The following is a 144,179-nucleotide window of genomic DNA, read 5'->3' on the forward strand; positions in this document are numbered from 1 at the left end:
TATCTCTCTGTCCACCTGGCTGTCTATGCATCTATCTATTTGTCTGTGCATCTGTCTATGCTTCCGGTCTGTCAATATTTCTATTTATCTCCTCTCTATCTATCTTTCTTCCCTCTTGCCTATTCCATCTCTTTCTTTTTATCTGTCTGTCTATCCATCCATCTACTATCTTTCTATTTATCTGTATATCTATCGTTCTGTCTACCATCTATCTTTCTATTTATCTTGATCTGTCTGTCTGAATATCCATTTAAATATGTTTTTATTTATCTGTCTTTCTATTTGACTGTCTATGTCTATGCACCTATGAATCTATGTTTCTATTTATCTGTCTATCTGTTTGTATTTGTCTATCTATCTATCTACCTATATTTCTATTTATCCACCTATTACCTATTTGTCTATCTGTCTATGCATTTATCTATCTGAGTTTCTATTTCTCTGTCTAACTATCTGGCTGTCTACCCATCTATGTACTTATCTTGCTGTTTATCTGTCTATCTAATTGTGGTCTGTCTGTCTATCCATCTATCTGTATTTTTCTATTTATCTATATGTCTGGCTGGCTGGTTGACTTATTGGCTGGCTGTCGATCCATCTGTCTATCTATCTTTCTATTTATCTGTCTGTCTGTGTATCTATCCATCTCTTGCTCTCCTTTTATTTTTCTGGCTATCTCTCTATCCATGTTTTACATTTATCTATTTGGCTGTCTGTCAATCCATCCATCTATCCATTTTTCTATTATCTATCAATCTTTCTATTTATCTGTTTATCTTTCTATCTATCTATATTTCTACTTAACTCTCTCTCATTCTGTCTGTCTGTATAGCTGCCTATCTCTATTTATCTGTCTATCAGTCTGTCTAATTGACTGGTTCACTTGCTATCTATCCATCTATCTATATATTGTTCTACTTATCTGTCTGTCTATATAGTCTGTCTATCTATATATCTGGCTATCAATTTATCTGTCTGTCTATCTACATATCTGTCCATTTCTCTGGCTATACGTCTATCTATCTATCCATCCACCCATCCATCTATATATTCATCTATCTATCTATCATCTATGTGGCTGTTTATTTGGTTGTCTATCCATCTATATTTCTATTTATCTGCTTTCTATCTATGTATCTGTTTATCTATTCTTCTGTCTCTCTGTTTTGCTGTGTATTCATCTATCTTTCAAAGTAGCTGTCCATCTGTCTATCTCTATCGCTCTATCCATCTATTTATCTTTCTGGCTGGTTGGCTGTCCATCTATGTATCTTTCTTTCTATTTATCTATCATCTATCTATCTATCTGGCTGTCTATCAATCTATCTATGTATTTGTTTATCTACATATTTGTCTGTCTCTCTGGCTATGCATCTATCTGTGTGTCTGTTTATTTGGTTGTCTATCCATTTATCTATATTTCTATTTATCTGCTTTCTATCTATCTGTCTATTTGGCTGTGTATTCATCTATCTATCTTTCAAAGTAGCTATCCATCTCTCTCTCTCTCTCTCTCTCTCTCTCTCTCTCTCTGTCTCTCTCTCTTTTCTCTCTCTCTATATCTATTTATTTTTCTATTTATCTTTCTGGCTGTTTGTCTGTCTGTATATCCATCTATGTATCTTTCTTTCTATTTATCTTTCTATCTATCTATCTATCTGGGTGTCTATAAATCTATCTATCTGTTTATCTTTCTACTTATCTGTTGAACTTTATATTTATCTATGTACATATCTGTCTGTCTCTCTGTCCATCCATGTATCAATCTTTCTACTTTTCTATCTTTCTGTCTATCCATCTATCTATCTTTCTACTAATTTGTCTGTCTATCCACCTATCCAACTATCTTTTTATTTGTCTGTCTATCCATCTATCTTTCTATCTATCTCTCTATTTTTCTGTCTATCCACCTATATATCTATTTATCTTTTTATTTATCTGTCTGTCTGACAGACCAGCTGACTGTCTATACATTTATCTATATGTCTATCCATGTATCTTTTTATTTTTCTATCTATCCATCTCTCTCTATCTGTCTGTCTCTCTGACTGCCTATCTGGCTATATATCCATCTATCAGTCTATCTTTTTATTTATCTGTGTATGTCTATTCATCTATCTGTCTATCATTCTATATCTCTGTATATCTATCTATCAGGCTCTCTATCATCTATCTACTATCTTTCCATTTATCTCTGCGTTTGTGTATCTGTCTATCCACTTAGATAGACAGACAGACAGGTAAATAGAAAGACAGCTATCTGGCTGTCAATCATGTATCTTTCTATTTATCTCTCTGTCTGGATGGATACACCTTTCTATCTATCTATCTTTCATATATCTATCTTCTGTCTGGTTGTATATTCATCTATCAATCTATCTATCTTTCTATTTATCTGTCTGTTCATCTAACTATTAGCTTTCTATTTATCTATCTATTTCTATTTATCTATCTGCCTTTCTCTGTCTATCCCTCTATCTTTCTACTTATCTATCTCTCCATCTATCTTTCTATTTATCTAATTGTCTATGTGTCTGTCCACCTATATTTCTCTATATCTGTTGTCTCTCTAAACTTCAATGTTTCTGTCTGTGTGTCTATCCATCCATCTAGCTAGCTATCTTTCTAATTATCTGCCTGTCTTGTCTAGCTTGCCTGCTGACTGACTGGCTGGATGTTTATCCATATTTCTATTTATCTGTCTGTCTATCCATCTATCTATATTTGTATTTATCTATCTGAATGTCTTTCTGTTTGTTTACCTATTTATCTACCTATCTATCCACCTATCTGCCTACTTTTCCATTTATCTGTGTCTTTCTATCCATCTATCTTTCTTTCTAGACATCTCTCTATCTAATTGCCTATTTTCTGTCTACCTTTCTATCTCTCTATATTTCTAATTATTTCTGTGTGTGTGTCTGTTTGCTTGCCTGGCTGGGTGACTGTCTGCTTGTGTGTCTCTCCATTTATCTATCTACCTATCTATCTGTCTATCTTTCTGCTTGTTTGTCTGTTTATCCATCTTCCTTCCTTCCTTCCTTCCTTCTTTCCTTTCTATCTGCCTGTCTATCCATTTTTCTGTCCGTCTATCCATCTCTCTACCTATCTTTCTATTTATCTCTCTCTGTGTATCCATCTTTCTATTTATCTGTCTATCTACCTATGTATCTATCTCTGTCTATTTGACTATCCATCTATCTTCTTATCTGTCTGTCTTTCCGTCTATCCATCTAACTATCTTTCTATTTATCTGTATGTCTCTATCTGGCTCTCTACCCATATGTCTGTCTATCTATCTATCTCTATTTATCTGTCGATCTATTTGTATGTCTGTCTATCTGCCTGTTTATGCTTCTGTCTATCTATATTTGTATTTATATGCCTGTCTATTCAACTATATCTTTCTGTTTATCATTCTATCTTTCTATTTATCTGTTCATCTGTCTATCCTTATATATTTCTACTTATCTATCATTCTATCTTTCTATTTATCTGCCTAATTATCTATTTGTCTATCTATACATCTATATTTATATATATATGTTGCCTATATATCTTTCTGTATTTCTGTCTGTCTGTCTATCCATCTATTTATCCATATTTCTATTTATCTTTCTATCTATCCATCTATCTTTTTATTTATCTGAATGTCTTTCTCTCTAGCCATCTCTCTTTCTATTTATGTATGTATGTATGTATCTTTCTTTTTTTCTGTCTGTCTGTCTGTCTATTCACCTATCTACCTACCTTCCCATTTATCTGTCTATTTATCATCTCTCTGTCTATTTGTTTTTCTGGCTTTCTATTACTCCATCTCTCTATCTTTCTACTATCTATCTCTTTGTCTGGTTGGCTGCCTGGCTGGTTGACTGACTGACTGGCTGTGTGTCTGTCCATTTATCTATCTTTCTGCCTGCTTACCTGTCTGTATATCCAGTTCTCTATCTTTCTATTTATCTGTCTATATATCTGTCTGTCTATACACCTATCTACCAATCTATCCATTTATCGATCTGTTTGTCTATCCATCTATGTTTCTATTTATCTGTCTATCTATCCATCTATCTATATTTCTATTTATCTTTCTAATCATCTGTCTGTCTGTCTTGTTGGTTGCCTAGCTGGCTAAGTGACTGGCTGTGTGTCCATCTATCTATTTATCTTTGTATCTTTCTGCCTCTTTGTCTGTCTATCCATCTTTCTCTCTATTTATCTGTCTATACATCTATCTTTCACTTTATCTATCTGCCTGTCTATCCATCTGTTTCTATTTATCTTTTGATATATATGACCATCTATCTTTCTATTTATCTGTACGTCTATCCATCTCTCTAGCAACCTTTCTATTCATCTGTCTATCTGTCTGTCTCTCTATGTATCCATCCACTGGTCTATCTATCTGTCCATTTATCTCTCTACTTTTCTATTTGACTGTCTATCTGTCTATCCTTCTATCTATATAACATTCTATTTATCTTTCTATGTATGTCTTTCTATCTGGCTGTCTATCCACCTATCTATCTATCTATTTATCTGTTGATCTATCTCTATGTCTATCTGTCTGTCTATGCTTCTATCTATATTTCTATTTATCTGTTTTATCTGTCTGTTCAACTATCTGTTTATCTATCATTCTATTGATCTTTCTATTTATGTCTATTTTTCTTTCTACTTATCTATCTTTGTATATCTAACTCTCCATCTATCTATCTTTCTACTAATCTAATTATCTATCTGTCTGGCTATCTATCTATACATCTGTATTTCTACATCTGTGCTATCTATCTAACTTTCTGTATGTATGTCTGACTCTCTGTCTGTCTATCCATCTATCTATCTTTCTTTCTAATTATCTTCCTGTCTGTCTAGCTGGCTGGCAGACTGACTGGCTGGGTGTCTATCCATCTATCTATCCATATTTCTATTTATCTGTCTATATATCTATCTGTCTAAACACCTATCTATCCATTTATCTATCTATCTTTCTGTCTGTATATCCATCTATCTGTGTACCAATCTATGTATGTTTCAATTTATCTGTCTATCCATCTATCTATCTATGTGTCTATCTAGCCATCTTTCTGTTTATCTGTCTTTCTTTTTCTCCCTGTCTATCCATTTATCTTTCTATTTATCTATCTATTCATCTATCATTCTATTTATCTGCTGTCTATCTTTCTAATCATCTGTCTGTCTGTCTGTCTTTCTGGCTCATCGGCTGCCTGATTGACCAGCTGTGTGTCTACTTTTCTATTTATCTATGTACGTTTCTGCCTGTTTGTCTGATTATCTGTCTATCCATCTTTTTGTCTTTCTATATCTGTCTATATACCTAGCTACCTCTCTTTCCATTTATCTCTATATCTTCCTGTCTGTCCATCTGCCTAAGTTTCTATTTATCTTTTGATCTATATTTATATCCATTTACCTATCTTTCTATTTCTCTTTCCATCTGTCTATCCATCTCTCTAGACATCTTTCCATGTATCTGTCTCTCTGTGTATCCATCTGTCTTTCTATTTATCTAGCTATTCATCTATCTTTCTATGTATCTGTCTATTTGACTGTCTATTTGTCTATCCATCTATCTATCTTTCTATCTGTATGTCTCTATCTGGCTGTCTATACATCTGTCTATCTGTATATTTGTCTATCTATCCATATATCTCTCTATTTATCTCTCTGTCTTTCTATTTGTCTTACTTATCTATTTTCCTATTTATCTATCTGTCTGTATGTCTGTCTATCCATCTATCTATCCATCTGTCAGTCTACCTATCCATCTATCTATCTTTCTATTTATCTCCTCTCTATCTATCTACTTATCTATCTGTCAGCATCCCTGTCTATCTGTCTGCCTGTCTGCCTATATATCTATCTGGCTAATTATCCATCTATCTATTTATATTTCTATTTACTGTCTATCTGCTTAACCATCTATCTGTCAGTCTATCCATCTATCTGTCTTTCTATTTATCTCCTGTCTGTCTATCTGCCTGATTGTCTGTCTGCTTGCCTATCTATCTTTCTATTTATCTGTCTATTTGTCTGGCTGGATACATCCAACTACTATCTATTTATCTATGTTCCTATTTATCTGTCTATCTTTCTATTTGTCTGTCTGAATATCCATCTATGTATTTCTTTACTGATCGATTTGTCTTTCTGTCTGTCTATGCAGAATTGTCTATGTCTATCTATGTTTGTTTATCTATCATCTATCTATCTGTCTGCATGCTGTCTATCCATCTATCTGTCTATATATCCATCTATCTAACTTTCTATTTATCTCCTGTCTGTCTATCATCTATCTTCCTATTTATCTGTATGTTTTTTTCTTTTTGCCTACCTGCCTGTCTGTGTATCCATTCATCTATCTTTCTTTATATCTGTCTGTCTATCCATCCATGAACTATCTTTCTATTTATCTATGTCTGTTTTTTCTATTTATCTGTTTGAATATCCATTTAAATATTTTTCTATTTATCTGTCTATGTATCTGTCTGTCAATCAATCTATCTTTGCACCTATCTACCTATCTAGATCTTTCTATTTCTCTGTCTATCTATCTATCTCACTATCTATCTATCTATGTGTCTGTCTACCTGCCTATCTGTAACTGGCTGTATATCCATCTATCTCCCTATATTTCTATGTATCTGCCTATCTATTTGTCTATCTGCCTATACATTAATCAATCTGATTTTCTGTTTGTCTACTGTCTGACTATCTGGCTGGCTGTCTATCAGGCTTTCTAGCCATCTATGTACTTAATCTTTCTATTTATCTATCTGTCTGGTTGACTGACTCTGGCTTGCTTTCTATCCATTCATCCATCTATCTATCTATCTATCTGTCTGTCTGTCTATCCATTCATCTATCTTTCTTTTTATCTGTCTCTCTGTCTATCCATCTATTTATTTATCTTTCTTTGTTTTTGTTTGTTTGTTTGTTTCTACATATCTGACTGTCTATCTTTGTCTATCTGCTATCTATATTTGTATTTATCTGTCTACCTGTCTTCTGTGTGTGTGTGTGTGTGTGTATGTGTTTGTCTAACTGGTTCGCTGGCTATCTCTCCATCTCTCCTGTCTGTCTGTCTATCTTTGTGTATTTCTTTACTTATCTATTTGTCTCTCTGTCTATGAACCTATCTATCTTTCTATTTATCTGTTTGACTATTTATCTATCTGTCTCACTGTCTGTATCTCTGTCTGTCTTCTTGCCTGTCTCATTGTCTGTCTCTCTCTACCCATACATCTACTCTTTATAGTTATCTGTCTATATTGCTATTTGTCTGTGTATCTGTGACTCTCCATCTGTCTGTATCTTGCTGTCTATCCACCTATCTACCTTTCTATCTATCTGTCTATTTTTGCCTTTCTTTCTTTCTTTCTTTCTTTCTTTTCTTTCTTTCTTTCTTTCTTTCTTTCTTTCTTTCTTTCTTTTTCTTCTTTCTTTCTTTCTATTTATCTGTCTATCTGGCTCTTCATTCCATCTATTTGTCTATCCATCTGTCAGTCCATCTATACATCTATCAATCTTTCCATTTATCTCCGGTCAGTCTGTTTGTCTGCCTGTCTATCTGTCTGTTTATCCATTCATCCATTTATCTTTCCCTTTATGTGCCTATCTGTCTGTTGGTCTACCTATCATCTACCTTCCTATTTATCTGTTTGTTTTTCTGTCTTTCTGCCTGCCTGTCTGTGTATCCATTTATCTATCTTTTTATCTGTTTGTCTACCTAGCTCTCTATCCATCCATCTACTACCTTTATATTTATCTTTCTATGTGTCTTTCTGTCTACCATCTATCTTTCTATTTATTTGTCGATCTGTCTGTCGGAATATCCATTTAAATATTTTTTCAACTTATCTGTCTGTCTATCTGTCTATGCACCTATCAATCTACCTTTCTATTTATCTGGTTAGCTATCTGTCTGTCTATCTATCTATCCATCTGGCTATCCATCTATCTTTCTATTGATCTCTCTGTCTGTCTCTCCCTCCCTCCCTCCTTCTATTTATCTGGCTATCCATCTGTCTGTCTCTGCTTCAATTTATCTATTTGGCTGACTGACATACTATCTATCTATCTTCTATCTGTCTATCTATCTTTCTATTTATGTATCTGTCTGCCTATCTGGCTGTCTATCCATCTATCTATGTATCTTTCAATTTATCTGTATATGTATCTATGTATCTGTATATGTCTATCTATATCTTTCGAACTATCTCTCACTCTCTATGTGTATCTATCTGTCCATCTGGTTGCTACTTAGCTACCTTTCTATTATATGTCTGTTTATCTACATATCTATCTATGCATGTATCTATCTCTCTGTTAGTCTGTCTATCCAGTCATCTATCTGTCTTTCCTCTGCTTCCATCCATCTATTGTCATATCCATCTATCTCCCTTTCTACTTTCAGTCTATTTGTCTCTGTCTGTATCTGTTTTTATCTGTCTATCTTTCTGTTTATCTGTTGAACTATGTTTCTATTTATCTGCCTGTCTAAGTATCTGTCTATCCACCTATTTATATTTGCATTTATCTATCTATCCGTCTGTCTGTCTCACTGACCTCACTGGCATTCTATCCATCTATCTATGTATCATTCTATTTATCTGTCTTTCTATCTACCTATATCCATCTATCTACATATCTTTCAAAGTATCTGTCCATCTGTCTCTCTGTCTATCCATCCATTTATCTTTCTGACTCTCTGACTGGCAGTTTGGCCATATATCCATCCTGTATCTTTCTTTCTATTTATCTATCTATCTGTCTGTCTATATATCTATCTATTTATATTTCTATTTACCGTCTATCTGTCTATCCATCTGTATCAGTCTATCCATCTATCTATCTTTCTCTTTATCTCCTCTCTGTAGGTCTATCTGTCTATCTCTCTATCTGATTGTCTGCTTGCCTTTCTGTCTATCCATTCATCTGTCTATTTATCTGTCTATTTAGCTGGCTGTCTATCCATCCACCTACTATTTATTTATCTATCAGTCTATCTATCTTTCTATGTATCTGTCTGAATATCCATCTATGTATTTCTCTGCTTGTCTGTCTGTCTATGCACCTATCTATCTTTCTATTTATTTGTTTATATATCTGTCTTTATATATCTGTGTTTTGTCTTTCTATTTCTGAGTCTCTGTCTGTCTGTATCTGACTGTCTATCCATCTATCTACGTATCTTTATCTATCTATCCATTTTTCTATTTGAGTTTCTATTTATCTACCTCTGTCCATCTGGCTGTCTATCCATCTATGTGCTTATTTTTCTATTTATCTGTTTATCCATTTGTCTGTCTATCTATACATCTATCAATCTTTCTATTTATCTCTGGTGTGTCTGTCATCTATCTATCTATCCATCAATCTGTGCATTTGAATATCCATCTATCCATCTGTCAATATATCAATCTAACATTATATTTGTCTCCTATCTGTCTGTCTGTCTGCATATCCACTCATCTAGATATCTTCCTCTTTATCAGTCTTTATCTGTCTACTTAGCTATTTATCCATCCATCTACTATCTTTCTATTTATCAGTCCATGTATCTATTTATCTATCATATATCTTTCTATTTATCTATCTGTCTGTATTTCTATTTCTCTATCTTTCTATGTATCCACCCATCCATCCAACCATGCATCTATGCATGCATCCATCCATCCATCTCTCTCTCTATCTATCCTTCTATTTATCTGGCTATCTATCTCTCTATATTTTAACTTATCTATTTGTCTGTCTGTCTATCCATCCATCAATCTTTCTATTTTCTTTCTTTCCTTCTGCACATCTGGCTGCCTATCTGGCTATCTATGTATCTTTTGCTTTATTTGTGTATCTTTCATTTTATCTGCACATCTATCTGTACATCTGTCTGTCTATCCATCTATATCTTTTGACCTCTTCTCTCTCTGAGTGTGTGTGTTTGTGAGTGTATCTGTCTATACATGTACCTAGCTATCTTGCTATTTATCTGTCTGTTTATCTATGTATCTATCTCTGCATTTATCTGTCAGTCTGTCTATCCATTCATCTATCTTTCTATTTATCTATCTGTCTGTCTGGCTAGCTGGCTATCTATCCACCCATCTACTATCTGTCCATTTATCTGTCTATCCATCTGTCTGAATATCCACATATCTCCCTTTCTACTTTCAGTCTATCTATTTGTGTCTCTGTATCTGGATGTCTATCCATCTCTCTATCTTTCTATTTCTCTGTCATTTTTATCTTTCTGTCTGTCTGTCTTTTTACTTCTCTTTCTATTTTTCTACTTATCTGTCTGTCTGACTTTGTATCTATTCTTCTGTCTCTTTCTCTTTATCTCTCTGTCTGGTCTGTCTGTCTACCTAGGTGTCTATCATCTACCTTTCTATTTATCTGTCTCTATGTCTGTCTGTTTTTCTGACTTTCTCCCTGTCTGCCTGTCTTTCTGTATATCCATTCATCTATCTGTCTTTCTTTTTATCTGTCTGTCTATCCATCCATCTACTATCTTTCTATTTATCTGTCCATCTCTCTGTCTACCTTCTATATTTCTATTTATCTATCTTTCTATTTATTTGTCAATTTTATGTCTGAATATCCATTTAAATATTTTTCTACTTATCTATTTGTCTATCTTTCTGTCTATGCACCTAGCATATTTCTCTTTATATTTGTGTGTTTATCTAACTTTCTATTTATCTATCTATCTATGTACTTATTTTTCTATTTAATTCTCTATCCATGTGTCTCTCTGTCTATCTATCCATCTATCAATATTTGTATCTGTCTGTCTATCTATCTATCTGTCTGTCTGCCTGTCTCTGTCTGTCTGCTTGTTTGCCTGTGTATCCATTCATCTATCTATCTTTCTCTTTATCTGTCTGTCTCTCTGCCTACCTAGCAGTCTGTCTATCATCTACCTTTCTATTTGTCTGTCTGTTTTTCTGTCTTTCTGCCTGTATTCCTGCCTGCTTGTCTGTCTCTGTATCCATTTACTTTCTTTTTATCTGTATGTGTGTCTATCCACCTAGCTGTCCATCCATCTACTATCTCTTTATCTTTCTTTCTACCATCTATTTTTCGATACTACTTTCTTTCTATTTATCTGTTGATCTGTCTGTCTGAATATCCATTTAAATATTTATTTTACTTATCTATGTATTCATCTGTCTATGCACCTATCAATCTATCTTTTTATTTATCTATTTATCTGTCTCTCGGTCTGGCTGCCTGTGTATTTATTCATCTATCTATCTTTCTTTTGATCTCTCTGTCTGTCTGTCTACCTAGCTGTCTATCCATCCATCTACTATCTTTCTATTTATCTGTCTCTCTATCTCTCTGTCTACAATCTATCTTTCCATTTCTCTATCTTTCCATTTATTTGTTGATTTGTATGTGTGAATATCCATTTAAATATTTTTCTACTTATTTATCTATCTGTCTATACACTTATCGATCTGTATTTCTATTTGTTTGCCTATGTCTTTCTAACTTTCTTTTTATCTGTCTGTCCATCTGGCTGTCCATCTATATACTGATTTTTCTATTTAGTTGTCTATCCATCTTTCCATTTATCTCTGATCTATCTATCTATCTGTCTGCCTATCTTTCTGTCTATCCATCTTCCGTGCATTTGTCTATGCTTCTGTCTGTCAATATATCAATCTATCTAACTTTATATTTATCTCCTGTCTGTCTATCAGTCTATCAACCTATCAGTCTGTCTGTCTATATATCTATATTTCTATTTATTTCCTGTCTATCTATCTGTCTTTCTGTCTGTTTCTCTGTCTGTCTTCTTGCCTATCTCATTGTCTGTCTCTATCCATACATCTACTCTTTTTGTAATTATGCCTGTCTATTTATCTATCTGTCTGTCTGTCTACCTGTAAGTCACTGTCTATATCTGTCTTTCTATACATCTATCTACCTACTTTCTATTTTTCTATCTATTTAACTTTCTATATATCTGTCTACTAATCTACCTGTCTACCTGGCTGTCTATCCAATTATGTACTTATTTTTCTATTTATTTGTCTCACCATTTGTCTGTCTATCTATCCATCTATCACTCTTTCTATTTATCTCCGGTCTGTCTGTTTATCTATTTATCTATCTTTCAATATATCTGTCTGCCTGTCTCTGTCTGACTGTCTATCTATCTGGTGTCTATCCATATAACTATTTTGTCTGTGTATCTGTTTTCGCATCTATTATGTCTGTCAATATATCAATCTATCTAACTTTCTATTTATCTCTTGTCTGTCTGTCTATCTATCTGTCTGTCTACCTAGCGGTCTATCATCTACCTTTCTATTTATCTATTTGTCTGTCTGCTTTTCTGTCTTTCTGCCGTCTGTCTGTGAATCCATTCATCTATCTTTCTTTTTATCTGTCTGTCTGGCTATCTACCTAGCTGTCTATCTATCCATCTACTATCTTTCTATTTATCTGTCTGTCTGTCTACCAACTATCTTTCTGTTTATCTACCATCTCTATCTTTCTGTTTATCTATCAATCTGTCTGAATATCAATTTAAATATTTTTCTATCTATTTGACTGTCTATGTGTAAGCACCTATGAATCTATCTTTTTATTTATCTGTATATCTATCTCCCTCTCTGTGTGTCTGTCTATCTGTCTATATTTGGCTTTCTATTCATCTATCTACCTATATTTTTATTTGTCTGCCTATCTGTCTATCTGTCTATCCATTTATTTACCTGATTTGCTTTTGTCTGACTATCTGGCTCTCTATCCATCTATGTAATTATCTTTCTTTTTATCTATATGTTGGTCTGTCTATCTACCCATCTATCTATATTTTCCAATTTATATGTCTGGCTGGCTGGTAGACTTACTAGCTGTCTGTCAATCCATCTATCTATTTCTCTGTCTTTCTGTGTATCTGCCTATCCATCCATCCATGCATCCTTGTATCCATCCATCTATCTATGTCTCTATCTCTCTATTTATCTCTCCATCTGTCGTTCTATTTACTGGTTATCTATCTCTCTCTTTTTAATTTTTTTCTATTTGTCTTTTGGTGTCCTCCTCTATCAATCTTTCTTTCTTTCTTTCTTTCTTTCTTTCTTTCTTTTTTTCTTTCTTTTTTTTTCTTTTTCTTTTTTTTATTCTTTCTTTCTATTTGTCTGCTTCATTATCTGGTTTCCTATCATCTATCTATGTATGTGTGTTTCTATTTATCTTATATCTTTTGTCTTATCCATCTGTTTAACTTTCTTCTCTGTGCTTTGTCTGTTTCCCTAAATATCTGGCTTTCTAAATCTTCTACTGTCTATTTATCCTATTATTCTTCTAAATAACAATTTTATTTTTCACTTATTTTCTATTTTCTTCCTCTCCCTTGCCTTGAATCTTCTTTCTACTTTTCTCTCTTTCTATTCCAGTCTTCTGTCTTGTATCTGGCTATCTACCTTCTGTCTATATCTACTTATCTGGCTTTCTTCTTTTCTACTTGTCTTCTTTTTCTTGTACTTTATCTTTTCCTCCCTCTTTTTTCATTTTTACTGTCTTTATTTGCCTATTTTCTTTACTCTTTCATCTTCCTGTGATTTCTTCTTCTCCATTTTCTTTCACATCTGTTTTCTATTGGTCTTCTGTTTGTTGCCTTCCTGTCTATCCATCTATCCATTTGTCTATATATTTCCACCATCTATTTTCTTTATTTCGTTTGTCTGTTTCTCTTCTTTTTCCGCCATTGTCTTTCATTATATCCATCTACTCTTTTCTTTTCCTTCTTTTCTTGTATTTATCTGTTACCTTCTTCTTCTACTGGGTTCTTGCCACCCATTTTTCTACTATCTTCTGGCTCTCTTTCTGGTTCCTTTATCTGTAACTTTCTATTTATCTCTTTTATCTGTTTTTGCCTGCCTGTCTATCCATATTGTCTTATTTTTTCCTTTTTTGTCTATCCTTTGTACTGTCTTTCTAATCTCCAATCTTTCCTTTTAATTTCTTTGTCTGTTATTACCCATCATTTTCCACATCTTTGTAGTATAATTTCCTTTCTATTTATCTCCTTTCTTCTCTCTTTGTCTTTATCCTTCATCTGTTTCTTTCTATCTACCTCTTTCTCATCTACCTTCTTTTATCTGCTTCTGTGTCTTTTTTTTTCTTCTTTTTCCTCTTTCCTTTCTCTGTGTATTTTACATTTCTATTTTCTTTTTTTATCTTTTTCTGGCTGTCTTCTGCTGTATCTTTCATTTATCTTCCATCTTCTACTTTCTTTTTATGTCTATCTTTTTCTATCTTTCTTTATCTTCTTTTTCTATCTTCCTTTTTTTATCTGTCCTTTTTCTGTGTCTGTGTAAATCACATTTAAATATTTTCCTACTTATCTTTTTCTGTTTTACCTATCAATATACTTTCTTTTATCTGTTTATCCTCTCTATTCCCTTTCTCCTTTATTATCCTGCTTCCATTTTTTCTTTACCTTTTGACTATCTGATCAAATATAAGATCAACTTTCTATTTATCTTTCTGTCTCTTGTTTATATTTTTGTCTGTCTTTCCTTTATCCATTTATCACTTTTCCTTTGTCCAGCACTTTTCTACCTTTCTATTTATCTGTCTGTTTTTTATCTTTCTTCTTGTCTGCCTGCTTACCTGTCTGTCTGTGTATCTATTCATCTATCAATCTTTCTTTTCATCTGCCTGTCTGGCTGTCTATTTAGCTGTCTATCGATCCTTTTTCTATCTTTCTCTTTATCTATCTATCTACCTATCTATCATCTACCTTTCTATTTATCTGTCTGTTTTTCTTTCTGCTTGCCTGTCTGTCTGTGTATCCATTCATCTATCTATCTTTCTTTTTATCTGTGTGGTGGCTGGCTGTCTACCTAGCTGTCTATGCATCCATCTGCCACCTTTCTATTTATCTGTCCATCTATCTGTCTTTCTATTTCTCTTTCTCTCTATCATTTTATTTATCTTTGGTCTGTCTGTCTAAATATTTTTTCTACTTATCTATTTGACTATCTAAGTCTAGGCACCTATGAATCTATCTTTCTACTTATCTGTTTGTCTATCTATCTATGTGTCTACCTATTTATGTGTCTGTCCATCTGTCTGCATTTGGCTGTTTATCCATTTATCCACCGATATTTCTATTTATTTGCCTATCTATTTGTCTAACTGTATATCTGATTATCTATCTATCTATCCGTTTATCTATCTGATTTTCTATTGGGCTATCTGTCTAACTTTTGGCTGTCTATCCATCTATGTACTTATCTTTCTATCTGTTGGTCTGTCTGTCTATCCATCTATCTGTATTTTTCTATTTATCTATATGTCTGTCTGTCTGGTTGACTTACTGGTCGGCTGTCAACCCATCTGTCTAACTATCTTTCTATTTATCTGTCAGTCTATATATCCATCCATCTGTCTATCTTTCTACTTATGTGTCTTTCTGTGTATCCACCCATCAATCCTTCTATCCATCTATCTCTCTAACTATCCTTCTATTTATCTGGCTCTCCATCTGTCTATCCATCTATCTGTGTATGTTCCAAATGATCTATTTGGCTGTCAGGTTGTCTGTCCATCCATCTAGCAATCTTTCTGTTATCTGTCTATCATTCTTTTTTCTTTCTATCATCCTTCCTTCCTTTCTTTCTTTTTCTTTCCTCTTTCTTTCTTTTTTTCTTTCTTTCTCTTCTGTCTGTCTGTCAATATGGTTGTCTATCCATCCATGTACTTCCTTTTCTATTTATTTGTCTATCCATTTGTCTATCTAACTATCCAACTACCAATCTTTCTATTTATCTCTGGTCTGTCTGTTTATCTATCTATCTATCTCTGTCTGTCTGCTATGTCTGCCTAGCTATCTGGCTGCCTATCTATCTATCCATCTATTTATCTTTCTATTTCTCTGTGTATATCTTTCTGTCTATATATCTGGCTTTCTATACATCTATCTAGCTATATTTCTATTTATCTGTCTCTGTCTATGTATCTACCTACTTTATTATATATGTATGTATGTATCTCTCTCTCACTGTTGTTCTGCCTATCCATTCATCTATCTTTATTTTTATCTGTCTGTCTGTCTGTCTGGCTAGCTGGCTATCCATCAATCTACTATCTCTTGGCTGCTGAAGAAGGTGTATGTGTGACTGTTGTTTACATACCCTCCTTCTAGGACTTCTGGAAATCTTTTACAACGCCATGTTGATTTATGTTGTTTGTTATATCACTATGTACAATTCATGTTTGTTACACCACATTGAGCCACACTGGCTGTGGGGAGACTCATCACTACTAGCCTGTGCATTATTGCTATGTGCTTGTGTAATACCTCCCATGCTGATGGGTTTGTACATACCTGTTTCTAATAAGACCCTTCAGCCCAGAAATCCGCTAGCAATCCCCACTTTGGTGCTTTTCATCTCCCTTCCTGAGATGTCAGGGAGGGCGTGATCATCTCCTTTTTAGTGCTTTCACCTCCTTTCCTGAGAAGTTAGGGATGGTGTGACCACCTGTGTTCTAAAACAAAAGAAAGCGGGAGATGTAAAGGGCTGAAACTGAGGTGGGACAACTGAGCACTTAAGGCTAATTACTAATTGGACAATATTAGCATATGCTTGGAAAATGGCCCTTCCCACTATTCTGTGCTGGTTCAATCTTTTGGTGTATACAGAGAATTGTGGGAAGGATTAGGGGATGGAGTAAGACAAGCCAGAGGGACTTTGGCGGTAGAGGAGGAGAAGGAGGGTCGTGGAGATCCTGTGTCCATTCCCTTCACTTCTACCCCTAAAGACCAAGAATAAAGACCAAGGAGTTTTGCTTATCCTGACTCCAGCTGATTCTGAGGCATCAAGGGTGCTAACTCGGTCTTCACAAATATATCAATCTATCTAACTTTCTATTTATCTTCTGTCTGTCTGTCTGTCTATATATCCATCTATCTATGTGTCTGTCTGCCTGTATGTCTCTATCTGTCTGCTTGTCTACCTGTGTATCTATTCATCTATCTTTTTCTTTATCTGTCTGTCTACCTAGCTGTCTATCATCTACCTTTCTATTTATTTGTGTTTTTCTCTCTTTCTTCCTGTCTGCCTGCTTGCCTGTCTGTCTGGGTATCCATTCATCTATCTATCTTTCTTTTTGTTTGTCTGTCTGCCTACCTAGCTGTCTATTCATCCATCTATACCTTTCGATTTATCTGGCCAATTATCTATCTTTCTCTTTATCTGTTGATTTTTGTCTCAATATCCATTTAAATATTTTTCTACTTATCTATTTGACTATCTACCTATGTCTAAGCACCTATGAATCTATCTTTCTATTTATCTGTTTGTCTGTCTCTCTGTCTAACTGCCTATCTATCTTTCTGTGTTTGGCTGTCTACCCATCTATCTACATATATTTCTGTTTATTTGCTTATTTATTTGTCTATCTGTCTGTCTATCTGTTTATCTATCTATCCTTTTATCTATCTGATTTTCTATTAGTCTATCTGTCTATCTGGATGTCTATCCATCTATGTACTTATCTGTCTATCTATCAGTTGGTCTGTCTAATTAACTATCTATCTATCTGTATTTTTTTATTTATCTATATGTTTGGCTGGCTGGTTGACTTTCTGGCTGTTGATCCATCTATCTATCTATCTTTCTATTTTTCTGTCTGTCTATCCATCTATCTTTCTATTTATGTCTTTCTGTGTATCCAGCCAGCCATCCATCTCTCTATCTCTCTATTTATCTCTCTAACTATCCTATTTATCTGGCTACCTATCTGGCGATCCATCTATCTGTCTATGTTTCAAATTATCTGTCTATTTGGCTGGCTGTCTATCCATCCACTATCAATCTTTCTTTCTTTCTTTCTCCTTCCTTCCCTCCCTTTCTTTCTTTCTTTCTTTCTATCAGTCTGCCTATCTGGCTGTCTGTCCATCTATCTATATATGTCTTGATTTATCTGTATATATATATAGATATAAATATCTATCCCTGTCCATCCATCTATTTCTTTTTCTAAGTATCTGTCTCTCACTGTGTATCTGGCTGTCTATATATCTGGCTGTCTATTTAGCAGTCTTTCTATTTATCTATCACTCTGTCTATGTACCTATATCTGTCTATCTATATATGTATGTATCTGTCTATCTTTCCACTTATCTGTCTATCATTCTGTCTGTCTGTATATCTTCCTATCTGTATTACTATTTATGTGTCTATCTGTCTGTGTGTCTGTCTTTTTGACTGACTGGCTCACTGGCTATCCATCATTCTATATATCTGTTTATCTATCTACCTCTATCCATCTATTTACCTATCTTTCTATTTATCTGTAGATCCATCCATCTTTCAATTTTTCTCTCTGTCCATCTATCTATCTTTCTATTTATCTGTCTATCCACCTGCCTGTTTGTCTATCTGTCTGTCTGCCTTTCTCTCTATTTATCTTGCTGTCTATTCATCTATCTCTATCTTTCTATTTATCTGTCAAACTATCCGTCTATCTGTCTATCTATCTGTCTGTCTGTCTATCCACATATATATATATATATATATATATATATATATTCATTTTTATCTCCTCTCTGTCTCTTTATCTGTCTTTTTTAGCAGTTTATTTGTCTGTCTCTATCCATCCATCTACTCTCCTTCTATTTATCTGTCTATCTTTCTTGCTATTTATCTGTCTGCCTATCTGTGAATCTCTGTCTGTCTGTCTTCCTGGGTGTCTATCCATCTATGCACTTATTTTTCTATTTATTTGTCTGTTTGTCTAACTATCCATCTATCAATCTTTCTATTTATCTCCGGTCTGTCTGTCTATCTATCTATTTATATCTGTCTGCCTGTCTGTCTGTCTGGCTGTCTATCCATCTATTTATCTTTCTAACTATCTCTCCTTCTCTGTGTATCTTTCTGTCTAAATACCCATCTGGCTATACATCTATCTAGTTATATATCTATTTATCTGTGTCTGTCTATGTATCTATGTATGTATATATTTATCTATCTATCTCACTGTTGGTCTGTCTATCCATTCATCTATCTTTCTTTTTATTTGTCTGTCTGACTAGCTGTCTCTCCATCTATCTACTATCTTTCTATTTATCTGTCTATCCATTTCTGAATATCTATCTCTCTACTTATCAATCTATCTATTTGTCTTTCTGTCTGTATCTAGCTGTCTTTCCATCCATCTTTCGATTTATCTGTCCATCTATCTATATTTCTATTTATCTGTTTATCTATCTGTCTACCATCTATCTTTCTATTTATCTACATGTCTATCTATCTTTCTATTAATCTGTCGATCTGTTTGTCTGAATATCCATTTAAATAATTTTTCTACTTATCTGTCTATTTATTTGTCTGTTTTTGCACCTATCAATCTATTTTTCTATTTATTTGTTTGTCTATCAATATATCTGTCTATCCATTTATCTCTATGTCTATATATCCATCTATCTAACTTTCTATTTATCTCCTGTCTGTCAATTATCTATCTTTCTATTTATCTGTCAATCTTTGTGTTTTTCTGTCTTTCTGCTTGTCTGCCTGCTTGCCTGTCTGTCTGTATATCCATTCATCTATTTTTATTTTTATCTATCTGTCTGTCTGGCAGTCTACTTAGCTATCTATCCATCCATCTACTATCTTTCTATTTATCTGTTTCTATCTGTTGATCTGTCTGTCTGAATATCCATTTAAATATTTTTTCTACTTATCTATCTGACTGTATGTTATGCAGTATGAATCCATCTTTCTATGTATGTTTGTCTGTCTGTCTGTATTTGGCTGTTTATCCATCTATCTACCTATATTTATATTTATTTGGCTATCTATTTGTCTATCCATTTATCTATCTGATTTTCTATTTCTCTGGCTGTCTATCCATCTATGTACTTATCTTTCTATTTATCTGTCTATCTATCTGTTGGTCTGTCTATGCATCTATCTGTATTTTTCTCTTTATATGTCTGGCTAGCTGATTGATTTACTGGCTGGCTGCTGATGCATCTATTTTTCTATTTATCAGTCTGTCTATCCATCTACCTATCTTTCTATTTATCTGTCTTTCTGTGTATCCATCCATCCACCCACCCATCTACCTGTCTCTATTTATCCTTTTATTTATCTGGCTATCTATCTATGTTTCAATTTATCTATTTGATTGGCTGGCTGTCCATCCATCTATCAATCTTTCTATCATCTCTCTTTCTGTCTGTCTATCTTTCTATTTATTTGTCTGTCTGCCTATCTTGCTGTCTATACATCTATCTATGTATGTTTCAATTTATCTGTGTGTGTATGTTTGTCCATCTATTTATCTTTCTAATTATCTCTCTGTGTATCTGTCCATATATCTGTCTTCTTGTCTGTCTCTATCCATCTATCTATTCTTTTTCTATTTATCTATCTAGATTTATCTATCTATCTGTGAGTCTCTGTATCTGTCTCCATCTATCTACCAATCTTTCTATTTATCTATCCATCTTTCTATCTAACCATCTCGCTATCTATTTGTCCATCTGGCTGTCTATTCATCTATGTACTTATTTTTCTATTTATTTGTCTATCTAGTCTTCTATCAATCTTTCTATTTATCTCTGGTTGATCAGTCTGTCCATCTGTCTATCTATTTATCTGTTTATGTCTGTCTATCTGTCTATCCACCTATTTATCTAACTATCTCTGTGTGTATCTATTGGTATATCTGGCTGTCTATACATCTATCTAGCTATCTTTCTAATTATCTGTCTGTCTGTCTATATATCTATATATCTACCTATCTGTCTACCTATATATGCATGTATATATATATATATATATATATATATACCTCTCTATCAGTCTATCCATTCATCTATCTTTCTTTTTATCTGGTCTATCTCTGTCTGGCTAGCTGGCTATCCATTCATTTACTGTCTTTCTATTTATCTTTCTATGTATCTGTCTATCCATCTGTCTGAATATCCATCTATCTCTTTCTACTTATCAGTTTATCTGCCTGTCTGTCTGTATTTGGCTATCTATCTATCATCTATCTATCTATCATCTATCTATGTATCTATCTATCATCTTTCCACTTATCTATCATGTCTATCTGCCTATATGTATTTCTATTTGTCTGTCTGTCTATCTGACTGACTGGTTGGCTGGTTATCTATCCATCTATCTATATATCATTCTATTTATCTGTCTATCTATCTACCTGTTGTGTCCTGCTTTCTAGAGCCCCCAAGTTGGGATGACAAAACATACTGTGCTTTCTAGAGTCCCCACACTGGGATGATTAAAATATTAAATCCTGCTTTCTAGAGCCCCTAAGTTGGGGTGACAAAATGTACCATTGCTTTCTAGAGCCTTCATGCTGGGGTGATTAAAATATACCTTCCTAATGGAGAAGTGATGAGGCGGGACTCCTGAGGATGGTGGGAAAATAGAGTTCGTTTATTCCAAGGACTTTCCCCTTTTTATACCCTCATACCCTTATGTAATAAAAACACTGGGCATGCGCTAAGTATATACTGCACATGTGGGACCACATGAACAACTTGCTATTGTATGTCATTTGCCACCTGGTATCACTTCCACCTGGTATCCCTCTGCTTCAATCACACACAGGTTGTCACCGCCCCCTGACTTCTCAGGAAGGCGAAGAGACCTTAGGGGAGATGGGGAGCCGAACCACACATTATCAGCAGATTCCCTCTGAGCTGAAGGGTCTTATGACTTACCCAGAGTTTCCCCACTGTCTGTGACCCTCTACATCTACCTCTATCCATTTATTTACCTATCTTTCTATTTATCTGTAAATCCATCTTTCTATTTTTCTATCTGTACACCTACCTATCTTTCTATTTATCTATCTACCTGCCTGCCTGTCCATCTGTCTGTCTGTCTGCCTACCTGTCTCTCTATTTATTTTGCTATCTATTCATCTATCTATCTTTCTATCTATCTGTCTGTCTATCTGTCTATCCATCTGACTGTCTGGCTATATATCCATCTATCTATCTATCTATCTATCTCTTGTCTGTCTGTCTGTTTCTTTGTCTTCTTGCCTTTCTCATTGTCTTTCTCTCTATATCCATCCACCTACTCTCTATTTATTTGTCTATTTATCTGTCTGTGTCTATCTATGAGTCTCTGTATCTGTCTATCCATCTATCTACCTAGCTTTCTATTTATCTTTCCATTTATCTATCTAACTTTCTATTTATCTGTCTGTCCACCTGGCTGTCTATGCATCTATCTATTTGTCTATGCATCTGTCTATGCTTCTGTCTGTCAATATATCCATCTATCTAACTTTCTATTTATCTCCTGTCTATCTATCTTTCTATTTATCTGTCTGTTTTTCTGTCTTTCTGCTTGTCTGCCCGCTTGCCTGTCTCTTTATCCATTCATCTATCTTTCTTTTTATCTGTCTGTCTATCTAGCTGTCTATCCATCCATCTACTATCTTTCTATTTATCTGTATATCTATCGTTCTGTCTACCATCTATCTTTCTATTTATCTCGATCTGTCTGTCTGAATATCCATTTAAATATGTTTTTATTTATCTGTCTTTCTATTTGACTGTCTATGTCTATGCACCTATGAATCTACCTTTCTATTTATCTGTCTATCTGTTTGTATTTGTCTATCTACCTATATTTCTATTTATCCACCTATTACCTATTTGTCTATCTGTCTATGCATTTATCTATCTGAGTTTCTATTTCTCTGTCTAACTATCTGGCTGTCTACCCATCTATGTACTTATCTTGCTGTTTATCTGTCTATTTGTTGGTCTGTCTGTCTATCCATCTATCTGTATTTTTCTATTTATCTATATGTCTGGCTGGCTGGTTGACTTATTGGCTGGCTGTCGATCCATCTGTCTATCTATCTTTCTATTTATCTGTCTGTCTGTGTATCTATCCATCTCTCTTTCTCTCTCTCTCTCTCCTTTTATTTTTCTGGCTATCTCTCTGTCCATGTTTTACATTTATCTATTTGGCTGTCTGTCAATCCATCCATCTATCCATTTTTCTATTATCTATCAATCTTTCTATTTATCTGTTTATCTTTCTATCTATCTATATTTCTACTTAACTCTCTCTCATTCTGTCTGTATAGCTGCCTATCTCTATTTATCTGTCTATCAGTCTGTCTAATTGACTGGTTCACTTGCTATCTATCCATCTATCTATATATTGTTCTATTTATCTGTCTGTCTATATAGTCTGTCTATCTATATATCTGGCTATCAATTTATCTGTCTGTCTATCTACATATCTGTCCATTTCTCTGGCTATACGTCTATCTATCTATCCATCCACCCATCCATCTATCTATCTATCATCTATGTGGCTGTTTATTTGGTTGTCTATCCATCTATATTTCTATTTATCTGCTTTCTATCTATGTATCTGTTTATCTATGTATCTTTCTTTCTATTTATCTTTCTATCTATCTATCTATCTGGGTGTCTATAAATCTATCTATCTGTTTATCTTTCTACTTATCTGTTGAACTTTATATTTATCTATGTACATATCTGTCTGTCTCTCTGTCCATCCATGTATCAATCTTTCTACTTTTCTATCTTTCTGTCTATCCATCTATCTATCTTTCTACTAATTTGTCTGTCTATCCACCTATCCAACTATCTTTTTATTTGTCTGTCTATCCATCTATCTTTCTCTCTATCTCTCTATTTTTCTGTCTATCCACCTATTTATCTATTTATCTTTTTATTTATCTGTCTGTCTGACAGACCAGCTGACTGTCTATACATTTATCTATATGTCTATCCATGTATCTTTTTATTTTTCTATCTATCCATCTCTCTCTATCTGTCTGTCTCTCTGACTGCCTATCTGGCTATATATCCATCTATCAGTCTATCTTTTTATTTATCTGTGTATGTCTATTCATCTATCTGTCTATCATTCTATATCTCTGTATATCTATCTATCAGGCTCTCTATCCATCTATCTACTATCTTTCCATTTATCTCTGCGTTTGTGTATCTGTCTATCCACTTAGATAGACAGACAGACAGGTAAATAGAAAGATAGCTATCTGGCTGTCAATCATGTATCTTTCTATTTATCTCTCTGTCTGGATGGATACACCTTTCTATCTATCTATCTATATATCTATCTTCTGTCTGGTTGTCTATTCATCTATCAATCTATCTATCTTTCTATTTATCTGTCTGTTCATCTAACTATTAGCTTTCTATTTATCTATCTATTTCTATTTATCTATCTGCCTTTCTCTGTCTATCCCTCTATCTTTCTACTTATCTATCTATCCATCTATCTTTCTATTTATCTAATTGTCTATCTGTCTATCTATATTTCTCTATATCTGTTGTCTCTCAAAACTTCAATGTTTCTGTCTGTGTGTCTATCCATCCATCTAGCTAGCTATCTTTCTAATTATCTGCCTGTCTTGTCTAGCTTGCATGCTGACTGACTGGCTGGATGTTTATCCATATTTCTATTTATCTGTCTGTCTATCCATCTATCTATATTTGTATTTATCTATCTGAATGTCTGTCTTTCTGTCTGTCTATTTATCTACCTATCTATCCACCTATCTGCCTACCTTTCCATTTATCTGTGTCTTTCTATCCATCTATCTTTCTTTCTAGTCATCTCTCTATCTAATTGCCTATTTGTCAATCTTGCTTTCTATCTCTCTATATTTCTAATTATTTCTGTGTGTGTGTCTGTTTGCTTGCCTGGCTGGGTGACTGTCTGCTTGTGTGTCTCTCCATTTATCTATCTACCTATCTATTTATCTGTCTATCTTTCTGCTTGTTTGTCTGTTTATCCATCTATCTTCCTTCCTTCCTTCCTTCCTTCCTTCTTTCCTTTCTATCTGCCTGTCTATCCATTTTTCTGTCCGTCTATCCATCTCTCTACCTATCTTTCTATTTATCTCTCTCTGTGTATCCATCTTTCTATTTATCTGTCTATCTATGTATCTATCTCTGTCTATTTGACTATCCATCTATCTTCTTATCTGTCTGTCTTTCCGTCTATCCATCTAACTATCTTTCTATTTATCTGTATGTCTCTATCTGGCTCTCTACCCATATGTCTGTCTATCTATCTATCTATCTCTATTTATCTGTCGATCTATCTGTATGTCTGTCTATCTGCCTGTTTATGCTTCTGTCTATCTATATTTCTATTTATATGTCTGTCTATCCAACTATATCTTTCTGTTTATCATTCTATCTTTCTATTTATCTGTTCATCTGTCGATCCTTCTATCTTTCTACTTATCTATCATTCTTTCTATTTATCTGCCTAATTATCTATTTGTCTATCTATCTATATATATATATATATATATGTTGCCTATATATCTTTCTGTATTTCTGTCCGTCTGTCTATCCATCTATTTATCCATATTTCTATTTATCTTTCTATCTATCCATCTATCTTTTTATTTATCTGAATGTCTTTCTCTCTAGCCATCTCTCTTTCTATTTATCTGTCTTTCTATGTATGTATGTATGTATCTTTCTTTTTTTCTGTCTGTCTGTCTCTCTGTCTATTCACCTATCTACCTACCTTCCCATTTATCTGTCTATTTATCATCTCTCTGTCTATTTGTCTTTCTGGCTTTCTATTACTCCATCTCTCTATCTTTCTACTATCTATCTCTTTGTCTGGTTGGCTGCCTGGCTGGTTGACTGACTGACTGACTGGCTGTGTGTCTGTCCATTTATCTATCTTTCTATTTATCTATCTTTCTGCCTGCTTACCTGTCTGTATATCCAGTTCTCTATCTTTCTATTTATCTGTCTATACACCTATCTACCAATCTATCCATTTATTGATCTGTTTGTCTATCCATCTATGTTTCTATTTATCTTTCTGTCTATCCATCTATCTATATATTTGTCTGTTTCTATTCATCTCTCTAGACATCTTTCTGTTTATCTATCTGTCTATACATCTATCCTTCTATTTATCTGTCTATCTATCCATCTATCTATATTTCTATTTATCTGCTATTTATCTTTCTAATCATCTGTCTGTCTGTCTTGTTGGTTGCCTAGCTGGCTAAGTGACTGGCTGTGTGTCCATCTATTTATCCATCTACCTATTTATCTTTGTATCTTTCTGCCTCTTTGTCTGTCTATCCATCTTTCTCTCTATTTATCTGTCTATACATCTATCTTTCACTTTATCTATCTGCCTGTCTATCCATCTGTTTCTATTTATCTTTTGATCTGTATAGCCATCTATCTATCTTTCTATTTATCTGTACGTCTATCCATCTCTCTAGCAACCTTTCTATTCATCTGTCTGTCTCTCTATTTATGTATCCATCCACTGGTCTATCTATCTATCTGTCCATTTATCTCTCTACCTGTCTATTTGACTGTCTATCTGTCTATCCTTCTATCTATATAACATTCTATTTATCTTTCTATGTATGTCTTTCTATCTGGCTGTCTATCCACCTATCTATCTATCTATTTATCTGTTGATCTATTTCTATGTCTATCTGTCTGTCTATGCTTCTATCTATATTTCTATTTATCTGTTTTATCTGTCTGTTCAACTATCTGTTTATCTATCATTCTATTGATCTTTCTATTTATGTCTGTCTATTTTTCTTTCTACTTATCTATCTTTCTGTATATCTAACTCTCCATCTATCTATCTTTCTACTTATCTAATTATCTATCTGTCTGGATCTATCTATACATCTGTATTTCTACATATGTGCTATCTATCTAACTTTCTGTATGTATGTCTGACTCTCTGTCTGTCTATCCATCTATCTATCTTTCTTTCTAATTATCTTCCTGTCTGTCTAGCTGGCTGGCAGACTGACTGGCTGGGTGTCTATCCATCTATCTATCCATATTTCTATTTATCTGTTTATCCATCTATCTATTTTTGTATTTATTTGAGTATCTGTCTAGCCATCTCTCTATTTATCTACCTGTCTGTCTGCCTGTCTCTATCTTTCTATTTATCTGTCTGTCTCTCTTTCTATTCATCTCTCTAATTGTCTATTTGTCTATATGGCTTTCTATTGCTCTATCTCTATATATTTCTAGTTATCTGTTTCTATCTGTTTGACTGGCTGGCTGGCTGCCTGACTGCTGTGTGTCTGTCCATTTAGCTATCTATCTTTCTATTTATCTATATTTCTGCCTATTTGTCTTTCTATCAGTCTATCCATCTATCTGCCTTTCTATTTATCTGTCTATATATCTACCTGTCTAAACACCTACCTATCCATTTATCTATCTTTCTGTCTGCATATCCATCTATCTGTGTACCAATCTATGTATGTTTCAATTTATCTTTCTGTCTATCCATCTATCTATCTATGTGTCTATCCATCTATCTAGCCATCTTTCTGTTTATCTATCTTTTTCTCCCTGTCTATCCATTTATCTTTCTATTTATCTATCTATTCATCTATTGTTCTAGTTATCTGCTGTCTATCTTTCTAATCATCTGTCTGTCTGTCTTTCTGGCTCATTGGCTGCCTGATTGACCAGCTGTGTGTGTCTACTTTTCTATTTATGTATGTTTCTGCCTGTTTGTCTGATTATCTGTCTATCCATCCTTTTGTCTTTCTATATCTGTCTATACACCTAGCTACCTCTCTTTCCATTTATCTCTATATCTTCCTGTCTGTCCATCTGCCTAAGTTCCTATTTATCTTTTGATCTATATTTATATCCATTTACCTATCTTTCTATTTCTCTTTCCATCTGTCTATCCATCTCTCTAGACATCTTTCCATGTATCTGTCTGTGTATCCATCTGTCTTTCTATTTATCTATCTACCCATCTATCTTTCTATGTATCTGTCTATTTGACCGTCTGCCTATCTATCCATCAGTCTGTCTATTTGTCTATCCATCTATCTGTCTATGTTTCTATCTATTTGTATGTCTCTATCTGTCTATCTATACATCTATCTATCTACCTTTCTATTTATCTATTGATCCATTTGTATGTCTATCTACCTGTCTATGCTTCTATCTAATTTCTATTTATTGATCTATCTATCTGTCTGTCTATACATCTGTCTTTCTATTTATGTAAGTGTCTTTCTGTCTATCCACCTAATTACCTACCTTTCCATCTATCTGTCTATCTGTCTGTCTATCTGTCCATCTATCTATCTTTCTTTCTATTCATCTCTCTATCTGTCTATTTGTCTACCTGGATTTCTATCGCTCTCTTTCTACTTATCTGTCTCTGTCTGGCTGGCTGCCTGGCTGGCTGACTGACTGGCTGTGTCTGTCCATTTCTCTATCTTTCTGCATATTTGTCTGTCTGTCTTTCTGCTTATCTGTCCATACACCTATTATCCATTTATCTATCTATCTGTCTGTCTATCTCACTGTCCATCCATTTATCTGTCTATATGTGTCTATCTGCCTATTCTTCTATCTTTCTATTCATCTATCTATTGTCTATATGTCTATCCTTCTAGCTAGCTATCTATTTTCCTATATGTCTGTCTATCTGTCTCTATATTTCTCTATCTATCTGTCTCCCTGTCTGTGTGTCTGTACAGCTATCTGTCGGTCTATCTGGCTCTTTATCCTTCTAACCATCTTTCTATTTATCTCTATTTAGTTATCTGTCTGTCTATCTGTCTATCTATCTGTCTGTCTGTTTATCTTTTTATTTATCTATCCTATACACACATATGTTGTGTAGAAATTTATAGCATTTGTAAACTAATTGGAGGCCAATTATAAGGTTATGTGTTGCAGTGGATAGAACTCTGGGCCTGGAGTCAGAAAGACCTGAATTCAAATCCTGCCTTAGACACATATTAATTGTGTGACCCTGGGAAAAGTTACTTCATCCTGTTTGCCTCAGTTCCCTTGTGTATAAAATGAACTGGGAAAGAAAATGGCAAAGCTCTCCAATATCTTTCCAAGAAAATTCCAAATAGGATCATGAAGAGTCAGGTCTGAAAATGACTGAAGAGCAACAACTGAAAAGTAATTAGTGAATCTGTGAAATGAAGAAAATATGATTGCTCTACATTTCTAAAAGGAGAAAAACATGGTTGGAATCTTTTCATAAATACATGGGTATCCGAGTGAGTTTGCGGGGCTTATTGTTAAATGAAGCCTACAATCCCATTTGGATCAGAAGAGACTAGGAAAATTTCCACATCTGTAAAATTCCTGTTCTGTGTTAGAGTAGTGTTTGTGTACTCCTCATATAGTTGAAATAAATTTTGAAATTCCTCATTATTTAAAATATTTGTGTGTGTGTGTGTGTGTGTGTGTGTGTGTGTATGTGTGTAGTACCTGGACTTGTGTAACAATACTTAAATTTGAGACTCTGAGGATCTGGATTGCCATTGGGCTTTGATAAATTAATTAAGGAAAATCATTTTTAAAGGCAATTTATGTGTACTCTGAACGGTAACTACTGACATTATTTTTGTAGAGGCCAGATGAGTTTGATTGAATTTCTTTCTAGTGGTTTTAGATGCAGCTGGGATAGACTAGATTGTGTAATTTGGAATTGCATCAACTGAACTGACACCACTGATTGACAAGTTTTGTTTCAAGTTTCATGTTTTGAGTCCTTAATGTGGCAACATTTTCCCTTTCTAGTTTAAACACGTCCATTAGACATTAAGAAAATAATCACATTTTAGAATCACACAAATACAGTGACTACATCGGGGTTCATTATAAGCAGAGAAAACCTTGGCCATTGTAAGCCTCAAGGTATAGGGTTAGTGACTGCCATGTTAGATTAGAACCTTATCAGCAGCCATGAACTCCAATGTAGTCACTGTATGTGTGTGACTCCTGGATCAATATTTTTTACAATGTGATTTTGGGAAATCATTGTATAAGAAATGCTGTTAATTTAAAGAATGATACTTGGAGTGTACAACTTTTGCGTTATTAGTAGATTAATTTCTCTCGTGATCTGAATGTTATGAAATTATGAATCAAAGCTATCATTTCTTAGATAGGTCATATTGGTTTAAAAAAAAACTATTAAGTGTTTAATTGGATGTATTTTGATTTAAAAGGAAAAATAATTATCACTTACTGTTTGGGAAAAGTACAAAAGACCTTATAAATTCTCATTATTAGTAAAGTTCTTTGAGGACTTGTCAGCTGTTCAGCCTTGAGGTCATAAAATCTTATCAGCTCTGTGAAAGAAGTTGCTAACGAATGTTGTGACTATTGACTCTACAATGATAAATTAGTTTATTGAGAACCTGAGATCTTCATCCATATCATACTCATAGTCAAAGTAGGGAGGAGAGAACATACAAATTTGCTTATAGTATAGAAATTATTTACATGATGTTTTGTCTAATTATGAAAATTATGAAATTATACCTGGAATAAAATGGGTTGACGTTCCCTTTTTTGAGCAAACTTAATATTGACAGCCTTAAATTTTAAAGATTTTATTTTTGCCATAGGGTAACATGGAATATCTCATAAGCTATACCTGTGTCAGCTTAGATGCTTATAGTGGACAGTGTTTGTGTTTTGAGAGAACATCAATAGATGTGTGAAACTCCAAAATGGTGTTCTTTTCTTAATGTCTAATGGTCGATTTTATACCAGGATGTGTTTAAAGTAAAAAAGAAGAATCAAAAGATCTTGCATATACTTTATAAGCAAATGTTTTTATTTATTGTTAACTGTTTTTGCAACATAGGAAAGCTTGTTGCTTTCCTGCTTGAAATTGTAGGTAGAGGAAATTCCTAGGTAAGGCAGACCTGTAATTTGATTGGCTCAGAATTTGAATTCAGGTATAACTATTTGATTGTTGTTAACTTAGTACTCCACCATTCAAGGGAAATACCATGAGCTGCTCAAAAGAAATATGATGTGGAATACAGTACAGCTAGATGTAGATAAGTAGGAAGGCTGAGAAGATGGCCGTATATATTATGGAAAGATGGACTTATATTGTGACTCAGTTTCATTTCTGTGCAATTTCCTTTCTGAATAGGAATGTTTCCCACCTGGTTGATTCTGGCTATGATACCCCTATAATACTCTGGAACTCTGTTGCCTGATTGGTTGTTACCAAAGGTGTCTATGACTTTTGCCTGAAATCAAACAGTGCCAAGGGAGTTTTCCCTGGTTATAAGTATGAGAAGTGAATCTGTGACTTTAGGCTTGAGCCTGGGGGAATAGACCTGATACTAATACAACTGCATCCTTCTTTCTTTCATAGCAAATTATTTTTTACCATAGCAGGAGAACTGTAATCTTTTTTTTTCAATTGTACATCTTGTGAGATTTTATTGATTCAAAGAAAGCAATGACCATATTTGCTTTAATTTCTGCAATCTTTTAAAAAATGAATCTTACTGTAACAGTCATCAAACACCTGAGAATTGCTATAGTGAGGAACAAATATAAAGGACTCTATTACTTCAGGACCACTAATTGCCAACTTCCTAATCTGACTATGGAAAATGAATTCATTGACTTGTTGTCTCTTTGCTCATTGGGTTAATAGTTGTATATTCATATATAAAATTAGGTCTATAGAGTATCATAACTTTCTGGATGGCATGAGGATAATATATGTACTCAAAGAGGGGATAGGATAGATATGATGTGATAAAGATGTATATATTTTTATGTTTAATGGATTAGTACACTTCACTTTTGTGGGCTGCTAGGGGGTGTTGTAGGAGATAGAGTACCTGGAGTGGAGTCAGGAAGACTCCAAATCCGCCTCAGACACGTCCTGGTTGTGTGATCTTGCACAAGTCACTTCACCCTGTTTGCCTCACTTTCCTCATCTGCAGAATGAGCTAGAAAAGGAAATGGTAAACAGCTTTAGAATCTATGCCAGGAAAATTTCAAATGGGGTCACAAAGAGTCCGCCACGACTGAAAAATGACTGAACATTTCACTTTGGGAAAAGCAACAGAATTATTCGACTAATTCCACTGAGCATTAAGATATATAATATATAGTTGACATTTCTAGAGTGCCTACAATGTGCTAGGTACTGTGCTAAGTACTTAACAAACACTTCCTTTGATCCTCACAAGAACACTGGGAAGTAGGTGCTATCATTGCCCCATTTCACAGATGAGGAAACTGAGGGAGACAGTTACATAACTAGTAAGTATTTGAGACTGAATTTGAACTCAGGCCCAGAGCTCCTAGCTGCTTCTATTGCCTCCTTATCCCCTGTTGGATCAAATATAAAGTCCTTTGCTTGGCATTCAAAGCCTTTCAGATAAATTTCCTCCCTTTCTTCTGGTCTTCTTGTACCTTTTCCCCCAACACATACACTTCAGTGACACGAGACTCCTAGTACCGGGGCATGAAACATTTTGCCTCCTCTCCTTTTAACTACTGACCTCCCTGGTTTCCTTTAAGTCCCAACTAAAAATTTATCTTCTCCAGGAAGGCTCCCCAGTCCCTCATAATCATACTGACTTCCTGCTGTTATTTCCTATTTCTGCTGTTTATATCTTGTTGATACAAATTTGTTTCCATATTTTCTTCATCATTTGACTGTGAGCTCCTTGACTGTCACTTGTCTCTTTTTTCTCAGCAGCACTCAATGCCTGGCACATAGTAGGCATATAATAAATGTTTACTGAGGGACTGATAGATGAAGAAGCTCAAGTAATGACTTAAGATCAGTGACAAAATCACTCCCACGTCCATGTCCATCCCACTTTCCCGCATGACATACCCTAGAGCGATGATGCTAAGCTCCAGTTATACCCGTGGCTTCCAAGGATAGCCTCCCAGATGGCAGCAGGAATAGACTGTCTAGACATGTAGCTTGATGGATGCCATCATTCCAAAGTACGTCTCAGAGATAGTCTGATTCCTTCAGAGCCAAAGCACACGTCGCCTTTTAAAAACAGCTCACCTGGCGGCTAAACAACAGCTGCTGCTTCCAAAAATGTAATACCAGGCACCCAAGAAATAAATACCATGTTATGTCCATGGAAGAGCTTTCCACATTGAAACAGCCCAGTTATTTTAGGGATCTGACTCATTCCTCAATTGATTGACTCTAACTTTAACTTTTAAACTCTCGTACTTCAACCTAACTGCATCACACTGTAAAGCCCAGTGAAATGGTATGTTTTGGTGGCTCTTTTTATATAGGTAACATGTTAATTGCCAAGTCTTGTGAATTCCAATTGCTCAATATCCCTTCTCTCTACACCAGGCCCTCAAATACATCTCACTTGGACCGTTACCTTCTAGGTTCTCTCCCCACCCCATCTGGTCCCATCCAATTTCCCACTGCAAAATTGATGCTAGCCCTATAGTGCAAATCTCAGCAAGTCACTCTTTTTCTCAAAAAATTGTAGTAAGTCCCTGTTGTCTTTATTTTTCAGATTTATTCCAGATTACACTCCCTCATATGTCCTCCAGTCAACTTCCTTGAAATTCTCCCAACACAAGACATTCAAACTCCTAGCTCCTGTCCACTAGATCTCTTCAGGACTCAGGTAAAGAATCACTTCTCTTAACACTTTCACCAGTTAAAAGTGCATTTTTCCAATCACTGGGCAATTCAAACACACAATTATACACACATTATATCCATACACATGTATACTCTCCATCTATTTTCTGTTTGTCTGTTTCATTATGTTACAAACATAAAAATAAAACAAAAACAAAACCCTTTTTGCATGTTATTTTAAAAACTCCAAGCAAAGTGTAGGGGTCTGGACCAGAAAGGGCTTAATAGCTGTAAATCAGTTTTCCTGCTCCCTGCCAGGCCCTTCGTCCCAGCTAGCATCTGCTAGCCTTGGAGATGACTCTAGAGAATAACCTTGAGGACTAAACCTCCTCCCCCCCCCAAAATACTCCCACACAGATGACAGGATTTCCAGCTTTTCCTATATTTCATACCCTACCAGTATTTTATAAAACTGATATCAAGATAACAGAAGGATGGGAAAAACAGGGAGAGAGGCTGGGCAGACAGGGAATTGTGCTCTAATGCCCATAAAGGGATCGAGATGGGGGATGTCGAGGGGGGAAGAGAAAAAGATCAAAATCAATCCTACATTCCCATCTCCTAAGGAACATTGAAGGTTTCTATAAGAAAATGCTGTGGCAAGTCAGTCTCCAAAACTAAAGAGGGTTAGCCAGCTGCTATCTCTATAGGGAGCAGCAGAACCAAACAAAAGATTGGACACAATACACAAATCAGGAGAAGTGTATAAAGGGACCAGGATAAGGGACAAAGCTAAACTCTTGGTATTCTTCCCTAGAGAGATAACATGTGTAGTCCCCCAGAACTACATTGTCAGGAGTCACGGAGGGTGTGTGATGTGACAGGAGACTTGGGAGAGATTCTGCTGTTCTATTTTGATGATCTTAAAAGGAAAATAGAAAGCACGTAGAAGAGGAATATATTGGGAGAGGGAATGAAGGAGACAGAGAATGAGGGAAATTATCTCACATAAATGGGATGCATAAATCTGGGCAGCTAGGGGACACGGGATAGAGTGTGGGGTCCGCTATCAGAAAGATTTATCTTTTTGAGTTCTAATCTGGCCTCAGACACTTACTAGTTGTGTGACTCTGGATAAGTCATTTAACCCTGTTTGCCTCATCTGTAAAATGATTTGAAGAAGGAAATGGCAAACCACTTCAGCATCTTTGCCATAAAGAAAACTAATGGGGTCACATCACAGTTGGGCACAATTGAAAATAACTGAATAACAGTAAGAAGAGGTCTATATAACAAGGAGGAAAAGTGGGAAATAGAAAGCAGAGGGAAAGAATTACAAACTGAAAAATAAAATAAATTGAATTAAAAAAAAAACAACAACAGCTTAGACTGTTTTAAGAGTAGGAGGACTTCTAGGTCATGGGACCAATAAGATGGCAGAATGGACATCTTCTCCAGACCCCACTAATTCCCCAAATCTTCAAAAGAGGGGATTTGTACACCCTTTATAGAACTGTACCCCAATATGCAGGACAAAGATCCAATCCTGATGAGAGAGAACCCAGAGAAGAGCATTCCTCCCAGCACCTATTCCAGATATTTGCCCAGAATTACACAAACTGCCCAGGGGGTATGTGCCTGAGGATCACCTTGTTAGCATCACCTCCAACAGAGGGGGCAAAATTTTGACCGAGACTTTGCCCAAACTCTCCCCCCCCCCAACTCAAATGCCAATAAGCAACAGACACTGCTTCTTGATCCGAAATAAATGAAGGAAAAAAGTATGACACTTTCTGCCAGGAGTCAATACTAGACTGCTGAGACTTTCTATGGATACTTTCCTTATTCTCTTCTACCTTGTAAAAAGTACCAGTCCAGCCCCAGGAAGGAAAGAGCACCAAGGGAAGAAATGAGGCATGTATAGGGACAACAGGCTCAGGCCAGAGTCGCCATCACAGTGAATAAGTGAGTAGAATTTCCAATCCTGTGATTTGGGGGTGAGGGATAAGGTACTTTCAAAGTACCTGAAGTCACACTTCGTAGGCAGGCTCTTAATGCTGCTTACATGAAAGGTCAGCCCTGCCGTCATGTTCTGTTTCACAAGTCAATGTGAGAAGGTTTTGATATATGCCCAGATCACCTAAGATGGAAGCAACGATGTCGGAGCTGCTTCAGGGACAAGACATTCTGTTATAGCCTCCCATATGGGTAGAGGCTGCCTCTTTCCATCAGATGGGTAGCCAGAATTGACTGCATCTTTCAGTCTTTCTGATTGAAGACTCTCTTTCCAGCCTCATGGAGGAGGCAAGATCTAGTTCCTCTCCAGCAAGGATATAATGGAGTGGCCCTTTCCCATAAGCCCTGTGGCCCTGGACCTTAGAATTTTGGTCTTGTTTCATTTGTCCTTCTGAGGTCTAGATGCAAAAATTCTGGACCCAGGCTCTGGAGCCATGAGGTCCTTGGAAAAAAGATTCCAGACCGGACCAGTAACAAAACCCTGAAAAGCCAATTTTCTAGGATTCAGGCCCAAGAATGGTGTGGGGTTAGTGCTGTTTAGAAACTGAGCCAAGCAGAGATCTCTTTTACTTCCCAGCAACCACAGGACTGTGGGGGGACTGTGCCTCCAAGGTGGAAAGAGGGGGAGAGATTTTTTTTCATGTTTGTTCTTGCTATACCTGCGAAGCAAATATTTTTTGGTAAAAGCTGACCTGACTGTGGTTAAGTGAATCAGGGTTCTTGGGCCCTGAAAATTAAATGAACACATTTGGTGGGGGATTGAGACAATAGAAGAAATGAGTGTTCCCAACCTCATAGGGGTACTGCAGACCCCCAAATGTAACCCAGATGGCCTTCAGGCAGTAAGGGCCAAAGGCTTCCTAGTGCAGGGGAATCACTCCCAACATCAAAGGCCTTCATTTCTCAGGGTATGAGTGGGTTAACAGCTCCCTCCAACTCCTAACCAGGACAGGCCACAGCACAGGAATAAACGTACCAAATCAAAGAACCTACGGAAATCTTCCAGGATGTCAGGACCCTATGACCTCTGCTGAGTAGGCTCTTTCCTGTGGCTAGGAATTACACTGAGCCAGCCTCCCTTTGCATCCCACCAATGAAGGAATCCATTTCTATGCCATGGATATGCATCCAAGGATGCAGGGCACTATCAGCTCAGCATGGCACTTAAATACTTATTGGATCTTGTGAGCATGGATTGTTGCATTCACTGTATTTGTATCTCCAGCACCTGGAACAGACTGGGTACTTAAATGCTTATTGAGTGACTATTTGCAATTGTTTCTAAATTCCATTTGTCCTAAGGGCAACCTTTTGGCCACTAGATGGCAACGTTACCTCACTCAATAGAAAGACAGCTTAAGGTCCCTTGTGGGAGTCTATGTAGGACTCTGGGATCCCAGGCATGGAACCTTCCATCCAGAAGGGACACCCAAAGCCATCCAGGCCAGTCCGGACACCCCTCTGTAGCGACCCACCCCGGTGGTGGACCAGAGTGACTCAGAGGCACCCCTGCCACCTTGGGACAATCCTAAATAGGAAATTTTTTCTGACATTTCCAAATTTTGTGGCTGGGAATGGAGACCTCAGTATGGGGTTCATATTCTCCCAGCCAGCATAGGAAACCCCTCGGTTTCATTTCAAGAGACCAGAGATTTGGCACTGAAGAAATCTCAAAAACCACTGACTCAAACTTCCTCATTTTTCAAATTGGAAAATTTTCTCATTTAACCCCATAAAGGAGGTATCCCCATTTTATAGATGAGTAAACCAAGGCAGATAGAAACATAAAGATTTACACTTTCACCAGTAAGACTCTGAGGCCAGATTTGAACTCAATATTTCTGGGTCTCAATTTCCTCCTCTGTAGAAACACTTCCCAGCTGTAGAAAGACTCCCAGCGGCATGGCCCTCTGACATACCTAGCTATGGCACGGCAAGAAGGCAGCTCATCAAGGGATCAGTCTCTTTGGCCACATCGATTCATAAACCATCGATAATATATTATGGAGATACAGAATTAGAGGTACTTTACACAGTGAGCGCTGAATTATAATAATGCCTAATTTCTTCAAGAGGCAAGTTATGTTTGATCTTCCTTCCTCGTTTTACAGAGATGTGGGCGGCTACAGATGCAGAATATTGTACACACTCTCAGTTTCGCCTAACTTCTGTGACAAAAGTGATAATTCTATTGGAGAGGTGGACATCAATAAATGACTTATAAAAACAATTTTTAAGGAAGAGAAAAGGGACCATGTGGTAAAGAAGAAAAAATGATGGACATAGACTTCAGGTATGAAGAAACATGATAAAAAGCTATAATAAAAAATAAAATTTAAATGTAAAATTAAAAAAAAGAAACATAGGTTCAAATCTCATCTCTGGCATTTAATAACTGTGCGACTAATGAGGTTTGGTGCAGGGCAGAGAGTTATGGGAACCTCCTTCGTAGCTTCTTCATAAATGCTGTAAATGGAGTGGCCCTTTCCCATAAACCCTGTGGCCCTGGGCCTTAGAATTTTGGTCTTGTTTCGTTTGTCCTTTTCAGGTCTAGATGCAGGAATTCTGGACCCAGGATCTGGAGCCATAAAGACCTTGGAACAAAGATTCTAGACCAGACCAATAACAATAACCCTGAAGGAGCTTCGCAGCTCCTTTGTAAGTGAATTTACAAACCCGAAAAGTTAGACTGGCAAAAAGAAGTTTATTGTTGGAACTGAGAAGCCAGTCTTTGCTAGGAAGACTGACTTCCTTAGTGGCAAAGTCCCGACAGAGAAGTAAAGGTCTAGCAGAGGAGTCTTGGCAGAGAGAGATGAAGTTCCTAGCAGAGAAATCCCAACAGAGAGGTAAAGAGGGGTGTGGTCCTGTTAGGGAAATAGGTGAGAGAGATAAAGGAGTAATGCTGAAAAGAGAATGTCTTCAGATCATTATCTACTTCAACAACAATACTATATGATGATCAATTAGGATGGACGTGGCCCTCTGCAAAAATGAGATGAACCAAATCAATTCTAATGGAGCAGTAATGAACTGAACCAGCTACACCCAGGGAAAGAACTCTGGGAGATGACTATGAACCACTACATAGAATTCCCAATCCCTTTATTTTTGTTTGCCTGCATTTTTGATTTCCTTCCCAGGATAATTGTACACTATTTCAGAGTCCGATTCTTTTTGTACAGCAAAATAACTGTTTGGACATGTATACTTATTGTGTATCTAATTTATATTTTAACATATTTAACATGTATCGGTCAACCTGCCATCTGGGGGAGGGGGTGGGGGGAAGGAGGGGAAAAGTTGGAACAAAAGGTTTTGCAATTGTCAATGCTGAGAAATTACCCATGCATATAACTTGTAAATAAAAAGCTATAATAAATAAATAAATAAAAGAAGAAAAAAAAAAAAAGAAAAGAGAATGTCTTCTCAGCAGGCAGAGTGTTCTCGCAGGCAGCTATGCCAAGGGAGTTTCCTTGGCCAGACATGATTCCTGTTTTGGCCTCTCTCCAAAGAATGAGCCCCAAGTTGTCCCTTTTTATAATTTGAAACTTTAGCTAGGGTCTGCGTGCAGTTTGAGTTGAAATCAGACCAAAATCTTCAAATTGAATAGAAATTTTCCAATTGAATGAGTGTCCCTGGACTAGTCTCCAACTCAATAGAGTTGGACAGAAATCTAGATCTCCAGCTCAGGCTAAGGAGGAGTGGTCCTGGACTCAACTAGTCCCACCCAGATAACAGAATGAAACCACTTATCTTGATTCCCTGGGGCGGGTCTTTTGCAGAGAGAAGGGTTAAAGGAAAATCTCTCCTTCAAGGAGTTTCTACCGCATGCTGCCTCCCCCAAGTCAGACCAGTATGGAGCTCCCTACATCATTACTATGGGAAAATCACTATCTAAGTCTGTTTCCTTATGTATAAAATTGGGATAATAATAATAATACATCTCAATGAGATGAGACTCAAATGAGATAACATGTGTGTCCCACAGATTCCTGGGAGCTGTTCTTCCACCCCCCACTAGCACTGGCAGGTCAGGCCCCTGAAGGTACTGCAGGTAATCCTGAGTGGTTGAGGTGGAGTAAAGAGGTCATACTTCATGATCCACTATCTTTGTTTTTCCTGTGATATCGCTTGATATCCAATAGCCTACTCCACTTAACACTTAGACATGGGCATATACCACAGTAGTAGAGTTGTTGCCAAATAATCCCCTCCCCTCAAAGTCTGTTGACACAATCTCCCACTGGTACCTACAGAGTCTAGAGGAAGGTGAGCCCGAGCCCAAAGAGCACACCTAGGCAAAGGCTAACCCTCCGCCCCTGGCAGGGACCACACTGAAGCCTATAAGCTCTTCCATTGCTTTTCTGCTGGCCTTCTGGCAGATTCTGCCTTTTCCTGTTGGGTTCAATTTGTGCTGGGCTCTCCCTTTGCCTTAAAATACCACCCCCTGTTTCTGATCTTCCTCACATCCTCTAAACCCTCTTTATCTCAGTTCTCTCCCACACCATTGCCTCTGTGCTGGTTACATCCTCTTCCTTTCCCCGTCTTGAATCCCTGGTGAATCAGTTCAATCTGCCACCTTTGAGTGCTTTGTTCCTACATCCTATTAAATTCAGTCCCTGCCAGATCCCAGCTTTGGATCACTCCCAACAATAAGCTTGGTCTTTGCTCCTACTCAGGTGCTACTGAATGAAGGTCAAAGAAATCAAAAAATTGTGCTGTGTCTACTAAAGGGTCATGTTACATAATCTCAACTGGATGCTCACTGCCACTAGGCAATCCTTCTAACTTCCCTTATGAATTCCCTCTCCCACTCTCCGATGGCTCTTCCAAACTTTCTTTTCCTTCCTCAACCCTCTCAAGGCTCTCCTGCCTCCAACCCCTAATCTGAGAGCCCTAACCCTAACCTTTACCTCATGTTTCCTGAAAAATTGAGGCCATTTGCCACGAGTTCCCTCTTTTCCCCTGATGAGATGCTTTCTCATCACACACCACACAGGTGCATTTTTTCACTATCTCTTCCTTCACTCCTGTCTTGCCTAAAGAGGTGTCCCTTCTTTTTTTGCCAAGGATAATGCACACACAAGTGATCCTATTCCATCTCATCTTCTCCAACAAGTTGCTGCCCCCTTGTCATCCCCATTCTCACTAATCCTTAATTGCTCCCTGCCCATTGGACACTGCCCTGCTGCTTGTAATCATGCCCATGTGACTTTCCCATCCTCAAAAAATCCTCATCTGATCTCTCTATCTCCACCAGCCATGGATCCTCTAGCTCTCCTCCCCTGGGAGGCTAAACTCCTTGAGAAGGTTGTCTACAATGGGGTACCTCCTCTCCCTTTTGTCATATTCTTTTAACTCTCCTTAGTCTGCCTTGTAATCTCATCATTGAGTTGAAACCACCTTATCCAAAACCCCCACTCACCTCTTACTGGCCTTTTCTCTAACTCTTCATTCTTTTTTTTTAATAACTTTTTATTGACAGAACTCATGCCAGGGTAATTTTTTACAACATTATCCCTTGCACTCACTTCTGTTCCGATTTTTTCCCCTCCCTCCCTTCACCCTCTCCCCCAGATGGCAAGCAGTCCTATACATATTAAATAGATTACAGTAGATCTTGGATATAATATATGTGTGCAGAACCGAACAGTTTTCTTGTTGCTCAGGGAGAATTGGATTTAGAAGGTATAAATAACCTGGGAAGAAGAACAAAAATGCAAGCAGTTTACAATCATTTCCTAGTGTTCTTTCTTTGGGTGGTAGCTGCTTCTGTCCATCCTTGATCAATTGAAACTAAGTTAGATCTTGTCTTTGTTGAAGAAATCCACTTCCGTCAGAATACATCCTCATACAGTATCGTTGTTGAGGTATATAATGATTTCCTGGTTCTGCTCATTTCGCTCAGCATCAGTTCATGTAAGTCTCGCCAATCCTCTCTGTATTCATCCTGCTGGTCGTTTCTTACAGAACAATAATATTCCATAACATGCATATACCACAATTTACTCAACCATTCTCCAATTGATGGGCATCCATTCATTTTCCAGCTTCTGGCCACTACAAACAGGGCTGCCACAAACATTTTGGTACATACAGGTCCCTTTCCCTTTTTTAGTATCTCTTTGGGGTATAAGCCCAGTAGAGACACTGCTGGATCAAAGGGTATGCACAGTTTGATAAGTTTTTGGGCATAGTTCCAAATTGCTCTCCAGAATGGCTGGATGTGTTCACAATTCCACCAACAATGTATCAGTGTCCCTGTTTTCCCACATCCCCTCCAACATTCTGCATTATCTTTCCCTGTCATTCTGGCCAATCTGACAGGTGTGTAGTGGTATCTCAGAGTTGTCTTAATTTGCATTTCTCTGATCAATAGTGATTTGGAACACTCTTTCATATGAGTAGTAATAGTTTTAATTTCATCATCTGAAAATTGTCTGTTCATATCCTTTGACCATTTATCAATTGGAGAATGGCTTGATTTCTTATAAATTAGAGTCAATTCTCTCTATATTTTGGAAATGAGTCCTTTATCAGAACCTTTGACTGTAAAAATGTTTTCCCAGTTTATTGTTGACCTTCTAATCTTGCCTGCATTAGTTTTGTTTGTACAAAAACTTTTCAATTTGATATAATCAAAATTTTCAATTTTGTAGTCAATAGTGATCTCTAGTTCTTCTTTGGTCATAAATTCCTTCCTCTTCCACAGGTCTGAGAGGTAATAACTCTTCATTCTTAAAGCCTTTGACAATGCTGCTCAGTCTTGTCTTAATACTCTTTTCCCTGTAGGATTTTGGAATCCTGTTCTCCCCTAGTCCTCCTTTTGCCTGTTGCAGTGCTCCTCCCTTCTGTCACTTGCTGAATCCCTCCTGTTAACTAGAAACATTGTGCAGGTTCCTGTTGTTGGTAGACCCTCTTCTCTTCTTCTATATTACTTCACTGGGTGATCTCATCAGCTCCTGTGAATTGAATGCCCATTTCTATGGTGAGAATTCTTATCCCCTGTCTTGACTTTTAGTCTAGTATCTCAAACTGCCTGTTGAACATTTCAAACTAGATGTTTCATGGACATTGGTCATCCAGTTGACATTGATATCTTTTCCTCAAACATCTTTCCTCTTCCTAACTTCCTTGTTACACTCAGGGGTTTCCCTTCCTTGAGGTCCCTCAGACTCCTAATCTAGGTGTCATCCTGAACTCCTCACTCTCACTCACTATATCCAATCATTTGCTGAGTCCTGTCATTTCTACTCAGGGACACTGCTAGGATTTCAATGAAAAGTACAAATTCTTAAGTCCTTCAAATTTTCCAAGATCCTCTTCTGGTTAAGGGGAGGGGAGGCTGAGGCTGAAGTGGGAGAGTTCTACCCAGCCCCCCTTCCTCACTACACTCATGATAAGTGATTTCTTCTCAGGAGCTTCTATAGTTGAACTCAGAGCCCCAAATTCTAAACTAGATTGATGGTTTTACACATACTCCCCAACTTAACCAATTCACTTGCTGTTCTCACATCTGGCTTTTATATAGGTCTTTGAAAGTTAAAAGGCACTTTATGTGCATAATCTCATTTAAGTCATACCTTTGATCATGCTGATTTCTGGGCCTGCCAACATCAGCAGAGAAGTTACAAAACATCAAACACAAATACAAAAGGTAAATAGTGAACCCCAAAACACCAGAATTTCACAGGACCTAGCCACATCCACCCAGCACAGGAAGTCAGCACTGACTCAGTTCAGCTACTGTCGCTTGTAAAGAAAGCCACTGCAGCTTGTAGAGGAAACTTGGATAACCTCCCCTGCCCTAAAAGCAGACCTTAATTTTTTGAAAAAAATAAGCAAAAAAGCAAAAAGAGCTCTAACCATAGATAGTTTTTCTGATGAAAGAGAAGAAGAGATTTCAATCCCTGAGGAGATTAAAAGCAGATCATCTCCAGATGAAGCCCCAAAGGTTGATACAAGTTGGTCCCCACCATACAAGGCTCTCCTAGAAGAAATTAAAAAGGATCTTAAAAGAGAGCTGGAAGAAAAATGGGGAAAGAAAATGAGAACTTTTACAAGAGAGTTTGGAAAAGGAAACACAAAATACAATTAGTGAAATGGAAAAAGCATATAACTCATTAAAAGATAGATTTGACAAAATGGAAAAAGAAAACAACTCCCAGAAAAACAAAATTAGTGAAATGGAAAGAGAAAATAAGTCTGTAAAAAACAGAATTTGTGAAAGGGGAAAAAAGCCATAGAACAAAACAATTTATTTAAAAATCCAATTGGACAAATACAAAAAGAAGTTAAAAAAATGAAGAAAATAATTCATTAAAATTGGAACTGAACAAATTGAAATGAATGACTCAATGAGACATCAAGAATCAGTCAAGCAAAAGCAAAAAAAAATGAAAAAATAGAAAAAAAATGTAAAACACCTAATTGAGAAAACAATTGACCTGGAAAATATATCTAGGAGAGACAATGTAAGGATTATTGGACTTTCAGAAAACCATGATGAAAAAAAGAGCCTATATACTATTTTTCAGGAAACCATCAGAGAACTGCCTGGATGTCATAGAATCAGAAGGTAAAATAGCCATTGAAAAACTTCACCAAACACCTCCTGAAAGAGACCCCAAAATTAAACCTCCAAGGAATATTGTGGCTAAAATTCAGATCAAGAAAAAAAATATATTTCAAGCAGCTAGAAAAAGAAAACAATTCAAATATTCAGTAGCTCCAATAAGGATTACCCAGGACCTAGCAGCTGCCACCTTAAAATATGGAAGGGCCTGGAATCTGATATTCCGAAAGGCAAAGGAACTTGGAATTCAGCCAAGAATAAATTACCCAGCCAAACTGACCATTTTCTTCCAGAGAAGAAGATGGGCATTCAATGAAACAAATGGATTTCATTTATTTCTGATGAAAAGACCAGAGGTAAAAAAAAAAAAAAGAAATTTGATCTCCAAATATAGAATACAAGAGAAGCATAAAAAGGTTAAAAAAAGAACTCTTGAGAACTGTATTTATGATATGGGTATACAGAGAGTGCATGTATAATTTTATTTTACTGTTATAATATAAAAAAGAAACTAGAGGTGAAAAGGTAATTGTGCTGGAAAAAGGGGAAAATGGAGGTAAAATGAAGTAATCACATATCAGGAAGAGGCAAAGAAAACCTATTATAATTGAGGGAAAGAAGGGAGAGGGATGCACATTATGTGAATCTTACTCTCATCAGATTTGGTTTAAAGAGAAAATATTAGACATATTTGGTTTCACTAAGAAATTTCTCTCACCTTATTGAAAAGTAGAAGGGGAAAGGGGAAAAAGGAAGGTGTAGGCTAAATAGAAGTGAAAACAGAACTAGTAGGGAAAGATATAAGAAAGGGGGAAGGACTCTAAACGGGGAAGGCTGCTTGAGGCAAGTGATGCTCATAAGTAAAATACTGGAGAAGAGAGAAAAGGGAAAAGGAAAGAAAATAACAAGTTGGGGTTAATAAGATGGCAGGAAATACAAAATTAATAGTTTTCACCGGAAATGTGAATGGGGTGAAGTCCCCCATAAAGCAGAAGCAGATAGGAAACTGGATTAAAAGCCAGACTCTTACAATATGTTGTTTACAAGAAACACACTTGAAGCAGGATGATACATACAGAGTAAAGGTAAAAGGCTGGAGTAGAATCTACTATGCTTCAGGTGAAGTCAAAAAAGCAGGGGTAGCCATCCTGATCTCAGATCAAGCAAAAGCAAAAATTGATCTAATTAAAAGAGAAAAGGAAAGGCACTATATCTTGCTAAAGGGCAGCATAGATAATGAAGTAATATCAATACTAAACATATGTGCACCAAGTGGTATAGCATCTAACTTCCTAAAGGAGAAGTTAAGAGAGTTGCAAGAAGAAATGGACAGCAAAACTATAATAGTGGGAGATCTCAAACTTGCTCTCTCAGAACCAGACAAATCAAACCACAAAATAAATAAAAAGAAGTTAATGAGATAAATAGAATACTAGAAAAGCTAGATATGATGGATCTTTGGAGAAAATTGAATAGAGACAGAAAGGAGTACAATTTCTTCTTGGAAGTTCATGAAACCTATAGAAAAATTGACCACATATTAGAATATACAGACTTCAAAATCAAATGCAGAAAGGCAGAAATAGTAAATGCATTTTTTTTTCAGATCACGATGCAATAAAAATTACATTCAATAAAAGGCCAGGGGAAAATAGACCAAAAAGTAATTGGAAACTAAATAATCTCATCCTAAAGAATGAATGGGTGAAGCAGCAAATCATAGACACAATCAATAATTTCATCCAGAGAATGAAAATAATGAGACAACATATCAAAATTTATGGGATGCTGCCAAAGCGGTAATAAGGGGAAATTTTATACCTCTAGATGCTTACTTGCACAAAATGGAGAAAGAGAAAATCAATGAATTGGGGTTGCAACTAAAAAAAGCTAGAAAAAGAACAAATTTTAAAAACCCCAATCAAATAGCAAACTTGAAATTCTAAAAATGAAAGGAGAGATCAAAAAAATTGAAACTAAAAAAAAAAACTATGGAATTAATAAATAAAATTAAGAGTTGGTTTTTATAAAAAAAACCCCAACAAAATAGATAAACCTTTAGTTAATTTGATTAGAAAAAGGAAAGAGGAAAATCAAATTGTTAGTCTCAAAAATAAAAAGGGAGAAGTATACACCAATGAAGAGGAAATTAGAGCAATTATTAGGAGTCACTTTGCCCAATTTCATGTCAATAAATTTGACAACTTAAGAGAAATGGAGGAATACCTTCAAAAATATAATTGCCCAGATTAACAGAGGAAGAAGTAAATTGGTTAAATAGTCCCATTTTAGAAAAAGAAATAGAACAAGCTATTAATCAACTCCCTAAGAAAAAATCCCCAAGATCAGATGGATTTACATGTGAATTCTAAAAACATTTAAAGAAGAATTAACTCTAATACTATATAAACTATTTTTAAAAATAGGGAATGAAGAACTCCTACCAAATTCTTCTTATGACACAGACATGGTATTGATACCTAAACCAGGTAGGACAAAAACAGAGAAAGAAAATTATAGACCAATCTCCCTAATGAATATTGATGCAAAAATCTTAAATAAAATATTAGCAAAGAGATTACAGAAAATCATCCACAGGATAATACACCATGATCAAGAAGGATTTGAAAAGGAAAGGAAGAATGATTCAATATTAGGAAAACTATTAGCACAATTGACTATATCAGTAACCAAATTAACAAAAACCATATGATTTTCACAATAGATGCAGAAAAAGCATTTTGTGAAGACTGGGTTAGCACCCTGGATGCCTTGGAAACAGCTGGAGTCAGGATAAGCAAAAGTCTTTATTCTTGATCTTTAGGGGTAGAAGTGAAGGGAATGGACATAGGATCTCCACGACCCTCCTTCTCCTCCTCTACTGCCAAAAGTGACACTGGCTTGTCTTACTCCATCCCCTAATCCTTCACACAATTCTCTGTATACACCAAAAGATCAAACCAGCACAGAATAGTGGGAAGGGCCATTTTCCAAGCATATTCTAATAGACTATAGTCTAATCTACCGATTAGCCTTAAGTGCTTGGTTGTCCGACCTCAGTGCATCAACTCAGAGTTTCAGCCCTTTACATATATTGACCTACAGATAGATGTATAGAGATGCACAGATAAATAAATGGATAGACAGCCAGATAGATAGATAGGCAGAGATTAGTAGATAGATAGATAGATAGATAGACAGATAAACAGATAGAAAGATTAATAAGTATATAGACAAATAGACAGATAGTAGAAAAAATATTTAAATGGATATACACACAGACAGATTTACAGATAAAGATAAAGATAGACAGAGAGGTAGATAAATAGAAAAACAGATGGTAGACAGACAGATAAATAGAAAAATAGTAGACAGATGGATAGATAGATAGGTAGACCGCCAGACAGATAGATAAAAACAAAGATAGATAGATGAATGGATATACAGACAGGCGAGCAGGCAGACAAGCTGAAAGACAAAAAAACAGACAAACAAGTGCTCGGTTGTCTGACCCCAGTGCATCAACTCAGAGTTTCAGTCTTTTACAACATTTGATAAAATCCAGCACCCATTCCTATTAAAAAACACTAGAGAGTATAGGAATAAATGGAGTTTTTCATAAAATAGTCAGTAGCATCTATTTAAAACCATCAGTAAGCATCATATGTAATGAGGGCAAACTGAACCATTCCCAATAAGATCAGGGTGAAATAAGGTTGCCCACTCTCACCATTACTATTTAGTATTGTATTAGAAATGCTAGCTTTGGCAATAAGAGTTGAGAAAGAGATTAAAGGAATTAGAGTAGGTAATGAGGTAACCAAATTATCACTCTTTGCAGATGATATGATGATATACTCAGAGAATCCTAGCGAATCAACTAAAAAACTATTAGAAATAATCCATAACTTTAGCAAAGTTGCAGGATACAAAATAAATCCACATAAACCCTCAGAATATCACCAACAAAATCGAACAGCAAGAGATACAAAGAGAAATTCCATTCAGAATAACTGTTGATAGCATAAAATATTTGGGAATCTATCTACCAAAGGAAAGTCAGGAATTATATGAGCAAAATTACAAAAAACTTTCCACACAAATAAAATCAGACTTAAATAATTGGAAAAATATTAAGTGCTCTTGGATAGGCCAAATGAATATAATAAAGATGACAATACTCCCTAAATTAATCTATTTATTTAGTGCTATACCAATCAGACTTCCAAGAAAATATTTTAATGATCTAGAAAAAATAACAACAAAATTCATCTGGAAGAACAAAAGGTGAAGATTTTCAAGGGAATTAATGGAAAAAAGCAAATTAAAGTGGCTTAGCTGTACCAGATCTAATACTATATTATAACGTGATGGTCATCAAAACCATTTGATACTGGCTAAGAAATAGACTAGTTGATCAGTGGAATAAGTTAAGTTCACAGAACAAAATAGTCAATAACTGTAGCAATCTAGTGTTTGGCAAACCCAAAGATCCCAGCTTTTGGGCTATGAACTCGTATTTGACAAAAATTGCTGGGAAAATTGGAAACTTGTATAGCAGAAACTAGGCATTGACCCTATACATTGTATACTAAGATAAGGTGAAAAAGGGTTCACAATCTAGACATATATAATGATATTACACACAAATTAGAAGAACATAGGATAGTTTGCCTCTCAGATCTGTGGCACAGGAAGAAATTTGTGACCAAAGAAGAATTAGAGATCATTACTGATCACAAAATAGATAATTTTGATTATATCAAGTTAAAAAGCTTTTGTACAAACAAAACTAATACAGATAAGATTAGAAGAGAAGCAATAAACTGGGAAACCATTTTTCCATTCAAAGGTTCTGATAAACGCCTCATTTCTAAAATATATAGAGAATTGACTCAAATTTATAGAAGTTCAAGTCATTCTCCAATTGATAAATGGTCAAAGGATATGAATAGACAATTTTCAGATGAAGAAATTGAAACTATTTGTAGTCATATGAAAGAGTGTTCCAAATCACTACTGATCAGAGAAATGCAAATTAAGACAACTCTGAGATACCACTACACACCTGTCATATTGGCAGAAAAAGATAATGACGAATGTTGGAGGGGGTGTGGGAAAACTGGAACACTGATAAATTGTTGGTGGAATTGTGAATACATCCAACCATTCTGGAGAGAGATTTGGAACTATGCTCAAAAAGTTATCAAACTATGCATAGTCTTTGAGCCAGCAGTGTTTTTACTGGGATTATATCCCAAAGAGATCATAAAGGAGGGAAAGGGACCCACATGTGCAAAATGTTTGGGGCAGCCCTTTTTGTAGTAGCTAGAAACTGGAAACTCAATGGATGCCCATCAGTTGGAGGGCTGATTAAATTATGGTATATGAATGTTACGGAATATTATTATTCTGTAAGAAAAGACCAGCAGGAGGATTTCAGAGAGGCCTGGAGAGACTGACATGAACTGATGCTCAGTGAAATGAGAAGAACCAGGCAACAACATCACTATATGATGATCAATTCTGATGAGCATGGCTCTCCCACAATGAGATGATTCAAACCTGTTCCAATTGTTCAGTGATGAAGAGAATAATCTACACCCAGAGAGGACTGTGGGAACTAAGCATGGACCACAACATAGCATTCTCACGCTTTCTGTTGTTGTTTGCTTGCATTTTGTTTTCTTTCTCAGTTTTTTTTTCTTTCTTCTTGATCTGATTTTTCTTATGAAGCAAGATAACTGTGTAAATATATACATATTTACATATACATATATACATATATTGGATTTGACATATATTTTAACATATTTAACATGGATTAGTTGTCATCTAGGGGAAGGAATGCAGGGAAGGAGGGGATAATTTGGAACAGAAGGCTTTGCAAGGGTCAATGCTGAAAAATTACCCATACATATATTTTGTAAATAAAAAGCTTTAATTAATTTTTTAAAAAAAGGAAAAACCCCAATCTAAAAAAAAAAGAAAACAAACTCTAAATGAATTCTCAAAGGAGGAGGGAAAAAAATCTTAGGAGTAGATGGATTTACAAGCAAATCCTGAATTCATGTCTCACTTGGATGGCTATATGTTGGGACTTCTCTGACTTCTCTACCAGGCCCATGAAATTCATTATTTGTAAAAGCACTTCTTCCTCTAAGAACTTAATAACCTTAGTTGGCACTTTCTCTCACTGCTCAGCCTTGGTCCTTTCTCTTATCAACACACTGCCTTCCTGATTGGAGGGTACCACCATGAACTCCAAGCCTCTGCAGAGAGAATTCTTTGTTATATAGTTTGGAAGACTTATTATTATTATTATTCCATTTTAATCTAACTAATGACTATTTGCTCCTAGAATGTTGGCCTGACCCCAATAACTCTCTAGTAATATTAGAGATAATTACAATGAATTTTTGGATTCCCCAAGTGCTGGATCCACCCACATTCTTGTCTTAGATTACCACACTCAGGATTTGTTTTGGGTCCACTCAACCTTGTGTTTTGGGTTCCCTTTGTAGATTGGCTTCACCCCAATTTTATATTTTCCATATCTTCTCATATCCATTATCTACCTGGATTTCAAGTTGCTCTGTATAAAATTGCTTAATTAAAGTATATGTGATTCATGTATGCCTCATGCATAGATACTTTTGTGGAAGTATTCATGTGTGACTCATAGGTAGAAACCTTTGTTAAAATTTTATATAATATAAACCTTCTAGAATTTGGGGGAGGGAACCAAGACTCCTTTCTTTCTTCTTTCTTTCTTTTTCCTTTCAGTCTCTTTCTTTCTCTTTCTCTCCCTCCCTCCCCTAACTCTTCCAGCTATCTATAATTTTAATCAGGAATTTATTGTCACTGACTTTTTAAAAATTTAGACTTTCAGTGGGAGATAAAGAGAGAAAACTGGAAAGTTCTTTCTTTCTCTCTATTCACAACTCTGGCCAAATTGGAGATTGCACAAATAAAGGTAGACAAAAAAGGAAGAAAATCTTGCTAGTTTGTACAAATTTATGGTATTATAAATTAATTAGAGACTAAAATTCTAATCAAAATATAATATCTTTACTGTAAATTTCCAAATTATGTTAAAGGTTTTTGTAAAGGATGTAAAACATCTCGTGGATTTTGGACAGGGGAGAATTTGGAGCTAGTATTAAGATTAAGCACAAAAAACAGTCTCCTCCATCTGCCTCTGCCTCTCTCTCTAAGTGTCTCTCTCTCTCTCTCTCTCTCTCTCTCTCTCTCTCTCTCTCTCTCTCTCCCTCTGTCTCTCTGTTTGTCTCTGTCTCTCATAAAAGGTGACAGATGTATTGTAGTAGAAGGTGATTTTTAACTGCTAGAAAATAAACAGAACTGAAGGTAGTTTGAAATGATTTAGCAGCATTTACTTGTTTAGATAAATTAATAGCAAAGTTACCTAAGTTGAAATAAACTGTACAATTTAAGACATTAAAATATAAGTATCAATTGGTATTACATAAAGAAGTCTGCACAAGGGAGAATCAGTAGAATATTAGATTAGAAGATGATTGAAAAAATAAGATGGACTTAAGAAAGTAGCAAAGGTAAAGAGAAAGGGGAAATCAGTACAAAAACAAAGGTTTTGAAGTTGGTGGGCTTTAATCAATGTCCAAAGAAAGAAAAAAACAACATGTGAAATAGACTGTTCAAACAAGTAGAGAGAGAGGAGAAAGAGAAAAAAAGTTAAAAGAAGGAGGAATCTGTACTGACAGAGTGAATACAGGGTTTGAAAGTCAAAGATTTAGAGTTTTGGAAATAGGTTTGAGGAAGCTTTTTGACTGCTTTTTGATAAGAAGGATTTGAGGGTTTTGTTTTTGTGTTTTTGTCTTTGTTTTTCGTTTTTTTTAGAAATGCCTGTTAGCAATTTCAGACAAAAATATTCTATCAAATTATAATGTTTAGCAAATGGCAATAATAGAAATAAATCTGCAGTGTGGAATTATTTGATTATAATATACTAACATTCTGTTCTTGAAGGAAGAGCAAGTCCCAGCCCTTAGAGACTCTTGGGTTCCAAAAAGAGAGGTATGGGAAGGTGAGACTCCCATCATGAACCTTTGAAAATGAACAGAGAACAGTGGGCTCTATAATTTGAGGTACTAGCAGTTAATGGACCATAGGGACATGGAGGTTTTGAATGTTACCATTAGTGATTGCAAATCCAGATATGATTTGGTTGAAATTAGATCTGAAACTAAATTATAATGTGGTCTCATTTAAAGTGAGCTGTGTTCTCTTAATAGGATATTTGTGGCAAACCAGAACTTAATGAAAAATACATTTGCTATCTGTCATTAAGGCAATATTCTTGAAAACTGCATGAATGAGAAAAACCCAAGTACAAATCTAGTCTCAGATATTTATTAGCTCTGTGATCTTGAGCAAGGCACTTTAACCTTTGTTTGCCTCAGTTTCCTCCTCTGTAAAATGGGATAACAATAATACCTAACTTCTAAGTTTATCATAAGAGTGAAATAATAGAGTTATTAATTGTGAAGTGCTTAGCACGGTGTCTGGTATATGATAAATGCTATATAAATGTTTGCTATTAGGATTTTTATTAAATTAAATTATTCTATACTGGTTTTTGAATGTGATTATTATAGAATCCCAGATTGATAGATGGTGAATTTCTATATAAAAGGATTCAGAAATGGAATCAAATGAATTGATGCTATTGACTGGCAAAAAAAGGTTTGTATCATTTTTTAAATCCACAATATTATTTATATTATAGTTACTCTTTTAATTTTTCTTGTGATTTTTGGAAATCAATGTATAAGAAAGGCTGTTAATTTGAAAAATAATATGCAAATTGTGTTGCAATTGTATCACTAGAAAAGTAATTTCTCTTTTGATCTGGATGATGTTAGATCATGAATTGAATTGTAAAAAATGCTGCCATAAAACCAGGTAGGACAAAAACAGAGAAAGAAAATTATAGACCAATCTCCCTAATGAATATTGATGCAAAAATCTTAAATAAAATATTAGCAAAGAGATTATAGAAAATCATCCCCAGGATAATACACCATGATCAAGAAGGATTTGAAAAGGAAAGGAGGGCTGGTTCAATATTAGGAAAACTATTAGCACAATTGACTATATCAATAACCAAATTAACCAAAACCATATGATCATCTCAATAGATGCAGAAAAAGCATTTGATGAAATCCAATGCCCATTCCTATTAAAAACACCAGAGAGTAGAGGAATAAATGGAGTTTTTCTTAAAATAGTAGCATCTATTTAAAACCATCAGCAAGCATCATATGCAATGGCAATAAACTAGAACCATTCCCAATAAGATTGGGGTAAAACAAAGTTGTCCACTATCCCCATTACTATTCAATATTGTATTAGAAATGCTAGCTTTGGCAATAAGAGTCGAGAAAGAGATTAAAGGAATTAGAGTAGATAATGAGGAAACCAAATCATCACTCTTTGCAGATGATATGATGACATACATAGAGAATCCTAGAGAATCAACTAAAAATCTACCAGAAATAATCCACAACTTTAGCAAAGTTGTAGGATACAAAATAAATCCACATAAATCCTCAGCGTGAATACATCACCAAAGAGAAATTCCATTTAAAAAACTGTTGGTAGGATAAAATATTTGGGAGTGTATCTGCCATGAGAAAGTCAGGAACTATATGAGCAAAACTATAAAACACTTTCCACTAAAATAAAATCAGATCTAAACAATTGTAAAAATATCAAGCACTCTTGGAGAGGTCGAGCAAATATAATAAAGATGACACTTCCTAAACTAATCTATTTATTTAGTGCCATACAAATCAAACTCCCAAGAAACTATCTTAATGACCTAGAAAAAATAACAACAAAATTCATCTGGAAGAAGAAAAGGTCCAGAATTTCAAGGGAATTAATGGAAAAAAAAAGCAAATGAAGGTGGTCTAGCTGTACCAAATCTAAAACTACATTATAAAGTAACGGTCATCAAAACCATTTGGTACTGGCTAAGAAATAGACTAGTTGATCAGTGGAATAGGTTAGGTTTACATAACAAAACAGTCAATGACTATAGCAATTTAGTGTTTGACAAACCCAAAGACCCCAGATTTTTGGATAAGAACTCACTATTTGACAAAAAGTTACTGGGAAAATTGGAAACTAGTATAGCAGAAACTAGGCATTGACCCACAACTAACACTGTATACCAAGATAAGGTCAAATAGGTTCATGATCTAGACATAAAGAATGATATTATAAACAAATTAGAAAAACATAGGATAATTTACCTCTCAGATCTGTGGCAGAGGAAGGAATTTGTGACCAAAGAAGAACTAGAGGTCATTACTGTTCGCAAAATAGGTAATTTTGATTATAATAAGTTAAAAAGTTTTTGTGCAAACAATACTAATGCAGACAAGATTAGAAGGGAAGCAATAAACTGGGAAAAGGTTCTAATAAAAGCCTCATTTCTAAAATATATAGAGAATTGATTCAGATTTATAGGAGTTCAAGTCATTCTCCAACTGATAAATGGTCAAAGGATATGAACAGACAATTTTCAGAGGAAAAAACTGAAACTATTTGCAGTCATATGAAAAGGTGTTCCAAATCACTATTGATCAGAGAAATGAAAATTAAGACAACTCTGAGATACCACTACTCATCTGTCAGATTGGCAGGAAAAGATAAGTAATGTTGGAGGGGATATGGGAAAACTGGGACACTGATAAATTGTTGGTGGAACTGTGCATGGATCCAACCATTCTGGAGAACGATTTGGAACTATGCTCAAAAAGTTATCAAACTGTGCATAGTCTTTGATCCAGCAGTGTTTCTACTGGGATCATATCCCAAAGAGATCATAAAGGAGGGAAAGGGACCCACATGTGCAAAAATATTTGTGGAAGCCCTTTTTGTAGTAGCTAGAAACTGGTATTGATGCCCATCAGCTGGAGAATGGCTGATTATTATGGTATATGAATGTTATGGAATATTATTGTTCTGTAAGAAAAGACCAGCAGGATGATTTCCAAGAGGCCTGGAGAGACTTACAAGAACTGATGCTGAGTGAAATGAGCAGAACCAGGAGATCATTATACATGGCAACAACAAGATTATATGATGATCAACTCTGATGGACATGGCTCTCTTCAACAATTAGATGATTCAAAACAGTTCCAGTTGTTCAGTGATGAAGAGAGGACCATAGAGAGGACTGTAAGAACTGCGTATGGACCACAACATAGCATTTTCACATTTTCTGTTAATGTTTGCTTACATTTTGTTTTCTTTCTCAGGTTTTTTTGCTTTCTAGATCCGATTTTTCTTGTGCAGCAAGATAATGGTATAAATATGTGTGTATATATATATATATGTATAAGATTTAATATATATTTTAACATATTTAACATGTATTCGTCTACCTGCCATCTAGGGGAGGGGATGGGGGGAAGGAGGAAAAAATTTGGAATAGAAAGTTTTACAAGGGTCAATATTGAAAAAATTACCCATGCATATGTTTTGTAAATAAAAAGCTATTATATTATATTATATTATATTATATTATATTAAAAAGCTACCATATATTAGGACATAAAGACCTTGAATTCAAATGTAGAAAGGCAGAAATAGTAAATGCATCCTTTTCAGATCACGATGCAATAAAAATTACATTCAATAAAAAGTCAGGGTAAAATAGACCAAAAAATAATTGGAAACTAAATCATCTCATCCTAAAGAATGATTGAGTGAAACAGCAAATCATAGACACAATTAATAATTTCACCCAAGAAAATGACAATAATGAGACGGCAATGAGAAGATCCAATTCAGTTCCAAAATGTGTGGGATGCAGCCAAAGCGGTAATAAAGGGGAATTTTATATCTCTAGAGGTTTACTTGCATAAAATAGAGAAAGAGAAAAATCAATGAATTAGGCTTGCAACTAAAAAAGCTAGATAAAGAGCAAACTAAAAACCCCCAGTCAAACATTAAACTTGAAATTCTAAAAATAAAGGGAGAGATTAATAAAATTGAAAGTAAAAAAAAAAACTATTGAATTAATAAATAAAACTAAGAGTTGGTTCTATAAAAAAAAAAACAAGCAAAATAGATAAACCCTCGGTAAATTTGATTAGAAAAAGGAAAGAGGAAAATCAAATTGTTAGTCTTAAAAATGAAAAGGGAGAACCTGCCACTAATGAAGAGGAAATTAAAGCAATAATTAGGAGTTACTTTGCCCAACTTTATGCCAATAAATTTGATTACTTAAATGAACTGGATTAATACCTTCAAAAATACAGCTTGCACAGATTAACAGAAGAAGAAATAAATTGGTTAAACAGTGCCGTTTTAGAAAAAGAAATAGAACAAGCTATTAATCAACTCCCTAAGAAAAAATCCCCAGGACCAGATGGATTTACATCTGAATTCTACCAAACATTTAAAGAACAATTAACTCCAATGCTAATAGGGATTGAAGGAGTCCTACCAAATTCTTCTTATGACACAGACATGGTATTGATACCTAAACCAGGCAGGTTGAAAACAGAGAAAGAAAATTATAGACCAATCTCCCTAACGAATGCAAAAAGATTACAGAAAATCATCCCCAAGATAATACTCCATGACCAAGTAGGATTTATACCAGGAATTCAGGGCTGATTCAATATTAGGAAAACTATTAGCATAATTTACTATATCAATAACCAAATGAACAAAAACCATATGATCATCTCAATAGATACAGAGAAAGCATTTGATAAAATCCAACATCCTTTCCGATTAAAAAAAAAAAAAACCAAGAGAGTATATGAATAAATGGACTCTTCCTTAAAATAATCAGTAGCATCTATTTAAAACCGTCAATAAGCATCATATGTAATGAGGACAAACTAAAACCATTCCCAATAAGATCAGGTTGCCCACTATCACCACTAATATTTAGTATTGTATTAGAAATGCTAGCTTTGGCAATAAGAGTTGAAAAAGAGATTAAAGGAATTAGAGTAGGTAATGAGGAAACCAAATTATCACTCTTTGCAGATGATATGATGGTATACTTAGAAAACCCCAGAGATTCTACTAAAAAGCTATTAGAAATAATCCACAACTTTAGCAAAGTTGCAGGATACAAAAAAATCTACATAAATCCTCAGCATAAAGAATGAGATTATAAATAAATTAGAAGAACATAAGATAGTTTACCTCTCAGACTTTTGGAGGAGGAAGGAATTTGTGACCCAAGAAGAACTAGAGATTATTACTGATCACAAAATAGAAAATTTTGATTATATCAAGTTAAAAAGCCTTTGTACAAACAAAACTAATGCAGACAAGATTAGAAGGGAAGCAATAAATTGGGAAAGCATTTTTACAGTTAAAGGTTCTGATAAAGGCCTCATTTCTAAAATATAGAGAATTGACTCTAATTTATGAGAAATCAAGCCATTCTCCAATTGATAAATGGTCAAAGGATATGAACAGAAAATTTTCAGATGGTGAAATTGAAACTATTTCTACTCATATAAAAGGGTGTTCCAAATCACTATTGATCAGAGAAATTCAAATCAAGACAACTCTGAGATACCACTACACACCTGTCAGATTGGGTAAGATGACAGGAAAAAATAATGATGAATGTTGGAGGGGATGCGGGAAAACTGGGACACTGATACATTGTTGGTGGAACTGTGAACAGATCCAACCATTCTAGAGAGCAATTTGGAACTATGCTCAAAACATTATCAAACTATGCAGTGTTACTATTGGGCTTATATCCCAAAGAGATATTAAAGAATGGAAAGGGACCTGTATGTGCAAAAATGTTTGTGGCAGCTCTCTTTGTAGTGGTTAGAAACTGGAAAATGAATGGATGCCCATCAATTGGAGAATGGTTGAATAAGTTATACCATATGAATGTTATGGAATATTATTGTTCTGTAAGAAATGACCAGCAGAATGAATACAGAGAGGCTCGGAGAGACTTACAGGAACTGATGCTAAGTGAAATGAGCCAGGAGATCATTATACACTTCAACAACAATACTATATGAGAATAAATTCTGATGGAAGTGGATATCTTTGGCAATGAGAAGATCCAATTCAATTCCAATTGATCAATGATGAACAGGACCAGCTACACCCAGAGAAAGAACACTGAGAAATAAATGTGGACTTCTTGCATTTTTGTTTTTCTTCCCAGATTATTTTTACCTTTCTGAATCTGATTTTTCTTGTATAATAAGAGAACTGTACAAATATGTACACATAGATACACATATATATGTATTTAAGATATACCTTAACATGTTTAACATGTATGAGACTGCCTGCCATCCAGGGGAGAGAGTGGAGGGAAGGAAGGGAAAAATTGGAACAGAAATGAGTGCAAGGGACTATGTTGAAAATTTACCCATGCATATGTTCTGTCAATAAAAACCTATAATAAAAAACCCTAAAAAATTAAAATAAAATAAAATAATCTCATCAGTGCTGAGAGAAGTTGCTGACAACCAATTTTTTGAAGTTGTACAGATAAGTTTGCTTATGGTAAAGAGTGAATTTGGCCATTACTTATGAAAATGATGAAAGTGTGCCTGGAAGAGTATATAATAAGATTATATCTTGGAGCTGACTTAGTAACAATTAGATTCAAAGATTTCATTTTGCTGTAGGGATTAATAAATAATACAGTTAGTAGGTAAAATTAGTTAGTTTGAAGGCTTATAGTAGCTAGCATTTTTCTGGGATAGTAAAATCAACTATAATTTATGTGAGAAATTCCAGAATGTGACTATTCTTAATTTATAAATGAAGGATAGTAAGATGTCCTTATATGTGTTCATTGTTGTTATTGCAACACGAGAAAAAATAACAATAATCCAGCCCTAAAACTGTCATTAGTGAAATTCTGCTATTTGAGGTAAAATCTCTAGGGACTATAATTTGATATTGTTCTAAGTTTTGATTTCAGGTACAGGTATCTGAATTGTCATTAAGCCAATATTTTACCTCTATCAAGGGGAATGTTATATTTTTGCCCAAACAGAATATATAGTCTGAGAATTTCTAAACATGGATGTCTATGCCTGGAAAAGTTGAGGGAACAACCTTAAGTAGGCAAAGATGGATCCTCTTGACTCAGTTTCCCTATTGTGCTATTTCCTTTCTGAACAGGATATTTTCTCACCTGGTTAATTTTGAACCTGACTACTTAACTGCATGATTAGCTGTTAATTAAGACATTTGTTGTTCAATCGTTTAATTGTGTCCAACTCTTTGTGACTCCATATGGAATTTTTCTGGCAAAGATACTGAAGTGGATCTCCATTTCCTTTTCCAGTAAATTAAGGCAAACAGGGTAAGTGAGTTGCCCAGGGTCATACAACTAGTGAGTATCTGAGGCCAAATTTGAACTTATATTTTCCTGACTCCAGGCCTATTCCCTTGCTCTATTCCCTTGCAACATCACCTAGTTGCTACCAATTATGACAGCACCTGAAGTCAAACAGACTTAAGGAAGTTTTTCTCCTGTTATGTTTATGTCAGCTCAGCCCTTGAAGGGACAGTCTTCATATTAACCATGTCCTTCCATTTTTCTATAATTCCTAAATATCTATAATCAGATAAAGTGAACTACAGAAGTTTTTTGTTGCTGCAAAACTAAATCTATTAATTAATAAATTAATACTAAAGCATCTCCAAATTACTATAATGGAATGCAAGTATGAAAGATTTTACTATGTTTAATATGAGTTTGTGGTTAACTCTGCATCCAAAGAAACTAGTTAAATGAATTCTTAGGCTTACTTTCTATAAGATTATTAAATTAGATTAGTGATTTTACAAGTAAACTTGTATTAATAATTGTAAAAAAATTAATCTTTTTTTCCATCTTATTTTTAAATTTCTCCTGATAATATTAAGAAGCAGAAGAGTTCATTTTTCAAGTCAGGCTCTCACGGATCCCATGGCATTGTCCATATCAGGTGAAACTCAAGTAAAGATCGAAAGACCAAACAGTATGTAAAAGCTGAAAATCTCTGGTGAATTTCAGATGAATTATGGGCTCCTAATTTGATGTTCTTCGTAGAGCTCTGTCATTAATAGATTTAGCTCTGTAGGGTCTGAGCTGATTTTCACCACATGAACTAATTCTTGGAAAACCAAATTTAGGAGGCTGTACTAAATTGTATTGAGTCTTGTTACTGGCAGGTAACTCAAAGAAATTGAGTTTCCCAAAGTGTTTTAGTTATTTGTCAGCTACTCTGGCTGAGGACAGATGAAGGAAGATTTCCTTGACCCTAGTTTCCATGGTTATCTGGGTAATATAGAAATCTCCCCTCTGAGTCGGTCCATTGTGAACTGTCTAAATGCAGTTTAATCTGTAAAATGACATTTGTTTCCTTAAGGGAGGAATGAATTAATGACTCAAGTAAATTTATTCAACTTTCATGACAAAGCAGGGATCATGATTTTTGTGATACTGGTGTCCCCAATACTTTTGTTTCCTGTTGTAAGTTTTAGTCCCCTGACTTATAGCTCCTGAGACTTAGATTGAGCTCTCTAGACTATAAGATATTGGGAAAAATTAGTCACCTATCTGGCCCTTACCCCTAATTAAATGAATTATATCAATCTTTAGACAAGACGGACAATAAGAAAGACGACTCAATTGAGTCAGGGGACTTCTTTGTTATCATACCTCAGCTTTGGGCTTCTATAATCATGCTGTCACTAATATGAGAATGTATTCTGTGGAAAAGTATGTGGAAAGCTGCTTTATTATATTGTTTGGAAAACTTGAAATTATTATACTATTTAATAGATGTCTAGATCTAGAGACTGCACCTCGAATATCATCTTGACCCCAGAAACTCTCCAGGAAGCCTGGAGATGGCTACAAGGAATTTAGAGTTCCTCCAGGTTCTTCATCTCCCTGAAACATTCTTGTTTTGGGTCTCCCTAACATTGTGTTTTGTACTAATGATATTTTTTGTTATGTAGTAATAATATTTTGCTTTGTATTAATTTTTTTTCTAAAACTACTTCAGATTTGGCAGTTTATTCTTGTGAACAACAGTTCCATTATGGAGAAAGCTCAGCCCCAAAAATATCCTTTCTCCCCTAGCTGCACTACTTTGGGGACATCTCTGGCTTTTCCACCCTCAGGTATGTACAATTTCCATGACTTCTCCCCTTCACTTTTGTTGGATTTATTTCCCCCATTTTACTGTAAACTCATTGAGGGCAAGAACTTTTGTTTTTGTTGGTTTTGTTTTGTTTTTGTATTTGTATCCTATGAACTTAGTACAGTGCCTGGTAGACACATGACAAATATTACTGATCTTTAAAAAATAATTCCAATTCCAATGCTATGTAAATTGTTTGTAAAAATATTTTAAAAGCGATCCTATCAAATTCTTTCTATGATGCAAATAAGGCCTTGACAAGTAAATCGGGGAAAGTCAAAAGAGAGAAAGGAAAAAATAGACCAATGTTCTTAATAAATGCTGATGCAAAAGTATGAAATAAACTTAGCCAAGAATCTACATCAACGTATCCCAAAGATTATAGACTTTGACCAGACTCGAATTATACCAGGAATTTTGAGTTGGCTTAATATTAATAAAACTACAAACATAATTAACCACATAAACAAGAACAACAAAAATCATGATTATATAAATTACAAAAAAGTTGTGTTTTTTTTACAAAATATGCATTTCTCTTAAAAACAAGACAAAACAACAATACTAGACAACACAAGATTAAATTGACTCTCCATTAATGTGCTAAATAATATATATTCAAAACCAAGAAACAAGAAACATTACATGTAATGTTGATAAACTAGAGTGATATGAAATTAATCCACACACAGCATGAGCATTTCTCTTTACTCTCAACCAAATTCAGCAGGAAGAAAGAGAAAGAGAAATTCCATTTAGTTTTCATTAACAAGTACAAAATATAACACATATTTGGGAGTCTATCTACCGAGATAGGAACAACACAGTAATTATGTGAATGCAACCAGAAAACAGTGTTTCAAAACACAAGCAAATCAGAGAAATGTTAATTCCTCATGGATAGGTAGAATTCATATAATAAATATGATAATTACATAACTTTATTGCCATGTCAATCAAACTACCAAAAAATTAGATTACTTCATAGAGATGAGAAAAAAAAAATCACAGTACAAAATTCATCTGAAAGAAAAAAAAAGTCAAGAAGAACAATGCAAAAAATAAAAAAATTGGGAAAGGAGCCAGATCTCAAACAATACTGTGAAAAGCAGTAAACAGTAAGATGATTTGGTACTGGTGAAAAAAACAGATGTCAATTAATGGAAAAGATTAGGGAGACAGAATACAAAAGCAAATGGGCTTACTAGCCTCAAGTTTGATTACCCCAATGATCCTAGTTATTGTGGTAAGAACTCATTGTTTGACAAAAAAAAATTGCTGAAAAATCTGGAGGGCAGTTTGGGAGAAATTCAATTTACACTACCAAGATAATCTCAAAATGAATAGAGGCCCTGGAAAGAGAGAAAAGGACACATCATGAACAATAATGAAACTGGATACTGGAGGGCAATACAAAAACTTCAGGCAGCATTGAAAAGTTCTGCTATTATAAACCTAATGAAATGTTAAAGTGTAAATAGGAAATACTTTATTGACAAATTCAGATTAATAAAAACCTAAGTAAGAAAAAATTTGTTGTTTAGTCATTTTTCAGTCATGGCTGACACTTCATGACCCCATTTGGGGTTTTCTTGGCAGAGATACTAAAGTGGTTTGCCATTTTCTTCTCCAGATCATTTTATGGAAACTTAGGCAAACAGGGCAGAGTGACTTGCCCACGATCACAAAGTTAGTGTCTGAGGTCACATTTGAACTAAGGAAGATAAGACTTCCTAACTCCAGGCCTGGGGTTCTATTGAACCCTCTGGCTTCCCTAAGAAAAGACTACACATATCACAAACAAGGAAAAGAAAGGAGAAACCTCTGGGAAAAGAGGATTATGATAGGACAAAGGAGTCAGCAGGTTCCCATTCTATTTTGAACTTTCTTAAGAGTGTTTATAATTGAACTCCATCTTCTTTGACCCTTCATTATGTATAACCTACACACATATACACACACACAAACACATCTTTTCCCTGGTTATTTTTAGAAGATGACACAAGGTAATCTTCAAAGAAATGTACTAACAAGTCTTTGTCACACAGGACAAATGATAAAAGAGTCAACTCTGACTCCAACATTTTCCTCTTCTTGGTAGAATACTGGGATACAACAAGTATGGGATACTGCATACACTGACAGACATGGTCACAGTATTAATTAGTTTTACTTACCTCATTTTCTTTGTTCCAAGGCTTGGTCAATGTGAGGAAGAAAGTTTCTGGAACTGACTGTAGTACAAAAAAAAAATCAAAAGTCTTGTTTTTAACAACATCTGTTATTTTTATTTTTAATTTATTTTTCTGTTACAATCCATTAGAAATTAATTTAGACTTAGCATTAGAAATGAATTTAGAATTAGAAACATTATTTAGAATATTTTTTAAAATAAACAAATTAGTGGAGCAAGGAAGAAATTGCCCTTTATAACTAGGGGTGGGAAAAGTGTTCATGACCCAACAAGGAACAAAAAGATCACAGAAAATAAAATCAACAATTTAAATTGCAAAAAGTTTAAAGGGTTTAGCACAAACAAAACTAAAAGAGCTAAAACTAAAAGTAAGCATAGAACTGGAAGAAATGTAGCAGCAAATTTCTCTGATACGGGTCTCATTTCTAAGGTATGTAGAAAAATGACTCAAATTTGTGTGATTAAGTCATTCCTTAGTTGATAAAGAAGAAAAGGATATGAACAGGCAATTTTCAAAGAAATCAAAGCTATCAAAAACCATACAAAAATGATCCAAATCCCTAACAACAACAGAAGTGCAAATTGAAACAACTCTATTTCCAACTCACACCTGTCAGATTATCAGAGATTTCAAAAAAAGAAAATTAAAAATGTTGCAGAGGTTTCAGGAAAATAGGTCCATTAATGCATTGTTAGAAGAGCTATGAATTGGTCCAGCTATTCTGCAAAACAACTTGGAACAATGCCTAAGAAGTCATTGAACAATACATGCCCTTTGACTGCCAGATCCTGTACGAGGCCCATACCCAAAAGACATCAAAGAAAGAGGAAAAGGATGTATATATACAAAAAATATTTATAGCTGCTCTTTTTTAGTGACAAGGAACTTGAAATTAAGAGGGTTCCCATTGACTGTGTGAAAAAATAGCCAAAATCTTATGGCATATAATGAAATGGAATACTATTATGCTAGAAGAAATGAAAAGAACAGTTTCAGAGAAACCTATGAAGAATTAAATGAACTGATACAGAGTGAATAATAAAGAGACATGAGACTAATTTATACAGTGACAACATTATGAAAACAAACAACATTTGTGGGGGGAGGATGAGGCAGTTGGGATTAAGTGACTTGTCCAGGATCAGATAACTAGCAAGTGTTTAAGTGTCTGAGGCCACATTTGAATTCAGGTTCTTCTGACTCCAGAGCTGGTGCTCTATGCTCTGTGCCATTTAGCTGCCTCAAAACAACCAACTTTAAAAGACTAAAGAATTCTGATGAATATGATGACTAATCAGGATTCTAGAAAATTGATGGAGAAATATGTTAATCATCTCCTGAAATATGTCTACTTGTCCCTCTCTAATGGTTTCTTCCCTGTTGCCTACAAACATGCTCATTTCTCCCCATCCCAAAAAACCCTCCCTTGATCCTTCTATCCTCACTATCATCATATGTATCTTCTGCCTCTTGTAGCTAAACTCAATGAGAAGGCTATATACAACAGGTTCCTCAACTTTCTTTCCCTTCCCTCTCTTCTTTATCCCTTAAAATCTGGCTTCTGACCTCATCTTTCCACAGAAATTACTCTCTCTAAAGTTTCCAGTGATCGCTTAGTTGCCAAATCCAATGACATTTTCTCAATCCTTTTTCTCCTTGAGCTCTTTGCAGCTTCTGACACTGCTAACTACTCTCTCTTCCTCTTCTCTCCTCCCTAGGTTTTTGGGACACCAATCTTACTTGGTTCTTTTCCTACCTATTAGACCTCCTCTGTCTTCTCTGCTGGATTCTCCTCCAGATCATGTCCACTAAATATATTGGGCCCTCTTCTCTTCTTCTGTACTACTTCACTTGGTGATCTCATTGGCTCTCATTGGCATAATTACTATGTCTATAATGATAATTCTCAAATTTGCCCATCCTGTCCCAATCTCTCTATTGACCTTCAACGGCCTTTCATACATGTCAAACTGAACATTCACTAGACATCTTAAACTCACTCTGTCCACAGTGCTACTCTTTATCTTTCCCCCTACATTATCCCTATTACTGGAGAGGGATACAGTGCCCCAGTCCCCCAAACTTACAAGCCAGAAATTATCCTGAATTCCTATCTCTTATCCCTCATATCCAATCTAGTAACACATTCCATTGATTTTATCTTAATAGTATTGCTTCCATGCTACTTACTTTCCCTGTCATTGCCACCATCACTATCCAATCACTGATACGCTGCCTGAACTTATTCTTTAGCTCATACCTACATCCCCTTCCAACTCTCCCTCATTACTTCATTGCCTTGTGCCTGAACTATTGCAATAGTCTGCTGACAGGTCTACTTGACATAAGTCTCACTCTACTCCAACTCATTATCTATTCAGTCACCAAAGTGATTTTCCTAAAGTTTAGGTGTAAAACTGAAAAATTGATACCCCACTTTATTTTGTAATATTTTCAGTCTTTAATGATCATTATACTATGTATTCATTAGCCTCCTCATTATGTTGCATATTTGTGGGAGACAGCAAATTTCTGAAATTGGGAGAGCTTATGTCCCCTGTGGAAGATGCAAGAGAACAGGGGAGACCTTTAGCATGTGAGCAGAACTACACAGCTCAAAGTGTCTTTAAAAGCACCTGACTGACCATGCTTGAGCCTTTTCTTGATCCTGTCCATCTGAGAGTTAAAACTTTCACTCACTGAGAATGAAGGGTTCCACTCATGGGAAGGGATATTATGTGGTAAAGGGAGAAGCTTAAGGACTGTTTCCTTATTCCCCTCTGCCCCACTTAGGGCATGTGGTTTTGAGAAATGGGCCTGAGGTTTTAGCCTTTTCCTACATCCTTTTCTGTTCTAGACAGCTGCAGGGAGTGGAGTTCCCAGTATGGGACCCTCACCCTCAGAAATCCTGGAGTCTAAGAATTCAGGATGGATGTTACTTCAGTCCAGCATTAAGTCCGTGTAGAGTCGAGTCCTGGCACAATAGTCTAGACTGCAGGGGTCCTCAAACTTTTTTCATTAGGGGGCCAGTTCATTGTCCCTCAGACTGTCGGAGGGCCGGACTAGAGGAAAAACAAAAACTTTGTTTTGTGGGCCTTTAAATAAAGAAACTTCATAGCCCTGGGGGAGGGGGATAATCGTCCTCAGCTGCCGCATCTAGCCCGTGGCAGTTTGAGGACCCCTGGTCTAGAGGGACTTTGGACTTGCTCTGGTACAAGACAAGCTCATTCCGCCTAGAGTGATATTTACTTGCCTCCTTTGATCAGCTTAATGCACATTGCCAAAGAAAGGACTTGATATCACCTATTTTTTTAGCAGAGCTACCTGATCGATGAGTAAGAGATGCAAACCCAGCAGGGGGCCTAGAGCTCACCTGAGGACGTGGTGGAGAAGGGGCCAACCATCTCCAACAACTGCCAACTACCCAACTACCACCCACAGGGCAAGAAAGTCAGCCTAGCTGAAGCTGCCACGTACTGTAGGAAGAAACAGGAGGCAGTCCAAGGGTGATCAGTAGACCAATGGTATTGTTGTACCTAACTCATCAGCAAAGCACTTAAAGTTAGGAAACCAACTAAGAAAAATACATATCATGGGGTCGCTCGCTGTTGTTGTTACTGGCACACTGCTTGCTTTGATTTGAAGGGCTAAATACTTTCCTCTGATTTTCCTCTAGTTTGCATGCTTTCAAAATGAATCAAAGCTTATCCTACTGCTAAGGCAGTTACAAGGAGACCACCAAAGCCTAGGTCTTTAACCCTGGACTCACACAGCCCACCTCTGCTGACATTAAAGGCAGAAGGACAGGGTGAGTATGCTAGTGAGCTCCCTCCCGTCCAAAAGAAAAGCAAAATGATGGACCTTGTGATGATGCCCAACACCTTCAGGACATGGAAAGTCCACAAATCTTCATGGCTTCTCCTGGGGTGCCTGACAAAGGCTCGGCAGGCAGTGGTCGATTTCTCATCCTCTTCCTGAGTGCTGTGGAACTTAGATGACAGAAGTTGTTTAGTAAGTCACCAAGCACTCCAAAGCACTTACCTCAGTGAGTAAGGAGGTGTTCAAGGCCCTGAAGCATGGGCAGATGGAAGTTTTCTTCATGAGTATAATAGTGGGCCATTCTCCTGAAATGGTTAAGCAATTTAGAAGAAGAGGGAAGGGGAGAAAGAGAGGGGAGAGAGACAGAGAGAAAGACAGTAAGACACACCCAGACATACACAGAGACAGAGATACAGAGACAGAAAGAGACAGAGAGACAGAGGCAGACCGAGACAGAGGTATACACAGAGGGAGGGAGGGAGGAAGAGAGAGAGAGAGAGAGAGAGAGAGAGAGAGAGAGAGAGAGAGAAAGAAAGAGAGAGAGAGAGAGAGAAACAGAGAGATAGAGACAGAGACAGAGTCAGACAGACAGACAGAATATGAACTGTGGACCTGGGCCCTGGAAAGTTCAGGACAAATGCCCAACAAAACTAGGAGAACTGTAATTATGTCAACACTAGTTTAGAGTTAGACCCAATCACCACAGTTTCTTGTGTCCAAAGCATGTGAATAGAAACAGTGACAGGGGTGCAAGCAAGCCAAGTTTGAAGACAAAGAAGGAAATAAGGTATTAATATGTTAACAATCTGTTTTTCCGAAATACGAATACATGCTCCTGACAGACCTTGCAATTCTGAGCTCACCACCAGAGGCATCCCAGGGGGTGGGGGGAAACACTTAGTGCAGTACAGACTACATGCCCCGAGGGAGAAGGGGGAGTTCCCCTCTCCCCTACCACCCATTAGCCATGGCATTTTTTTTAGTAGAGCTACCTGATCAATGACTGAGAAATGGCACACCCAGCAGGGGACCTAGATCTCACCTGAGGACGTGGTGGTGAAGGGGCCAGCCTCGACTGCCAACTACCCAGCTACCACCCACAGGGCAAGAAAGGCTAGCTGAAGCTGCCATGTACTGTAGGAAGAAACAGGAGGCAGTATGTGCCAAACAAGTCAAACCATCACTACCACTTTGACCATCATCAGACCCTGATGAGGATCCTGAAACCAAGAGAGCCGAGAAGTGTTCTGCTTCCAGCCCAATGCCCTCAGCTATCCGCCTGGGGAGCAGTCCCTGTGAAGATGTATTCTGGGGACCCCTTCTGCGGGAAGCATATAGGGACACGACTACTCAAGACCAAGAAATGAAAGTCCTTGATCCTGTCCAATGATTCCATATCAGAAACTGGTACAATTTTTTAAGTAGAATAATATGAAAGAAGGGACCTGACCATGTGTTCTGCTGTTACTCTAACAACTAGATGAGCTTTTCTTTTGACTTGTAGCTGAAACCTTCTCTTTGTGTTGTTTCCTGTATTTTTTTTTATTTGTATTCCCAGTGCTCACCACAGTGCTTTGTACACAATAAGTACTTAATAAATGCTCCATTCATTCAGACAGGAAGCAGCTTCAGGGAGTGGGAGTTCTTTTAGTCCTCCAAGATGAAGACTAAATCCAAGAGTAGCAGGCTTAGAGAGCCCACCTAAATACTCTTCCAAGCAGGCGATGCTGGCACGCAGATGACTCTACACTTGAGAAAGGATTTGGAGGATGTAAACTGCTAGAAATGGGACCTGCCCTGGCCACATGTATTTCTTACATATGGGCCTCTTTCCATAGTATTTATGGGAGTTTAGAAAGGGAAGGTTTTGTAACTACTGTTCTCAATATGCTATTAATATCCACTAGTGCTTTGAGCTAATTGTGTTCACTGGCTCACTATTGATAGAAAGTCATAGTTTAACCAGGGGTCCTCAAACTTTTTAAATAGGGGGCCAGTTGCCTGTCCCTCAGACCGCTGGAGGGCCAGACTATAGTAAAAACAAAAACTTTGTTTTGTGGGCCTTTAAATAAAGAAACTTCATAGCCCTGGGGGAGGGGGATAAACATCCTCAGCTGCCACATCTGGCCTGCGGGCCATAGTTTGAAGACCCCTGAAACTTTAAATTATCATGGGAGCTTATGAATTATGGTTATAGGAATTTAGACTTACAGGTTACCCCAGAATATAGAAGCGCAGAAGTCCTTCCCCTTCCCCACCTTTCCCTCTGCCTTGCAGGAACCAATCTACAAACCTGTAAGTGCCAGGTTCTGGAGATAGTGCAGAGAGGATGCCATATCAAGAAGATGGGTTTTTCAAAAGTCTTTTCTCACCTCTTCTATTTTTCATTTTTTCTTTTTGTCAGGAAAAAACTTCTTCCTGTAAGTCCATCAAAAGGAAGGTGAATATTAGGACTGTGCTCTTCAGGCAAAGAGTACAGAAAATTATTTTATGGGATCATGGTACGTAGAACTGGATAAGATCACAGAGTTTTCTAATCTAGCCCATTCATTTTACATTTGAGGAAATGGAAACCAAGAGAGAAGCTACTTACCCATGATCGTATCAGCAGTAAATCACAGAGCCAGGATTCAAATTCAGATTCTTTAATAATGGAACTTTCTATTATTTAAATTTAATCTATTGTATCCAATTCATTTCAAATTATATAAATTTTTTTTCAACAAATATTTTTTGAGTTCCTACTCTGAAAGATCCGAAACTGAGAAGGTACATAAAAATGAATAAGATAAAGGTTTCCACTCTCAAGGGATTTGCCCATAATCTTAGTAGATTACTGGATGATCAAATGTACACAAATCAATACACAAAGTACACAATACACAAATGAGGTTGTTGAGGATATAAGGATAAACAAAGTACTCTAGGCATTCTCACTTCAACATTGGGAATATATAATATCATTTATAAAGTGATTTTGTATAGATTTGGAGAAGTTATGTTTTCTATATTCTCAAGTACTCAAATGGACAATTGATCTTATCAATTTAGATGTTTGCTTCAATGAGAACCTGCCAGTGCATTACAACTCCGTCTATGGTTGTCAATAAGGGCATCAAAATAAGTTCACACAATATGCTAGAAGCTACCATTGGCTTTTTCTTGGTATCTCAAGGAAATCAGGGAAAGACTTTGGCTATCCACTTGTTTGACTTTGCCCTTGCTGTTAACAGAGCCTCATCCTTTGCTAGGATGTATTTTCTTGATAATCTTCTTTTCATTTCATTTTGCTATATTTGGCAGGCAGACTGTGCATGCCCACTAGTTCTTTTTCCGTCAACATCTTTAGGATGCCTGTTTTCAATTTTTAGAGTCCTCTATGTGACATGGCTTTGAGTTGTATAAATAACAGAAAACTATTGGCATTAAAAGACAAGCTTTTGCTTCTTTGGAAAGTCTGGGGTCATTAAAAGAGTTTTACATTTTCCCCAAATCTAAGTCCAATTCCCTCTTCCCAAGATCTATAAATACTGATGAATGAGCCAAGTTACCCTCCCCCCAGTGACTCTGTAAGGTGTTTAGACGAATTCAGCTCTTTTCAGCTCTGATTCCAGTTCACTCGATGCTTTGCTGTTGCATGAGACCCCAGAGAGGATGATGAAATCCCTTGGCCCAATGGAACAGATTTCCTGTTTGCCATCAGTTCATTTCCCACAAAAGCTTTCAAGGACTTTCCATACTTAGTCCAAAGCCTATGATTGAGATGCTTCCTCACATAGCTAGTGAGGATGTATGTAGGCAGGGAAGGCAGGGGGAGGTAAATATATATGTCAAAGAAGAAAGGAAAACTCATAAAAGCCACCTACTTGTGTCTGCATTCTGGATACAAAATTGAATCAAACTTTTCTCCTCTTTTAATTTGTGACTCCCAATCAATAAGAAAGATGAGTAAGGTAATAATTCACATCTTTAAAGCACTTGAACAGGGGTAAGCCAGAGCCCAGAAATATCACCTTGAGTTTCACAGAGAATGTAAACTGCCTTGAGTAAACGTGAATAGCAAAAGAAGGTCCCACTATCCCATGGGAACATTGACACATAACTAAGCCATCCTGGCACTCTGCCTTATTTGTTCTGTTTCTATGTAATGTCCGACCGGGCCTGGGATTGGGGTGGGGAATCCATTATGTTACTCTGTCCTCATGCCATCCAGGACCACTGGCCTCTTATAAGTAAACTCCCTTACAAAGCCCAATTAACCCGACACTAATAAAACCAAGCTGACATGAGCCCCTCTTTCTTTGGTATCTCAGGATTTTCTCAGAATGTATGCTGCCCTACAGTTAGCATAATCAGGGCTGGATAGTTTGCCTTCGAACAGCACTTAAAATTTCAAGTTGTTCTATGCTTCTCATAGAACAGTACAAATCATACCACCCCATTGTATAGACACAGTTGTCAGTCAGATTCATAGAAGTCCCAAGATTTGCCCAAGATCATACCCCTAATAAGAGTCGGAACCACCATTTGAACCCAGATCTTTGCCTTTGATTCGTGCTTTATCCACTATAACATATCATTTCTTGAGTGTGCATACAAATGTGATTTCACAAGTAGGTTTAGTACATATACAAACATGATTTCTCAATTTCTATAAAGGAAATTTGTCTTCTCTTTTAGAGATGCAGTAACAGATTCAAAAGAACCATATTTAGATCATAAAAGAGAAGAGAAAATGGCATAAAAAATGAAATGTACTATTTAACATGTATGAGACTACCTGCCATCTAGGGGAGGGGGTGGAAGGAAGGAGGGGAAAAGTTGGAACAGAAGTTTTTGCAGGGGGTCAATGTTGAAAAATTACCCGTGCATATGGTTTGTCAATAAAAAGCTATAATAAAAAAATGAAATGTACTAATACAAACGGAATATTGTATTCTTAAATATCTATACACATATACACAAAGTCTTGGGGCAATTTTTAGCTATTAAAGCTTTAATGATTAAGCTACACTAAAACTTTGGGGACATCATGTATTTTTCATCTGCTTTTCTCCCTGCCTTCTTTATGAAAATCTCTTTGATCAAGATACACAACTGTGGCCCTGTGTGAATGAGAAAACTTTATTTAGGTGCAGGCTTTGAAAATAGCCCTGAAAACTTTTGTTGACAGCAAATATGAGTTTCTCCTTTCTATCCTCCATCCCTTGACCTGCAGATCAGGGTAGCTCCATATCTTCATCTAAATGACCAATATTAAATCTACATGACTACATTTTCATTCTGAAAACATTTGAAGGATTTTTGTTTGGTGAAGAGGGACAGAGTAAAAAATTTTTTCTTGAACCAAGGAGGAAACAGAAATGGGCTGCCATTCAATTTAATAAGTTCAAGGAACTTTTACCCTCCCACTCCTCTGATGATTTGCCCCTTTACCTCTGACCTTAGATTGGTCTAGCTTTGCTAATACGATTTTTCCAAGGTTGAGGACTCACATCTCATTTATCCCCCTTGTATTTAGAATTCAGGGTCATCAATTGGATAATACAACAAACATCTGCTTAGAAGAATTACAGATATAGCATCTTGGGTGCTATCATCTCACATAGTGGGTCATCTGGGAAAAACAGACACAGGTTCAGGATACTTGATAATTCATGAGCCTCCATCAGTGTGTTGCCCCTTTCCAGTCTACTTAGCCAAAGAGCACAGACAAAAAGTAAGGCTATTTAATGAAAAACATAATAAGAAAAGCAGCAAGAAAGCATTTGCCATAGTATGAATGAAGAAGTTGTGGAGAGGAAAATTGTTACCCAGGCACTGGATTCAATGAGAAAGAAGGAAAAATTTCCCACAGGTTCTGTCTGGTGGATATGGCCACCAGGATATGGATTAAGTGACAAACCTGGATTTCCTAAACCTGATGAATGATGCCAATGGAAGGAGATTCTGGAAGTAATGATTAGTAATAAGGAGCTTTTAATATACATTTTTTAAACAAACTATGTAAGGGGTATGGGTTGATTAAATCAATCATTCACTCCCCCCTTCCCCACTATCAAATGAAGCAACTAACAAGATATTAAGCCCTGATAGTTTTATCAGGTAAGAACACGTCTACTGAATCAGTCTCTCAAAAGACATGAAACTAAGTATGGAAAAACTAAGGTTGTCTAGTTGGGAAGGAAGAAGAAGAAAAAGAATGTCTCCAGGGATTGAATGAAATTTAAGGATGCTACACAGGAAGGGAATTGGAATTGGCTAAGAAGCCTCAGTTATAAACAATGGATTTTCCTCTATGTACATTTGGAAGTGCTGCTGCAGCTCAGAGTTTGGGGTTATTATTTTGTCATAGGAGATGCAATGATTTCTGGTACTTTGGTTTCTATTTCTGGAACCTACCATTATCTTACAGGCACCAGGTCTTCAAAGGTGATACAGAAGGAAAACATTATGCTGCAAGAGTTGTGGAAAAATTAGGACACTAATGCACACTGATCTAATCATTTTGGAGAACAATTTGGAACTAGGCCTTATAAAACTGTGTATATCCTTTGGCCTTGCAAAACACTACTAGGCATATATCTCAAAGAGGTAAAGGAAAATGACTGATAGGTACAAAAATATTTATAGCAACTCTTTTTGTAGTGGCAAAGAATCAGAAATTGAGGGGACGCTCATAAACTGGTGAATGTCTGGACAAGTTGTGGGATAGGATTATGATGGAATACTATTGTGCTATGAGAAATGATGAGGGAGATGCTTTCTGAAATACCTGGAAAGAGTTACATGAACTGATGCAAAGTGAAGTGAGCAAAACCAGGAGAACAATGTACACAGTTACATCAATAGTCTAATTATGATCAACTGTGAAATACTTAACTATTCTGATTCATGCCAATTCCAAAGGATTCATGATAAAAAATGTTATCCATCTCCAGAGAGAAAAGTGATGAACTTTGAATGTATATTAAAGCAATTGGCATAAAAAATTGATTTTTTAAAGTTTATTTTTCTAGCTTTTTTTTAACAAAATGGCTAATATGAAAATATGTTTTGCATAACTTCCCAGGTATAGGGGATGTCATATTGCTTGCCTTCTTAAAAGGTGAAGATGAGGTAAAAGGGAAGGAGAAAATTTGAAACTAAAATTTAAAAATTAATGTTAAAACATTTTTAAAAAAAAGTCTCCTATACTTATACCTTTGTGGCCTTAGGCAAGTCATTTAATCCTGCTGGGCCTGTTACCTCATCTGTAAAATTAGGTATTGGGCTAGATTGCTTCTGGAGGCTCTTCTTTTGAAACCTTTGAGCCTCTAGTAAGTTTTTGCTCAAATAAAAATCAGCTAGAATTAAAAAAGAAGCAGTTAATTGGAGGAAAAGTCTTTGAGGGAAAAATCTACAAGATCCAATACACAATTTATATAAGGAATTGTTATAAGAATAACAACAATAAGATATATTTCCTGATAATAAAAGTCAATGGATAGTAAAAACCTGGGATTAAAAAAAGTAGTATTGATCCCTTTTGTTTTTATATCATCTTTATTTCTCTATATTTCTCTCCCACAGTCCCACAGATGACCAAAGTCATCTTCTATAACAGGAGATTTATAAAAAGAAAAGGAACTTCAGAAAAACTAATTGAAAGATTAACCAAGTCTAAACATTCTGTGCAGTGCTCTATACCAACAGCCCCCTTTCCCACCTCTCAAAGAAGGAAAAGAATATGTAGTAATCAAAAGAAAAAATGCAAACTATCAACTGCCATATGAAAGGATGGGAGTCAGATAGTGGAAAGCCAGGATGGGGAGTTTGCATGTCATTTCCCACCAGCTGTTCTACTTGGTTTTCACTCTAGGAACATTATGCTCTGAGCCAAGTACTCTCTGGTATCCCGCCCCCTTTTCAGTTTCTTTTGTGTACTGTCTTCTTCATTAGATTATAAACTCCCCACGGGGCTTTTTCAAATTTGTATCCCCAGAGTTTAGCATAGTGCATGATACAGAGTAGATAAGAAGTGTTTCTTGACTTGTGATTATTATTATTCTAATGGCAGAAAGAGCTACAAAAGATTTTTGAGGTGTTCAATATAATCAGACCTGTGTTTTAAGAACTTTAATTCATAGATGTATTGATTATGGATTAGCAAATGGAAAGAATGGCCAGGTTATTACTCTAATCTAGATGAGAGATGATAAAGTCCTTAGTGAGGGTAGTAGCTAGGTGAATGGAGAGAAATGTCAATCTCAAAGAAGAATCAAAAATCACAGTTAATGCTAATTTTATTTTCTTTAATATTTCATTTAGTTTGTAAACACAGAGGCAGCCTCAAAGGGCTAATTAAAGTGTTTATATCCCTAAAATGTCTCCATGAAGATCAGCCTGAATTTTTTAAAGCTGTGGTAGTAAAGCAGAAGCTATGGTAGGCATTATCAAGCTGACAAAATTTCTACAGCTGGTGTGGTGACAGATGACTAGCTGTCATCCAAACACCAGGCATGCTAAGTTTGAAAAATCTAAATGCCACAAGAAGAGGAATATTTTGGATCACAGCAATGCATAGAGTTGTGATCTGCAGCAATGGAGATAGCTGTAATTGTACTAGTGAAGGCTGAGTGCACTGAAGGGAAGATAATAGTGAATATATTTGTAGAGCTTTATGTAGTTTACCAAGAGTTTTTTCCATATATTATCTCATTTTTATCTTATATCAATCCTATAAAGTAAAGAAGTAAGGTATTATTAGCCCATTTTACAGAAAAGAAAACAAGCAATAAAGTCACCACAAGGTAAACTGACAGCTAATTTCAAATTCCTTATTTTGACCCAGAGTCCAGAATTTAGATGTCTCAATGAAAGGATACAAAGAGACAAATGAGAGTTTCAAGGCAAAAAGCTTTTTAAGAAGTAAATGATCTCACCATTTTACATTTAATTACATTCTTTAATACTTCAGGAATTTCACCTTTGAAACCCCTCCACAACTATTTTTAAGAAAAATATTATTAGCAATATTAATCAACTCCCTAAGAAAAAAATCCCCAAGACCAGATGGATTTACATGTGAATTCTACCAAACATTTAAAGAAAAATTTACTCCAATACTATATAAACTATTTGAAAAAATAGGGAATGAAGCAGTCCTACCAAACTCCTTTTACGACATGATACTGATACCTAAACCAAGTAGGTTGAAAATAGAGAAAGAAAATTAGAGACCAATCTCCCGAATGAATATTAATGCAAAAATCTTAAATAAAATACTAGCAAAAAGATTACAGAAAATCATTCCCAGGATAATACACCATGACCAAGTAGTATTTATACCAGAAATGCAGAGCTGGTTCAATATTAGGAAAACTATTAGCATAATTGACTATATCAATAGCCAAATCAATAAAAAACCATATGATCATCTCAATAAATGAATGCAGAAAAAGCATTTGATAAAATCCAATATCCATTCCTAATAAAAACACTAGAGAGAATAGGAATAAATGGACTTTTCCTTAAAATAATCAGTAGCATATATTTAAAACCACCAGTAAACATCATATGTAATGGGGACAAACTGCAACCATTCCCAATAAGGTCCCAATAAGCGGGCAACCCGCTATTACCATTACTATTCAGTATTGTATTAGAAATGCTAGCTTTGGCAATAAGAGTTGAGAAAGAGATTAAAGAATTAGATTAGGTAATGAGGAAACCAAATTATCACTCTTTGCAAATGATATGAGAGTATACTTAGAGAAAGCCAGAGATTCTACTAAAAAGTTATAAGAAATAATCCACAACTTTAGCAAAGTTGCAGGATACAAAATAAATCCACATAAATCCTCAGCATTTTGATACATCACCAACAAAATCCAACAGCAAGAGATACAAAGAGAAATTCCATTTAAAATAACTGTCGATAGCATAAAAAAATTATTTGGGACTCTGTCTGCCAAAGGAAAGTCAGGAATTATATGAGCAAAACTATAAAACACTTTCCACACAAATAAAGTTATATCTAAACAATTGGAAAAATATTAAGTGCTCTTGGATAGGCCGAGCTGAATATAATAAAGATAACAATACTCCCTAAACTAATTTATTTATTTAGTGCTATACCAATCAGACTCCCAAGAAACAATTTTAATGACTTAGAAAAAAATAACATCAAAATTCATCTGGAAGAAGAAAAGGTCAAGAATTTCAAGGGAACTAATGAAAAAAAAAATCAAATGAAGGTGGCCTAGCTGTACCTGATCTAAAACTATATTATAAAGCAGCGGTCACCAAAACCATTTGGTATTGGCTAAGAAACAGACTAGCAGATCAGTGGAATAGGTTAGATTCACAAGACAAAATAGTCAATAACTATAGCAATCTAGTGTTCGACAAACCCAAAGATGCCAACTTTTGGGATAAGAACTTATTATTTGACAAAAAACTGCTGGGAGAACTGGAAATTAGTATGGCAGAAACTAGGCATGGGCCCATACTTAACACCATACATCATGATAAGATCAAAATGGGTTTATGATTTAGGCATAAAGAATGAGATTATAAATAAATTAGAGGAACATAGTATCCTATGTTTACCTCTCAAACTTGTGGAGGAGGAAGGAATTTGTGACCAAAGAAGAACTAGGGATTATTATTGATCACAAAATAGAAAATTTTGATTATATCTTTGTGCAAACAAAATTAATGCAAGCAAGATTAGAAGGGAAGCAATAAACTGGGAAACATTTTTACAGTTAAAGGTTCTGATAAAGGCCTCATTTCCAAAATATATAGAGAATTGACTCTAATTTATAAGAAATCAAGCCATTCTCTAATTGATAAATGGTCAAAGGATATGAACAGACAATTTTCAGATGGTGAAATTGAAACTATTTCTACTCACATGAAAGGGTGTGTTCCAAATCACTATTCATTAGAGAAATGCAAATTAAGACAACTCTGAGATACCACTATAAACCTCTCAGATTGGTTAATATGACAGGAAAAGATAATGCTGAACGTTGGAGGGGATTGAGGAAAACTGGGACAATGATACAATGTTGGTGGAATTGTGAATTTATCCAGCCATTCTGGAGAGCAATTTGGAACTATGTTCAAAACGTTATCAAACTGTGCATACACTTTGATCCAGCAGTGTTACTACTGGGCTTATATTCCAAAGAGATATTAAAGAAGGGAAAGGGACCTGTATGTGCAAAAATGTTTGTGGCAGCCCTTTTTGTAGTGGCCGGCCAGAAACTGGAAAATGAATGGATGCCCATCAATTGGAGAATGGTTGAATAAGTTATGCCATATGTGTTAGATCCTAGTGTTAACTCAGTTGGAATTGATAGAAACAATGGTTTCACACATTCATAATTGGTTCACACATTAGAGCTCACACCTTTAAGAGAGTTTACACATTAGTTCACACATTAGAGTTCACAAGTTGGGAGATTTCAGGAGAGTTCAGTTGAAGAGACTGAGAGCCAGAATTCAGTTGGGAGATTCAGAGCCAGGAGTCAGAGTTGAGCTAGAGGCAGAAGCTGGAAGAGCTAAAAGACAAGCTGCAAGAACTCTTGGAACCAAGGAAGGAGATAGGCCTCTAAGAAAACTAACCGGGCTATTTTTGAAGAGACAATAAAGGATTGTACTTTAATCCCTAGCTGCATTTGAAGTGATTATTGTTCTGAACTGAAACTAAGGCTGCCTCCAGAAACCTCCCCAAAAAACCTGCACCCAGAGAACCATCATATTTTAGAAAAAGAAGAGAACACCACAATATGAATGTTATGGAATATTATTGTTCTGTAAGAAATGATCAGCAGGATGAATACAGAGAGGATTGGAGAGACTTACATGAACTGATACTAAGTGAAATGAGCAGAACCAGGAGATCATTATACACTTCAACAACAACATTGTATGAGGATGTATTCTGATGGAAGTGGATTTCTTCGACAAAGAGAAGATCCAATTCAGTTACACCTAGAGAAGGAACACTGGGAATGAATGTGGACCACTTGTACTTTTGTTTTTCTTCCCAGATTATTTTTACCTTCTAAATCTGATTTTTCTTGTGCAACAAGAGAACTGTACGGATCTGCACATATATATTCTATCTAAGATTCACATTTTTAACATGTATAAGACTGCCTGCCATCTAGGGGAGGGGATGAAAGGAGGGAAGGGAAAAGTTGGAACAGAAGTGAGTGGAAGGGACAATGTTGAAAAGTTACCCATGCATATGTTCTGTCAATAAAAAGCTATAATTAGAAAAAAGAATAATGTTAGCAAAGTGGCAGGATATAAAATAAATCCACATAAATCATCAGCATTTCTATATGTTACCAACAAAGCCCAGCAGCAAGAGATAAAAAGAGAAATCCTATTTAAAAGAGCTGTAAAAAATATCAAATATTTGGGAGCCTACCTGTCAAGACAAAGCCAGGACACATTTAGAAAACATTTTTCACATAAATAAAGTTAGATCTAAATTGGAAAAATATCAAGTGATCATGGGTAGGCCAAACTAATATAACACAAATGACAATTCTACCTAAATTAATCTCCTTATTCAGTGCTATAACTGTCAAGAAATTATAGAGCTAGAAAAAATAATAATAAAATGCATCTGGAAGAAGAAAAGGTCAAGACTTCCAATGGAATTAATGAAAAAACATGCAAAGGAGAGTGGCCTACCTATACCAGACCTAAAACTATATTATAAAGGGATAGTCATTAAAACCATTTGGTACTGGCTAATGTTGAGGTTCAGAATGGAGACCTTTTGAGGTTGGAGTTGCTGACTAGTGTCACCAAGTATCTCAAAAGAATTTGCAGGCCTGAACCCATGTCCAAGTCAAGGGGCAAAGTTTATTATAATTATAATGCCAGTTGAAGCAGGCTAAGTTCCAAAAGGATTTAGCCCAGAATCAGGAGTAGAAAGATAAATTTACAGGACAAAATTAGAGAGACCAGAGCTTTGTGTTACTTATTTGCTAATTTTATGGCTTACAGGTAGACTTGAGGGATGGTCTATTTACTATTATCTCAGGAAACTGATTATCACTGATCAAAAGATTGTCTATCTGATAGTCAGCAATGTTTGTAGCACTATACTATAGTATTCCTAAAGCCAGGAGACTTTAGAATCATTGACAGACAGGTTGTTATAACAATAGCATTCTAAGATCAGGGGACCTCAGGATCACTGCTATATTTCCCCTAAAAGCTGTAAACAATTGCTAAGAGATAAGAGTAGTGGATCAGTGGAATAGATTAGGTTCACAACATATAAAAGTCAATGGCTATAGTAATCTAGTGTTAAACCCAAAGACTCCACTTCCTGGGATAAGCCCAGAATTTTTGTCACTATTAGACAAAAATTTCTAGGAAAATTGGCATTGACCAACACTAACACCCTATATAGCAAGATAAGATAGAAATGGGCTCATGATTTAGACATAATCGGTCTATATAAGCAAATAAGGAAAACAAGCGATAGTCTACCTCTTAGATCTGTGGAGAAGTGAAGAATTCATAGCCAAAGAACTAGAGAACAGTGTGAAATGCAAAATGGATAATTTTTATTACATAAAATTAAAAAGCTTTTGCACAAACAAACAAAAACTCAGTGCAGCCAAGGGAAGCAGAAAGTTGGGGAAATTTTTTTTCAGCTAGTGTTTCTGATAAAGGCCTCATTTCTAAAATATACAGAGAATTGATTCAATCGGATAACAATACATACTGTTCCTCAATTGATAAATGGTCAAAGGATATGAACAGTTTTAAGAAGAAGAAATTAAAGCCATTTCTAGTCATATGAAAAAATATTCTAAATCACTATTGATTAGAGAAATGAAAATTAAGATAACTCTGAAGTACCACTTCATACCTCAGAGTGACTGAAATGACAGGAAAAGATAATGGACACTAATGTACTGCTAGTGGAATTGCCAACTGCTGGGACCATTCTAGACAGCAATTTGGAAGTATGCCCAAAGTGCTATCAAACTGTGAATACCCTTTGATGCAGCATTTGGGTCTATATCTCAGAGATCATAAAAAAGATAAAAGGACCCACATGTGCAAAAATGTTTGTGGCGGTCCTTTTAGTAGTGGCAAGAACCTGGAAGCTAAGTGGATGCCCATCGGTGAATAAGTTATGATATATGAATGTTACAGAATATTATTTTTGTATAAGAAACGATCAGCAAGGTGATTCCAGAAAAGCCTGCAGAAACTTACATGAACTGATGTTAAGTGAAATGAGCAGAACCAGAAGATCATTGTACACAGTAATAGCAAGATTATGTGATAATCAAATGTGATGGACATGGCTCTTTTCAACAATGAGGTGATTTGAGGCAATTCCAATAGACTTGGGATGGAAAGTACCAACCACATCCAGATAAAGAACTATGGAGACTGAAAGGGTACAGCTTCTAGAGGAAATATGACAATATTTTAAGGTCCCCTGATCTTATAGTGCTTCTGTTCTAACAATGTCAATGATTTTAAAGTCTTCTGGCTTTAGAATCAGTGATCCTGAAGTCCCCCTTCCAACACCCACACCCTCCCCCTCCCCCATTTATTTGTACATCAATGATTGTAAAAATCTTCTGGCATAGAAATAAAATAATATTTCTTCCCTTAGACTTTAGGGAAAATATATTATGGATTCTAAGGCCCCCCACCTTATGTGTGCTATAGTTCTACCAATGGGTCTGTCAATGATTCTAAAGTCTTCTGGCCTTAAGACAGTCCTACAAATATTGCTGACTGTCAGATATATAATCTACTGGGTCAGTGATAATCAGGTTTCTGAGACCACTCCTCAGTTCTACCTCTAAGCTAGAAATTTAGCATATCAATAACACGGAGAACTGGATAAATTTGTCTCCTGCTCCTAGTTTTTTTGTTTTCTGTTTTTGTTGAGGTGTAGATCGAATATTGAGGTCTAGATTTGGGGACCTAAATGAAATTAGGGTTTAGTTAAGGTCTAGTGGCAGGTTTGGGGTACAGGGAGTCAAACAGAGTTCCCCTGCAACCCCCTTGGATTTGGCGCAAGGATACGGCGGTAAATGAGGTCTAGTAGCGGCACGAGTCCCCAATAAAAGCATTTATTAGCCAGAGAGCTAGACTGATAAAAGAGGTTTATTATTGAGTTTAGAAGCAGGAGATGGGTGAAGGTAGAGACAAGGAGGGCACTGGACAGAGGGTCCAGTGGACAGAGGGTCCTCACATGGCCGCCATGTTTGGAATCCCTGCAAAGAGGGGGTCCCAGCGAGGCCCTTTTAAGTCGGAGACTTAGCTCGAGGGGCTTTGGGGTGTAGCCCCAAAGTTGGCTCAGATCCAGGTGGGGCTGGGACAGGTCCGGATCTTCTATTGGAATTCAAAGGGACCAGGATTTGTGAGTCAAAGGGTAATTTACACTAACTAGGGGGGGGTTGGGAATCAAAGATTGGAATCTTTCCCTGCATCATTTTGTTTTGGTTTTTTTTTTTTGTTTGTTTGGTTTTTTTGCTAAATTCTTTTGGAACTTAGCCCACTTCAATTGGCATTACAATTACAATAAACTTTGCCCCTTGACTTGGGAGATAGGGTTCAAGTCTGCAAATTAAGACATCTCACAAACCAGTCTGCAACCCCCAACCTTTTGGGGTCCCTTCTGAACCTCAACAAAAAACATGGTATTTTCACCTTTTGTTGTTGTTCTCTTTTTTTTTCTTTCTCATTTTTTCCCCCTTTTGATTTGATTTTTTTTTTTTTTTTTTTTGCTGAGGCAGCTGGAGTTAAATGACTTGCCCAGGGTCACACAGCCAGGAAGTGTTAAGCGTCTGAGGCCAAATTTGAACTCAGGTCTTCCTGACTTCAGGTCTGATGCTCTATCTACTATACCAACTAGCCCCTGATCTGATTTTTCTTACAGAACATGACAAATATGGAAATATTGGGCATGTTTAACTTTTAACATAGATCACATTGCTTGCTGTCTTGGGAAGAGGGACAGGGGAAAGAGAAGGAGAAAAATTTGGAACACAAGGTTTTGCAAAGATGAATATTGAAAACTATCTTTGCATGTATTTGGGGAAATAAAATACTATTTTTTTAAAAAAAGAATAATTTTATGGACAATATTATAAAAGTTTACAAATATTTCATTTTTTAATAATATCTAAAATAAAAATATTTTATGTATTACAAAAGTTTACAAATATTCTGCTTATTTCCCCCATTTACTCTTCCCCACTTCTCTTCCTGGGTTAGTTTTGGCGGGCAGACTCCCAAGTATTCTGTAGTTCTATTCAGTGAAATTTCCCTTTCTCTTTCTTCCTGCTAGGTTTTTTTTTAGAAATATACAGAAACTTCCAGGGCTCATGTGGGGCCACTGCCAGTCGTCTTGACCTATGTCTTTCCACTGGACTCCCAAGACTGGAGCAGAGAGGGAGGTGGTGACTTTGCAGCAGCTCTGCCACACTCAAAGCCCATTCACTCACAGCGGCCATGGGTCCTCTCAGAGAACAAAGAAGGCAGCACAAAGCAAATGATGAAACGGAGGTGAGGCCTCAGCATGCAGACCCTGGGGGGTCGGGGCGAGGATTCTAATGCAGGGATTTGTTTTGCTTGACCATGGATATTTTCTTAAAGAGTTTTGATTTTTTTTTTTTTATTTTGGGAGGTGAATGAGAAGGCAGATTTGAGACAAGTGGAAAAAGACGAAATTTAAATGAAAAAAATATAGAGAAAGAAGGTGTATACGGCATAAGCTGCAGACAGGGAAGAGAAAAGGGAGGTTCAGAGGAGAAGGAAGAAAGGACGGGGTTCGGGAAGGAAAGGGAGGGATTAGAAAACGAGGTGGGGATGGGAGGGGAAAAGGAGGAAGAATTGAAGGAGGAAGGGAAGGGGGGATTGAGGGGGAAGGGAACAAGGGAAAGGGGGGGAAAGGAGAAGGGGGAGGGCCACTGCGTTCCCAGATTCACCCCACCCCACCCCCGAAACCCCCCTTACTCATCTGCTGGGAGAACACACCGAGCCCAGGACTTCCGGTGTGTTGGGCCAGGTCTCTCCGCACCCGGGACTCCACCTTGCCTTCACAGCCCATCCTCCCTCTCTCTCCCCTCACCTCGGGGTAGAGAAGGATGAATGCTGGATCCTGGTGGCGTCTCCTAGGCAACCGCAACCCCAGCCTTCCCCGCCCCCACCTCACCCCATGTGGCCCCGCCCCTTGGATGCCTTCCTGTGGCAGACTGAAGAAACAATTGGGTCAGTGTGGGGCTGAAGGCAGGGAGGCATCTCCAGAGCATCATGGGAAATGTAGTCCTCGCCCCCTCCAAACCCGCCCTCCGTTAGTGATTGAAATGGCTGTGGAGATAGAGGAGGAAAAGATCTCAATCTGTCTATACAGAGGACCACTTTCCATATTTTACTTTTGTTTCTTTCCCATTAGGTAACAGTTGGGGGGCAGAATCCCCAAGGTGCCGTCCCCAGCCTCTCCCAGCCTGTAGTCTGAGGAGAAGAACCTAGAACCTTGAAGTTCATTGGATCACATTGCCAAGATGTGTCAGAGTCAGGGCCAGTTTAGTGTATAGTCTTAACCTTAGAATTGCATGTAACAAGGGTGATGTAAAACATGTAGATCTTCCCCTTCATCTAGCTCTTCTTTGGTCTACAAATTATCATACTTTTACTGATGAAATTCTCTGGAGAACCAAATTTTGACATAATTTCCCATAAGTCCTTGCAACTGACAGTATCAAAGGCCTTGGTCACATCTACAAATACTGTATACATACAACATTTACTTAATTAATGAACTGAACTCCTCATCTTCTGTTCTACTCCTGGCATTTCTCTTGGAGTTGTTGGGCACTAACCACCCTATTGTCACGGGAGACATGGGCACAGAAACACCCAGCAAGGAGGGCTCACATCAGAGAAGGCAGAAATGATTTAACTCAGAAGAAACACAAGATATACAAGTTAGAGAATCCACCCCAGATACTCATAGGGACTATTTATGTCAGACCTGTGGCAGAACATTCCAAGCTCATATTGGTCTGATCAGCCACAGCTGGACACACTGACTTGACTCTAACATAGTGATGCCATTTTGGTCTCTTCGAGAACAAAGAACAACAACCAACCAAATCAGCATTTTCCCTTATGAACTTTTGGAAATTCTTGTTGCAGTTGTTCTCCTTAATTAAAACCTCTACAAGTTCACCCAAATTGCTGCTCATAGCTCACTGATTCTTGTATATGGTGAGCATGATAAACCAGTTTTTAGCTTATCTGTGTTTTGATTATATAATTGGCAGCAGAACCTATCAATGAATCAGTAGACAGTTTTTCATCAAAAGATGGATTCTTGGACAATTGCTAACACAGAGAAAATTCTCAGAGTTGGTCATTTCATAGTGACATCCTCTAGAGTCAGAGAAATCATGCCAGGCCTGTCCAGGGGAAACCTCTACCCAGACAGGATCCCTTTGTTGCCTGATATTGCAGGTGTAGAATTCCCTTTCCAAACTTGTGGCCCACAGTCTCTTGGGCTATAAAGGAACCAGAGTACAAAGTAACTGAAAAGTGTTGAAGTAAATAAATAAAAATAAAATACAATGTAGATTATGTTAATTTATTCTTTTTGGAGGCAATATGCCTGGTAAAGATCCATTTTTATTTGATTTGACCTCCCCGTTCTTAGAAAGAGAGGCATTCTATTTATTGATGATCAGTGTGGGCTAGCCACAATTTGCTGCAACTCAGTTGGACAAATATCAAGTATTTACCGTATGCCAGGAATCACGTGAAGCAATAGGGGAATTCAAAGACAAAAACACCACGGTCCCTAATCTCTGCTATATTGCATTGTACTGAGAGAAAACAGCATATAGATGGGTAAATATAGACATGGTGTGTACAGAATAAGGAGAAAATAATTGGGGGTGGGCAGAGAAGAAGTGAGGAAGGCTAATGCTGAGAAGATCCAGAAAGACCTCCTGGGGGAGGCAGCCATCTGTAGTGGGTTTTGAAGGAAGCTAAGGCTTCTTTGTAGAGCAAGGGGAGAAAGGAAGAGCCTTCTAGTCAAAAACACTCAAAGCCCTTCCAGTTCTAAATGCCTGAAATGCCTCATGATTGAGTACATATAAGGTTTTTTTGAATGTAGCTGATATATATGATGTATTATGTATGACTTATATGCCATCTATAAGCAACTGATGAGGGCAGTTTGATGGCCCAGTGGATAGGGCAACAGGTCCCATTTCCTGAGTCCAACCTCATAGTTACTATCTTTGTGACCCTGGGCAAGGCACTGCATTCTGTTTCTCTCTGTTTTCTCATCTGGAAAATGAACTGGAAAAAGAAAAGGCAAAACACCTCAGTATCTTTGCCAAGAATACTCCAAATGGGGCCGTGAAGAGTCAGAGAGACAGGACCGAAATGACTGAGCAACAATGGAGATAGTGTTGGGCCTGTGTGGTACAGCATTTAATAAAAAAGCTGGAGAGATATCTAGAAGCAAAGCAAAGTTTATTATCCGATCTCTCAAGAATCGGGCATCCCACCTGTCAAGCAGACAGTCGAAGGGAGGAAGCACCGTAAGGGGCAGGGTCAACACTTTTTATTCCTAACACAAATACCCCCTCCCACCACTAACCCTCATCCTTTTTGGCTGAGGATCTTACATTCTAAACACGAGAACTACCCAAGAAATTGAACTTGACCAGTAAGTACATACTTGGCCATATTTGACCTAAACAGAAAGACATTGATGTCATAGGAGGATAACAAGGGGACTTAAGTATGCCCTTAGGGGATAGCAGGGAGGGGACTTAAGTATACCCTTGACTTGATGCTTAAAGTCCTTCAGGCCTACTCCAACTCTGAAATAGATGAAGCCTTACTCAGTTTTCACTAACTGTCTTGAAAGATCTCCCCTCATCTCGTTCAGGCCTGGAGTCAGGAAGACCTAAATTCAAATTCAATCTCAGACACCAACTAGCTATGTGACTGTGAGCAAGTCTCTTCAGTTTCCCCAATAGTAAAATAATAATAACAGCACCTACCCTCCTAGAGTTATTGTAATGATTAAATGACATCATATTTTGATTAGCACAATGCCTGCCACATAGTCTAAACCATATAAATGCTCATTCCCCTCCCTTCTCTTCCCATATATTTATTGTATTGCCTTTGCTGTATTATGTATCTCAGATACATGAGCACGTATGCTCCTGGTGGCATATATTTGTGTGATCAAGACTTACGTGATATACCGTGTGTGATCTGTACTTAATAATAGCTAATATTTATATAGGCCTTACTGTGGCCAGGCACTGTGCCAAGTGCTTTACAATTATTATCTCATTAGTACTTGGTCTACAACATGTGTTTTTGTTATATGGAGTATCCTAAAAGTCTTAGTGTCATTTTAAACTATGAAGACTTTAGCATTAAGACTTCTGGGGCACTCTGTATATGGTGCATATATCCCATTGTTTTATATATTTATAGGCTGTTTTCCATGTGCTCATACTTGCTACATACAATTCTAAGGTTGATGATAAATACAATGTACTGTGTTATTCAGGAAAATGAACTGTGACTAAGAGATATAGTAACTAATGAAGGCTTATAATGTACAGTCAAGATATGTCAGTGTACTCCCACAGAATTTGCAGGGGCTACAAATTTTGTCTGGGAAAAGGATTTCATAAATGGGATATAACTTGCAGAAAGCTTCAGGGCAGATTCTTGTCTAAGTAAGCAGTTCCTGTCTGGACTATAGTCCACACCCACACTTTGAATATTTATTTTAAACATTAGCTCCTGTAGTCCTTTATTTTAGGGAAGTTAATATTCTCTCCATTAGGCAAATAAATTAAGGGGAGGGACAGCATCCCTCCACCCACCCCTCAATATGCATCAAGGATTTTTATGCAAGCTCTTATCAATACATTCCCCAACCCCTTCCCCTTCAGTAGTTCAGAGTGCACAATCTCTTGAAATGGCTTTTATGTCTACATTAGGCTTCTCATTTATACTTCCCTTCTCTCTTCTTCACTGACTCACTTTCATCCACCTAGAGCTGCTACAGCAAGGAATACAATGGACTCAAGGAACCAGAAGAGTAATCATGATTATGAGAAAGATTTCTTATTTCAATCATTTACACCCTCTTAAAAATGATAATTATTTAAGAGAAAAAGGAAATGACTCATTTATTCAAATGTTTATTTGGCAAGAACTTACTGAGTATCACCTTCCTGAAAAGAGGCAGAGTAGGATTTGGTGGTAGGATGAGTCAACCTGAGACTAATTGGACTGGTAAGACCTGCTTCAAAGAGTAGAGATGGAGGATTTCAGTAGGATCAAGCAATCGACAAAGAGAATTGTAAGGAGCTGGGCAGCAGATGAAGAAGACTCAGTTATGGGGCTGGGTGTTCAAGTGTAGGATTCCTGTTTTCAGTAAGAGTGAGAGCTTAAAAATGCAGAATTCTAGTCCGGGATGGATTCAGATTTGAGACTCTAAGGTTGGGGTGTGGATGAAAGGAAGGATATCCATGTAGATATCCTGTAAATAAAAGGCTATTAAATTAAAAAAAAAAAAAAAGAAAGAAAGGAAGGATATCAGAGAATACTGATCACAAGTAACTTGGAAAGAATAATTATTAAAGCCAAGGTATAAAATAAAAGCAAAACCAATATTCAAGCTAATCTGACATTTACTTCTTGGCATAGGACTCTAGCTATTTAGAGAAAGCGTCGTTATAGGGAATAGGAAGGTATAGTTAGATCCTTGTAAAAACAAAAGGTTTGATTATATTACACTGGGCATATAAATTATATTATATTACACAGTTTATTTTACATTGGAAATGTAAAGATGAATAGGACACAAACCCTATCCTCAAGAAGTGTGTTTAGTCAAGAAGTCACTGATTGAGAGCCTACAGGTCCCAAATAGGGTTCATCTCCAGAATATGAGAATGAAGTCAGAAAATATCACTTACTGATACTGAAATGAAATTAAAAAATAATAATAAACAAGATTAGATTCATTGGGCAAATATTTATATACATAATGAAGAAAGTAACTCATTGTAAGAGATGATTAGTAAACATATTTCTGTAAAAACTAGCATACTTTCAACATCTAAAAAAAGGCTTGACATAAAAACATCATAATTAAATGCAGAAAAGCAAAAATATTAAATATATCCTTTTCAGATCAAGATGCAACATAATTACATTTAATAAGGGAGCGTGGAAACACAGATTAAATATTAATTGAACAATAAATAAATAACCTAATCTTAAAGAATGAGTAGGTTAGAGAGCAAGTCATAGAAATAATAATTTTATTAAAGAATGATAATAATTAGACAACATATGAAAATCTATGAGATGTATCAAGGCAGTAAGCAGAGGAAAAATTATCTCGAAATGCTTACATCAATAAAATAGAGAAAGAGCAGATCAATTAATTGGGCATGCAATTAAAAAAACTAGGAAATGGACAGATTAAAAATCTCCAATTAAACAAAAAATGGAAATCCTAAAAATTAAAGATGAGATTAATAAAACTGAATGTAAAATAAACATTGAATTAATAAATAAAACCAGAAATTGGTTTTATGAAAAAAAAAACCAATAAAATAGAGAAACCATTTGGGAATGGCTGAACAAATTATGACACATGATTATGATGGAATAATATTGCATTATAAGAAATGATGAGCTGGTTGATTTTAGAAAACATGGGAACTTCTTTAGGAAATACTGAAGATAGAAATGAGCAGAGCTAAGAGAAGGTATACAGTAACAGCAATATTGTTTAAGAATAATTGTGAATTATCAAGTTATTCTGAGTATTGTAAATATTCAGATCAACTACAAAGGGCCCGTGAAGGAAGTTGCTATCCACATCCAAAGAATTGACAAATAGAAGTATGCATAGTATTGAACAAGATGAGGTGAGATCTTTCAAGATAGTTGTGAAAATTGAGTAAGGCTTCATCTACTTCAGAGTTTGAGTAGGCCTGAAGGACTACTCCTTCCTGATCCAAGGGCATACCTAAATCCCCTTCCTGCTATCCTCCCATGACATCATTTTCTCCCTATTTCTGTCAAATATGGGCAACTATGTACTTATTGGTCAAGTTCAATTTCTTGGGTAGTTCCTGGGTTTAGAATGTAAGAAACTCAGCCAGTGAGGATGAGGGTCATTGGTGGGAGGGGGTATTTGTGTCAGGGATTAAAAGTGTTAACCTTGCCCCAGAAGGGGTTTCCTCCCTTCCTTTGTCTGCTTGAGGGGTGGGATGCCCTTCTCGAGAGAATGTATAATAAACTTTGCCTTGCTTCTCTAGAACTCTCTCCAGCTTTTTTTATTAAATGGTGACCCCTCACTATTTCTGAACCACACACTATGGTTCTATATGTATTTCTAAATCTGTATCTAATGGTGGCCTTCTCTAGTACAGTAGAGGGAGGGAGAAAAGGAGACAGTATGGAACTTAAAATATTTTAAAAATCAAATAGATTTAATTTAATTTTTAAAAGTACAAGAAAGAAAAGGGTACAAAATATCTTCATAAGTAGGTATTTAAATTAGTTAAAATGTAATTTACTCAAAATTTAACTATAATTTTTTAGGTTCATAGACTCACTACTAGAAGGAACTTTAGGAGTGTAGTCAAAACTACTCCCTTTATAAATGAGGCAACTAAGGCTCAGAAAGGAAGGTGGCTTGCTCAGAATTATACAAATAAAATCAAATAAAAATGATAGAGGCAAAATTTGAACCCAAGTACTCTGACTCAAAGTCCCATAGTCTCTTCTCATTGAACCACCATTTCTTCAAAGGCATTTCTAACGAAGATTTCGAAACAAAGACTGCAGGGCCTGACACATAATGTTCTAAAATAATAATAATAGGTAGTGAGACCTTTTCTAGCATTTTCCCACATAAAGAAGAGCCATTATCTGGCAAATTTGAGCTGGGGCTCTATGCCCCTAAGGGGTCATGTTTTATCTTTTTCTTTTATCTTATGTTTACCCCACCCCTCTACTATACACAGAACAATGCTGGACACTTTGCAGGTACTCAATAAATATTCATTAAAGTGTCCAACAAATATGAGTTGGGGGCAAGGGAAGGAGAACTCAAGTTATATGGCCTCAATTTTAGTAAAGCAGAAAGCATTGTTACCTGAAAATGGAAAGATGTGGGACAGGTGCTGAGGGAAATCCAGTCTAGTCAATTTCCACTATCATCAATTTCAGTGCCCTTTTGTATACATCTGATAGGACAGAAAAAGTCCTTAAAGATGAGGGTAAGGTGGTGAAGGAGACGTGTGGCAAGGATGGGTGTGAGATCCTCTTTCTCAAGGCTCAGTGGGCTCCTATCGAAGGAAATTCGCTGATTAAAAGGCTGTGATAAAAAGGCTTTTATTGTTAAAAAGACACCAAGATAGCGCTCTTGGTGGGCAATATCATTCTCAAGAGAGAAGTGATCTTTGCAAAGAGACATTTTCTGAAGGCCTACTTTATATAGAAATAGAAAAATAGGACAGAATAAGCAAGACCACTTAAGTTTGTATACGAAAGGGTACATTCTCTGGATATTCTTCTTCCTGGTTCCAGAGAGTGTGGGACCATTTAGGTTTGTATATGAAAAGAGTCATTCTCTGGAAGTTCTTCCTGGTTCCAAAGAATGTTAGTCCATTTAAGTTTGTACAACATTTTGTTGGTGATTCTACATAACTTTACAGGGCTGTCTGTTTTCGCTCTCATCACTTAATTTATTTTTTCAACAGCTTAGTGTTGGATTTTTGTATCCTTAAGTAACTTTAACTGCTTAAATTTATTTAGACTTAGATTTATTCAACTATTTAAACTTATTTAGACTGTTAACTTATCCATAAACTTAAATCTCAAATTGTGATTTTCCTAGTGATTGAACAAGACAAGTATATATTGGCTAACAAACTCGTAACTTATTAGTTATAAGCTACTAAAGTTCTTTGAGATACTAGGGCCTAGGGGAAAATCCTCCACAAACACCCTCAGTAAAGCTTGAGGTTTGTATCAAGGGAACAATAATAAAGAAAACAGAACAAAATAAAAATAACTACAAACTCCTCCATCCAATCCTGAACTATTGAAGAAGACTGCCAGAAACTGAAGGACTCTTAGAGAGAAAAGAAATCAGGGTATATGGAAGGTCAAGTGCTGGAGAAGTATGACAGACTCAGCCAATGCAGGAGATAAGAGGACCAGAGAAGTATATGGTCAGTGTCTCACTAAGGCTACTGGCAGCCCAGGCTCAAGAAGCTGTCTCCAGAATTTATAAAATATTTGGAAATCTATCCACCAAGACACAAACAGTAAAAAGAAAAACTACGAAACACTGAAATAGATAACTAAATCTAAATAACTAAAGAAATATTAACTTTGTAATTAAGTCATGCTAATATAGTAAAAATTATGATATTTAGTTAATTTATTTATCCATTTATTGATCTATTATGAATTACAATCTATTATTATTGATTGCTCTAGCAACCTACCAACTCTACATTGTAGAAAATAAGAAAATCATGCTATAAAGGTTAATAAAAGGTAAGCATACTTTTAGAGAAACTTGGGAAGATTTATATGAACTCCAATGAAGAGTGAAGTGAAGAGAACCAGGAAAACAATGCATACAATCCATTATAAAGTACTTTGCAAAATTTAAAGATTATATATATATATATATATATAATCTTTAAATTTTGCAAAGTGCTTCATATACATATATACATACATACATACATACCATACACCAGCTCTTATACAGTGACAACATTGTAAAGAAAAGCAAATTTGACAGACTTAAGACCTTTGATCAATGTAATTGAAGAGGGGACCCTGAAACTCTGAAAATCCTTGAAAGAGAAAATCTCCTTCAATTCTGCTTCAATAAGAGACCCTGCCCCAAGTCCTTTTTTTCTCTTAAATGAATTTAAGTTTTGACTGCTTGAGGGGGGAATGAAGTGGTTTGTGGTCTTCTTTAAGAAACTACATTTGTGATTCCTTTCAGATTGATTTGTGATTCCTTTCTGATTCCCAATCCCTCCTGGCTGATGCATTACCAGTCCAGGAAGACCTTTGATTCACAAATCCTGGTCAAAAGCATCCCTTTGAATTCCAATAGGAGATTTGGGCTTGTCCCAGCCCCCATTCTGATGATCTGCTTGGGTTTCCCAACCCCCACCAAGACAAGCAATATAATGAGCTTCCATCAACTAAGGCTTTTGCAGATGGACCTTGGCAGTGCCCTTTACAATCAGGATCTTTCTGCCCACTGCAATACTCTTTTCCAGTGCCATCTTCTCTTTACCCTCACCTATTTCCTTAACCAGACTTTAACCTTACTTCCAATCCCTTTATCAATCTAGGTTTTCGGGTCGGTAAATTCCTTTACAGAGGATCTCTTCACTGCCAGAAGGGAATCCCCAGAACTCCCTACCCTTGCGCTGCCATTAGACCTCATTTAACTCCCTGACTACCAGAAACCCTAATTTCATTTGGCTTCCCCAAATCTAAACTTCATCATAATGACCAATTCTAGAGGACAGATGATAAAGCACACTATCTCCTGACATAGACGTGATGGCTTCAAGATGCAGAATGAGATATATACAAGATGGCTCCCAAATCATAGTGCAGTGTTAAGCTTTAATAGAAAGTTTTAGTACACTAAGCCTAACTTCACTAAGACCTTTGGGACACCCTGTATTATGCTGAACAAACATCCTGGTATATAATAGATGTTTGTTGACTTGACTACATGAGTGGACAGAACCAATGTTTACTTTGCATTGTTAGAAGGATTTTTTGGGAGGGTGTTATTTGTTTTGTTTGTTTTCAATAGAGAGTGGAAGAGAGATGTGTTGGGTAATGACCCTCCCAAAAAAAGAAAGAAAGAAAAGATTATTGAAGCATTTTTTGAAATGTACAAGAATGAAATAAAAGGAAGGCTAGAAAGAAGACTGCAAGCAGGTCAGTTTTGAATGTTACATTTTGAATGTATTATGTTTAAAAAAAAAAACAAGGAGACCAGCTCAGATGGTGGAGTCAGAGGAACCCAGCTCCTCCAACAAAGATTTAAGAGCAGCAGAATGAATAGTATTGGGAAATCAAAGGAGGAACTTCAACAAGTCATCTTTTGAGCCTAGTATAATAAATTAATTTAACAAATAGGTGACCAGAATCAGAATTGAGGAACAGGGATAGGCCAGGACCACAGACTTTAGAAGGTCCAAGAATTCCTACTCAGTGCCCAGAATCCTAAACTAGGTCAGCAGCTTAGGAACATAGAGGGCAGATCTCTGACTTTCATGACTATAACATCATTGCACAATGATCAACTATAAGTGACTGAGCTATTCTGATCAATACAGTGATCCAAGACAATTCTGAGGGACTAATGACAAAAAATGCTATCTACTTCCAGAGAGAACTAATGGAGTCTAAGTACACGTTGAAGATTTATTTCACTTTATTTTTTTTTACTTTTTTTATTGGATATGGATATGGATCCATATGGATAATATAGAAATATGATTTGCATGATTTCAATATTATTGAATTCAATATTCAATATTATATATATATATATATAATCATATAATTGATATCACATTTCTTATGTTCTCAATTAGCAGAGGAGGGATGAGAGGGAGATAATTCAGAACTCAGGCTAAGGACTTTAGCTGGGTTCAATAGAAATCTTCTCACTTGATGAAGGTTTAATGATTTAGAGTCATGGCATCAAATTCAAATAGAAATGATTTCTGCAGGCTTAATGTTGAAAACATTATAAGGAATATTTTTTATTTATTGTATTTTGTTAAACACTTCCCAATTACATTTTAATCTCACTGGAGAGTATTAGAAGTCACATAGAGCATCTGAGCAGGAGTTTGACACCTATGGTGGAGCATTTGGTTGGTTACTTTAAATAGGATGGAATGATTGATTGACTGATTGAATTGAATTCACTCCCCTTTGCTTGCACTTCTCCCTATCTGGTTCAAAATGTGATGTTTTCAAGAAATTTCCTGAGCTGTGTTTGGAAAACCTTATAGTTCTTATCAACTTGCCCATTTCGCTATTCATCACTTCATACAACTTTTCTAAGAGTTCTCTAAAACTATTTCTTCCATTATTTCTTAAAGCATAATAGCATCCCATTATTATCAGTTAGTTCCATTTGTGCAGCCATTCTCCTATTGATGAGCATGATTCTTAGTTTCCAGTTCTTTTCTACCACAGAAAGATAAATACCTTTGTACAGATAGGTTCTTTTCCTTTTTAAAAATCATTTTTGCGGTATAGGTCTAGTGGTTCTCTATCACCGAGTTAGAAATTATGCACAATTGAGTAAATTTAAAATCTGGGTTCCAAATTGCTTTCAACAATATGGCTAGACCAACTCCCAGATCCTTCAATAGAACATTAGTGTGCAGGGTCACACAGATAGAAAGTGTTAAGTGTCTGAGGCTGGAATTGAACTCAGCTCTTCCTGACTCCAGGGCCAGTGCTCTATCCACTGTACCATCTAGCTGACCCTGATTTCATTTTTTAAAATTATCTAAAATGAAAACATTATAAGAAAAGGAAAATGATAAAAAGATTTCCCAGTATAAGGAAGAGTAAAGTAAGGATTTCTACTTTCTATGATATTATTTGATTTAGTTGTAGAAATGCTGGAACAATAAGACAAGAAATATAAGTTAAAATTATAAAGATAGATAAATAGGAAATAAAACTATTTCTGTTTGCTGATAACATCATGCTTTAATTGAAAATCCTAGAGACTCGTTAAAGGTTCAAATTGAGGAAATTAAGAGCTTCAGTAAAGTTGCAGGGTTCAAAACAAACATTTTCACAAATAATAAAACAAATCAAGAAGCAATAATAGGAAGAGAAATCTCATTTGTAATAACTGTAAAATGCTTAAGATATATGAGAATTCATCTACTAGAACACACTAAATAGTTGCACAAATTCAGTTAGTAAATGTTCCTTAAAGAAATGAAGAAGAAAGGAGAATGGCCTTAGAAATGGGTAAATAACAGCCACAAGAATCTTGATTAGGGATAAATGTAGACTGAATGAAGGGACAACCTATACTAGAAAGGATAGTCAGGAAAGATGAGTTTCACTACCTTCTTAGCTAAGGATGTGGATAGGGGTTGCCAACAAATGATTAAGAAGAGAATGACAAAGTTGGGAATAGCCAACTATTGGGAAAGTATGTGGTAAGTGAAAGCATGAATCAAATATGAAAGTAGATAGGGATTACCTTCCTGGAGTGCACACCTAGTTGGAATTATGTAACGCAAATTTGTAATGCTCTCAGTCATCATCTTTTTTGACTTTGCACATTTCCATTTTAGGAAAGTGTGAATAGGCACAAAGAAAGTAGACAGTAAAAGTAACCGAAGACATGATTGCTGCTGGGACAAGGTGGGGGGTGAGACTCCAATGTAAAGGATAGTATGGATTTGAATTAGTTCAATGAAGGGTCAAGATAGGGAAGAGAGTCCGGCCAGTGTGATGCGGGTTATGGTCCCTTTAAGAAACTAGATTGATTTCTGATTCCCAACCCCTCCTAATTGATGCATTATCAATTCAGGAAGCTAGGACATTTTGTTTGATTCACAAATCCTGGTCAAAAGCATCCTTTTGAATTCCAATAGAAAATCTGGGCCTGTCCCAGCCCCCACTGGATCTGAGCCAACTTGGGCTCTCCCCGCCCCCACCCGGATCTGAGCCACTTGGACTGTCCCAGACTCCATTCTAATGATCTGCTCAGGTTTCCCAAGCCCCCACTGAAATCCAGCGAGGAGCCAACTTGGGACTCCACCCACAGGCCCCTTTAGTTAAATCTCTCATTATAAAAGAGCCAAACTAAAATCCTCTCTTTGCAGAGGTTCCAAACATGTCAGTCTTATGCCTGGCACGCCAGGGATCTCTGTCCACTGGAATCCGGTGCCCTTCTTATCTCTACCTTCACCTATTTCCTTAACTAGACTTGAACCTTACTTCCAAACCCCACAATAAATCTCTTTTATCAATCTAGCTTTTGGGGCCTGTAAATTCCTTTGCAGGGACTCCCGCCGCCACTAGGCCTCATTTAACTCCGTTTCCTTGCGCCGAATCCAAAGGGGTTGCAGGGGAGCTCTATTTGACTCCCCGAACCTGCCACTAAACCTCAATTAAACCCTAATTTCATTTAGGTACCCCATATTTAGACCTCATCAAGTGCCAGGACGATGACCTAAGAGAGTACTAAGTGGTGGAGGCATTAAGAGGTCACAGTGAAGACAAAAACCTTAGGACATAAGAGTAGGAAAGGGCGAGTGGTAAAAGATTATGACCTGACTAAAGGAATTTGGGCCTTCATGAAGATGGAAATGGAACATCTGTGGGTGATCACAAGATCAAGGGAATGAGGAGATAGAATGGAAGATCAGGTCATGGGAACTGAGCAGATTGAGGACCTGGAAGGTAGAAGATTTGAAGGAGTATCAATATATAAATTGAGGTACCTTTGAATGAAAGCAGGAGTTGGAATGGTGAGAAAGAGTGAGCCAGGCCCTAAGTTCATTGTGGGAGGAAGGAAAATACCCTGGGGCTTGACCAATCAAGGGCCATCAGGATATAGATTAGGTGATAAATTTCAAGACCATCAACTACAAAGGAGGTTGGCTCTGTGTAATGAGTTTTCAGTGTAATTGGAGAGACAATATGTAAACAAATATGTACAAAGCAAGGTAACAATCTCTGTTACCTCATGTATGAAAACTATAAAAGTACAGTACACATACTTCCCAGGGTAATGAAAATAAAATAAAATAATATTTGTTAATATTTTGCAAACTTTAAAGCACTATAAGTGTTCTTATTATTACCATTATTATTATTATTATTATACATATTGTTAGATTCTGCTTTATTATTCATTCTACTATCCTTTTCCCTTTTATGAATGTCACAGGAACAATATAGTGGGCAGAGCTGGGAGGGAGATCTCACATATGGAAAAGAAAGTGTGATCCAAGATCTAGCTAAACGAATTAGCCACTCCTGCCCGAATGAGGTGGCCCTCGTGGTTCTTACAGGATCATCAAGTGCCTATCAAGATGGATGATGTGGGGGCAGCAGGTCTCATCACCTGCCACCCTCAACAGATTTCTCCAATTACAAGTACTACTGGACTTATTCATTCTTCAATGATTAGTATACTTCCACTCAGAGAGTCCCCATCCTGGTTATTTGAAGTCCTTGCTATCATTGAACCCCACTTCTCACCCCGGTTTCCCACTATGCTCTCTAGAACGCCTACCAAATAATTCACAACTTTGCTTTCATGCAAAACCTTTCCTTCCCCCCTCCTTCCATTATTCAATTCTTACTTAGATCTGCTTTGTTCCTGATGACACAATATCCCCAGTCCCTTAATAGAAGAAGTTGAGCTTTTCACACATGCCTCTCAACTTACTGATTGTCATGGAAGATTCCCATTACTCCTTGCTTCCCATGGTCATTTTCAGAATCCCTTTTTACTTCCATTACTCAGTAACATGGCAACATCCTCTTTTACAATCTGTTGTTGTTGCATCATTTCAGTTCTGTCCTATTATGCTTCAATCTGCATTCAGCCTCTATAGTTCTTTCTCTGGGTGTAGATAGCATTTTCCATTCCAAAGCTATTGGAATTGTCTTGGATCATCGCATAGCTGAGAATGGCTATTCATAGCTGATCCTCGTACAATATGGCTGTTACTGTGTACAAGGTTCACCTGGTTCTGCACGCTTTATTTTGCATGAGTTCACATAAGTGGTTTTTCTGAGAGTATCCTGCTTGTCATTTCTTATAGCACACTAATATTCTATCACAATCATATGCCACAGCTTCTTCAGTCATTCCCTAATTAATGGGCATCCCCTCAGTTTCCAATTCTTTGCACCAAAAAAAAAAAAGCTGCTACAAATAATTTTCTGCAAGCCAATCCTTTTCTCTTTGAAGATGTTTATTTATTACTTGATTGTGACAGTGGTTGCCTAGTGTCTCATAGTTGGTAAGCATTTTAGTCAAAATTTCAATTCAGGGTCTTCCTGACTCCATATCCAAGGCTCCATGCACTGAGGCCACCTTCTGGTCCCCCGAAAATACACTTGAAACAGAAAGAAGCACACAATATGAAGAGATAGTGCAAAATCAATTTTATGGTTCAGCAGATGTAACAAGAGCAGGAGTGGCAATCCAAATCTCAGACAAGGAAACACCAAAAACAGATTCAATTAAAAGAGATAAAGGGGGAACCAGAGGAAGAAAGAGGGATACAGAGAAGAAAAGTGTGCCTTGAATTGACTAGTTTTGCTGGATGCTTTTTATGAGTAAAGGCGCTGGCATCTCACACTGGGGTTCTGATACATTAAATGTCCATTTTTTGTTCTGTTATCTGGATCCTTAATGTTTTTATAAATAGTTATCCTTTTTATTTAGATCATCATTTTATTAATTTAAAAAGGGAGGAACAATTTGATAATAATATCTTTGGTCTGTCATTGGTTGTGAATTCAGCTTTTTCATTTTTGATACTGGCATTTTTTTAAATCAAGGTAGCTAATGAGTTATTTATTTTGTTTTCTTCTTAAATAACTCCTAGTTTTATTTATTAAAATAAATTGGTTTGTTTTGTTTTGTTTTGTTTTTTGCATTCACTTTTATTAATCTCTTCTGCGAATACCAGATTTCTATTTTGGTGTTTAATTGTGAGTTTTAATTTAATTTAATTTGGGGGGGTTTTCCGAATTTTTTAGCTGCATGCCCAATTCATTAATCTGTTCTTTCTCTTTTACTGATTCAAGCCTTTAGACATAAACATTTCCCCCTAAGGACTGTTTTGATTGCGTCCACAAATTCTGATATGTTGTCTCACTATTACTTTTTAAATGAAATTCATGATTATTTCTTTTACTCACCAATTATTAAGGATTAAGTTAGTCTCCAAGTAATTTAATTCTTTCTTCAGTAGCCCTTTATTGAATCTAATTTTTTATTACATTATAGTTCATTAAAATACAGTTAATAGTTCTGCTTTTGCCTGCAAATATATTATTCCCATCACATTTTATCTTGGATCACATTTCCTTATAAATATGTTAATATTTCCCCCACCATTCCCCCATTCCCCCATCGATTTTTTCAGTTAATACTCTATCTTGGACCAGATTGCCTTGCATCTGGGTCTTATTCATACTCCACCCTTAAAATATATTGTTTCTATCCCATTCGATATTGGATCCCAATGACATATGATTTTGTGACATCTCCCCTTCTTTAAGTAGTCTGTTCCTTTCAGATTTTCTCTTAGACTATACCTGTTCCTGTGTCACGTCACCTCTCTCTCCATCTCCCTCCTGTTACAGTCTCTCTGGAATCACTTTTCTGATGCCCCTGCTGAAACCTAATGTAATTGTTGCTATCATATCAATCTTTGATGACAATTATTTATGGCATATATCCTTTATTGACAACTATCTCATCTTCCCTTTGCTCCCTACCCCCAGTAGATTGTTCCTATCTCATTCCATCTTAGGTCATCTTGGGTATCAGCTCTTTGTTCATCAGTTATATGTAGTTCCACCCCACCCCCCACATCCAGTAGCTTATTCCTGTAGCATTCTATCTTGGATTACATTTCCTTGTGCATGTGTCATAAATTCCCCTCTCTCCCCGCCCCAGTGGATTGTTCATGTCAAATTCTAAATGTCACCTCTTCCCCCCTCCCAGCCAATAGATTATTCCTGTCACAGTCTATCTTGGATCATGTTTCTTTATACAAATGTCCAAGTGTTGTATGTACACCCATTGGAAGGGGGCCAATCCAATTTATTCTTCCTGTCACACCTCTTTGAGTATATCACCTCTCCCTCCCTGCAACATACTCAAATGGAGCCTACACAGTAGATGTCCTTTTACTATTCTTTCTTGGATTCCGCTTATTTGAGCCTACGTGGCCTCTGTCTCCCATCTTTACAAACAAATCCAGTAGATTATTTCTGTGTTCTATCTTGGATCCAACTTTCTTGTGGACAAATCACATGCACATGTCACCCCCTCAGGCCCCCCCACCCCCACCTAATAGATGCTCTTGTCACACTCTATTTTGGACCAGAATTGCTCGTGCACCTGTCACATCTACCCACACCCAGGAGTTTTTCCAGGCACATTCTATTTTGGATCAGAATTCCTTGTGCGAGTGCCCCACCTCCCCCTGCCCCAGTAGATTTTTCCTGTCACATTTAATCTTGGATCAGACCTCCTTATTTGTGGGTAATATCTCTCCTACCCCATAGACACAAGCACGCACACACATATAAATGTACTCATACATGTAGACAGTAGATTATTTCTTTCACATTCAGGTTGAGCTTCTACTTCCTTATGAATGGGTATAATCTACAGCTACCCGCAAATATTGTTTCTATCATATTCTGTCTTGAATCACACTTTCGTAGTCGTGTATCACACTTCCCACCCCCTAGATTTTTCTTGTCACATCATTTCTAGAATCAAACTTCCCTGTATGGGTGTTATCCTGTCCCCTTCCCCATGTAGAGTATTCCTCTTACATTCTATCTTAGATCAGCTATCCTTGGTCATGTTTCATATGTCCCTCCACCCACTTCACACACATACACACACACATATATACACGCACACACACATACACACTCAGTTAATTGTTCCCGTTACACTCTATTTTGGATCACATTTCCTTGGGCTCCTCTCATGTCTGCCCCACCCTTCTCCTTAATAGATGTGCCTGTCACATTCTATTTTGGATCAGACTTCATTGTACAGGTGTCATGTCTCCTGCACCCTCAACTAGTAGGATGTTGTTGTCATCTTACAGCTCAAATCAGACTTTCCTGTTCACATGTTATATATCCCCTCCCTGTCCAATTCAACATATTAAGTCAATAGTTCCATACTTTCACTACATACGATTCTGAATCTCACTTGCTTGTGGAAATCTCAGGTCTTCACCTTCCACAAACACACAGAGTAGTTTGTTCCTGTTACATTTTCTCTCAATTCTTGCTTCCTTAAGCATAGATTATAAATCACCCCCCCCACATCCCTGGGACCAGTGATTACTCCCAAGACATTAAAACTTTTTTTCCTACTTCCAGGGATCCCTCCTCCCTACTCCCATCCCCAACTCCCAGTAGATAATTACTGTCAAATTCTATGTCATATCATTTTCCCTCCAACTCAGTAGACTTTTACTATTAAATCATATCTTAGATGACAATTCCTTGTGCATAGGTAATTTCTACCCTTTACCCTCAAACCCTAGGATTCTGTTGCTGTAATATACTATCAAGAATCACACTTCCTAATTCGTGGGTAATATATCTCCCTCCCCCACCCCAATACTTTGAATAGTATTCTTTACTGGATCACATATCCATGTACATATGTCGTATTTCTTCTTCTTCTTCCTCCCCCCCCCCAAAGAGATTGTTTCTATAAAATTCTACCTTGTTTATCTTTCCCTGTACATGTGCAATATCTCCCAACTCACTCCCCCAAATAGATTGTTCCCAGTACATTCTTAGATAACCCCTCCTTGTGCATGCATAATATCTCCTCCAACCCCCCCACCATGAGATTTTCCCTATTATATCTTAATTCTCACTTGTATATTTGTAATATTTACTTTCCACCCTTGACTCCCCCACAGTCGGTTTTCTTCTTACTTGAATCTAGACTTGCTTGAGCATGAATAATATAACCTCTCTACTCCCTCCCAAGTTGAACAGCAAGTAAATTGTTACTATTATCTTGGAATAAATAACTTTGTGCATATGAAATATCTTCCCTCCTCACAAATGTAAATTATTCCTATTACATTCTATCCTTAATCAGACATATTAAATAAAGCATAAGTAATATCTCTTATCACCACCACTCCAAATTAGATTTTTTTCTAATGCATATTATCTTAGATCAAACTTACTTGTGCATGTATATGCATTTCCTTGTTCCTCACCAATGAGATTGTTCCTATTACGTTCTCTCTTGGATCATATTTCCTTGTTCATGTGTTAAAACAACCATACTATCTATTCCATGTAGATTGTTCCTATTACACTCCATCTCATGCATGGGCAACATCTCCCTTCTCCTCCCAGATGTATATGATGGATTAAATTCAACTTGCCTAACAGTTCTAATATCTCCTCTCCCCTTAAGCAGATTGTTTCTATATATTCTTTCGTGGATCAGACTTTCTTATGCTTACGTAATATCTTCCTTACTCAAGTTGATGGTTCCTATTATAATCTCTCTTCATGCATGTGTATTAACGACCTCCCCGCCACATGCAGAATATTCCTCGAATATTCTATTTAGAATCAGACTTCCTTGTTTGTATAATATCTCTATCTCCCCTCTCCACACATCGAATGTTGCTACTACATTCTACCTAGATCACACTGTCTTATGCATGTATAAAAGATCCACTCATCTTTCTCCCACTTGATTTTTCCTATTACATCCTATCTTGGATCAGATTTACTTGCACATTTTTAACATCTCAGCTCCCTTCTCCAAGGATGATTGTATTACATTTTATCTTGGATCAGACTTATTCATGCATGTGAAATACCTGCCTTCCCCAAGTAGGTTTTTCCCTTATCACATTGTCTTGAATCAGACTTCCATATGGGTGTGTAAGATTTCTTCTCACTCCCTCACAAGTAGACAATTCCTATTACATTCTTTCTTGAATCCCACTTATTATACATATTTAATATCTCTCCATGCTCCTTTAGTAGATTGTTTTTATTACATTCACTCTCGAATTACACTTCCTTGGGCATGAATGATATCATACCAATCTCCTCCAAAAGTTGTTCTTTTCACATTCTATTTAGGATCGATATTCCTTTGGCACCACTCCCTTACTAATATATTGTTTTCATCACATTTTATCTCGGCTCATATTTCCTTATACATGTGTCCTCCCTCCCCTTTCCCTCATACGCAAAAGATTTTTCCTATCACATTCCATCTTGGATCACATTTTGTGCCTATGCCATGCTTCTTCTCACCCAGGAGATTGTTACTATCAAATTCTATTTTTATTTTTGTTGTTGGAGTTGTTTTCTCCATTGTGCTCCCAAGGCTTTATTAAAATCTTCCCTAACACATAAAGCTGACCAGATAAGCACACTAACACATTGTTGGTGAAGCTGTGAAATGATACAAACCTCGAATTCTGTCTTTGACCACAATTCCTAGTGCAGGTACCATATTTCCCTTGTTTTCAAATAATGACTGCTCTTCTCACAGTATCTTTCAAGAAACTTCCTTCTGTACTTATCTTCTCTCCCTCCATCCCATCCAGTAGATTTCTCCTGCTATACTCTGCTTCGATTCTACTTCCTTCTTCAGGTGTTATATGTCATTCATCATCTAGCAACCCACCCCACATTCCCTCTACAGTCTCTCTCTCTCTCTCTCTCTCTCTCTCTCTCTCTCTCTCTCTCTCTCTCTCTCACACACACACACACACACAAACACAAAAACACACACATACACACACCACACACCATATTCAATTGCACAGTTCATATAAAATACCCTCTCCCCACCACTTAGACTATTCCTGTCACATTCTATCTTTTTTTCTACAATAGTCAGTCACTCAGTCAACAAGTACTTATTTTTTAAAATAGTATTTCTCTCCAATCATATAAAAAAATAGCTTTCAACATTCATTTTTATAAAATTTTGAGTTCCAATTTTTTTCTCCCTAACGTCCTCCCTCTCAGGAATTTCTCTTTCAAAAAATTTATATCACTGTTATGTGTGGAATGGCTACACTTAAAAGAAGTCAAATTTAGAATGTTTTGAGGAAGGTTCACTAGAAAATAGATAAGCTATTTTTCTTAAGGGGATTCTTGGAAATTCCCTATCCACAATAAATCAATTACTGGTACCTTCTCAATGGATATCATTCTGTCAACTAGCTTCAACATAGTTCAGTGCAAAGGAAAAGTTAAATGTGCTGAGTCACTCATAGTTGATCATCACACAATATTGCTGATACTGTGTATAATGTTTTCCTGGTTCTGTTCATTTCACTTTCCATCAGTTTGTACAAGTTTTTCAGAAATCTGACTGTTCCATTCTATTCATATGGCACAATTAGTTCAGACCTTCCCCAACTGGTGGGCATGCACTCAATTTCCAATATTTTGCCACCACAAAAAGGGCTGCTATAAATATTTTTACATATGTAGATCCTTTCCCCTTTTTTATGATATCTTTGGGACATAGAACTAGTAGTGGTATTGCTGGATCAAAAGGTAAGCATAGTTTGGTGGCCCTTTGGGCACTTGTTCTACCAAATGGCTGGATCAGTTCACAACTCCATCAACAATGCATTAGTGTCCCAATTTTCCCACATCCTCTCTTGACATTTTTTTAATCATATTAGCCAATCTGATAAATGTGAGGTGGTACCTCAAAGTTATTTTAATTTGCATTTCTCTAATCAAACGTGATTTTAAGCACTTCTTCTTCTAACTATAGATAGCTTTGATTTCTTCATCTGAAAACTGCCTGAAAACTTTGACCATTCGTCTGTTGGGAAATTCCTTATATTTTTATAAATTTGACTTGGTTCTCTCTATATTTGAGAAATGAGGCTTTTATCAGAGACACTTACTGTAAAGGTTTCCCTCCCCCTTTTGCACCCCTCCCCACCTCCTCCCACCCCTGCCAGCTTTCTGCTTTCCTTTTAATCTTGGTGGTTTTGGTTTTGTGTGTCCAAAAGCTTTTAAATTTAATACTATCAAAAATATCTATTTTACATTTTATAATGCTTTCTTTTTTTGTTGTTTGGTCATGATGAACCTGTAAGTCAATTACTGTAGGATTTTAGTTTTTGATCCACTTTACTATCAGCTTCCATTTTATGGGAAATTTTGTCTTATTCACATTCACAATTTATGATTACTGTGTTTTTTTCCTCCATCCTATTTTTCCTCCTGTTTATCCTCTTCTTACATACTTTCCTTCCTCTATTCTCATTTGGCTTCTATCTGCTATCTCCTCTTGTCTGCCTCTTCTCCCCACTCCCACCCTTTACTTAGTCTTCCCCTAATTGCCTACTTGCCTTTTGGGTAAGATAGATTTCTATATTCAACTGAATGTGCATATTATTCCCTCTTTCAGCCAATTCTGATGAGAACAAGGTTTAAGGGATGCCTATTGCGCACTCTCCAACCTTTCCCTTTACTGTAATAGATTTTTCTTGTCTCTTCATGCAACATGATTTACCCCATTCTACTTCTTTCTTCCTTCTGCACCCAGTGTATTCCTCTTTCTCATCCCTTAATTTTTTTTGTCATTCCGTCCAATTCACCTTATACCCATATCCCTTCTGGTTGTACTGTTATGGTACAATTTTGAAGAATTATAAGTATCTGCTTCTTATGTAGGGATGTAAAGAGTTCAGCTTCAATGAATCTCTTATTTCCTTTCTATTTTTACCTTGTTAGGCTTCTTTTGGGTCTTGATATTTGAAATCAAATTTTTTTGTTCAGTTCTGGTCTTCTTTTTTTTAAAGTTTGAAATTGTTCTATTTCATTGAATGACCATTTCCCCCTTGAATTATTATGCTTAATTTCACTAGGAAGATTATTCTTGGCTGTAGTTCTAGCGCTTTTGCCTTCCAGAATATTATGTTCCATGGACCTCTGATCCTTTAATGTTTCACTTACTAAATTGTATAGTATTCTGATTGTGGCTCCCTGATATTTGAATTGTTTCTTTCCAGCAACTTGCAATATCTTTTTTTTTTTTTTTTTTTTAACCTGAGGCTACTGGGATTAAGTGAATTGCCCATTTGGCCAACTATACTTTTAAGCAGTTTTCTTTTTCTAAGATAGTAACTCTTTTTTCATGATTCTGTTGCATCACTTTTGGTTCTTTCTCCCTTTTTTCCATTAAGAAATTAAGACTTAGCTGTGGTGTTCTTCTTTTTCTATAATATGATTGTTCTCTGTGGAGCAGGCTTCTTGGGGAGGTTTTCTGGAGGCAGCCTTAATTTCAGTTCCAAGTAATAATCACTTCAAACACAGTCAGGAGTTAACCAATCTTTTATTGTGTCCTTCAAAATCTTGAGCTTCAGCCCCTAGCTCCCTCCGAATGCCTCCAGCCAGCACAAAGGTGGAATATGGAATGACTCTGTCTCCGCCTCCGAGAGTGGGCTTCTGTATCTGGCCCTGAGAGCTTCTTGCTTATGTGCTGTACGCTGAGTACACACCAATCATTCTATCACTGGGAAACCATTGTAGGATTAAATCAATGCTAAACTAGATTTAAACATTGTCTCCTCAATTCCACTTAGTACCTTGTTTCAAGTTCTGGCTCATAACATCTCCTCAGGAGGATCAGATCAATCATACTGAACCAGGCTAAATTAGCTGATTATTGTCTCTATCAATTCTAATGACTTAACACTTTGTAAGGAATCCAAACTTAGTGATTTCCTTAGGAAATCTAATGGGGTTATCTATTCCTCAGGAGTATAATTTAATTTCTAGAACTGGTGTTTTGTAGCAATATGTAGCTTTAGATGGAAAAAAGTATCCCCAGAGTAACATCTTTCTCTCAAGTTAATAATTACTTTGTTTCTTTGATTCTGTTAGATATGAGTTCTTAATAGCTACAAATTCTCTTCAAACTCTGCTATTTATGTATTTTGTATAACTATGTGATGAAATGCATAAAGTAGACTAAATAGATGATTAGTAGATTTAGGATCAGGAAACCTTGCATTTGAATCCTGCTTCAGATACTTTACTAGTTGTATAATCCTCTACAAATTAGTTAATGTTTATTAGCTTCAGTTTGTGGTTGTTCAGGTTTTTCTGACTCTTTATGAGCCCATGGGCCATAACATGCCAGGCCCTTCCATCCTCTAGTATCAGCCTATCTAAGTTCATGTTTGATGTATCCATGACGTTATCTATCTACCTCATTTTCTGCTGTCTTCTTTTTCTATTTCCTTAATTATTTCTCAACATTAGGTCTTTTCCAATGAGTTCTGTTTTCTCACTATGTGGACAAAGTATCGTAGTGCTTGAGAGGATTCTTGAAAGATCCTTGAACAACAAAACAATAAAATCAGTCAATACTTAAAGAAATTAATCCAGGATATTCGCTAGAAAGTCAATTACTGAAGCTAAAGCTGAAATACTTTAAACAAATATTTTAGCCTCAGTTTCCTCAACTGTAAAATGGGGTAATAATAGCATCTAACTCACGGGGCTGTTGATGAGGATCAAATGAAATAACATAAAATATTTTGTAAACTTTAAAGTAGTATATGAATGCTAGCTCTTATTAATAATTATCTGCCATCATTCTCTTATACAAGTATGTTCGTATTCTAAATCAGCATTGCCTGTGTTTTTCATTTATCTCTGCTTGGAGAGGAGAATTAAATGGTTTTGACCTAGGTTGATTTCTGGGTGCTTTTCATTTCTTTTCTGAATTGTTCTTTTACTTCTATTATAGGATTTCTAAGATCCTTTTTGAGCTCTTCCATGAGGTTTCTTCTGGGTTTAAGACTACTTCCCATTTTTCTTTGGGGTTTTGTCTATAGGTGCTTTGACACTGTTGTCCTCTTCTGAGTTGTATCTTGATCTTTCCTGTCATCATCAGAACTTTCTATAATCAGATTCTTTTGTTGTTGTTGGATTTTTCTCATTTCTTTTGGTCTTTTCTTTTCAATTTGAGCTCTCCTCATGGGGTGAAAGGTACACTGTTTCAGGCTGCACGTCCTGGCTGTGTACCTCGGCTGTACTAATGTTGCCATGAGACCTACAGAGGACACTCATGTCTGGTTCTGTACTAAGGGAGTAGAATGGAGCTGGCTGGCAATGCTGGAAGATGTAGGAGTCCGGCAGCTTACCTTGTGCTGAGTCCTTTGTCCTAGTGCTGGTGTCTGGTGTGCACTTGAGGCTGTGAAATATTTCTTTGTTTCCTCGGGATTATATTAAAGCATTTGGTGAACTGGCCATTAGAATCTACCTGCTTGCCCAGGGCTATGCTGAGTCACATTGGGGATCTTGGTGTTGACATTTGAATGATTCCACCATACTGGGCTCAGGATCTTCTGGTTTGCTGAAGTGGGGCAAGCCCCACTGGTTTGTTTGGATGCTTTCTAGACTGTGTTCCCCTTTCACATAAGACAGATTTTTCTGGCCAAACTTCCAAGTTTCTCTGACTAAAAGATTGTTTCACTCCATCCTTTTGCTGGTTCTGCTGTTCTGGGATTTGTTTGGGAGCACTATTTCATGGTTTGTTGTAGGGTGAATATGGGAGAGTTACATTGATTTACTGCTTACTCCACCATCTTGGGGCCTGGAAGTGGATCTACTTTATAAAGAAAGAAGAGATTTTGAGTGCCACCGGGCTCCTCTTCTGTGGCAAAGCACCTGATGCTGAGTCTATTCCAACCGAGATTTACAAGGCAGGGGTCCACTGCTCATATGAAAGTTGTTTGAAATCATCTTAGTTATATGGCAAGAAGAAACTATCCCCTGTGAATTCAAGGATGCTTTCATTGACAATCTCTATAAAGGAAAAGGAAATATGATGTGTCATTACATCAGAGGTGGGAGAGGGAGATAGGAATGTTTCTCTTGGTCACTGTTGGCAAGATTCTTGTCAGAGTCCTCCTTTATAGACTGATCCTTCACCTGGAAGATGGTCATCTAGGTGAGAGCCAGTGTGGCTTGAGAGAGAGCTGAGGAACAATTGATAAGGTGTTTGCCGCCTGACAACTTGAAGAGAAATACCAGGAATAGATCAAAAGCTGTTCACAACATTCATTGATCCAACAAAGGTCTTTGATACCGTCAGTCATGAGGGTTTGTGAAAAGTTATGCAAAATTTGGTTGCCCAGAGAAATTCATCAGTATCATACATCATGTCTACGCTAGAATAGATTCTGGAAATGGACACTTTTCCAGTGACTAGTGGAGTGAAACAGCTGGGTACTTACTCTCATACTGTTTAGCATGATATTTTCAGCAATATTTTTGGATGCCTTCAAGTAAGATAAAAACAGCATCAAGGTCAGTTACTACTCTGATAATAAATTTTACTTGGAAAAGGCTATAAGCCAAGCCTAATGTAGAAAACAAGTCAGGGCATAATCTTTTTGTTTGCAGATGATCATGAACTCAATGCAGCCTCTGAGGCTGTGATGCAACAAAGTACAGATCAATTCTAGGCTGCTTTTGCTAATTTGAGCATAAGCAATTAAGACCAAGGAAACTGAGGTCAGCTAGCACCACATCATCCATATTTGTAACCATCAGTTACAGGAAAGGGAGAAAGTTTGGATGCTGTGAATAAGTTCACTTCCCTTGGCAGTATACTTTCCAGGGATGCCTACATAAATGATGAGGTTGACACACGCATTGCCAGAGCTAGCTCAGTTTGGGGAAGAGTTCAAAGGAAAGGGTGAGAGAGAAGAGATATTGGGCTGCCTACTCAACTGAAGGTCGACAGAGCCTCTGTGCTGACCTCATTGTTGTAGGTCTGTGAAACCTGCACAATCTACCTGCACCAGGAAGTTGAAACACTTCCATTTGAATTGTCTTAGAAAGATTCTGAAGATTTGCTAGTAAGATGAGGTACTAAGTTCTTTCTTAAGCTGAACTGCCAAGCATGCAAAGTCTATTGCAGAGAGTACAACTCTGATGTGCTGGCCACATTGTTTGAATGCCAAATGTACATTGCTTAAAAGAATATTCTATGGAGAACTTACATAAGCATTCGCATAGAAGTCAGAAGAAGTGATATCAAAACAGTGATATCTAAAGAGAATCACATAGGACACACTGAAGATATTGGGACAGTACCACCCAGCATGGCACGCCCACATTAAAGAAGGTGATGTGCTTTATGACAAAAGGAGAATTTCAATAATAGCTCAAAGAAGACGAGATGTGAAAGTTTAGACATCTCCACTCCAGATGATCCTATGGATTATTTGTGCCCGACATGTGACAGAGCCTTCCAAGCTCTTATTATTCTTATCAACCACAGTCAGACACATTGTACCTTGACCCCAACAGAGTGATGTCATTTTGGTCCTATCTAAGAATGAAGGACAAGAAGCCTCTGCCCCCCAAGCCAAAGAAGATGGAATGATAAAACAGAAAGAAAAAGAAACAGTAGACAACTTTGATCAAAGATTGTGTCCAATAATGAAGGTCAGAAGATGGAAAGTAACTGTCTTGGTAAATATGAGGAAGATTAGTAACAAATGTATTGGATTAATGATTTTTTTTCCTGAAAAAGAGACTATTTTTCAATATAGTAAATGTATTTATCTCCTGATATAAAAAACCCAACCTCATTTGACCTAGCTACATGTTCCTGAATATTATATGCAATAAATATACAATATACAATAAATATTATATACAATCCATCTACTCTGCTTCTATATGATCGTGATTGCCTAGTAACAAATGAGAACAATTTTAGGCCTGACCTTTCAGAGTGGTCATTGCAGAATCCTGATTTGATAGTCTTCATGTCTCGTTAATGGGACTCTCTGGAAATTCAAGAGCATCTTATGCTATGCTAACTCCCCTTGACACATTAAAGGACTATCTTTTGCCTGAAATTTAGTGTGCCCATATATTTAAATTGATAGAGCTACAATATTAGGAAAAGTCAAGAGACTAAACATAGACACAACAAACATGTTTTTGGAAATGAGTTGGCAGACAGGACAATAAAGAGACCTTCAACAGAAAGAAGAATCATTAGTGAGAATCCTGTACTGATAGTGATTTATTTAAGTATTTTTAAAACTATGCCAGGAGTTCAAAAATGGAAGGTTATGGAGATTTCAAGGATAAAGAATAGCATGTAGAAATTATTCAATGGAGCTATCAAACCTTACATGCCTGGATGGCCTTGTTATAGAACAAGGCCTTGTTGTATCAACACGCTTTGATCTAAGGGGAATTTTGAAAGCCTTGAATGCATATGACCCTTGTAGCAAGGAAAATATTATAAAAGGAGTTTTAGTATGGCATTCAGTCTGTCAGAAAAAAATGATTTGCGTCCTAACCCAAAGGTAAGAATTGCAGGGTTTCCAAGGCCTTTGCTTCAAAGTCTCTGGTGGCAAATGGACTTTACTGAATTTAATTCAGCTGAAGGTTAAGAGAGACTACCCAGTCCCTGTCATATGATGCCAGAATAACCTGAGGCTTTCCCAACCTAAAAGTCAGATATCCAAGCAGTAATTAAGCTCCTGATAAATTATATTATTTTGGAATATCAGAATATTTGGAATCTTTTGGTAAATAGTATTTTATTTTTCCAAGTACAGGTAAATATAGTTTTCAAACATTCATTTTTATAAGATTTTAAGTTTCAGTTTTTTATCTCTTCCTCCTTTCTCTTTCCCGTCCCCAAGATAGCAAGCGATCTGATAAAGTACATGTACAATCACGTAAAACATATTTCCATATTAGTCATGTTGTAACAAGTGAAAATAGTATGCGTCATTCTGCATTCAGACTCCATAGTTCTTTCTCTGGATGTGGATTGCATTTTATACCATGAGTCTTTTGAAATTGTCTTGAATCATTGTATTACTGAGATGAATCTATCAAAGTTGATCAAAGTTGCTATTATGGTATACAATGTTCTCCTGATTCTGTTTACTACATGCAGCATCAGTTCATGTCTTTCCAGGCTTTTTTGAAATCAGCCTGCTCATCATTTCTTATAGAACAATAATATTCCATTTCATTCATATACCATAATTTATTCAGTCATTCTCTAACTCATGGACATCCACTCAATTTCCAGTTTTTTGCCACTACAAAAAGAGCTGCTACCAACATTTTTTGCACATGTGCATCTTTTCCCTTCTTTTATGATCTCTTTGGGATATAGCTCCTGTAGTGGTATTGCTAGATAAGGTATGGATAATTTGATTGCCCTTTGGTATCTGGAGCTAATCCCTAAGCTCCTTCAAGAAATGGGCCAATATCTACAGATTCCTCTGTTCTTTCCTACTTAACATCCCCAGACTTCAGAACAAGCTAATAATAAATAAAATGTTAAAGCATCCTTTAGGCTGAATACAATAGGCTTTGGAACTAAGTTGATTTAGGGCTATGCCCTACTCCTGATGAAAAGTCCCACTATACTTTCTAGCAAATGATGTCCACTATTTTGAGCTAATGTATGGGATGGTCATGAATTTGAGGATGTGATCTTTTCCTCCCCCAAAGGCACTTGAGACCATCCCCAATCAAATATAGTGTTTGAAGAGTTTACTTTCTTCTATAGGAGAGTTGGATAAGCTGAGCCTGGCAAGAGCCACTTGAGGAATAATGCATCAGCAAAGATCCAGAGATAGTTTATATGTTAAAGTCTTCTGCTGTCTAAACCAAAGCTTCTTAAACTTTTCCCACTCAAAATCCCTATTCCCCCGAAAAATTCTATATGATCCTAGGTATATAGATATATAGGTATATAAATTAGGTATGCATATCAAACATTTGCTGATAATAATCATAATTTCATAACCTCACTCAACTCAGTTACATTCAACCCACAGTTTAAGAAGCTTTAGTCTAAACAGATTAACCCCAATTTGGTAAGAATCCTTCCAGGTACTATTGGTTTTGGAGACATCTAATACACACCAGCCATATTAAGCCAGCTCCAAATCAAGAATAGACTATGACTCATATCAAAGGCAGCTTGGTTGTGCAGTGGATAGAATACATCAGGAAGACCTGAGTTCAAATTCAGCCTCAGACACTTATTAGCTGTGTGACCCAGGGCAGAATCACTTCATCATTGCCTCATTTCCTCATCTGTAAAATTAGCTGGAGAAGAATAATCCAGTATCCTCACCTAATCATCCCAAATAGGGTCATGAAGAGTCTGCTATGACTGAAACAACTGAACAACACAACAAGTTTTCTCCTTTAGAAAGGAATGAAATCATCTGAAAAGGTTTATTTTAATGGACTTACAGTAGTTCAAATAGACTTCTTTGCTACTCGGTTTATATTACTTTTTCCACTTTTTATTTTATTTTTAACAGTATTTGATTTTTCCAAATACATGCAAAGATAGTTTTCAACATTCACCTTTGCAAACCCTTGTGTTCTTCCTTTTTTCTCCCTTTTTCTCCCTTGCTCCACTCCTTTCCTTTCCCCTAGATAGCAAGTAATCTGGTTAAACATGTACAATTCTTCTAAACATATTTCATATTTGTCATGCTGCACAAAAAAATCAGATCAAAAGAAAAAAAAACATGAGAAAGAAAAAAACAAGCAAAAAAAATAACAACAACTGTGAAAATACCATGTTTTGATCCACATTCAGACTCCACAGTTCTCTCTCTGAATGTGGATGGCACTTTCCATCACAAGTCCAATGAAATTGGTCCAAATCACCTCATTGTTGAAAAGAGTCACATCCATCAGAATTGATCATCACATAATCTTGTTGTTGCTGTGTACATTATTCTCTTGGTTCTGCTCACTTCACTTGGCATCAATTCATGTAAGTCTTCCCAGGATTTTCTAAAATCAGTTTGCTCATCATTTCTTATAGAACAATAATATTCCAGTATATTCATATACCATATCTGTTTACATTATTCAAATAGTTGTTTGCCTGTCCCTATACCTTGAAGAAAAACAATGGGGACTTTGCACATTTTCTTGGAGACTAAATCGACATTTTTAGACACTAGTGAAAGCACGTGTGGTTTTGTAAGCTAGAAGTTGTTCTGAGTGGGGAAATAAGAGAAGTATGGTTGAAGAGACTGGTAATGTAGTTGATGGTACTCTAATATATCATTATAATTTTACTAGTCCAATTGTTGGAAGAGTGTAAGTCACCAAGTGGACACATTTTAGAATTTTTTGGCAACAGTAGTGTTATTATTAATAACTTGAGCCATTTCTCATGATCATTGAATGCCTTTCATGTATGTGCTCAAGAAGTCATAAGATAGAAATCATGTTTTATCCATAGGAAAAATGAAATTACTCTTATCAATTCTGCCTCCTATGAATTCAGACCTTGACCTAATAAACCTTTTAACTCTTTCACTTGTTGGGAATATGTTTAATCATTCCATTGCTGGGTACAAGGATGATAATGCTAGAATAAGACCTAGATGGTGGGCTTGATTTCATCCATTGCCTCAAAATATCACCTCAGGAAATGATATTCCTTTTACTTTCAGATCTTGACAGACCCCCAGTAACAATTTTAATAACCCTAAAATTAGTGAAGTGGGTAATTTCACTGAATGTTTCAAAAACTAATATTAGTAGGTTCAGCACTTTATGTAATCCCTGATGAAGTCCTTGTGGAAGGCTTGGCCAGTGGGTTCCAAATTCACTCTTAGGTCAAGAAAGATTTGTCTTAGGGGGAATAGGTACAGGAACTTGCATCGCTAATTCCTTTGGTATAGAAAATTTAACTAATTAGCCCAGTGCTATGGTTCATTTGCAAAAACATGTCATTCGTATGCAAACTACTTGATATCATAATCCCATATAAATCATGATCTATCCTGCCCAAGTCAATTAGAACTTGAAGAGAGCATGGAATTAAACAGCCTGGAATACACTAAAAGCAGGAAAGAACCTTGCTAATTTTATTTCTCTTGTTCTCACCTATATTCTCACTTCTTGCTCTCAACAGCAATTACTTTTCTAAGAATTAATAATGAATGTTCTTAACAAAATGAGTCTCAACTAGATAACAGTTTATTAAATTGTTCTATGACTAAGAATTCCTTAGAAGAGTTGAATAAGAGTCAGCCCACACTGTGCACCATCGATATGACATTTTTAAAGGCTATTACCCCAAAGGGAATATTGTTCTGAATTTTCTAATTCACCTCATGATAATGATTCTCTTGTTTTTTGTACAACTCCGGACATGGTGTTTATCCAGGTATCCAAGAACAATCTCAGGTTAATCCTGCTTGTGAAACAAATTGAATTCTTTAAGAAAGGGATACTAGAATACACTATGGAAAGAGGAATTATACGGAATAAGTGATAGTTATTTTATAACATGGGATAGCAAAGGAAAAGTGGACAGCAGAGGATCAGAGGGTCACACAATGATCATGAACTTGGACATTTAAGAGATGGCTTAGATTAGAAGGATCTTGGCGTGCTATTGCCCATGTGGTCACAAAGAGTCGGAGGACTAAGCGACTGAACAGCAACAAATTATAACGTGCAATGGTTTTAGGGTGTAATGTTTTAGACATTTTTAGTTATATCTGCCTCTCCTTGATTGTATTTAGTGTTTTCTTGGCAAAGATACTGATGTGGTTTGACGTGTACTTCTCCAATTCATTTTCTAGATGGGGAAACTAAGGCAAACAAGATTCGATGACTGGCTGATCAGGTCTTCTGGACTCCAGATTCAGAACTCTACTTCCAATTGGGTTATGACCTCTTCCCCTATTCATAGATCTGAAAGGCAATTTTTGGCTGAGTTTTCTAATTTGTTCATGTTGTCACATTTTATGTCTAAGTCATGTATTCCTTTAAAGTTATATACTGAGATGTTGATCTATACCTCTTTCTTTGTTTTCCATTTTTCCCCCTGTGGTTTTTGTCATATAGTGAATCCTCCCCCTCCTCCTTCCCCTCCCCTTCTCCCTCCCCTATCTCCATAACTGAGGTCAGGGGGTTTATCAAACACTGTGCTGCTGGGGTCATTACTTTCTGTATGACCCTCGGGGTTTCTTACCCTAGGATCCAGGAGCTTTAAACACACCACACCACACACATACACACACACACGCACACACGCACACACACACACACACATACACACACACATACACACACACCCACACACACCCCTTAGATAAGTGTACTTCAGTATATTTTTCCCTTTGTAAGCCAAGGCATTTTTGATTTTATGCATCTGTTTAACGCATAATATTATGAAAGCAGGTCCACAGGCTTCGTCACGGCCAAAATGGCCCACGACGCAAAACTGGTGTGACCTAGCCCTTTGAGCATCCCTGGGGTGAAGGTGGCTCCGCATCTGCCGGCGGCCGAGAAGAGGCAGCGGGGACAATGCGGCGCGGTGGTGTGCGGAGGGGGCTGGCCCGGCCCCCTGCCTCGGTTCTCGTCTGCGCCTGGCCCGGAGCCGCTCCTAAGGCAGCAAGCCGGGTGGCGGGGAAGTCCGAGACCCGAGAGGGCTATAGTCTGAGCGAGGCGGGTGTGTGCAGAGAAAGGCTGAATCTCCCCTCCTCCTCTTCTCCGTCCTCCTCCCTCTCTCTCGCCCTCCTCCCAGCAGAGCTGCGGCTCCTCCTCCCCATTCACCCAACCTCCTCCCTGGCCAACCCAAAAGAAGGTGTTTGGAGTGGCTCCTCCGACCCAGACACCTTCCCCGCCCTCCTCCGCCTCTCCCCATTCCCCCACCCCCGTGCCCCGACCCCCGATGCAGTCCGGCATGTTCTCCGCTCTTGACACTTCTATGGCCTGATTGGGCTCTCTGCCTCAGTTCTCCTTCAGCCATAATCCATCCTCCATTGTGGTTCTCCTAAAGCCATGTCACTCCCTAGTCAATAAATCCAAATGGCTTCCTAATATGCCTAGAATCAGATCGAAACCCCTGCTTGGTTTTTCAATCCTTTTATAATCTGGCACCTTCCTACTTTTCCAGTCTTTTTACATTTACCACCCCCTCCCCCATTTCATCTAGTGATCCTGGACCTCTATCTCCCGCTCCCGGCCTTTCCCAAGGCTGTCTCCCTCCCCTGTCTGCGATGTTCTTACTCTTCCTTTCCACATCCCTCCTGCCCTGGATGCTTTCAAGTCTCTTCCTCAAGATGCCTTTTCTCATCCTCAATTTTTGCGCTCTCCCTCCGAGAGCATCTTCAGTCTCTCCTGTGTGTTTCCATGCATACATCTATACCCGGACACATGCATACATGCACACATGCAGCTTCAGGCAAGTTTCAGTCACAAATAAACCCACAAAAATCAGCATCACTTTTATACATAACACAGAAATAAGCAAAAACAACATAAACGGTAATAACAAAATTCAAGAGGCAATAATAGAAAGGTCAGACCCCTCAATATACCCAGGGCCTGTCTCACTTACTTGTATTTATATCTTCAAAGCTGTCTGTCTATGTATTGCTGCTTATTAAGAGGTCGAATTCTATGGAGATTTTTGAACAGTCTAATCACCTGCCTCCCTCAACAATAATAACTCCAATGACTAACTTTGCAGAATTTATTCTTCAGTGTTTAGCACACTCCCCCACTCCAGCAAAAATAAAACAAAACAAAAATCCACGGCTCCATCTCAGTGATTCGGAAGCTCTAGCTTCTGATGTAAAACCTGGGTTCCCATCCCTAGTCACTCACTTCCAGTCCCTCTAACCCCAACCCCATACCCCGTCCACTGTGATCTCAGGAATAAGCATTCCATAATTCCCAAATCTGCTTTCTTTGGAAACCTTTTCTTTCTCTTTTCTTTCATCTTCTGGTACTCTGAAACCTGGCCTTTTCCTGATGGTATTGCATCCCTGGTCACCCTTTCTAGCAAAAGTTGCACCTTTACTCATATCCTTCACCTTTGACTCCTTGAGTGCAAATCACTGTGGTAAACTGGAAATACAAAGAGAAAGCCCCAACAGTCCCTGCTTTCAAGGAACTCTTTCTCATAGAGGTGACTACAAGGAAGAGTAAGGAGATTTCAGCTGCTAGTCAGCTGAGGCTCTGTCATCATTAGGGCACAGCAACCAATTAGACAGTCACACCTCGTTCTTAATGTCACTTCCATTGATAAAAACGATATCAGTTTCTGATGTTTAGTCATGTGACATTTCAAAAAATGTGGTCATAAGAATTTATGGAATCGTAGCTTCAGAAGCTTCAGCTGAGGCTGTGGGATCTGTAAGTATCTGAAGAGCTTCAGCTGAGGCTGTGGGATCCGTAAGCATCTGAAGAGCCTGTTTTGGGGTTGTATCTAAAAAAGTTACTGGCTCGGGGTGCTGCAATGCCCACAGTTCATATGCCTACCTCCCCTCCAGGTGCCATTGGTACTGAAGATGGCAGTTCCCTTAGCCACAAGGGTTACTCCTTTGGATTCTAGATTCAAGGACAAGGTAGGGAGGAAAGAAAGCCAGTGGTCTTCGGGGCCCTGTTCTTCCTGAGGCTCTTGTTCCTAGGATGTCTCTACCAGGGCCTAGGATGTCTCCATCTGGGGCCTCTTGGTCAAACCAAGAGGTTTGACAAGCATTTAAATCTGTTTACATCATTCACTTCAAAAGAGTAGACAGTTTCTAAATGGAGAGATCTTGCATGCTCAGGAAGGATTCCTCTTTAAAATCACTTATGGTAAAGCTCAGGTTGATAGGATAACACTTTTTGAGTCAAAACTCTTACCTGAATTTTTAAACTACATTTGATCTTATAGATTTTTGCCCCTCTTTTTCTGAGTCGGGGAATACGATGATTTGTTAATGGCATTGAATTATGTTGGGGATTTTGAAAGGCAGGATGGATTTTTGCCTTTTCTGAGCAGAGATGATTATATATTTGTGTGTGTACATGTATGTGTGTAGGGAGGGTATTGATATATGTACATATATGATGTAGCTAGAAATAGATATAAATAGAAATGTGTGTATATCACTTTATACCTTGCCTACGCGGCCTGAGGTATAGGTATATTAAATTTTACCCCTTCTCCAGGGATTCTCTGTTGTATACTCCTCTTGAGGGGTATCTTGAGTCTCTGCTAATGACTCTGTCTCTGGCCAATAGTGTTCCTTTCAATTTATAGGGGAGGGTCCCCAATGCCCTAGTTTCATTTAACTATCAATGTTAGGATTAGCTTTTACAAAGGAATATTTACTTCAACAAGTATAATTCGGAATTTACAAATTCACTCCTCAGATCTGTGGGTGGCATGATCCTTCCTCCCCTAACCCCCCAACCCTTTTCACCACCTCAGTCTCTAGGTTAGTTCAGTTCAAGTAGAGGGAAGTCTCAATTCTAAGTCCAAAACCCTTTTTAGGCTCAAGTCCCAGGTTTCCATGTTGGGCTAGTTGGTTGATTACACCATCCTTCCTGAAATCCCACAGCTCCAAGATCAATACAGACACCTAAAACTGAGGAAAAATGGAACAGAACAAAAGCAGCAACCCCCCCCTCCAGGCCCATTTCTGAAAGCCAGGGTCAAAGAGGTACAGAGGGAGAGAGAGAGAGAGAGAGAAAAATCTTTTTCTTCTTACAAGTTCAGTTCATAATGCCTCTCCCTCCCCCACCCCCTCCAATATGAAGGCTTCCTGAGGAGCTTGTCCTGGGCATGCCCAGATCTCCCAACATTTGGCATTTTGCATCCCTTCTCACATAGATTCAAATGGCTTTTGATTGAATTGATGCAGGTTGTGGTCCCTTTAAGAAACTAGTCCTTTCAAATTGATTTGTCAATCCAGGAAGCTAGGACCTTTGATTCACAAATCCTGGTCAAAAGCACCCCTTTGAATTCCAATAGAAGATCAGGGCCTGTCCCAGCCACCATCAGATCTGAGCCAACTTGGGCCGTCCCAGCCCCCATTCTAATGATCTGCTCAGGTTTCCCAGCCCCCACCAAGCAAGCTCTAGCCCTCACTGAAACCCATTGAGGATCCAACTTGTGACACCACCCACAGGCCCCTTTAGCTAAATCTCTCAATATAAAAGAGCCAAACTAAAATTCTCTCTTTGCAGAGGGTCCAAACATGCCAGTCTTATGCCTGGCACACCAGGGATCTCTGTCCACTGGAACCCTGTTTCTGGTGCCCTCCTCTCTTTATCCTCACCTATTTCCTTAACTAGACTTTAACCTTACTTCCAAACTCCATAATAAACCTCTTTTATCAATCTAGGTTTTCAGGCCTGTAAATTCCTTTACAGGGGACTCTCGCACCGCTACTAGACTTCATTTAACTCTCCACCCTTGTGCCGAATCCAAAGGGGTTGCAGGGAAGCTCTATTTGACTCCCTGTACCCCGAACCAGCCACTAGACCTCAATTAAACCCTAATTTCATTTAGGTGCCCCGTATCTAGACCTCATCAGAATGCATACCTAGAACAGGCTGCAGCTTTAAAAACTGGCCAGAATGAGACAACCTCTTTCTTTTTTCCTTACAACTCTTTCTTAAGAGTCTAGAGGATGAAATTCACAGTTCACTCATAGCAGAAGCTCTTATGTATAATTTTAAAAATGTGCCTTAAAATGCAGGCTAAAGGATTTTCATTGAATAATGAAATGATGCTTTGGGACAATAAATCCTATATCTATTTAGAGGTATGCTTCTGAGATGCTGTATTTTGAAAGTCTTCTGTTGCCAGCTAAATAGAGAAAGGGGACATTTTGAACCCTTGCAGGTTTTACTCAGCATTTACCTACCTTGTCTTGCTGTTCCCCTTAAAATATGACCATTTGAAAGGAAAATCAGGTTATTTGGTCATGATTCTGTTCATGTTTGTATCTGTAGCTCTCACTACTCTTTGATGAGTAGTGATGGTTTGATTAGGGTATGTGTATTCTTATGGAATTATTGTTTGTTCTTCCTTCTCAAAGAGGACCTGTTAACTGATGTTAACCTGATGTTAACATCAGGGAGGTGATGTCAAGCTATCATGACATGCAAGTGAATTGGATTTAAGTGCTGGAGGGAGGATTGGGGTGAAAGAAGATGGGCTGAGAGGGGATTGGGCAAGGTCACTGGCCTCACTTTCCCCTCCAGAGCCACCTGGGTCCAGGGGCAAGATACAGATCAAGACTACTGGAGATGGCCCTGAATGCAATGAGTCACCTTGGCCTTTTTAAGAAGCTAAGTTGCTCACCAGGTCTCACTTTGATTGAGGCCACACCCATTCAGTGATTAAAGCTAGGTAGCAATTGAGGCAAAGAATCTCCTCTTTCATCTGCTCCAAAGAAATCTAAATAAATAAATGAATCTGGGAGGGGAAGATCGTTAAGGTTTCTGGCCAAAGCAGAAATCACTGCTATTTACATTTAATTCAGTACTCAAAAAATGACCAAATGAGCTTGGCCTGGAACTTACTGGTGACTCTTTAGGATCAGATTGGTTTTGATTTAAGACCTGATCCTTAAGAAATCTAGTCAACAAGTCCCAAGATATCTTGGGAAGGTTCAGAGGTGCAAAAGAGAAAAAAATTCTTGTCTATATAGCAGAGCCACAACAGAGGAGGCAAGGCATCATGGCTCTTGGAAACCTTCAGTTTGAGGGTCAGGCTACTATCCTGTTGGTCAATGAGGTCCAAAGCCAGCTTCCCAATTGGATGATGCTCCAATTGAAGTAGTGATTTTTTTTTGAGGCCAGACTCCTCATTACTAACAGTAGTATCTTACTGGACATCTGGAGGAACCTTCAGAATGGGAAACAAGACATCAAAGCTAGAGGTGTCTCTAGAAGGACTTCAATATTGTGCATACCCAGTCTAAACAGGAAAATCAGCAAATTCGTGACACAGGTTGACTTGGCACTTTGGGTGAAAGATTTTCCAAAAGAAAGATCCTTTCTTAAAAAAATACTATGCTAAATAGATTTTAGTATATGGAAACAAATCAGGGACTTTAACATAAAGCAAAAACACATTTTGTTTTACTTTTGTTTCTCTTAAAGTCTATTTTGTGGAAAAGATGTTTAAGTCTTAAATGAAATGAAGTATGTATTCTGGTTTCTCTCTAATGAATTCAAAGGTTTGCCTTTTTAAGGTCCCAGAATTATTTGGTGCTTATGTAGTCCCCTCTGCAAGGATTGACTATGCTTTTAACTTTCTCTTCTCTCCAACACAGAGAGTGTTGGGTTTTTTTAGGGGGGGGGAGGGGGGAAGGGTATTGTTTGTCTGTTTGTTTTTAATTTCAAAGAAAATAGCTCAGTGGAAAAAATTTCCACAAGAATGAGTCAAGTAAACTTGAGAAAAAGACACATTTTTTTTGGCTAGGAAAAAATATTTTGCTGAACTCCAGTATGCTTCTTTGATGATTTGGCAGAATGTAATGGATGAAAATATTGGAAACAAAGTTACCTAAAAAGAATAAAAATCACACATTTGGAGTGGATTTTAAGAAATCAAATTAGAAATATTTCATGTGGAAAAAAGGGAAGTTGTGCTTATAAACTTGGATCTTCACCCCTGATCTGTCTGTAGCAAAATTATACGGAAATTTGAGATGCCTAAGAAAAGCGTGCTCGTTCATAAAAGAGACATTGCAGGGACAAAAGGGAAACTAGATCTAATCACACAATGAGAAGATTTGAAATATGGTTTGAAGCAGCAAAGTTCAGAAATTAAATTTATTAAAGTGAATTAATGAAAAGAGAAATATAATTCTGTGAACTTGGGGGGTGGGGAGAGAACTATTATAATTAGCTCTTTTTAATCGGAGTGGTCAATATAATGATCCTTCCTAAGGTCCATTTGGTTTTCTTCTTTATAGGGTTTTTGGGGAGCTTATTTTAGATGCAAAGTTCTAATTTCTGTCATAATCACTCCAAACTCCCCACTTAAGAAAGGTCCTAACATCTAGGCAGAGGTTGGGCTCTGGATCTTTTCTTACATTTAAATTTGTCTCAGGTCATTCCTGACCTTCTGGTTGAGACAGAATTCAATTTACTGGAAACATTTGGGTAATGAAACAGTAAATTATGTTACACCATGGATAGACAAAGCTTTGGGGAAAGGGGCTGGTAAATGTTTAACAATGTACTCTCCTCTAAAAAATACATACGACACATTTTAAAGTTTATTCTGCATTACTAACATTCCCCCCGCCACTTTCCTAAATCTAGACAATCAACAAAGGAATAAATCAAACCCTGAATTGTAGCATTTGCTGACTTCTGAAGTGTTAATATTCAACATTGGACATTTAACAACTGGCTCTCCTGAGCCACTCCCAGCTGGCTCTAGCACAGCAAGACAGGAAATAGCCTCTTCATGTGACTTCTGCTTCAAGACATGGTGATGTCAAAGACTCTCTTTGATTTCTCCCTTCTCTATCACAGCTCAGTTCTCTCTCTACTTTTCAAAAGTGTGCTGGAAATACTATGCTTACCCCAGTCTCTAAAATCCAGATGTTCAGATATTCAGGATCTCTTCATCTAATTTTGAGATTGATTGTTCTAACAGAAACTACTTAGTTCATGAGCCAGTTTCCCACAATGGCTTAGATTGATTCCTGTACCTTTTCTTTGCACACTCAACTCGTATTTTTGATTCAACTGAAAAAAAAAAAAATCAGAGGCTTTGATTCTTTTCTCCAATAGAAGGAAAATAGAAATTGTGACTTTTACTTAAACAGGAACCGGCAGTCTTCATTTTGGTCTCTGCTATAGGGAAGGAGAGGGACAGGAACATACATTTATTAAGTACCTATTGTGTTCCAGTTCCTTTTATTTATAACACTAAGATTTCTTCATAAAGCACTTTCCACATCAAAACTCTGTCAAAGTGAATGATTCGAGAATCACTGCTCTCATTTGAGTCTCAACCCAGTTTGGGGAGATAGGCGTTATTATTGTCTTCATTTTGCAGATAAGGAAACTGAGGTAGACAGAGGTAAAATAACTTGCCCAGGATCTCACAGCTAGCAAGTGATTAAGGCTTTAAACTCAGATTTTCTGGACTGCAGGCTCAGTTCTTTATCCATCACATCACCTAGCTATCAGTGGGAATCTGTAGCAAAAGCTATACACCTAAACTCCCTTTCCCCTTCCCCCCAAAAAAGAATAGTAAGGAAGTCAAGCCCAGCATTGCAAAAAACTGTCCCAAAATATAAGAAAGTTTTTAGCTATCATCAAGATAAGAAGAGCATAGCAAGACAGGCTAATGGCTATAGAAAACAATAATGTCTAGTTGAAGAGATGCTTAATTATAAATACAAAGTGCCTTATTCCATAAGGGAAAAATCATTTTCATCTCTAACCAAAGGAGCACACACTTGAACGCAAGGAATTCATCTAGAATTCCAGAAGCAAGAAGTCAATGGAGAAGACAGTCTAGAGTAGAAAGTAACATACCAGAGCAAAGGGAATTTGTAACAGGAAATCCTTCCTTCAGAAAACCATCTGGGAAATGAGACTGTCTCTAAAGAGCTCATTTCCCCCCCCAGGTTGATAGTAGTTTTTAGATTTCTAATTATTTTTAAGATTAATTTCAGAGATCTTAATATGCTTATAGATATGGGGGAATAAGTTGGAATCACTGAGCAATTTAGCACTCAACAATATTAAATTTATTTTTATATTGGTTTTGATCAAATGAATTGGGAATAAAGTTTACTCGTAACCTAGCTGATGTGTGTTCTGGGAGGAAGGGATGGTGCTATGCCTTTGTTATTTTGAGTTTATTTACGCAAGTAATTGGATGCTTAGGTAGTGGGAATAGAGCACAGTCGTTCGAGTCATGTAGACCTAATTCAAAGTTGCTCACCTTCGCTAACTATCTGCCCCTGGGCAAATCACTCAAATAGGACTGCCTCAGTTTCCAGATCTTTAAACTAGGGATAATTATAGCACCTCCCTCCCCAGGGCAGTGGCTTGGGTAAAATGAGACTATAGTTGTGAAGTAAACCTTAAAGCTTGATCTAAACGCTATCATTATTTGGGTATGCATTCAAAAGGATTGGTTGGTTGATTTCCAGATTTATATAAATTATTGTATGTTCTTAAGATTTTAAATTTAGCGCTAGTTTTAGAAATTTCTCACATTATTCATTTGGAGATTGCAGAGGCTATTTTTGACTTTTCATTGGAACTATATGTACTCTGAGATCAGAGAAAGTTTGAATGCTCTGATTTATTTAGGAGTTAGAGCTACCACCTAGGAAAAAACCTTGGTGAGGGAGCTACAGTGCCTTTCTCAGGTCCAGGACCTTCTTAAGTAATCAATTGTACCTGGTTCATGCTTGAAACCCTATCAGAGAGCACTGTATGAAAAGAATAAAGCTCCCAAGGACTAAGAGGGAATGTTTGGAACCAATAATGGGAATTAGACGGTCTATATTGCATGTCAATGATAAGTATGGTAATTGTCAAAGCCTTCAATCACACTGCTGCAATCTACCGAAGAGGATTTCGATCCTAAAGTTGCTTAAATACACCAAGTAATTTTTCTAAAGAGCTTGCCTTAGCCTCAGTAAAGTACCTAAGGGAACCACTGCCCCTCCCCCCCAGTTGCTAATGTCTGTCTCTGTATCTATCATGATTTCCACCCTCCCGTCCTTCTCCACACCCCTCTCCCTTTGCCCAACTCCTCTTTGACTGTCCCGGGCACTATCATCCTCCCAATCACCCAGGATCCCACCTTTGGGGTCATTCTCAGCTTCTTTATACTAATCACACATATCCAATGTTTTTGTTTTGTTTTTTTTAAACAGAAACAATTTTTAGTTTTTAATGAATTTGTAAACAAAAAAGCTCCCATTTCAAAATAAAAACACAATCACAGGTCAGATAGATGTTTACAGTGATTACATTTACATAAACAACTTACATACAAGTTCAATTTTAAGATGTTAACTTTCTGTGACAATTTTTTTTAACAGCAAGAATATGATAGAGTTAATGCAGAGTTCTAAAGATAATCTAGTAGTCACTAAGTTTTTCTTAAATCTTCACTTTAGATGCTGTTATTTCTAGCACAGTAAGCAGGCAGTCTGAATCTTTGGTTGCTACCATGTCAGCTGGCTTGCACATAGAAGTCAACAATTTTAAGAATGTTTACAACTTTCAAACCTCAGGGAGGGAAAAAATACTTTTAAGAGTACACAATTGCGAGCATTTACACGTATTACAACTGTGGCTGAAAAATGTTCATGCTGTTCTTATGAAATGAGATTTCACTGCAGTGTAATTTAAAACAAAAAGTAACAAAAATTGTAATATGCACAATTTCTCTCCATCACTTGTGTTAATCATTTAATTTTTTTCACTTAAAAATGCAAAAATTGTACATGTTTCACTATCTCAGGTAATATTCAAGATCACAGCAGCTACAACTCAGAAGGCAGCATCACCAATGTTGACCAGAGCCAGTTCATACTGAAATTAAGTTCTTTATATCAAGTAAATGGTTGTCCACAACCACCGGCAAGTGTACATATGAACGAAAATGTCCAGATTTGGGGAGCCACATAGTCCTAGTCCAATCATCTGCTCTACTTCATATGTTTCTCTCTTCATGCTTGGAAACCTGTCGGGTTTGGGGGTCTGCCGACCCTACCCATTAGAAGAGCCTGCCCTTTAGGTCACTTTCTGTTTTAACATTGTCCAATCGAAAGTGTAGTCGTACTGGTGGTTCAGAGTCCTGAAAAGAATACGAAACAGCTGCCTCAGGTACATGTAATCAGGCGCCTCTTCAAAGCGCAGGCCACGGCAGTAATTGAGATACATGGCAAATTCTGCAGGAAAGCCCTGGCAGAGGACTTCCACGGGGGTGGACATCTTCTTCTCGCTGATCTTCTCGTACTTCTGCTTCTTGGTGGCAGCCTTCAGTCCTTGCCAGGGCAGGCTGGTCCTGTTGAAGTACATCAGCACGTAGCCCAGGGACTCCATGTCATCACGCCGGCTCTGCTCGATGCCCAGGTGTGCATTGATGCTGGCATACCTGGCGGTGCCCGTGAGGTTTTTATCTTCTCTGTAGGGTATATGCTGTTTTGTTCTGTTGTCTCGGTACTTTTTGGCCAGTCCAAAGTCAATGAGAAAGAGCTTATTACAATGGCGCCCGATGCCCATCAGGAAATTGTCAGGCTTGATGTCCCGGTGGATAAAGTTCTTGGTGTGCACATATTCGATCCTGCTGATCATCTGGTCGGCCAGCATCAGCACGGTTTTCATGGTGAACCTGCGCGAGCAGAAATTGAACAGGTCCTCCAGGCTGGGCCCCAGGAGGTCCATGACGAGGACGTTGTAGTCCTTCTCCTGGCCGTACCAGCGCATGTGGGGGATGCCCACCCCGCCCTGCAGGACCTTGTACAGCTTGCTCTCGTACAGCAGCTGGGGGTGCTTGGCTTTCTGCGACTCCAGCTTCACGGCCACCTCCTCGCCGTTGGTGATGTTGATGGCCAGGTAGATGTCGCCGAACGAGCCGGCCCCGACCTTCCGCAGCAGCTCGTATTTGCCCCCGACTATGCTGCTAGCCATCCTGCAGGTAAAGACGGAGATGGTAGCGAACGGAGGAGGGTCGCTCACGATGGGGGTCGAAGCGGGGACCAGGCCGGCCAGGCCTCACCCACCGGGCGCGAGCTAGTCGGGTTGGGTCGGAGTCGGACCCGGGCCGGTGCCGCCGGTGCCGCCGGTGCCGCCGCCGCCGCCGCCACTAGAGCCGCCCGCGCGGTGTCTGCCTCCCTCCGGCCGAGCCCGCCTCAGGGTCTGCGGAGGCCCGGGCCTTCCCGCCGGGGCAGCTCCTTTCGGGTCCAGCAGCCGCCAGACACCACCGCCGCCGTCGCTGCCAACGCAGGTTTGGTGGTGACGTGCCAGCTCTAAGCGGCGCAGTAGGCGGAGGCGACGTTCCGGCCGCTGCCCCCGACGTCGCCGCCGGGTCACTCCGCCTACGCCGCCATCTTGTTCCTCTGGCTCCAGCCACCACCCGATGCGCCCCGATGAGCTCTGTCCAATCAGCGGCTAGGGTCTGCTATTTCTACCCTAGTAACATCCCGCCCCCTCCTCCCAGACACGCCCCCTCCCCTCTCCGGACTGAGCCCCGCCTGCCCCGGGCCCACTCCGGCCCCGGCCCCCTCCCCACCCCGCCTCCCCTCCCCGCCCAGGCCGCCTGCGCAGTGGCTCCCAGGCTATCCTCCCCTCAGCTGTCAGCTATCTTTCTAAATCGGCCCATCTGTCACGGCCACCCTGTCCCCCAGCCCCCAGCCCAGCCGGCGGCCCGGCCTTCTACTTTCCTTCCAAATTCAGCTGGAGGCCCCTGTCCCCCACTGGGCAGACTCTTTCCCGAGGAGATTGACTGACCATTTGCACGGTAGAACTCGCATAAACGCAGTTCTTCCCCTGCTGTCGCCCCCGGTAGAATCGGACAGCCTTGAAAGAAAGAAAGTGATTTTCCCCGTCCTGATTCCCAGCCCCAAAGCCCGGCGCAGAGGAAGTGCTTAACTGAGACTTGTTGACTCTGTCAAATAAGCCCGATCAATGACAATAGTCTGGCTTTAGTTCAGTTTGAATTACACTCGATAGGCTTTGAGACGGATTGTTGTCGTCACATTCAGAAAAGATACCTCTCTCCCTAATGCTTTGTAGGACTGGGGAGGGGGGACGGCATCAATTTTGTACTTTTTGCGCTGTTTTCGCATAAATGAAAAAATCTTTTGGCCAAGACTTTCTACATCTATTGATATGATCATTTTAAATCTATCTATCTATCTATGTATATAACCGAGGTAATTGTTTTCTTAGCGTTCAACAATCCTTGCCTTCTTGGCAGAAATCCAAATTGATCATACTGAATAATCTTTTATAGATATTGCTCTAATCTTTTTTTCCTCAAGCTTTTGTTTAAAAATTTTAAATCAATATTCAATAGTGATCTGGCTTTATAGTTCCCTTTCTTTGCTTCATCTTTCCCTCTTTTAAATATTAGAACTAGATTTCTTTCATAAAATGAATTGAATATTCTCCATTTTTGAGAATCAATTATGCAGCACAAATATTTTTTCTTTAAAGTTCAATGTTCTGTCATCAGTTTCTTTCACAATGATTGTTTTTTCTTTGATACACTCGTTAGTTAAGATTTCTTTATTAAGGATTCATTAAAACTCTGCTTTTTAGTCCCTAATTTAAGTATTCCCATTTAAAGGTGTGGGGGGGGGGTGAGTGTCTGTGACGATGTCACAAGGATTTCTACTGTTTTTCATTTATTTGAGATTTCTCTGTGTCCTAATATGTGGTCTATTTTTGTAAATGTGCCATCTGGTAATAAGCTCTGATAAAGGTCACATCATCAGAGCTCATAGGAGCAAGGGATAAAAAATACCCTTTGCAACTATGGTTACAGGATTAGAAAAAATAAGCACAGGAGATAGAATGGACAGTTCTGATTACATGAAAATGAAAATCTTTTACACAAACGGAAAAATATAGTTAGAATTATACAGGAAAACAAAGTAAAAAGGAAATAGTTAATTGGGGGAACGCTTTAGAGCAAGTAATGTACATATGTGTATGTACATATATATACTATATATATATGTGAATATAGATATCTTTACTTAAGGAATTTATTCAGGAAGGAAACAAGCATTTATTAAATGTCTACTATGTCCCACACACTGTGAAGCACTCTTCAAATATTCTCATTTGATCTTCAAGATAACTCTGGAAGGTACTTACTGCTCCCCAATTTTACAGGTGAGAAAACTGAGGCAGACAGAGTTTAGCTGACTTGTCCATGATCACACACCTGTTGTCTTGAAGCTGCATTTGCATTCAGATCTTCCTGACCCCCAAGCCCAGCACTCTATCCACGGGACCACTACCTCCAAGGATACAGAAAAAGGATTTGAACAGTAGATTTTCAAAGGAAGAAATCCAAGGTTTTTAATAGTCATTCTACCGTATAGCTCACTCTTCCCCAAAATGTTTGAAATCCATGATATAAAGAGAAATGTAAATGCAACTCTGATCTTCCATCTCACACCTATTAGATTAGCAAAGATAATTTAAAAAAAGAAAATAATAATAGTTGACAGGTGTGTCTGAGAACAGACATGTAGGTGCATTGTCGATAAAGCTGTGAATTGGTAAAGCCATTCTAGAAAGCAAATTAGGGACTATACTCTAAAAGTCATTAACCAGCACATAGCCTTTGACTCAGCGATGCTCTAGTTAAATGTCCTGTATGCTAAAGAGATCAAAGAGGACCATACGTGCAAAAATATAGCAACCCTTTTACTTTTACCAAATAACAAAGGAGAATCACCAACTGGTCAGTGGCTGAACAATTGATGATCTATGAATGTACTGAAATTATATAAATCATATAGCTAAAAAATGATATAAACTTGGGAAATTTTAAATGAACTGATATAGAGTAAAGTAAGCAGAACCAAAGGAACAATTTCGATAATAATAACCACATTGTAAAAGAAAACATTAAGAATTCTGACCAGCCACTCCTCTAGAGAAAACATGCTTTACATGTCCTAAAAGAGGTGTGACGGACTCCATATACAGAATGAGCCATGCATCTTCAGACATGACTCATTTGGAGATTTTTTTTTTTTTGCTTGACTATTTATTGCTATAAGTACTGCGGTTTTTCTTCTTTTCAAATAGGGAGGGATGGGATTTAGGGGGAACTAGGAAAGAATGAAGGAAAAAAAAGAAGGAAAGAAGGAAGGAAGGAAGAAATAGAAAAGAGAAGGAGGAAAAGTAGATTGGAGGGAAGGAGGAAGCAAGGCAGACCCTTATCAAAGCATTTTATTAAATGCACAGAAAAGAATAATAAGAAATTCAGCAGGAAAAAATATAAATAGGACAGCCATGAAAGCTGCACGTTATATTTATGACATACTTAGAAGCAAACTGTATCTAATAAGAGTTTTATGGTTTCACATATAATCTTTTTCTGACTTTGGATATGGAAATGTTCTTTTTTGTGGTTAAATTGAGAATGAAAATATCTCAAAACTTAATATAAAGATAATTTTTTCTTTTTGAAAAAGAACAAAAATCCATTTTCTTTCCTTCTCACCCCATCATTGGTAAAAGAGACTGAAAATAAAAACAACACCCTTGTAACAAAAACATAAAGCGTGTTTGATGGAGGCTTGTAGAAGCTGGTTAATTACATATGCCTTCCTTGTCACACCCTTGGCCACTTCAGCTTTCAACAATAAGGATATTCCAGAAAAGAACAGTGAAAACCTTAATTGTAACTCATCCTCCCACAACAACTCAAAGAATATAGCTGATGGACTGAAGAGCTGGGCCCTATTAGATCTGCAACCCTGATTCAGGGCCAGGGATTAAAGGGACTGAATTTGTGCAAGCCAAAATATCAGATGACATTAAAGTTTACATCTCCAATAGTGCTGTATCTCAAGATTTTATTGATATCTCCAGCTTCAGATGACTCTGTGGCCAAAGAAGTGTGTGGGAAAAGGTGAAGAGCTTACAGAATAAGCACATATTGATCAGAGACTGTTAGTTAAAGTAGATCAAGCCTATAGACCTCGGTTTCAGCTTCTCCGGAGTCACGTGATTTTAGATAAGGTCTGGACTACATTCCATCGTCCAACGAAGGGATTACGTGGCCGAAGAAGCCGTACATCACCTTGTCTACTACATTCCACTGACTAACTAGGGGAACAGTAGACTTATGTGACCAATCACAACATATAGAGGGTGGGATTTTGAGGTTCTTTGTCTGAAATGTATAAAAGCTGTAAGCATTTTCGAGGCTCTGGCCCTACCCTGCTGTGAAATTTGGCTCACAGACCAGGATGGGGTGCACTTCTTGAGATTCTAATAAATAATTCTGCTTTCTATGAGTGATCTCTGTAGTAGTCAAATTGGGTAGGTCAGAACAACAGAAGAAACAGAAGAAAGCTAAAATTAGGAGAATTTTACATTTCTTTTTGCTGACCTTTGGAAAACAGCATGGAGTGACTGCCTGCAAAGGGCTTGTGACCCTTACGTGTTTAAATCTTCAGGTTTCCCACAAATTATTTCATATTTTCTTTTTGTTTCTTGTTGTTGTTGTTTTTTTTTTTTTTTTTTTTAACAAAAAGTATCCATATATGCAGTATAAGGAAAAGTAATATAGTCAAGAAAAACAGATTTACATACTGGTCATGGCCAAAAAAATAAAACTGTCTCATTCAACACCCTTTAGTCGATTATTGGTCGGTAAAGAAGTGCATAAGATGCATAACTCTAACTGAAAACCTATTTTCATAAGACTCTTCTTATTGGTGGAGAGTGATTATTCAATGCATCGTATCTGTGTGAAGTGTGCACTTGGTGAAAGTTAAAAAAAATAGAAATCTTGGTCTTCAGAGAAGATGTTTAGAAGGGAAATTCTAGGAAGAAGTTGCCACGTACAGCTGGTATCTCATTTATATCTCTTTCCCCAGCTCTGTATATGAGAAACTTCAGAAAACTTCCCATTAAGTAAGATCTGAGACTTTCTTTCGGTTGAGTTACCTCACTTCCAATAGGAGTGCTCATTTACTCTGCATGGTCTGGTATATTCTCATATATATATACCTGCTCTGATTTAGTTTTGCTGTCATCATGGATTACATGTACCTATTATGGAACTGCCATTCAGTGGGAAAGTAAACTATTGGATACAGAGTTTTCGACACTCCTGATCTAACAAAATATAGTATCCAGGAGGGTAACGAACCTAAAAATTATGGCCTCTAGATCGTATGGTTTTAATCTGATAGATCGTAGTTTTAATCTGGTACCTTTTTTTCTCGGAAGAGGCCACACTCTGGCCTCTAACTTCCTACTTTTCCTCCAGGCAGAAATTGAAGACTTCTTTGGAAAAAGGCAGGGTTGGGGGGAAAAACCTCTAGAAATGTGTATTCTGGTGTCCCTTCAGTCTCTATCTAGATAGACCAATAAAGACACATAACATATCTGAGCAAAACACACACACAGCACCCTCCATCACTTGGGTCCTTATCTGGGATGAAATAGGGCTCTTTGCATTTCCAAGCACCCAGGAGAAATTCTTAGCTCAGGAGCTGTAATTTTAGATAGCCTAGACTACAGATTCTTTTAGAAATCGGCATTTTGCAAATTTTTCATTTGTTTAACTGTTTAAATGTTGATACCTTGCTTATCACTGAATTTTATATAAATATCAATATGATGTTTAATATGAGCAATCAGTAATCCCTTGAATACTTAGTAGAAACGTTCGTGGCCAATTTGTGAAAGCAAAATACCTTAAACCTCTTTAGGCTAAGAATATGGGTATAATCTTCAAAGAATCACCCCTCTGAGCTACTTCGCTGAGCCTACTTGGATTCTTGCCCTGATGGGTGTGGTTACCTTTTTAGTAGCAAGGATTCAAGGGGAGAATTTCCCTTTTTTATTTAGAATAAGGACACCAAGGAAATTGCCTGACTGTTTCTGGGGATCTTACATGGGACCATCAGAGGAGGGGCTGACATGGTCAGAACCTGTGTTTCAGGAAAATAACTTTGGTGGCTGAATGGAGGATGGATTGGAAGTGGGGAGATTTGAAGCAGGCAGACCCACCAGTAAGTTATTGCAAGAGTTTCGGGTGATGAGGACCTGAACGAGTGGCAGTGTCAGAGGAGAGAAGATGTATTCAAGAGATTCTGCAAAGATGAAGTTGACAAGCATAGGCAACAGATTGGATATGGGGGGATGAGAGAGAGTGAGGAGTCCAGGATGACTCCTCGGTTGTGAGCCTGAGGGAGTGGGACGATGGTGTTGCCCTCTACAGCAATAGGAGTAGCAGAGGCAAAGAATGAATGTGGCTTTGGAAATGTTGAGTTTAAGATGTCTACAGGACCCCTAGCTCAAAATGCCTGAAAAAAATTGCAGATGTGAGATTGGGGATCAGAAGAGAATTGGGGGGCAGGATAGGTAGACTTGGGACCCATCAGAATAGAGATGAGAATTCAGTCCATAGAAACTGATGAAATCCCCAAGTGAGGCAGTATACAAAGAGAAGAGAAGAAGGGACAAGAGAGAAACCTGAGGGACAATTATAGCATAATTTGGAAAAGGATCCAGCAAAAGAGACAGAGGAGGAGCAGTCAAAAAAAAAAGAGAAGAACCTGGAGAGAATAGGGTGTCCCAAAAACCTAGAGAGGAGTTTCAAAGAAAAGAGAATGATTAACAGCATCAAAGGCCACAGAGAAGTCAAAGAGACTGAGAATTGAGAAAAGGCCAAGGGATTTGTCTACTAAAGGATCATTACTAACTTTGGAGAGATCTTTGGTAGAAGGATAATGTTGGAAGCTGAATTTATAAGGGGTTGAGAAGAGAATAAATGGAGAGCAAGTGGAGGCACATATTGTAGGCCTTTTCAAGGAGTTTAACTACAAAGAGCAGAAGAGAAATAACACCTATTCATTATGGATAGAAGGATCAAGTGAGGGATTTGTCAGTCTGGGGGAGAAACGGGCATGTTTGTAGTCAGTAGGAAATGAGCCAGAAGACAGAGAAAGAATAAAGATGAGAGAGTGGACATATAAGAGTGGGTATCTCTTGAAGGAGACAGGACAGAATGGGACCACTTGTACAGGTAGAGGGTTTGACCTTGGGAAGGAGTGGGGCCACATCATCACTTCGAGAGAGGGATGAAAGAGAAAAGAGAGGCAAAAAGACATCTGAATGATAACAGATGAGAAAGGGGGAGAAGAGAAGGCTCGTGATGAATGACTTCAATTATTTCTGTAATGAATGAGGCAAAGTTTTCAGCGTGAATTTAGGGACATTGAGCAAGGAGAGGTTATAGGTCCAGGAGGGACTGAATCTGACCTTGTAAACCCCTTAGGGAGTAGGAACCTGAGCCAACTTGTTTTGCTCTGACCCCACCCATGGACAAAATTCTTTGGGGTTATCATAATCTTATCATTTCATCTTTTCCTCTGTTTTATGAACTTTATTCCTGCATTCCACCTGAATTACATAGACATATTCTTGATCTTGCCATTACCCAAAGATGTTACCAGTTCCTCATTTAAGAACTGAAGTGCTTTTCTTTTCTTTTTTTTTTTTTTTTTTTTTTTTTTTTTACCAAAACTCTTCTATCCGACTGCTTTGTGTGGAGAAAAGAGATAAAGGCCCGGGTAGAGTGGTAGAATTTAACGGATTAGTAAATTGAAGCAAGTCACTTGAAAAGTTAGGCCATGAAGCTGCAGGCTCTTAAAAAAACCAAACTGGAAATTTTGTATTTGGCCAAAAGGGAGCAGCCTGTAGCAAAATTATGCAATGGGTTTGAGATGCCTAAAAAACTGTGTCAATTTGCTAGATACAGATTTGGTGAGGAAAAAGCAAATTGGAAGCAGAGAAGCTCAACAGCAGAAATTAACTGTCCCAAGAGACTATGAAATGTTAAATCAATTGCAAGAGAAATGCAATCCTGGGACCTGTAGCAACCATAGAATTATGATGCACTGTGGGGCATAGCAGGAAATTTTGCTTTGTTTCATTTTTTTTGGAGGAGCCCAGATCCAAATCCCCTCTCACAATGTCCCCATTAAAGCTTTACAATTTCACCAAAAGGACCAAAGATAAAGAAAATCAAAATGAATCAGCTACAAATTCTTCCAAGAGGGCCCGGGCTGTACAAAACCAGTTAGTCTTGTTGACCTCTCACTGAGGCTCATGGGATTCTGAAAGGATGTGGTCCGGAGTATGGGGCACACCATGCAGTCCCTATGCATGCGGATTTTCGGTTCACGCTTGTATCCATTGCAGGTGGGGGCCCTTTAGTGTTTGGCCACTTTTTTTTTATTTCACCAGCACCAGATGCACTCCCACCCCCACCCCCCTTCTCTTTCACCTCGGCCTGGCCCCCTCTAGTGTGTGTGGTGGGGGGGCGGGCGGCATTCCCTTTCTTCCTTCGTATTGCGGTGGGGCTGAGTGGGGATTAGGAGGGGATTGGAAGAATGGGGGGGGGGGCCCGTGTTAAATTTTCCTTTAATAGTGGGGAAAGTCCAAAGGAATTTTGGGAAGGGATAAATAAACAATCTGTGCCCGCCAGATTCGCTGCTGCCATTGGCTGCCGGGGAGAAAGAGCAAGGTTGCTCTAGTCCTGGGGCTTGGGCCTGGGGCGAGTGGGGGGTTGGGGCAGAGATGTGCCTCAGTTAGAACCCTGCTTCCCTTTGCCAGGGTGGAGAAAGAGAAGAACTGTCAGGTTGGGGCCCGCGGGCTTGGGGCGGGGCTCCGTTTTAGCCTCCATTCGCAGCAGGCCCTGGGTCTGGCACTGGTGCAGCCTAGGCCCTTTGTCCACCAAGCTGGGGGCCTTCATGCGGCCTTCCTAGCCCCAGATCGTTCCCTGTTGCATCCGGGAAATTTCCACCCCACCGGATCGTCCGTCCTTCCTTCTTTCCTTCCTTCCTTCTCTTCCTTCTCTTCCTTCTCTTCCTTCTCTTCCTTCTCTTCCTTCTCTTCCTTCTCTTCCTTCTCTTCCTTCTCTTCCTTCTCTTCCTTCTCTTCCTTCTCTTCCTTCTCTTCCTTCTCTTCCTTCTCTTCCTTCTCTTCCTTCCTCCCTTCCTCCCTTCCTCCCTTCCTTCCTCCCTCCCCTGGACGCTCGTCTCCTGGGAGAGAGCGCATGCAGACTGAGGGGGCACGTCCCACCTTGTTCCCTCCCGCTCCCAGCCCAGAAACCGCAGGCCCCCTTACTTTGTGGCTCACCCCCATGCCCATCAGCCAAGTTTACCCCTGTAACTAGCATCATGGGAACTCCAATCAGACTAAGTCTTGTGAAAGGATGCAGGCAAATTTTAGTAATCCAAGTGTGTAAACAATACTCTCTAAGGATTTGGGTTCCTAGTCCCAGAACCTCTAAACTCCCTTCAAACAGTAATCCCGCCCACCTCGGGCCATTTGACTGGAGGTCAATAAATCCCTAAGCAAGGCAGGAAGAGAAAAAAAAAAAACCGTGCTTAGCAACCACTGATTGAGCAGTTGCCAGGTGACAAGTGAGCAGTAAAACAAAGAAAGATGGACCCAAAAAGGGTTTTACTCAGCCTTGAGGCGACGTTACAGGAGCCCAAAAAGAGTCTCTCTGGTAAAGCTCAGCCATTATCTTTATTTGGGAGTTTAATTAACAGGGCCGGGATGTCAGGTGATTTGTGGGAAGAAGATCATGTTGCCTATCTCTCATCTCCAGTTCCTTTTACAGATGAGGAAACTGAGGCAAACAGGATGAAGTGACTTGCTCAGGGTCACACAGAGTCCGAATTTGGAATGGCCAAATAGCACATTTGCTCCAGTGCGATATTTTCTCGGTTATCTTATTAGTTATCCTGGCAGGAAATCTGTAAAACAGTGGCGTCTTCTTTCAAGATAGGATTTGTAAAGCTCATCCTGATCTTGCCATCCTGAAGGTCTCTACTGACGTAACCCCATTGCTATTTCTTTAACCTTGAGATAAAAATCATCCAAGGTTCCATTGATTAGATACTGCTGTCAATCTCCAAGTCAAAGAGTCAGAGATACTTAACAGATTGTATTTATATACATAGCTCTAACCCCAGTTAACATATTCTCCCCCAAATCACCTGACCTCCCAGCCCTGTTACTCAATTTTCCAAATAAAGAAAGTGGCTGGACTGCACCAGAGACATTCTTTTGGGGCTCTTGTAACATGGCCCCAAAGCTGAGTGAAAACCCTTTCTGTGTCCATCTCTCTTTGTTCTATGATTGCTCATCACCTAGCAACTGCTCATCGGTTGTTGCTAACCAAACCCGGTCTCTTCCTGTCTTGCCTCCCGATTAATTGATCTCCGGTCAAATGGATCAAGGTGAGAATGTACTTTGAATGAGAAAAAAAGTCAGAGCTCAAAGCATGGGATTCAGCAATCTCATGTGGAATGTGAATACGTGAGCAGGATGGCTACAGTCAAATTTTACAGAAAGCGAAAGAAGGAAGATAGGGGTGTACATGCCTGGCAACAAGTAACCAAAGACGGGAAGATAAGGACACCTGACAGCTGCTCAGAACAAGGCTTGTGGCTTCTTCCCCAGCCTTATGACCTTCGAGCTTACAGGAACAGGGTCTGGAAGCGTTCCCTCCTTATCAGAGTGGTGGCAAGAAGTCTCTGGGAGGCTTGCTTTCCCTTCACAGTTTTTCTCATCACAGTGGGAAGCAGAAGCTGGAGCCAGAAATTCTCTTGCCACAAACTAAGGTTACTCCTTCTGGGAAGATGTTCCCCCGAAACTTAGTCTACCTCCTCCACAGAACAAACCACCGATTTGTTATCTTAGAGGTTCCAATAAAGTGCTTTCATACTAGACTGAAAAAGTTCCCATCTGCCCAGCCAAGAGGCCACATGTCTCTTGACGTAACCTACAATAGTCAATATTCATCCTTGCAAAACCTTGCATTCCAAATTTTTCTCTCTCCCTTCCCTCCACCCCCTCCTCTAGACAGTAAGTAATCCAATAAATCTTAAACATATGCAATTTTTCTAAACATATTTCCACATTTATTATTCTGCATAAGAAAAATCAGATCAAAAAGGAAAAAATAAAGAAAAAAAGCAAGCAAATAACAAAAAGGTGAAAATACTATGTTATGATCCACACTCAGTCCCCACAGTCCTCTCTCTGGGTACAGATGGCTCTCTCTCCATCACAAGTCTATGGGAATTGGCCTGAATCACCTCATTGCTGAAAAGAGTCATTTTCATCAGAATTGATTGTCACCTAATCTCGTTGTTGCTATGTACAATGTTCTCTTGGTTCTACTCATTTCAATTAGTATTAGTTCATGTAAGTCTCTCCAGGCTTTTTTGAATCATCCTGGTGATCATTTCTTATAGAACAAGACTATTCCAAAACATTCATATACCATAACTTAATCAGCCATTCTCCAGCTAGTGGACATCTACTCAGTTTCCAATTCCTTATCACTAACAGAAAGGGCTGCTGCAAACATTTTAATACGTGTGTGTCCTTTTCCCTTTTTTATGATCTCTTTGGGATACAGACCCAGTAGAAATACTGCTGGATCAAAGAGTATTCACGGTTTGATAGCACTTTGGAGCATAGTTCCAAATTATTCTCCAGAATGGTTGGATCAGTTCATAATTTCACCAACACAATTAGTGTCCCAGCTTTTCAACATATTCTTCAGTATTAATCATTATCTTTTCCTGTCATCTTGGACAATCTGAAAGATGTATAGTGGAACCTCAAAGTTGTCTTAATTTTCATATCTCTGATCAATAGTGACTTAGAGCATTTTTTCATGTGACTAGAAATGGTTTTAATTTCTTCATTTGAAAATTGTTCATGTCCTTTGACTATCAGTTGGAGAATTGCTTGTATTCTTATAAATTTGAGTCAATTCTCTCTATATTTTAGAAATGAGGCCTTTATCAGAACCTTTGGATGTAAATTTTTTTCTTAGTTTTTTGCTTCCCTTCTAACTTGTCTGCATTGGTTTTATTTATACAAAATCTTTTTAATTTAATATAATCCATTTTGTATTTCATAATGTTTTCTGGTTCTTCTTTGGCTATAAAGTCCATAAATTTCTTCCTTCTCCACAGATCTAAGATATAGACTATCTCTTGCTCTCCTAATTTGCTTATAGTATCACCCTTTATGTCTAAATCAAGAACCTATTTGGACCTTATCCTGATATAGGGTGTTAGGTGTTGGTCAATGCCTAGATTCTGTCATACTATTTTCCAATTTTCCCTGTAATTTTTCTCAGATGGTGAGTTCTTATCCCAGAAGCTGGAGTTTTGGGGTTTGTCAAACACTAGATTATTATAGTCATTGATTATTGTGTCTTGTGAACCTAATGTATTCCACTGTTTAACTATTCTATTCCTTAACCCATGCCAAATGGTTTTGATGACTGCTGCTTTATCCATTGGGATTTCTAAGAAAGAATGAGTGTGTATGTGTCTCTTTGCTTGAAAGTTGGAGGTGTAATAACTCATGTTGCCAATTGTCATACTAATGATATTTAATGTCAACGTACATCCTTCTTGTAGTTCAAGATATTCATTGTGTCAGTACCATCTTGAGAAAGTAGTTGAGAAAAGCAATGTCCAGTTCCTGATAGCTGTGATTTTAGATGCAACCATAAAAACTTCATTCTCTATTGGTATAGGATCCTTAAAAGAGACAATATATTTTCTTGCTGTTTTACCACTCTGATTTGTTGCAGTTTGTTTGCTCTATGATTACCAAGTCCTTGTTGGAAGGGGGAGAAATCTGGTGCCATTGTACCTTCAGAGACTGCCTTTTGAGCTTTCTATACTGTGTCCTCAGCAGCAGGTTCTATTATCAGTGTGCATTGTCAGGCCACATCCATTGTCTGGTGAGATATTTCCTTGGGTCCAAGAAAGGTCTGTTATACATATTGAATATTTCTAAAGGTTATGAAATATATCATCTCGTTCCATTTGGCAGTTAACTGTGATATATAGAATCTTACACACTTCCCACATTGAAAAAGTTCTTTACCAACTTCTTTTGATTCTTGATGACGTGGATGAGATAACCAAAAATCTATTTCAGGAGTGAAAGGACATCATTAATGATAGGATCAATCTTAGCTGGTTTGGAATGTTTTTATTAGGACTCCATCTGATAGTCCAAGAACATTCAAGATGTTACAAGTCCTGTCGGAAATGTTGTCTCCCTTTAATCCTGCTTTAGATACTTTGATCCTGAATAAAGAAATGTCCCAGTGGGCTTAATCATGGGTCCTGTTGGTCCAATTCCTTTAGCAATGCAAAATCTTATATCCATTAACTTCTTTTTGCCTCCCCACTGGGATTGTTAGTCAGGGTGTGATTGGTTCCATAGCCAGGGGTCATTCAACTTTTGTTCAGAAATTTGCTAAGTATTGTCCGACATCAAAGTCCAGTTTGCTAAATGACATTTTACTCTTCCCTCAAATATAGGTTTGTTTTTGTCACTAGGAGAGGCATTCTAGAAGATGCCATCCCATCCACTCTGGGATATATATGGTCGTGTACTTCTGTTCATATATCTGACCCCTCTGGAAAATGCACGAACTATGCTGGTTGGGCCTGGACAGTATGGCCATGGATTGATTATAAGAATAAAAAGGTATCAGAAGTTGCTTATCAGAAGCAGTGCCCTAAGAATCATCTTGGTACAAGTACTGTGAAGGGATCAATTTGGACTCAGTGCACCATTATTCCCGGTCTAGGAAGTAAATATTATATACTCTCTTGTAGCTTTTTAGCCTGTCTTGGAGGACTGAGTTTAGGTTTTCTACACCCAATGATTGACAAAGTTCTTTTTCAGATAGGTCAGTGAAGGGTTTAGTTAATTACAGAAGCTGGCAAGTAACAACCTAGGGTCCAGCAGAAATAGCTAATCAAATGGCAAATCTCAAGGAAACTTTCAGAAGGATGAAAATGTCACATGCTCATAAATTACTATTATTTCCATGGAGCTTACATCAAGGTTTGAAAAGTCTACAAATAAAGTATATGATGCCACAAAAACGAAGTATCAGCAATTGACTCAGTTGTAATACAGCTCTACATAGAACCAAACTAGTTACAGCAACAGTTGAGTGACTCAGGAGTCATCAAAAGAATTAAGGTACTCAGGCCTGTGATGCCCACAAATACTTGGGTGTGGAGCAGCTGACCATGGAATAGAGTCAGACTTTGTTATATGCTACATAAAGTGGGTATCATAAGAGGATGCCCAGGAAGGTCTGTGTGTGATGAGGTAAGAACAAACCATAGGAAAAGCAGTAGAAAGGTGCCAGTGTTCATGCCATTGCCTTGCACATCTCTCAAAAAAAAATTAGGATAGTCTCTATATGTAAGTTGTTTTAAAGGGACCTGATGTAATTTACCAAGTCCATTTGTGAACCATCTTTTATTTTTTTTTCTACTTTAATCATTACTATGGAAATTAATAGTCTGAGCATCTATTCTTTCACATTTTGACTCTATTTGAAAGGGCTTCTTTCGTAACTATTGTTCAGTCATTCTTTCAGTCAGAAATGACTTTTCCTGACCCCATTAATTTAAGAGTCATCTTGGAAAAGATTTTTGGAGTGGTTTACCATTTCATTCTCCAGCTCATTTTACAGATGAGGAACCGAAGCAAACAAGGTAAATTACTTGCTCAGGGTCACACAGCTAGTTAGCAACTGAGGCCAGATTTGAATTTCAAGCCTGGCACTCTATCTACTCTAGTTTAATTTATCACCTAATCCATATCCTGATGGCCTGTATTGGTCAAGCCCCAGGGCATTTTCCTTCCTCCCACAATGAATTTAGGGCCTGGCTCAGTCTTTCTCACCATTCCAACTCCTGCTTTCACTCAAAGATACCTCAACATATATAGTAATACTCCTTCAAATCTTCTAACTTCCAGGTCCTCAATCTGCTCAGTTCCCATGACCTGATCTTCCATTCCATCTCCTCATTCCCTTGATCCCACAAATGTTCCACTTCCATCTTCATGAAGCCCCAAATTCCTTTAGTCAAGTCATAATCTTTTACCACTCCCCCTTTCCTACTCTTGTATCCTAAGGTCTTTGTCTTCACTGTGACTTTTTAATCCCTCCACCACTTAGTACTCTCCTAGGTCATTGTCCTGGCACTGGCCGAACTCTCTTCCCTATCTTGACCCTTCATTGAACTAATTCAAATCCATACTGTCCTTTACATTGGAGTCTCACCCCCCTTGTCCCAGCAGCAATCATGTCTTCGGTTACTTTTACTGTCTACTTTCTTTGGGCCTATTCATACTTTCCTAAAATGGAGATGTGCAAAATCAAAAAAGTTGATGACTGAGAGCACTGCAAATTTGTGTTACATCATTCCAACCAAGTGTGCACTCCAGGAAGGTAATCCCTTTATACTTTCACTCACCACAGGGGCTATTCCCAACTTTGTCATTCTCTTCTCAATCATCTGTTGGCAACCTCTATCCACATCCTTAGCTAAGAAACTTGCCTCATACTTCAATAAAACAAAATCATTCAATG

General features: G+C 37.4%; 1 protein-coding gene and 1 long non-coding RNA gene across 2 annotated transcripts; both read right to left on the reverse strand.

The window, feature by feature from the left end:
* Nucleotides 1-16,490: 16,490 nt before the first annotated feature.
* On the reverse strand, nt 16,491-84,491 carry LOC111721656. The gene is made up of 6 exons (XR_004230460.1): nt 84,281-84,491; nt 69,564-69,688; nt 67,313-67,440; nt 63,434-63,490; nt 31,720-31,830; nt 16,491-16,533 (listed from the first exon to the last, which is right to left on the reverse strand). It is a non-coding gene; the product is annotated as an uncharacterized LOC111721656 (long non-coding RNA).
* A 42,473-nt stretch (nt 84,492-126,964) lies between these two features.
* On the reverse strand, nt 126,965-128,740 carry LOC105751130 (casein kinase I). The gene is given in 1 exon segment (XM_012553588.3): nt 126,965-128,740. A coding segment is annotated over 1 exon segment (1,086 nt). The 5' UTR covers nt 128,651-128,740; the 3' UTR covers nt 126,965-127,564.
* Nucleotides 128,741-144,179: the final 15,439 nt, after the last annotated feature.

The sequence above is a fragment of the Sarcophilus harrisii genome, chromosome X, assembly GCF_902635505.1.
Source record: "Sarcophilus harrisii chromosome X, mSarHar1.11, whole genome shotgun sequence".
Lineage (NCBI taxonomy): Eukaryota > Metazoa > Chordata > Mammalia > Dasyuromorphia > Dasyuridae > Sarcophilus > Sarcophilus harrisii.